The 110,072-nt window shown below is 34.9% G+C and overlaps 2 protein-coding genes and 2 pseudogenes across 2 annotated transcripts; 2 read left to right on the top strand and 2 right to left on the bottom strand.

Moving 5' to 3' along the window:
* Positions 1–13,480: 13,480 nt before the first annotated feature.
* On the bottom strand, positions 13,481–38,255 carry IDO2 (indoleamine 2,3-dioxygenase 2). The gene is made up of 10 exons (XM_049771917.1): positions 38,139–38,255; positions 35,296–35,391; positions 31,516–31,635; positions 30,273–30,391; positions 26,790–26,804; positions 25,152–25,251; positions 24,250–24,367; positions 20,950–21,001; positions 15,529–15,677; positions 13,481–13,884 (listed from the first exon to the last, which is right to left on the bottom strand). The coding sequence occupies exons 1-10, from the start codon at positions 38,235–38,237 to the stop codon at positions 13,529–13,531; spliced, it is 1,224 nt and encodes a 407-aa protein (XP_049627874.1). The 5' UTR covers positions 38,238–38,255; the 3' UTR covers positions 13,481–13,528.
* Positions 38,256–41,810: 3,555 nt separating this feature from the next.
* LOC126007257 (disintegrin and metalloproteinase domain-containing protein 2-like) lies at positions 41,811–105,855 on the top strand. Its single transcript, XM_049772714.1, has 13 exons — positions 41,811–41,814; positions 44,517–44,593; positions 45,511–45,566; positions 53,345–53,423; positions 61,835–61,911; positions 62,510–62,678; positions 74,789–74,845; positions 78,491–78,562; positions 79,200–79,366; positions 86,380–86,461; positions 94,419–94,555; positions 104,855–105,041; positions 105,721–105,855. The coding sequence occupies exons 1-13, from the start codon at positions 41,811–41,813 to the stop codon at positions 105,853–105,855; spliced, it is 1,299 nt and encodes a 432-aa protein (XP_049628671.1).
* On the top strand, positions 59,173–59,291 carry LOC126008142 (uncharacterized; annotated as a pseudogene).
* Positions 73,861–74,611, bottom strand: LOC126006159 (N-alpha-acetyltransferase 50-like; annotated as a pseudogene).
* Positions 105,856–110,072: the final 4,217 nt, after the last annotated feature.

The raw sequence follows: 110,072 nt of genomic DNA, 5'->3' as shown, positions 1-110,072 counted from the left end.
ACAAAAATTTATAATAATTGCTTATGTTTTGTTTTGTTAGTGGCATACCCAGTGATGCTCAGGGCTTTATTGTTGGGTTTATGTTCAGGGATTTCTTCAGAGCTTTAGGACTATATGAGGAGCTAGGGATATAACATGGGTTATACAAGCACCCTACACACTGTACCATCTATTCAGGTCTATAATAGTGATTTTTATTACATTTAGTGAACTACAAAAAATAAAAGCAGTACAATAAAAAATCCATAAAAGAAGAATTCCAACTAAGAATTGGAAACCATTATAAAGAACTCTTTTAATTCTAGAATTGAAGACTAAAATGATCAAAATAAAATTTTTTTTAATAATATAATTTTTATTTTGATCATAGTGGCTTACATATTGTTGACAATAATATTTTAGGTATATATTTACATAAAATCAGGGGGGATTCCCATCCCTAAATTGTACTCCTTACACCTCCGTTTTTGTCCTACCTCCCATTTCCTCTTCCCTCACCCCCAGGGCGTCTAGAACATGTGGTCCCCTCTGTATCTAACCTACTACTTAGTAGTCTTGCATCAGTTTGGTCTTGACGCCTCCCTTATTTCCCCCTGTAAGTGGGGGCAGGGCTAGCTAATTCAAGTTGCGTGGTTTTGCCTGAAAAAGAGAAAATGAATAAACTGGGGGTAAAAGTCTAATACCCCGAAAATGGGCAGAATCCTTCTAGAGGTTCTCATCATCGATTTGGGAAATGAATGAGAGAATGAAGGTGAAACACTCCACCAGTACCAAAAGAAGTGTCAAATATCCAGTGAGGACTCCAGCTATATCGATAAGCACCACAAAAGACAGATAAACAAAACAAAACAAACAAAAAACAAAAACAAACAAAACAAACAAAAAAAAACACGCCATGGTCTTGAAATAAGAAACATGGCGTAGCACATATTGAAAGAAAAGAAAGGAAGAGAAAAAAAATAAGGATAATTGGGGACAACAATTTCAATAATCACATCCAAACAGAGAAATCGACCAAAATAGCTAGGGAAATAAAAATAATAATAACAATAAAAAATGAAGGTAATATATATATATATATATATATATATATATATAAATGTCCAAGGTTTTGTGTTTTTTTTTGTATTTTTGTTTTTTTTCCCTCCTGCCCTGGCACAGTAAATATTGGGGTCATTTGAAAAGGAATTCACTTGCCCTATGCGATATGGGGTTTCTCCGTCCTTGGAGTATACTGTCATGGAATCAGCTCTAGTCTTTGCTCAGGATCATTACTCTCCCGGTGGTGGGTTTTTTTTTTTTTTTTTTTTTTTTGGTGTGTGGAAGACTTCTGCTCTGTCCAGGGTGATACAATCAGAGCTCTGTGTTTAGAGGTCTCAGTATCTGTACAAATCTTGAGGTGGGACTTATGGTGAAGTCAGTCTTTGTGAATCTAGAGGTTCTGTTACCTCAGTGCCATTTTAATCCATCTTCTGTGGTTGGTGATCTTGGTCTTTGCCCTGAACCTAGGATGGCATCTAGGATAGCGTCTTTCTTTGTGCTTCCAGAAGCCCCTTTCCGTTACAATTGTCTCTGCTGGACCTTTGGAACTGGGGATCATGTTTAATGTAAATTATCAATAGAATTTTGCTGGAGAAGAGAAAATGAGTATTTAAAAGAACAGATTATTTAAAATATTTGCCCATCATGAAGAAAAAGAAAAAAATAAGAGCAACAAAATTCTACCTGAAATTTGAGGTTCATAAGAGATACAATTTAGAAATTAATAATAAAATTAAGAATTATTTATTTTTGCCAGGAGTGCTTTCTGTGTGCCTGCGCGCGCACGCGCGCGCGCACACACACACACACACACACACACAGGAATAATCCACACACACTACCAGGTGTAGCCCCCAAACTAATAAACTAACTAAATAAGAAATTTTGGATGTGAAAATCTTAGTAAAGTACTGAAGGATGTTACAGAAAGCATAAAGTTCAGGTAGTATATTTATTAATAGAAGTAAATCTTAGGAAAGAATTAAACACTAAGATAGAAGATGGAAATTTTAAGGAAGATTATGTACAAGAGGCTAGAATTCTTTTTTAAAAATTATGAAACTGAGAAATTCTAGATCCTATAAGAAAAAAATCATAAAGTGAATTGATATTCTAAAAGGTTATGAATAGGAAATGGTTAAGAGCTTATGTAAGGAAATATAGCTGAGGACTTTAAAAACCTAATTAAAAACTAATCTTATAAATACATAAAGGCTATCAAACACCTATATCGATACAAAAAGACCTCACCAAAATACTTAATAGTTAAAATTGCCAAAAGTCAATAGAAGTCGAAAATACTAATAATTATTAAAAAAAGAAAATAGGTCATAATGCCATCCCTTCTGGTTATCATTACATACCTTATCTGAACACTAGAGGGCAGGAGAGACTGGAATGATAGAATCAACTGACAAAAAAAATTAAAATACTACCCAGCAAAATCAAACACGTAAAGGAAAAATAAACACGTTCCAAAAAAAGCAGAAACTAATGAAATTTATTACTAGTACACCAGCCTTATAAGAAAAACTAAAATAGTCCTCACAGTTAAATGAAAAAAAGTACTAAAAACATTAAGAATGGTGATAAGTTAAATGTAGAATCATGAATTATAAAGAGTGTAAAATGATCTACTACAAAGACAAAGCAGTTTTTGTTCTTGTGTTTAGGCAAACAAGACATTGCCACAAAATAATAAAATAATAATAATAATAATTAATTTCAACAATCTCTGCAGTTTATCTTCAACTTCTTAAGTCTGTATATTGGAACATTTGTCAAATACTGTTTTACCACATATCTTTCTGAACAAGTCATTAAAACAATTCTAAAAGTGGTAACAGGTTTTTAAAATATTCACAATTAAATAACTTATAACTTATATTCACAATTCAATAACTTAAAACTTGCTCAACTTTGTAGCATTCAGTTTTTTTAAAACATCCAGAACTAAGCAGAATCATCAGTCAACCTGGAATCTTTATCTTGCCTGAACTAGTCTAACATTTACTTTTTTTAAGACACTCTAAAATTTGAGTTACAACATACCAGAGGATAAATATTTTTAGAGGTTTCTATAATTTGTTTTAATCTCTTACCTTTCAAGTAAATTTAATGGTCATCGTAATTGTATCAGCATTATAAAATCTTAAAAGATCAAGCTAGCTACGTTCTCTCTTTAAAAAAATAAAGCAATTATGATTAATAACAAAGATAAAACTTGTGTACACAATGTTGTGACTAGAGAATTGCACGTTTCACACCAAGTCACTGTATTCCCAAAAGTTTTTATTCACTAAAATGATCTTAGACTAAAACATTTTCAACCAGATTATCTAGCAATTAAGTGCAAAAGCAAAACAAGAGACAAATGTATACTCAGACACCAATAGTTTCTTGGTTTTCATTAAAACTTTGGGTATCAGGTGCTTTCTCTAGCAGGTGAGATGCTTACATTGCATCATGTGACTAACCTATGTTTTCTCCCTGGCACTCAATATTGTTTTCTATCTATTATTAGGAATGATCTCTAAGTATTGCCAGATATGGCCACAAACCCAAAACCAAACCAAAAGAAAAAAGAAAACAAAAACTTCAGAAACAAAATAAAATAAAATAAAACAAGCAACTTCAGTTATGTATAAAAGAAAATATTGGAATGTCAATGTTTATTTTTTTCAAATAAAAGTAGTTTTCTTTAAGTTAATTTCATAGTTTTGTATTTCTGCCTTTACTTTCTCCTTAAAATTGCTGAAACTGTATCTCCATTTATAAGACAAAGACTACATAATTCCTAATTAAATATGGGTCTTAGAAGTCCTGTAAAATGAGCTGTACTGCTATTCAGTCATGTGCTTACATCAAGGTTCTCAAGCTCAGATTTAATCAACCAAGAAAAAATCATTAAAGCAATTTCAGGATTTTCCTCTCATGAAGGTAAAAAAAAAAACAAAAACAAATTTTTGGCATAGACATAGAAGACAGGAAGAGCTCTTGTGCTTCTATAGTTCCTAGACACTAACTCATAATTGCAATTTTAAATTTTGACTTTATGTTTGAAACATAGCTGATTTTGAAATATGAGATTTCTTTATGACTACTAAAATCTTAAAGTAGAAATTTGTGGATTACTTGGTAAAGAGGACAGCAAGAGAGGCGAGCCTCAGAAAAACAGTACTCCTAATCTATCCTCTACCCACTTGGCCACCTGAGAAAAAAGGCCTGATATGGTTCAGTACAGATGAAGTCAGCTGTGAACACCTAGGTGCAAGGCATCAAGTCACACCTGAAATCCACTTAACACTGCACAGTGCAAGAACCCAAGTTCGCAAAGTGAAGAATTGCTTTTTGCAGTGTCTTTCCAGGTCCCTTACATTCCCTTGCAGAAAAGAATTTTATGGGGGATGCAAAATAGTGAAATAAAATAATTGGGGCTTGGGGGAGTTGTTTGTTTATTTTGTTTTGTTTTTTGGGGCCACACCCGGTGAAGGTCAGGGGTTACTCCTGGCTTTGCCCTCAGAAGTAGCTGCTGGCTTGGGGGACCATATGGGATGCCGGGGATGGAACCCTGGTCTGTCCTGGGTTAGCCACATGCAAAGCAAACGCCCTACCGCTGCGCTATCGCTCCCGCCCAATAAAATAGTTTTATTAAAGATAATTTAATGAGATGTGAGGATGAAAGAAGAGATTGATGAGTACAATAAAGAACAAGGGCTTTTGCTAACTGGAAAAATAAAATAGGAGAGAAAGATTTTGAAATAAGTGTTCAAGAAAGAACACAGTTTATCAAGAACACAGAGAGAGGGGGGTTCAGAAGGACACAGATATGGAAAAAGTTCTGGAATCATTCTTCACTTTTTTTATTTTGTAGAAAAACATAGAAATATGAAGTAAAACAAAGTATTTCATGTTCCTAAGTTCTATTAAAAATGGCAGGAGGCCCTATTAACAAGATATAAATAAAAATTTTAAATGATGTGTGGCAGGTTTTTGTTTTGTTTTGCACAGCACAGCAAACATGTGGGAAATTAGAAAGGAAATATTCTTGGCCCCCAAAAAGAGTGCCTCGACCCATGAAGCACACTATCATACAACCAACAACAGGCTTTGGGCATACTAATTGTCCAACCCCAAGGTCTTTCTTCATGGTCCCAGAAAAAGTTCTACACAATCGCGGTAGTTAGAGTCAGGCTTCAGCAATTAGAGATCTTGGTTTTTATTCAGTAATTAGAGATCTTGGTTTTGTCTAAGCTGGGGTGTCATGTAATATCTTCTGATTTTATTTCACCTATAGGGCGAGTCAGGGAAGCCTGCCCTTAGAGCAAGTTGTTCCTCTTTCCTCATCCCAGAAACCTACCTGGAGAAAGTTGTTGCCAGGGAGTCATTAAGGCCTTCCCTGAGTTAATTTGATTCCTGGTGCTGGTTCAGAGAACTGTGCCGGTTTCGAGGATGGGATCCAACGTTCGGGATTGGATGGTCGATGTCTGGTCAATTGAGAACTAAGTCGAGTCCCCATGACAAATATTCAGAGTGACATGTGCCCCTGCACTATAAAATGTATCACCTCCTATTCTTCTTAGATAAGAACATCTTTCTATACTTAGGATTTCTCCTATTTTAATGTGCCTATGCAAAAAGGAACAACGCCACATGGTACTGCTGGAGCATATAGGGGTTAAAAATAACAAGCTAAACAATCTCTGTTTCAAATCTGAACTCAAATCCTAAGCGACACTTATCTACTGAAATTTCCTAAGGAGAGCCAAAAAAAAAAAAAGTATGGGAGAAGCAACTTCTGAATATGAAAATAAGCACTAGGAATCATAATTATTAAGAAATACATCTACAGAAATATATAAAAGAAATATAGATATCCCTTTAAGACTTTTGTGATGGTCTGGGGTATGATAAAATCCAGGGAATAGTTTCATTCCATGCAATGGTTTTGTGGAGTCTGTGATATGATTTCGCAGATGTCAGAGATCAGGCAGTGTTCTGGAGCTGAGGGTCTCTCCAGAGCTGAATCCAGTAGCAAGCAACAGTCCACAGTGAGGGGAGGTGGAAGAAAGGGGGTCGCTGGAGCGGTGGCTGCAGGAAACAAGGAGGGCTGGGAGGCGATCCTTTCACTTTGGGAACTGGCTGGAAGCTTGCTGGTGCAGGGGGAAGTTTCCGGATCCTGAGAAGTTAAGAACTGAGGGTAAAGAGGGTTAAATAGAAAGAGATAATGGATCAGAATTGAGACGGTGAAAGAAGAGAAGAGGATTTGTAAGGTGGTAGGTGGGGCAACGGGGGATGCAAAAGGTAGGGCTATATAGAACAGGGACTATACACAGCATAGGCAGGCATTATGTACAAAACACAGACTAGAGGAGACACCACATAAACTCTCACACACCCCCACATAGACAGACATTGAGGAGCTATTCGTAGGGTTTAGTTGAAGAACTAACCCTTATGGGATGGGTCAGAGTGCTTAAAAAAATATGAGGCTGACACATGGGGTGGGGGAGAGGTTTTCCAGTTTCTAGGCAATTCATTGATAGTGAGGGTAAACTTTGCTAGATTAAAGCTTCTGGGATTAGATTGTGCATGGAGCATTCTTAACACAATCATAAATTTCACATCTAGAGTACTAAGAAATATGATATTGAGTGCTGTAAAGGGAATCTACCCCATGAAGTATTATCTACCATGTCTCAAGCATCCAGATTCCTTCCCTGGAAGCAAACTGACTGTGTGGACATTATGACACAACAGTAAACTAGCTTGGATTGAAAAAAACAAATTGCAAAAACATATCCAATGAACAGGGCCTGTAGCAAAAGTCTATGGTGTGCAGTTGCCTGTTTCAATGGTTTCTGTGAACATAGCATTAGATCATAATAGCAGGCATAATCAAATCAAATATAAATAAATAAGAGTATTTTGTAAAGGTATTGCCATGTTGATCACAGTATTTGGTTCTAATATGATAAAGCACTGAAATGCGAAACTTGGGCAACTATCCTAAGTCTCCAGGAACCCTGAGGACAAAGAAGTTAAAGAGTTATTATAAATATAATAAATTTAAGACACTAAAACATTCTAATAGTGAGCACTGTAGTGTGAGTCCCTGGCTTTCAAATACTTTTTGCTCCTATTTCTGTGGATAAAAGCATTGGAAAATTATTATAGATCTCTATAATGAGCAGTTTATTAAACACCTTTTCATTCTAAACAGTTATACCTGTGGTTGCAGGTTTCTTTGAAGTATAAAAGAGAATAAAGGCTTTTGTGTTTTTCCTCTTCCAGTTTGTTTCCTTCTTCTCACTATAACCTAGCACCTACAGTGTTCGATATATCTACCAATTAGATCATTGTATTTCTTCATGTAGGTATTCTAAATATGTGTTATAAAATATAAGTGATATCATTCTGTATTTATCCTTCTTTGTCTGTCTTACCTCATTTAACATAATATCTTCTAGCCCCATCAATGTTGTTGCAAATTGCAAGATTGTGTCATTTCTTTGGCTAAGCAATATTCCATTGTATATATATACCATATAATCATAATCCACTTGTCGGTTGTTGGACATCTAGGTTGATTCCAAGTCTTAGCTATTGTACTGAGTGCTGGAATGAATAGTGGTGTGCATGCAACCATTTAAATTAATGTTTTTCTGTCCTGGGGCTAGATACTCAATAAAGTGATCGCTGGGTCATATCTAGCTCAATTTTGAATTTACTGAGAGCCCTCCATACTGTTTTCTATAGGAGTAGTACTAGGCAGCATTGGATGAGAGTTCCTTTCATACCAGATCTGCACCAACAGAGATTGTTCCCATTATTTTTGATATGTGCTATCCTCACTAGTATAAGGTGATATACCATTATAAGTGATGATGAACATATTTTCATGTGTCTATTGGCTATTTGTTGGTCTTTCTTGGAGAAATGTCTGTTCATTTCCCTTCCCCATATTTTTTTAATATATTTTAGGTTATGTGGGGATAATCTTTGTGAGTACTTTGTATATTGTTGAAATAAAACCTTTATCTGATGTATTGAGTACACAAATTTTTTCTCAATGTTAGCTGTATTCTAATTGTGGCCCATATTTCTTTCTCATACAAAACATTTTAGTTTTATGTAGTCCTATTTATTTATATTTGATGCTATAGCTCTTGCTATTGGCATCCATCATCAAAGGTTTTTTTGAGGTATAAGCCAGCCATGGAGTGTTCTGCCTATGTTTACCTCAATAAACTTTATGATTTGGGTCTGATATCAAAATCTTTAATCCATGGAGTGTTCTGCCTATGTTTACCTCAATAAACTTTATGATTTGTGTCTGATATCAAAATTTTTAATCCATTGAGTGTTCTTCCTATGTTTACCTCAATAAACTTTATGATTTGGGTCTGATATCAAAATTTTAATCCATTTTGAGTTGACTTTTTGGTAAGGTGTCAGATATTAATTAATCTTTTATTTCCTACATATGGTTATTCAATTGTTCCAACACCATTTGTTGAAGAGACTTTTATTGTTCCATTTTAAACTTTTGGCTCCTTTGTCAAAGATTAGTGCACTGTATAATTGGGGTTTGTTACTGGATATTCTATTCTGATCTGAAAGTCTGTCTTTGTTCCAATACCATGTCGCTTTGATCACTATGACTTTTTAAAAAAAATTATGATAATAATTTTTATTTTGACCAAAGTGGATTATATATATTTCACAGTAATATTTTAAGTACATATTGACATTGATACAGGGGAATTCCCACCACCAAAGTTGTCCTCCCTCTACCCCCGTTCCCAGCATGCATCCCATAAACCGCTCCCTTACCCCTTGGGCAGCTAGTATAAGTGGTCCCCTCTGTGTCTAGCTTGTTGTAGATTGGGTATCGATTCTGTTGTCATTGGCTTTGGATTTGGTGTTTAAGTCCAATCATTTTTTATTACTACTTAGTGATATTACAACTGTTTGGTCTTAGTACCCTTCATTATTTCCCCCTCAATTTGTGAGGCGGAACAAGATGGTTCAAGTTATGTGGTTCTGTTTAAAGAAAAGATAAAAATAAAATGGGACAAAAAACAAACAAGCAAAAAATAGATGGAGTCCTTTGAGAGGCTATAAATATTAATTTGAGAGAAGAAAGGGAAAAAGGAAGAGAAACACCACAACAATACAAAAAGGAAAATCAAACAAAAAAATCCAAAAAGCACCAATGCAATAAAGACAACCGCCACACAATAAACATGATCCTGAAATAAAAACAAAACAAAGCACCAAAAATGAAAAATTAAACAATAAAAAAACCAAAAAATTATTTTGTGCTGTTTCTTTTTTGTGTGTGCATAGGCACAGTAAATATTGGGGAGATTAGAAAGGGAATTCCCTTGGCTTAAGAGTACAGGTGGGGATGGGTGGGGAGGAGGAGATCTGCGACATTGGTGATGGAAATGGTGCACTGGTGAAGGGTGGTGTTCTTTGCATGACTGAAACCCAACTACAATCATATTTGTAATCAAGATATTTACATAAATAAACATATATATATATAAAGAAAGAAATACAGGATTTCTCCTCTCTTGAAGTATACTGTCATGGAATAACTACAGACTCCATACATGTTCATTTACTCTCCCCTAGGTCCTTTTGTGGTGCATGGAAACCTTCTGCTCTGTCATGGATGATAAAATCAGAACTCTGTATCTAGAGATCTTGGTATCTGCACAGGTCAAAGGATGGAGCCTAGGATGGAGTCTTTCTTTATGGTTCTAAAAGTTCTGTTCTATCACTGTTGTTTTAATCAGACTTCTGTAGTTGGTGATCTTGGTTTTTGCACTGATCCTAGGACAAAGCCTAGGTTAAAGTCTTTCATTATGTTTCCAGAAGACCTGTTCAGTTACAGTTGTCTCAGTCAGACCTCTGGAATTAGAGATCTTGGTTGTTGCACTATGGCTTTTTTTAAGTTAGGTAGAGATGCCTCCTACTTTCTTGTTTTTGAGTATGAATTTAGATATCCTAGATCTTTTATGATTCCACAGAAAGTTTACAATTTGTTGTTCTCAGTCCTTGAAGAATGTTGTCTGAATTCAAGTAGAATCTCTATAGTAGTTTAGGTAAGATGGTAATTTTAATGGTATTTGTTCTTCCAACTCATGAGAATAAAATGTTTTTTCATTTTCTATGTCCCCTTCAATTTCTTTCTTTTTTTTTATTTAAACATCTTGATTAAATATAGGATTGTGATTAGGTTTCAGTCATGTAAAGAACACCCCACTCACCAGTGCAACATTCCCACCACCAATGTCCCAAATCTCCCTCCATCCCACCCACCCCCACCCAAGCTCTCATTGTTTGCAGATGACATGATACTCTACTTAGAAAACCCTAAAGACTCTACCAAAAAGCTTCTAGGAACAATAGACTCATATAGCAAGATGGCAGGCTACAAAATTAACACACAGAAATCAATGGCCTTTTTATACACCAATAATGATGGGGAAGAGAAGGAAGTCAAGAAGGAAATCCCATTCACATTAGTGCCACACAAACTCAAATATCTTGGAGTCAACTTGACCAAAGACGTGAAGGACCTATACAAAGAAAACTATAAAGCCCTGCTCCAAGAAATAAGAGAGGACACACGGAAATGGAAACACATACCCTGCTCATGGATTGGCAGGATTAAAATCATTAAAATGGCAATACTCCCCAAAGCATTATATGGATTTAATGCGATCCCCTTAAAAATACCCATGACATTCTTCAAACAAGTGGATCAAACACTTATGAAGTTCATCTGGAACAATAAACACCCTCGAGTAGCTAAAGCAGTCCTAGGGAAAAGGAAAATGGGAGGCATTACTTTCCCCAACTTTAAACTGTACTACAAAGCAATAGTTATCAATTTCTTTCTTAAGCGTTTTGAAGTTTTCATGATACAGGCCTCTCACCTCTCTTGTTAAATTTATTCCAGGTATTTGATAGTTTTAAACACTAATTTAAATAGGATAGACTTTTTTATCTCTTTCTTCTCTGAGTCATTATTTGTATAAAAGAATGCCACTGTCTTTTGTGTATTGACTTTTTAGCTGGCCACTTTGCTGCATTTGTTTATTGTTTATAGGAGCTTTCTATGGACTCTTTGGTGTTTTCAATGTATATCATCATATCATTTGCAAAGAGACCATTTTATTTCCTCTTTTCCTATTTAAATTTATTTGAATTTCTTCTCTTGTCTGATTGCTATTGCAAGGATTTCTAGCACTATTGTTGAAGAAGATTGGACACTTTAGACAGCTTTGCCTTGTGCTGAACCTTAATGAAAATGCTTTCAGAATATGTCAGCTGTGGGCTTCTTATACATGGCTGATACTATCTTGAGGAAGGTTTTTTCCACCCCTATTTGCTGACAATTTTTGTCATAAACAGGTGTTGGATTTTGTCAAATGATTTCTCTTCATTGATAAATATGTGGTTTTTGTCCTTATTTTTGTTAAAGTGGTGTATGATATTGATTGATTTCCTTATGTCGAACCATCCTTGCATCACTGGGATGCAACCCACTTGGTCATGATATATAATATTTCTAATGTGTTGTTGAATTTAGTTTGCTAATATTTTGTTAAGAATTTTTGCATTTTGAGCAAAAGCCTTACATATTTTGCTGGCTCTACATTTGGTGCAAAAATATTGATTTCTGTCTAATGGTCCTGATCAATAGTAATGTCCATCTTTGTCTCTGAGTACTTTGTTAAGGTTGCATGCAATTTGGTCTGATATAAGTTTGGCTGTCCCAGATTTTTTGTTTTCCAGTAGCTTGTATAATTCTTTTTGATCCCTTTATTCTGAGCCTGTGTCTATCTTGAACTTGTGTGTTTCCTATAGGTAGTAGATATCTGAGTTTTATTTCCTGATCCAACCCATGACTCTATGACTTTTGATGGGAGAGTTTAATCTATTGAAACTTAAGGAAATTAAATGACGGAGAGGGCTGTTGTTGTTGTTGTTGTTGTTACAATTGGGAATCTAGCAAAAAAAAGTTTGTGTGCATTTATTTCATCCCTAGATAATGTCATATTGTGCCAACTTAAATAAAGGCAATTTATGTTACTTTTTGAAAAACGATGGATCATTTGAACATGCAACAGTTTAATGATTATTTTTTAATTCTGTTACCATGGAAGAAAAATCATTGTCCCATTTTGGAAAGACCTAGATAATTTTAAACCTCGAATATCTAGTGTCATTTCTTTTTTTTTTTCTTATTTATCTTCTATTCTGTTATTGTGATGACAGGTTGCAGTGCTCTTACACTTGATAATAGCCTGTTAGAGCAATGACACTGGAAATAATCCCAAATTGTATAGACCCTATAATTCTACTTGGGTATGTGGGGGGTGTCAGGGGTTAATTAAACTCATGACCTGTGACCTCAGCCATTGGCTTCTATGGAAAATGAATTTTGCTACTGAACTGCTTCTTAAGTTTACTAAAATGCTTGTTCTTTCTCCTCACATATTGCCTACTTTATTTTATGAAACTTTTAAGCTTTTTATCATTTTGTTTTTTGTTCTTAGGTCATGTTTTCTTTTTTCTTCTCATGTGCATGATATAGAGAGCCAGTTCCAATTTCTTTTCTGAAAACCCAACCTTCTCAACTTTAAGACCTTTAACAATAAAAGTTTAATGAAAACCATTTAGTTACTCATCCCCATTTATTAACCCCCATACAGTAATTACATAATTCTTTCTGTTACAAGTAAGTAACTTGTGCTCTGAATGATTAAACAATTTGTCACTATGAGAAAGCTAGTATATAAATCCAGGCATTACTTTTCTTTATAAACCTGTTTATCCCTTTCTACTTTATAAAATTCCCAAGTGAAAAATAATAAATTATTATCTAACTATATTTCAGACCCTGTAAATACAAGAAACTTATATTCAATATTTTCTCATGCTATAAGCCCCATTTTACTCCATGCTGTGAGCCCCTCACCACAACCGGTTATATTTTGTTATTTATACATTTTATCATGCAAACTAATTATGTTATTTATTTCTTTTCTGAGACAATTCAACACACATCTGGAGTAGTTATACTAGTTCTACAGAAAATCCTTTATTATCTATGCACGTCCTCAGTGGGAATTTTGTAATCTACTAAATCAATTAATAAATGCATGAATATTTAATATACTTTAAGATGTCAAAAGGCAATCTATACAATAATAATTTTAATATCTGAAATTTAGATTCATCTTTTATTACTTGTTAAGTTTCTACTAACCAGTGATGGGGTAAGTTAAGGAAAGATTCTGATAATAAATATCCTCCTCTGTTAAGATGAAAAAAAAAGTAGACGATGAAGTTTCATGACATACAAACAAAAACAAGGCTCAAATCCCCTTTCCATTATTCCAGACAGAATGTATGGAGAAAACTGTATTTACTGAAATTTTCCTAGATGGGAGAAAACAGTTGCTTAACCACATTGTTGGAGGACTGTCTCTAAGGTCTTATTTCTGACACTCTTTAGGAATCTAAGTACTGAAGTCCCACCAGTGCCCCTCTCTTCTAAATCCTGAGAAGATCCAGGGAGATTAATTGACTTGCTGCTTTTTGCTTTGGATGAAGCTATGATGATGTATTTGGATACAATAGTGATATGATAACTACGAAGCTCTGTAAGGGCCTCCACACACTTATTGTAGGTTATCAGAAGTTCACCATCTCCAGAGAATAGGATATGATCCCTCAGTGATGGAGCCAGTCTGATTTCTTCTAGAAAGGCCCTATGAGAAGGAGGCATGTAGTCCCTCATTCTTTGCAGAAACTCAGCTGAAAGAAACAATTCAGAGCAGTATCATAACTGTACATGTTAACATAAGGACTACACACATAAATTTACCCCCAAATTTTTTCTCAGAAAATTTATAATCTACATTGTGATTTTTTTTATTTGTAGATGTCACTCAAATAAGCATTTCTGGTGACTGATAAGAGATACCAAAGGAAAAATAATAAAGTGCATATCAAATAAATTACTTATGGCTAGATCTCTTAGTATTCTATAAATATCACATGACAAATATGTAAAAATTATTTTTCTGTACACTCTAAAAGATATTACAAATTTTAACAGCAACCCTCAAACTGATTAACTGATGAGTTGTGGGTTGTTTTTCTTTGAAGAGAAATACTGCTCCCTCTTGGTGCCTGTGAAGACTAGAGACTTTCTCAATAATAACTCAGCCAACCGGGTCAGTAGTCTTGTGCTATTGAGGAAGGATGTATTTCTGCTTGGGTCCTTGGGTTCCATAAATCATTAGGGTCCCACTTAGTGATGCTAAGAGTTTCCAAAGGTTATATTTGGCAATGCTCAGGAGCCTATCTGGTGTCAGAGAACAAGGGATTAATGCATGCAAGGTATAAACTCTAACCTCTCTGTTTGCCTAACCCACAAATTATGTTTTCTCATAACTAATGTTTTGAATAGAGAAATGAAGAGAAATGTCATAAAGTTCATAAAAGCAAAATGATATAACATGATTGACTATTTTTAGTAAGTCACCTGAAGTCAAGTTGTCTTTAAAATCAAATTAATAGATATTTATAACAAGTAGATAAATTATAGAAATCCATATACCCAATCTTATAATCAACTGCTAACCTCATTGACTAAAAATGTCTATGAAACATTGTTTTATATAATTAACTTTTGTTGATGAGAATGTACCACAAGACACCAAGTTTCTCATTTTCTAGTCAAATGTAATCCAACTTTTATAGTGGTAGTGTGTGAGGGGGCGCGTGGTGGGCAATCCTCCCAAGTAAAGTTCAAGGGACTCTAGAACAACACCGAAAGTTACCTATTCCAACAGTGCTCAGGCATAGATTAAAATCTACAGAGCAACTTTGGCAGTGCTGGAGATTGAATGTGAGGTCCGCAGCCCTCAGACACAGCCCTAGGGCCAACACTTCAGATCCGTGAAGTATCTTTGTGAACACTTGGTACCATGTCCACAGACAAGAAAATTTAAAATTTAAAATTTAAAATTTTAAAGTTAAATATTTAAAATTAAAAACTCTTTCTTTTTAAATAGAACTAACTCCTTTTAAGGAGAATAGCATTAGTGGGTGGCTTATATTATCAGCTATATGCAGACTTACTGAGATAATACAGTGGACTCTGAAATCTTTGTTTCAGAAAAAGGATTAACTGCCCAAAGATCTAAACAAAATTAAAACAGACAGTTGAAAATATAATTAGTGTTTTAAGATTGAGAAACAAAACTCAATTTCCTGTTGAGATCTTATTGTTTTACTTGGGGCAACAACATATGACACAGAGCTTGTATTTTATCTGAAGAAGTTAAAGCTAATATTTTAAGCTACACTTTCCTTATCAATTGGTTAAAATGTCTTGGTTTTTAAAAAATGCTGAGAAAAAGAAAAAGAAAATTTTGTAAATGGTTGACTTACCACTTTCTTTGTCATGGCATATGCCTAAGAATTCATCAAATGCATGAAGCACTGTGCTCTGAGCTGCACTCCCACCAGAGTATTCCAGAGGCTCTTTGGAAACTCCTTCATATATCAGCCCTAAAGGCATGGCTGGGTTATCTTTCCAGCTAAGCAAAGAGAAGGGGAGATATATACATATGCATATATATATATATATATATAAACAATATAAACAAGAAAACAAACATTTTAATTATGGGTTTTTAGGTTATAGTCTAGATAACTTCTTAGGTGTTGTATATAAAGTTCATTTAGGCCTTACCATGTTATATAATATAGACTGTATTTTTCTTTATTTAAAGTATTTCCTCAGAGTCAAAGATGCAGTTCCAATGGTAGAACACATACTCAGCAAGTGTGAGTCTACAGATTACAAATTTGAGCCCCCAAACATGTCCCTTACAATAAAGCACCACCAAGTGGAACACCATCTAGGTAGCCCTGATGCCCCCATCCCTACCATCCCTAGCATCTCAAAACCCACACACCACACTGCCTGTCTAAACATAATCCTACATCACTGTAAACATTAATGGGAATTGTCTGGGGCCCATAGCATTGCTGACCTCTAGACACTATATATTTTTAAAAGAAGAAAATGTTATTTTGACAAGGATACTTGGCATAGATCCTAAGACATGCTAATTAGCAAAAATTAGTTATAAAAATTACACAGGTACTGATAAACCAGGTGTTCTGATAATGTCTACTCCTTTTTATAATACAAATTTTGATGACCTGTAACTTTATTGTATAGTTTCAAACACACATACATACAAAAGCACACTCACACATACAGAGGGCCATCTTAAATCTTTTCTGAAACAGTTGCAATTGGAAAAGTTGGGTGGGATGGAGGGAGATTTGGGACTTTGGTGGCGGGAATGTTGCACTGGTGAAGAGGGGTGATCTTTATAGGACTGAAACCTTATCACAATCATTTATGTAATCAAGATATCCAAATAAAGAGAAAAAAAATAAATTTTCTAAAAAAAAAAAGTTGGTATATTAAATGATCAGTCATAATTAGTATTAATTTGGTAGGAATACCTTTAAAAATTGTGTTGGAAGGCTAGAGAGATAATACAGAGGGGAAGATTGTATACGGCCAACCTAGGTTTGATCTCAAGTATTCCATATATTCTCCCTTGAATGTCCAAAAGTAATTCCTGAGTGCAGACTCGGATATTGCCTCTAATTTTCACTAGATGTGACCCCCAAATAGCAACAACAATAATATTGTATTGAAACAGCAAAAAAGTATATTTGATCCTATAGATTATGAAAAACTAGAGTCAGATTATTTGAATGTTTGAAAGTGAGTCATGTTCTTAATTATATTCTGGCTAAGTTGATTGGGTTGAGAATATAGCTCACAAGCAGAGTATTTGCCTTGCAAACAGCTCTGGGTTTGATCCTCAACAATGAAAAAAAAAAAAACAGAGTAAGATAATTTTTCTACACTTTAATATACCCTCTCCTTTTCTTTCCCAAGTTTCCTTAACTTAATTCATTATTTTACTTCTAAGTCCCATTCATTTTGCCTTATTTTCTCTCTTGAAATTTCAATAGGAACATCCTAAATTTACATGGGTAAGTTCATAATAAGACAGAAACCATAGCATCCCCAAAATTTACATTTATACTTTCAGTGCTTTACAGACAATAGAAAATGTTTATTTTCAAATTATGCATTTGATCTATTTTGCATTTTACTCATAATAAAATTAAACTTTAAATGGGATAATGTTGCCAAGGACATTGTTTGAAAATGTGTATGTTGGGGCTGGGCAGAAAAAAAAGAAAATGCGTATGTTATAACTCAAATTTCAAATTCTAAAAAAAAAATTTGGCCACATCCAACAATGCACAGGGCTTACTTCTGACTCTTGCTCTGCATTCTGGAATTACTTCTGGCAGTGCTCACAGCAACACATGGGATGCTGGGGATCAACCCTAGGTCATCCATGTAAAAGGCAAAAAACATCCTGCCTGCTTTGATATTACTCTGACATTCAAAATCATAATTTATATTTTTTAAATATGCCCACCAAAGAACTTGGGTTTCTATTTTATATAAGATACAGATTTACCTAAGATATATCTTTCTTTATCGCCAAGACCAGAGTACCTTCCCTATTGTTAATTATTTACAAACATATAAATGTTTTAATCTTCTTCCTAATTTTCATAATGGTTTTAATTAAGAGAAAGAAGACACACATACTATATTCATGTAAAAGTGTGGAAGGGGTATTTTCTTCACTAGCCATAATTTTAGTGTGTTTCACGTAAGAAACCCTGTAAATAAGTGGGTTGTTTTCAGTTGGTAATGTTTTTGGTATGGCTATTCTGTGGTTCTCTGTGAATAAGTAGCAGAGTTGCCTTTGCAGTTAGAGTTATATCATTCCAAAGAGATAAAAACAGAAATAAAGACATGGATTAAGTAAGACATAAAGTAAGAACTACAATTATGACTTAAAGGTTCTGTAGCTCTTAGGAGAGAGGGCTATAAATTACACACATATGGAATTTAATCTTGCTTTTGTTTTTTGTTTGTTTGTTTTTTGAGCACACCTGGCGACACGCAGGGGTTACTTCTGGCTATGTGCTCAGAAATTGCTCCTGGCTGGGAGGACCATATTGGGGGACCATATTGGATGCTGGGGATCCAACCCATGTCCATCCTTGATTAGCCCCATACAGGCAAAAGGCCTAAGGCTGTGCCATCACTCACTTTGGCCCCAGAATTTAATCTTGACTTGATATTTATTGGAATTTAATCTTGACTGACATTTATTAATAGTGATCACTAGATTAAATATATACCCTGTGTCTTAGTTTTCTCATTTGAGAAATATTAGTGTGTACCCAATTGAGCTACTGTCAGAATTAATTAAAATAATTTCCTCAATGCCTGACCATATAAACATTTAGTAAATATTAGACACCATCATATTTCAGAGTACATAGAAAACCTACTCTATCATTTTTATATATATGCTTTAAAAATCCTTCTGAGTCTTAGCTATTCTAACTTTTAATTAAATTTCCTAAAAGTCTTGGGAGAATCAAATGTGCTATATAGAGGATTTATGGTTTTTATTGTACTAACAATTCAAAACATAATTTTATAATACATATAAGTAACATTTTATGGCAAAAATATTAAAGGCTTGACTACTATTGGGTGATAAATGGAATAAGTACCCTTCAGGATAGTGATTATTTTATAGTAGTTACTTAGTTTAAGTGTATGTGATATAGTTTGAGGGCCAATATCAAATGGAGACTTATGCAAGTCATATATAAAACAGATCACTGTGAATTTACTTTAATAAAAACAAGTTACTGTCATTTAATAATAAATATTTAAAATAGGTAGTTTAATCTTATCAGATGACTAATAAAGAACAATTATATTTATTTTGTCCTTTAAGGATTCTGTAGAATTTTTAAAAAGTCTCAAAATTCACATTTCAAGAACTGTTCATAATATTATGATCAATGTCTACTAAATGATATATGGAAAAGTAGAAAGAGCATTGCAAATACAATTAGAGTCAATAGAAGCTAATTTTAAACAGGAAGCTATCCTAGGTTACAAATGAGTTTAATTTAATTTTATGAGATATAAGATATTCAAAGCAGGGAGTTTTCTATGTCAAGTTGTAGATGAGTTTAGAGAAATCCAAAGCACTACAGGAACTGAAAATAAAACTGATGAATTATACAATACTATATGTCAAGGCAGCCTGAGAAGCTGAGAGTAGATCCTCCTAAAAGCTAGCAAGGAAATAAGCTTTAGTTCGAAATCACATCTAACTGGATAAGTAAATGAGCTTGGAAGCAAATTTTTTCTACTCTCCAGTAAAAGCCTCTTCTATAAATTCTCTGACTTTGGCCTTTGGATATCTAAGCAGAGATTCAAATAGACCTAGATTGAAATTGTAATCTACAGAAATATTAAATGATGAAGACATGTTATTTCAAATTACTAAGTTTGTAGTAGTTTATCTTGCAACTTTAAAAGACTAACATAAACTTAGAGACAAAGTGTTATATGGAAAGATTTTCCCAGATTATGGACCCCAATGATAGTACAGCAGGTTAGGCTCTTGTCTTCAATGCTGCTGACCCCAGTTTCATTCCATATCATCTTTGAAAAGACACATTTCTTCTGCCTACTTCTATTGAAGCATGATTTTATATATCTATTTGTTTTGTTTTGTTTTTTTCCCCTGCTAAGCGCTGAGAAATTGCCCCTGGCTTGGAGGTACCACATGGAATGCTGGGGGAATTGAACCGAGGTCCTTCTTTGGCTAGCACTTGCAAGGCAGACACCTTACCTCTAGCACCACCTCGCCGGCCCCTGATTCCAAGTATTGTACTATTGTACTGAGTGCTGCAATGAATAGTTGTTAATATGGCTTCAGGGCTTTAGAATTCATAAGTATCAAAAATATTAGCCTGTAATTTCTTTATCTTATATCTAATATTCTTATCAAGGGAATTTTGCACTGGTAAAATAAATTTGAGAGTGATCTCTGTTCTTTCCTTTTTTGGAGACGCTTAATTTTGTGTCATTTATATTATGTTATTTTAATTGTTTAATACTTTTTTCATATAAATCTTTTTTCTGGGGGGGGACACACCAGTTGATGCTCGGGGGTTACTCCTGGCTAAGCGCTCAGAAATTGCCCCTGGCTTGGGGGGACCATATGGGACGCTGGCAGATCGAACCGCGATCCTTCCTTGGCTAGCGCTTGCAAGGCAGACACCTTACCTCTAGCGCCACCTCACTGCCCCGTTGTTTTGTTTTCTTAATGGTGCTTAGGACTTACTCTTGGCTTTGTGCTCATTGGTCACTCCTGAAGGAGCTTGAGATCACATGATATATAAAGTGCCTTTCTGTATGTTCTTCTCTTCCTTGTCATCAGATAAACAAATAAATACAGGTTGGTAATATTAAGTCTTAAACATAAATTTTCTAAAGTAAATATTGAATGCCATTTATTATGCAGATGGTACCCTCCACTTACTGTTTTAAACAAAACTAAGCAAAACAAAACAAAAGTTACAATACTTTTGTTCTCCTGTTCTTTTAGTCAAGACTAGATCTTGGTAATTACTTTGCCAGAAGATTTATATATTCATATACATATATGTATAAATGTGTTTAATAATATATGTACATGTATATATATATGATTTGTATATACATCTTATTGTAGGAAGAATTTATATATATATATATCTTATCATAGACAGTGCATATATATTATTTTATTAAGCTTTTATCTATTCTTACCACCACAAAGTCAGATAGTTAGAAAATATTAGGAGCATCATGCTGAAAGAGGGTTGAACTATACATACCCTGAGAGAAAGCACCGAATTACTGCATAAAAGATGTCTGAATCCACATAATCTGGAGGAAATAAAAATGTGAACTTTACTACAAGCAAAACAGTGATAGTTTATATATTAGTGAGTTCTGCTGATCTTCTGGGTTCCTCACTTCTATCTAATCTTCACAGATATCTGGAATGAAGCGGCACAGAATCATGCATTATTTTCTTCTGTACTCTCAATCATTGGGACTGACATTTAAAATGTTCAAAATACTTTTTTGGTATATTTTACTCTACTTTCCTGTATTTAATAAAAAATATAAAGGACATTTATTTATTTATTAAACTTTATTGAAACCATTGTGAATTACAAGTCTTTCACAGTTGTATTTCAGGCATATAATGACAGTGAATTAGGGCCATTCCCACCACCAGTGTTGACCTCCCTCTACCATAGTTCCCAGTAAGCATCTCACACCTCCACCCAATGCCCCTACACTGCTATTATAACAGATCCATTTTGTATTTGTTATAGTTTGGGTCTCTTGATTCTATTGTCATTGACTTTGGCTTGGATATTTAGATCTGACCTTTTTATTTTTTTATTTTTCAGTCAATGTTCCTGAGACTAATTGGGCCCTTGGTCCTATCCACATTTTTTTATTTTATCAATTTGTATGAAGACATAGAAATATGAGGCAGAACAAAATGATTTAAGTTCTAAGGTTATATGAAAAACTCAGGAGTCCCTATCTAGAAGATATAAATAAAATTAAAAGAAAAGAAAAAAAGGAAAGGGAGGAAGATACATAAGATTTCCCCATTTTAGTGTGCCTATGCAAAAAGGAACAATAGGTATCTTTTTTAAAGTACTGTTTTAATTAAATATGATGTTCTGAGAATGTGGGAAGTAGAAAGCAGAAAAGTAGAGAATCATCTCTTTGAGCTTTTACAGAACAGAAATAATGTCTTCAATGTTCTGTTTTAACTTGTCTAAGAATTTCCACCACAAGTCAGTTAAAGATTCTTTTAGTTCCATGTTTAACTGTATTCAGTTTTATATCATTTGGCAACTTTTAATTCTAAATCTACCCTTGTAATAATTGATTCCTGATTATTAATTAATTGAATTAATATAATTTGATTATTAAATATTCCTGACTAATATTAATAACTGATTTATTTACTTGAATATAAGGCAGCATTCCCTCACATTGGCATTGCAGTTATTTTCATGATAGTTAGGAGGTGGTTCTCTTTTTTTCACACAATAGTATTCTTGTGAATTATTTTAGTGTATTTTTGTATCAAAACTCCTAAGTTCATCTTAGGATTTCTTTCTTACATGTATATTTTATCATTTTTGAAAGAAAAACATCCCAATTTTGTAAGGACCAAAATGATGATATCTTTATATCATTATATTTACTTTCAATATATACACATATAGTTTATTTTCTCCATCTTTTTCTATTTTATCTTAGTGTCCCATGGGTTCAATGAACTTGTCTTCTTCCTCAGACCTCAGAATACTGTTCCATGATCACAAAACTGTATTTTTTACATGTAATTACCAATTGCAATACTGGTTACAATGAATTTATCACCTTAAATGTGACAACTGGACCAAAACAATTTGATCAACCTTCCCTATATTTCCTATTCACTTTGAAAACTCAAAACACATCTTGATGAAATTATCCAAATCATTATATTTACCACAGTTGCCATAATTTTTAAGCAGCTGTGCAATCACACATAGTTTCCTTGAAATCCTTTTCTGTCTCTACTCATATTAATTCTTACTAATCAGGTTATTTTTCTTGATATCTCCTACTTGTCTTTATTTTGCTCTCACTAATTCAGTTCCTAAACCAATCTTCATTTAGTACAATTGGTAGGTCTTAAACATTTATGTTTATTTAGATAAAATCATAGAATAAGAATCACTTAGAAGATAATTAAGTAGTAGTTTTTTAATAAAGAATCTATTTTAAACAGAATAAATAGCACATATATAGTTTAACAAGATTTGGCACTCATTATAGTTAAAACTAAATAAAATAAGGGATAAAGTGAATGTTTCTCAATAAAGATAAAGTGGCCTACCAAAAAAAACACAACAAAAATAAATGCTCAATGATAAAAACTAAAAATTTTCCCTAAAAATAAGGCAAAAGTCAAGTTTACCCACTTTCATCACTATTATTCAATACATTAGTGGAAATCTTAATCATAGAAACTAGACAAAAAAGAGATATTATGTTATATTATATAGTAAAATATGATAAATATTTTCAGATTGCATAAACTATATTTAGGAAACACTAAAAGTTTTATAAAAATAACTACTAGAAATAATGTGTGTACAGTAACATTCTAGGTTATAAAATTACCTTGCAGAAATGCAATTTTTGTTTCTTGTTTTTTATTGTTTTTGTCATTTTTGGGCCACACAAATTGGCACTCAGGGGATACTTCTTGTTCTGTGCTCAGAAATTATTCCTGGCAGGCTTGGGAGATCATACGGGATGCTAAGGGTCAAATATGGATTCATTATGAGAAAGGCAATATGCCCTACCCATTGGGCAACTGATTCAACCCTGCATTAGCTCTTTTAATAAAATATATTATAGTTGGGCATTAGTTATCTCCTCTCCTATCTTGTTCCAGTAAATATATTTTTTCCAGAAATCCCTCTTTCCTATTTATAAAGCCACAATTCAGCAAATCAATAAATGTAAATACTTAGTTGTTTAAAATATTGCAACTTCCTTCCACACCTGTAATTACAGGCCATATACATGTTTTATATGCTTCTATTGGAGGAGATTTAAGAGCTTCCCAGATATTGCAGATGGAAAGTAATCATTAAAATGGAATGTCACATCCATTATAGTTTATTCTGACACAGAAAAGGGTCTCTGTGAAGTATAAACCTGAGTTCATTTTTTTTTTAGAATAAAAAAATATTACAATGAAAGGGATATCAGAGAGTCTAAAGGTAAACTTATCACAGTTCTTCCCCAATGTAACCTAACTTCTGGATGGAACAATTACAAATAATATGGATCATGCTTCTCCATCTTCTCCTAATCTTTATGCAGTGCATTAATGTGAAAATAAATATGTATTTACTCAGAAGAAAAATTGCTTTAATCAATGTAAAGGATAAAGGCATCAGAATATCCGGGCCAACTGAGCTTATTTTCCATTATGATGAGCAGTAATTGAACTTTAAAGAAATTAGAAAAAAAGTAACTGTCTTGCAGAAATTGTCCAACTTGTAGGCCCTCTTTCTCCAAAGCTTTCAAAATTCTCCTACCATGCATTTGTCCTAAAGCTCTGGTCATGTCCTGAATGGAGAGTCTAAGTTCCTGAAGGGCTTGAAGCAGTGAGACTCGGTTTTGTTGCAAGATGGAATTCACTGCCCGAACAAGTGCCTGAGGAAGAGATTCACTGGGCTAATTAACCAGTATTCACTTGAAGTTTAATGTATAGAGTAACCGCAGAATGTGGGGTATTCAGAAGAAGGTTTCTCTCTAAAACTGTTTTACAGGACTCTACTAGGAACATTCATGAATTATATTTTCCATGAAGTCATCTAAGGACCAGAATCTTTAGCAATTCCTCTTACATAAATTCCTTTTTGAGGTTTTCTTATAATTAAATTCCCCCTAAGTTTTTATTTCAGAATTATATAAATAGGTCATCTCTCTCTTCTCTCTCTTCTCTCTCTCTCTCTCTCTCTCTCTCTCTCTCTCTCTTTCTGCCTGCTAAATTTATATACAAAAGTCAAGTAGCAACTTCAGCAGTCTTTTCTCTGAGGAATTTTGTCCACACCTTATTTCTGGTTTAGATATATAGGCATAATTTTATGAGATCATGGAATATTTTTGCTTTTAGACATGCTGATTATTCTTTCTTTATTATAATGAGATCTTGTGGGAAAAGGCAATTTCTTGCTTACCTTAGCATTAAAATGCTCAAAGCCATGCTTTCATGTCGAGTGAACAAATAATCAATTTCATATTTAAAAGGAGTTGAAAGGGAGATATCTCTATAGCTTAGAACTCAGATTTGGTTTTCTTAGATATAAATTGAGCAATATATGAACAGTGCTCATCTATGTAGATCGACTTACTGCAGAAAACTGAACTATGCGGTAAATAAAGCTTATACTATTTGCCATGTAGAAAATAACAAGTTCAGTGAGTAAAATAATACCTTAATCCCAGGTACAGCTGCTTTCTCCACCAAAAGAGTCACCAGTATAAAACCACGTAGGCTTTTATCCCCAGGAAATAAAAAAATGGTGTCCAAGTTCCTTGAGATAGAGAGTACCATATAGTTAGAAAAGTTTGAGACAGACTGAAACTCCATTTTTCCCCCATGGAATAGGTTAAGAGGGAATAAACTGTTTATTTTTTACAGACCCAGCTTTCGTTCTTGAAGCCATTTCTGTTCTACAGCTAGTGATCCCAAGCAATAGAAAATTCCATAGTCCTTTTTCATAGTTATAAAATTGAATAATGAAGCAAAATAATTTACCTAATTTCATACAGAAAAAGAACAATGTTAGTATGGTATTGATAATTATTCGACTTTTTGTGTGTGTGCTAATTGTAATAGAATAGAGAGCACTAGAAAATATAGAGATGATTTATATGATGCATATCTAATCCAAAAAGACCTAAGATCTTGAGTACTTAGTAATTTCTGCTACTAAAATTCTAAGTACTGGAGGAAACAAACACAAAGAAAATTTGTTCATACTGAAGCAGAGTTAGGTAAGTGCCATAGAATGTTGTCTTTACACTTCCATCATTCATCTTCTGAGCTTCAAGGTTCACATTGAACTAGTGATTGGGCTTTAAAATATACAACATCAATACACGCAACATCAATTTGAGGCTAATGTTCTTTTTTTTTTCTTTTTTGGTTTTTGGGCCACACTCAGTGACACTCAGGAATTATTCCTGTTTATGCGTTCAGAAATCGCTTCTGGCTCAGGGGATCATATGGGACGCTAGGCATCAAACCCAGTTCTGTCCTGGGTCGGCTGCGTGCAAGGCAAATGCCCTAAGGCCTATTGCTTGGTTCCAGTCTAAAATTATTCTAAAAGAAAGAAGATCCCCTTGGTTCAGGCTAGATTTATGCATTATCTCTGGTCAATGATGTTAAAAAAAATTCTGTTGTATTTGGAGAATGATCACTTTCAAGCTGATGAGATTTTATGGAAGTTATGGCAAGACCAGAAAATTTAGAGTCTCTCTAATAATTATCTTGCAAATAATAATAGATAATTACATAATTTTGTTTATAATTTTAATTTTCCTATATTGCACTTGGGTTATATAAAGTTATAATTTTCTATATAATTTATATTATATAGAAATATAGAATAACTTATACTATATAGAAAATTATAATGCAGGAGATAAATTCCCTACAGTAACTCCTCCAGGGCTTCATATATGCAAGATCAAAACTAACCTGGTTACTACTGAATTCTACTTTAAAGTCCTGGAGTAATTGTTAATATTACAAGTATTGTTACATAGTTAACATACTATACTGTACACAACTCAGATTTGCATATTTTTGATTCCTTCAGCTTTTTTTTTTTTTGGTTTTTGGGCCACACCCGGTAACGCTCAGGGGTTACTCCTGGCTATGCGCTCAGAAGTCGCTCCTGGCTTGGGGGACCATATGGGACGCCGGGGGATCGAACCGCGGTCCGTCTCCTAGGCTAGCGCAGGTAAGGCAGGCACCTTACCTCCAGCGCCACCGCCCGGCCCCGATTCCTTCAGCTTTTAAAGTTACCATAGTATCTAACTGGTTGAAAAGCTTTTGTGAACATACCTGATTTCCATAGGTCTGTTCAAATATTCGGTATTCATGAATGCAAATGGAAAAAAAATAAAAGAATAAATCAGTTTGTGAACCAGATATATCTCATGGGTATAGATATACAACACATTTGTTTTTTTTTTTTTTTTTTTTGGTTTTTGGGCCACACCCTGTGACGCTCAGGGGTTACTCCTGGCTATGAGCTCAGAAGTTGCTCCTGGCTTCTTGGGGGACCATATGGGACGCCGGGGGATCGAACCGCGGTCCGTCCTAGGCTAGCGCAGGCAAGGCAGGCACCTTACCTCCAGCGCCACCGCCCGGCCCCCATACAACACATTTGTGTAAGAACATGTGCACACAAAAACACATATAGATTCATGTAACTTATAGGTCAAAGATGTGACTTGACAATTGACCAGATTGAGAGTGAAATAATGTCTCAAACACAGCCTGTGATCATCAAAATAAATTACCTTGTTATCTAAATATTTATATGCTTAAAACAAACCCAATTATTCACAACTATTTTACACTCACTTTTTAGCACCTATCTTATCAATTACTATCCTTCACCAAGATTTCTTCCTAACTTTTAAAACTTTTATTGATGTACATTTCTTGAAACCATAAAGGATTTGTATTTTTGTGTCACTCTGATTTTTGTCATGTATTTTTCATATTGTTATTTATGCATTTGGGTTGTACTTTGTTCCCATATGACCATGTCATTTCATTCATGGGTACCTATCTGAAGAATATAAAAATATTCATTTGAAAGGACATATGTGCAACCATATTCATAGCAGCTTTATATTAGCCATCATCATGGAACAACACAGTGCCCAATAATTCATGAAGGACAAATAGTGTAACAAATATATTTTTTCAAAATACTTAAAGCTATGTAAAAGATATCATTTTGTAGCTTTATGCAACTCAGATATAACCTGGGCCCATGCTAAATTGATTGATTAAGGGAAATGATTAATAGATAAACATCAGATGGTTTTGCTCATGTGTATATTAAAAATTCCTGTGAATTGTCAGTTTCCAGAGGAAAAAAAATTTGAGATATCATCAATAGAATTGTTAATGGAGAAGACTGGGTGAAAGACCTGAGAATAAGGTTAAAGAAATCTAGTCACTGATCTTGTGTATTGTAGCAGCAATACAAGTAAAAACCAGTAACATCAATATGTACAAACTATGATATTTCAATAAGAACTTATTTTGAGAATAATTCAATAAGAATCTGAATAAATTTCATAGAATTATGTTTGTTAATATGCCATTTATATCTTTCTGAGTCATAATCTCAATAGTTTTGAGAAAAATTATTGCCAACATTTGTGTTACTAATTGAAACCAGTTAGTTAAACTTTATAATATTTATAGAAAAAAAAAAAAAAACCTCAGCACTCTGAGATCCTTAGAGACATGACATGGCACTAATTTTCAGGAAAGCATTAAATTAGTCTGAAGAACAAAATTGCTTGTTAATATTTTCTTTTTGGTTTAGGCAACACACCTAATGATTCTCAGGGTTTACATCAGGTTTTGTGGTCAGTCCCAATTTGAATTCGGCTTGCCTGCCACCTGCAAGTTAAGTGCCTTTACTCCTGTAATATATGTCCAGTCCACTTTTGTTTCACTTTCTAAAGCAAATTCCTATCATCTCTTTTAACACTTTTGTGATTACTAATTCCTCATCTTGAGAAGTTATTTCTCACATTTAATTTGTCAATTTAACTGGTTTAAAATGTCGCAGAATTACTACCATTTTATTCTACACCAAAATAACATAATAAAAACAATTATGGAATAAATAGTATTACTCAAACTTTCAATACAACATGCCTAAAACCAATATTTAATTGACTAATTATAGAATTGACTTAGAATCATTATAAATTATAATAAACAACCATTTGCTGAAGTCACTTGTGTGTTTTGGGGGGGCACACCCTGGGCTTATTCCTATTTCTGTGCTCAGGGCTCACTCCTGGTGGTGTTCAATGCAGCCCAGGTTTAACATGGAAAAGACAAGTACTCTAACCATTGTACTACTACGGCCCGACAAATTCTTTTGCCTTAACTTTACTAGAAGGAAATAGTAAAGGGGCAATGGGGAGATTAGTGAAGTGTGTTTATGCAGGAGTTTGAGAGTCAGATCATAAATGATCAGATCTGATATGGAATATAATGACCTATACATCCGGATATCATCCACTTTTTATCTTGTCTTTTTTTTGTAAGCTGTTTAATAAGGATTGTTGGTGGAACTGTCCCTCAGTTTAATGCCTATGATTGAACTATGTCATGGAAATTGCTGGTCTTGTTCCTATTGCCTCTAGATGGGCCGATAACGCTTCATGGCATTGATCCTTGTTTGCATAGACACATTAAAATGGGAAAACACTATACATACAGATAAGTTCTTATCTAATAAATCTCAGTACAATGTACCTTACACCCTGAACATTGATATAATGACCTGGCACAGGCCTCAGAAGAATGGGCATCCTCCATTCACGCCGGAACCAGGCAAGCTATCTACGAAACATCCAAGGTCTTTTATAGCAACAGCTGGAAGCAGTCCTCTACCAGGAAAGACACTACCAAGGGTCTGACATCGACCTCCTAAAAAGAGACTTCCGTTTACACTGAGAAGACGTGACAACAACAATGACCTGCTCTACAGGACATGATTCTCTCTAGTGCCCCTTAAGTGTGAGGTGAAACGAGAGGATACTCTGCACCATCCTGACTGCAATATGGGATATGCAGACTCCAGGACCTTTAATACAGAAGCATGATACCAACAACAGAGACTATGTGAGGAATGAAGGTGTATTGCCACTACAGACAATGACTTGAATTGGACAAACTAGTTTGCCTGGAGCCTAGAGTCAGTCCTGTGCCAGGAAACTTCAGGGGTAGGGTCTCCTTGTATTTAGACCATAATTTTTCTTTCCATGTCCCTTATGTTTTGGTGGGCCTATGCAAACAAATGCCACTTTAATACCATTTTTTACTATGTTCCCTTGACTCCAATCCTTAAGAAAAACAACCCACTAAAACTTTTGAGGTTAACTTAAACTAGTAAGCATGTGCATGGAACTAGATAAATGTACTTTGCCCTCAATGTTTAAGGAGTTACATAAGTCTAATCTCTTTGGATTATATTGTGTGCTGCTAAGAAATAGTATGTAATACAACTGGGGATTTGAGGGACAAATTAATTGTATTGTACATGGAAAAAAAAAGATTGGCTTGAGGAGAAACTTCTAGAAACTTGAATTATTATGTATATTAAGGTTCATCTCATCTTTGGAAGCATGAAGCAGGCAATAGGTATGAACATTTTCAATCACAAATAGCTAAAAACATATAAAAAAAAAAAGCATGAGATTATCTTGTTGGGCAAGGATACGTCAAAAAATTTCCCCTCATGAGATATTTCAAACAACAAAGAATTTTTTTTCTTACACATACCCTTCAGGGTCCCTTAGAGTCCAGTTTGATAACACCAAATCAGAGTGGACCAGGATAGGAGGGAGTCCCAATCTCTTGGAGACTTCAACAAAGGGAAGAGCAAGATTCTGTGGTAGAACCTTTCAGATAAATGCAAATAATAAGAATATTACATAAAGAATGTAGCAAAGAAGCAATTATAATTTTTAATCCAGTAATTCAGTGCTAGAAAAAATATTGTGGGGAGAAAACCAGCATTAACCGAGATATGTAAAAATATGATTCACTTAGGTTTCTATTCACAAGCAAGTGTATAAAAACTTAAATTTTATAAATATTCAGAAAATTATAACATTAGAAGCACACCTACACATAAAGTATAAGATAATCTTTCCAAATTAATTTAATATTCAAATAGGTATCAAATGTTTAACATTTAAATATGACTGTGAGACTTAGTTAATGAAAAGTACAAAAAATGACTAAGTAAAAACTATAAATCATATCTGAAACAAATAGAAATAAATTATAGATTAATAGGAAATTTTATTGTACTTAATGGAAGAATCAATATAGTTTAAATGGCCATTTTACACAAAGAATTATACAGATATAAAATTTAAGCTATCATTAAAATTATATGTCAAAAATTTGTCTTTGGGGGCTAGAGTGATAGCACAGAGGGTAGGGCAATTGCTTTGCCCGTGGCCGACCTGGGTTTGATATCTGGCATCCCATATAATCCCCTGCCAGGTATGATTCCTGAGTGCAGAGAGCCAGATACAGAGCTCAGAGTCTGAGCACTGCCAGATACGGTCCAAAATTAAAATAAATAAATAAAAGATTTGATTTTAAATGGAGCTTTTCAAATAAGAAGGTTCAGAAATATGTAATATGAAAATTCTGCTTAAGATTTCTTGAAGTAAGAAAAAAATAAGGTGTTTTATTTAAATGCTATTTACCTTTTTTTTTTTTGGGGGGGGGCCACACCCGGTGACGCTCAGGGGTTACTCCTGGCTATGCGCTCAGAAGTCGCTCCTGGCTTGGGGGACCATATGGGACGCCGGGGGATCGAACCGCGGTCCGTCTCCTAGGCTAGCGCAGGTAAGGCAGGCACCTTACCTCGAGCGCCACCGCCCGGCCCCATCCTTTTACAAATAATACCCCTATACATAATAAGATATGATATATTTTTCAGTAAACAGTGCAATGACAAGTAGATACCTTAATTCCAGATAAAGTGACCTTCTACTTTGTTCCTTACCTTTTTGGGCTGTGTCTCCCCTTCCTGCCAGACATATCCCATAGTAATAAAGCTCAGCACCAAGTGAGCAAGGCGGTGTTCCCGGTAACCCTTGAGGAGCTGGCAATCTAGAAGGGGCATCTATTCAAAATAATTTCCAGGATTATTAGTTGAAGGCTGGGAATGGACATAGGAGTTCAAAACATCGTACACCCCATTTTTTTTTTTTGCAGATCTTAATTCACAAAAATAGCAGTGATGTTCCAGAATAAATGTTGAAGTAGGATGTAATCTTTCCCCCAAAAGGTCTCAGATTTACCCTTGTTGTATTTTTCTGGTCTCAATCTCTGAAGTGACAGCTGGGTTAGGGTTTAACAATAATTAACACATAAGACTGAGAGCTTAATGTGGTAAATTTGTAGTCCTGTATTATTCAAACATTCTTGTTTACTTGAGAACTCTGACCCATTTAATCCCAATAACAATTCTGGTTTATGTTAATTACTTTCTTGGTTTTACTCTTACTGCAAGCTCAATAGAGCTAAGCATTTGATCAAATAAGTTGGCCAATTTCTCTGCCTTTTTGTTATCAGGAAGTTTAAATAGACATTAGTATGAACTGACTAGAAAGGGAGAGAAATACGAAATGTTAAAGAAACATCCTACCAAGAGTAGGAATGTATACTTTGAAACATGCATTTGCTATTAATTTTTTATTTAAACAGCATTCAAAATAATATAATTAGGTTCACTAGCATATTTTAAATAAATTGAGTGACTTGCAAATTATCCAAATCTCCACATTACTGGAATTTATTATTTTTACAGTCGTATCTCTGTTTTGTTATGATAAAAAATATCTTTTTCTTAAGCTTACTTTTTTTATAGTGACACTGATGTGGCAGTGGGTTTTGTAGGAAGTAGCCAATAAGTAACTATTTTAGGAACTAGAGCTCTCCTTTTTGTTTTTGTTTGTTTGTTTTTTCGGGCCACACCCATTGAATGCACAGGGGTTACTCCTGGCTAAGCACTCAGAAATTGCCCCTGGCTTGGGGGGACCATATGGGACGCCCAGGAAACGAACCGTGGTCCTTCCTTGGCTAGCGCTTGCAAGGCAGACACCTTACCTCTAGCGCCACCTCACCGGTCCCAGGAACTAGAGCTCTCCAATAGAACAATGTGCCTGTAGTGAGTAAGAGAAAGCTAGGCAGAACCAACCTTTTGGGTTGTATGTGGAATCAGAACATCAGTGAAACTCAAGATTTCTAGTTACCTTCTCAGATTGTTTTTACTACTTTACTCGTTCGATTCTTACATTATTGTTAAACTGCAATTGAGGAAAGGGGTTAAAAACTGCATCTGTTCAAGAATTACTATGGCATTTATTTACACATAAATGATATAATTAAATTAGAAGAATAATTTTCTCAAAGTTAACAGATGACATAAATAAATAATGTATACATTTTACTGATATTTGGAATTCTTAAACTTTTAAGTGAAGTGAAGGTGATAATTACTATACTAATAAAATTATCATGAAAATGTCCGATTTGGAATCATTTATTAAAGTTATTTTTGGTAAAAAAATTTCTATTCTATTATAGTTTTAACTTAATTTGTTCTTATTAGTAGTAAAAGTCAGCATAATTAATATGGCAATTATTTACTTAAAGTTTCTATCTATAGTCATCTTAGTTCATGTTTATTATACATTTTTACTTATTTTCCTTGTTGATTTCCAGGCTTTTATATATTCAAGATGCAAAATACTCTTCTAAGTTATTGGCATGACACATATTCTTTCATTTTAGGACTTGATTTTTTTCACTTTTTTATGGCATATTTTCATGAATAAAACTTGTATTCAATGAATTTACCATGAAATTTCACACTTCTACATTGAGAATATGTGTAATTCAAATAAGTGACTATATGCAGCTGCAAAACTAATAGTATTATATTTTATAAAGTATGAGTTGCTTGGAATTTTGTAGATGATCACGTTGTAGAGGAATCATTTACATATACCTCTCTCAACCCTATTGTTTTATTATCAGATGGTGTTATTACATGTCTTTCCATGTTTTTGATTTCATATTTTCCTTCGTCTTATGAGTCTGATCAGATTCAGAGTTCACCAAAATATAATGAGAACTTTTTCAACTTGATTCTAAAGTGAACTTTCCAAATTTTTTAAACCATTATAAATAGACTTAATTTTTGTGGGTGCACTATCCAAGAGAAGTGTCAGAGTTAATTTCATTGCTGACATCATCTGTTTCTATAATCCTCTTTGACTGAGATATTACTGACTACTGAGTGCATGGAACTTATATATAGTATAACATTCCTGCCAAAGTAAAAGGGATTTTCTTATTGCATTTAAAATATGAGAAACACAAATTCAACAAGCTGTTAAACGAGTTGCTGACTTTTTAGTCAAAGAAAGTCTGAGGAATGTTTTTGCATAGTTTAAACTGAGGAGAACACAGTTCTTTGTGTTCACAGGCTGAAACTTAATTTGCCTTCCTAGATTTCTCTGCTACTCTCAGGTAAGAGACTGAAACTCTAATATATTTGATTTTATTTGGCTGACATGTGGTATGAGAACTAGAGAGATTTATTTGTGACTTTAATATAATTTGCTTAACATAGCAACAAAATCGTTAAAGCTATCATTCTATCATTGGGACTTTTCCTTGTATGTAGTACTTACATATTTACTTATTTAAAATTTCATTTTAATATTTACATAGACTTTTTAATGAGTGATTTTAGGTATAATGAAAATTGATCCTGTTATTTAGTTTGCCATTTTCATGTACTAGGTAGATAATCATTTTGTGTCTATTACAGTGTTTATAAATAGGCTTATACCCTGAAAGCATTAAGAAAACTTAAAAATCAGTTTATAATTGTAAACACTAAATATATCTAAGTCAGTAATAAAATTTTAAATTGATAATAATTTTTCCATCTCTGAAATCACTTTATTTCAGAAGTGAAAGTGAAAGATGACAATGAAATATAAATATACACCAAATAATTTTGTGGAACAGGAAATTTTTTTAAAGATGTTCAAAAGTCATCTAGTCCACACTATCATCCTATAAGATTATAATTTCTTTTATTGCATAAATAGGATGCAGAACTGTAGAAGTTGAGAGATATGGCTGATAAGTGATATAAGCAAGATTCAAACTTGTGTCTTTGAAAATAATTTGTTAATTTCTTATTATAATTTTAGATGTTTCCTTCAGTGTGATATCAATACTTTAGGTTCAAAATATGTTGCTATTCTTATCAGACTCGAAAATTTTGCTCATCTGATCTCATTTATGGCATTTACCATTTTGTACACTGTTTTTGTCATGTCTATGGTATACTCAGATTTTATAACTCAGAAATGTGTTTTATTCAGCAATTGTACACAAACAACATGGTAAATCATATTAAGATAATTAGTTGTGGAATACTAACCTTATGACAGAGTGAAATACCTAAGTATTTTCATTATTCTTCTAAAATAGAGCTTATCTGTGAGCTTACCTACAGTTAAGACTGTAAATATCTCAGAAATAAAATCTTGAATTATTAATGTCCCACGAACTGTTTTGTGAAAGCTCTAAACATTTTTAGAAAATTTGCCTTATATTAAATACAAGCCATTGGGTTCTTCAGAAAAGTTATAGCATTTGTTAAATTAGTGGCAATAGTTTGTATGCTGAGACAAATGGTATAGAAATGAAAGTAGAATAACGAGAAGGAATTCAGTAGAATAATAAAAAAGTGAAGTACCTTGTTTACTTGCGCTTGAAGCTGTCGACTCTCAATCAGGTTAGGAAGTATACTGATAATTTCCATCCAAGGTTTAAAATGATCTGGAAGTTTTTTCTATACCCAAAATAGAAATATTTCAGGATATTTAGTTCTTTTTAAGAAATAGCTTTAGATGGTAGTCACTTTTAATTTTTAGCCTCAAAGCAGAAGTTAGATTAAATCAGCACAACAAATATCAAGAATTCACTATATTCTGGATCCCTGAAAATACCACAGAAATACTAATGTTTAAAATACAAACATTATACTTCAGGCAGGAATTTGTGTTTAACAAAAAATAAATCACATCTGAAAAGCAATCTTTCAAAATAAAAATAATGAGTAATAGTTTGCACAAGATCCTTTCCATGTGGAATTTTTAAGTAATTGTATCTAACAAATTTGTTCCTATTTGTTTCAATAATATATTTCAAAAAATCTTGCTTATTATCATTTGTCTTTTCAGAAATGCATATTGACCAGAAGGAGGCTATTCTGTGGACATATGGAACTGATTAACAAAATAGATCAATGATACAAAATATTTGGTGTAAGGAGATAGTGCTCCATATCATTAATGTCCATTAACAAAAATTTCAGCAGTATGGTAAGGTTAAATAAAAAAAATGCATGATACTTGGGTAGAGTTGGGAGTAAGTCATGTTAGAGAATACTAAGAACCCTAAGGGTTTGTGCCTGCCAGAGAGACATGCTGGGGGCTGAGAAATAAACCTTTGACATTGATGAACAGTTGTAAGTGGGGTGAAATGAGTGGTGTTAGAGTATTTTATACCTGAAACTCAAAAGGAAATATATTTGTAGTTTTGTAATATATGGCGATTCAATAAAAAATAAATTAAAATTAGAGGCTGTAAAATACTTGAAAAACTTAAGTATTTAAATAGTTTAAAAGGGGTTGGAGCAATGGCACTAGAGGTAAGGCATCTGTCTGACTTGCAAGCGCTAGCTTGGGACAGACCTCAGTTAGATCCCCCAGCATCCCATATGGTGCCCCAGGCCAGGAGCGATTTCTGAGCACAAAGCTAGGAGAATGGGTAAAATATTTTATATTTTTTCTATGAAGACAAGAAACTCAATTGATAATAAAATTAATGCAATTTACTTGTCTATTAATTTTAATAGGTCTTATTTATCAATTGATGTACAGTTTACAGTATTGAAATGTAGAACATAGGTTCAGGTAATGCATTGACATTATATCTTTACAACTTTACAAACATACAAATATATATTTGGTCATACACTTAACTTTAGATGAATGAGTCTCAAACACCAATGGCAATTTGTTCTTTGGTTGGGGCATCAGTAGCCTTTTTTAAAATTTTTTTTCTAAAATTGATTAAATATACTCAATGTCCATATTTTTATTTCATTTTATTTATTTATTTATTTATTTTTGGTTTTTGGGTCACACCTGGCAGCAGTCAGGGATTACTCCAGGCTCTATGCTCAGAAATCACTCCTGGCAAGCTCACGGGACCATATGGGATATTGGGATTCGAACCAATGACCTTCTGCATGCAAGGCAAATGCTTTACCTCCATGCTATCTCTCTGACCCCTATTTTATTTTTTAATGTTCTTATTTATTTATTTTGGTTTTTGGGGCCACACCCATTTGATGCTCAGGGGTTACTCCTGGCTAAGCTCTCAGAAATTGCCCTTGGCTTGGGGGACCATATGGGACGCCGGGGGGTCGAACTTTGATCCTTTCCTTGGCTAGCGCTTGCAAGGCAGACACCTTACCTCTAGTGCCACCTCACTGGCCCCTAATGTTCTTATTTTAATAAAAAATAACAAACTCTGGTTTTAAATAGTGATAAGCTTCCCTTCTTTAGTAAACTACAGTTAGGAAAGTTAATAAAATAAAATACTAAGTAAAAATAAATGAAAATATAAGCCAATTACCTGATGTCATATTTACTAAATGATTTAATAAAATATTACCCCATAATAAATTACAAAAAAAGGTTTTGTTATAATAAAATATTCCAAAATAAAATGAAAGCACTTTGTTTAAATTTGTATTTTGGTTTTAGGGCCATGCCAGGCATTTGGTTTCTCAGAATTTATTCTCACCTATGTCCTCATTGACCTTGTGATACTCAGGAGAACTTATAGGTGAAACCTGGGTGACCTGCATCTGAGACAAACTGCTAACTCTCTAAGATATGTAGTTTGAAACATAACATAACTATGCTATGAAATGGGATAAAATATTCCATTTCAAATTGGCCATGATTTAAAAATATAGGTTAAATTATCTAATTCAGTAAATAAAAGTCAGAACAGGATACTATTTATTTCTAATCTGAGAAATGAAACTGGCCTCTCCTAGATTCAAACCAAAGATTATCAAAATTTCAGGAGAGTTCACCTATAACTAACATATAACCTTTACAAAAACTTTACTTTGATGATCACAGCCTGTCCATGAAGTATTATCCTCACATAAAGAAAAAAGAAGTCCACAGATCCAATAAGAATTTAGCAAATTGGGGCCAGCGAGGTGGCACTAGAGGTAAGGTGCCTGCCTTGGAAGCACTAGCCAAGGAAGGACCGTGGTTCGATTCCCCGGCATCCCATATGGTCCCCCCAAGCCTGGGGCAATTTCTGAGCACTTAGCCAGGAGTAACCCCTGAGCATCAAATGGGTGTTGCCCGAAAACCAAAAAAAAAAAAAAGAATTTAGCAAATTAATTTCTTAAACCTTATTTTCCATTTATATTAAAGCCCAATTAAACAAAAAACAATTCAACATCTTAAAAACTTATTCTTATCAGATTCAAAGATGAATTCTTACCAGAGGATTTGGGAGAAGAAATCCATACTCTTCAGAAATGTGAAATCTTTCTAAAGATAATGATAGTGCTGTCTTTACATTTTGATTTTGAGGTTCCATAACTGTGTTTGAAATATCTTCCCTAAGGCTGCCTCTGAAGAAGCAACTGCCACAACTAAATTTTAAAACTCCTAAGAGCTATATTTAGCATATTTTTATTTACTTAGTTATTCAGTAACAGTAGAGAACCTTGATCTGAGATTAAATTCCAAACTGCGATGGACTTTATGATACAAAATTGGGTAAAGCAGTAAGGCTGCTGATCAAAGCAAATGAACAAATATAGACCTCTAAGAGAAAAATAAAAAATTTTCTCTTTAATTTTTACAAATATGCAACATAAGGATATGGGTTTTCATCTCATAAACAAATTTGGTCTACTTGGAAAAGGTTAAAAAAAGAATGAAATTGCTGATGATGTCAAACTGCTATCTTGAAAAACCTCACCCATGATAAACTTCAAATTTTAAAATTTTATAACAAAAGATAAAATTCAAAACTACATGTTATTTACATCTATTTCTTTCAGTTGATTAGAGTTGGAGGATGCTTCTGATTGTATATCAGCACCTCTAATGGGCTTTGATATTCATAGCATTATATATATTGCATATATATTAATATTATTTATATGATACATATTAGTATTCAAATATGTTTCCATTATGACCTTACTTATCAGTTCTATTACTAGTTTCTAACTATGTATATTCAATCTGAAAGCATCTTGTTCTCAATTAAGACTCATTTTCCATGTGGGTCACTGAACACATTAACAGAATACCTTGAAGAAATCCTGAATTTAAATAAAAACATATTACAATATTTTATAACATTTATAATATGAACTCTTATACACTGCTGGTGGGAATGCCATCTAGTTCAACCTTTATGGAAAGCGATATGAAGATTCCTCCAAAAACTGGAAATCGAGCTCCCATATAGTCCAGCTATACCACTCCTAGGAATATACCCTAGGAACACAAAAATACAATACAAAAACCCCTTCCTTACACCTATATTCATTGCAGCACTATTTACTATAGTAAGACTCTGGAAACAACCAAGATGCCCTTCAACATAAGAATGGCTGAAGAAACTGTGGTACATATATACACAATGGAATATTATGCAGCTGTCAGGAGAGATGAAGTCATGAAATTTTCCTATACATGGATGTACATGGAATCTATTATGCTGAGTGAAATAAGTCAGAGAGAGAGAGAGAGAAAATGCAGAATGGTCTCACTCAGCTATGGGTTTTAAGAAAAATGAAAGACATTCTTGCAATAATAATTTTCAGACACAAAAGAGAAAAGAGCTGGAAGTTACACCTCACATCACGAAGCTCACTATAAACAGGGATGAGTTTAGTTAGAGAAATAACTACATTTTGAACTATTCTAATAATGAGAATGTATGAGGGAAATAGAAAGCCTGTCTAGAGTACAGGCGGGGGTTGGGTGGGGAGTAGGGAGATTTGGGACACTGGTGATGGGAATGTTGCACTGGTGATGGGTGGTGTTCTTTACATGACTGAAACCCAAACACAATCATGTATGTAATCAAGGTGTTTAAATAAAATATATAAAAATATTACATATTTACATTTCCTAATAGCCAAAGCCAATAATCAATTGACCTTAAGCACCATAAAAATTGCCCCGTCACCTAAATCTGATACATTATCATTTTATTTTATAAGGAATCAAACAAGATTTTACTATAAGTGGAAAATTATTACATTGGTTTTAGAGTTCAATGGATTTGAGAGATGTTAGGTCATACCCTACCTTAACCCAAAACAAAGACTTTCTCCGAATTTTATCTTCCCTTTCTACTTACCCTTTGATATGTAAAAGTCCACCAGAATCTCAACCTGTCAGTCGAAATTGTACTGGTGAAATAAGCAGATTTCAGCCTGGCTGGGCTACCATAGACAATTGAGGTCTCAATGATTATCTCCTGACTTGCTTGGTTAATTAATTCTTAGTGTCTACCTTTCTTTAGACTTATCCATCTGCGGTTCGAAATATGGCTTGGGGATTCATTTAATCCAAAGATAATGTTAAGATATTTAATTTTTATATAAGTGACTTACATATGACAGTATTTTCTTCCTAAAATCTACTTGGGTGAGTTCAATATATCTCCCTTTGGAGCTTGACCTTTCAAAAATTGAAACTAATTGTTGAACCCATGCATTCACTGTGCCTTTGAAATTTCTCTCAAATCTTTAGGAACATATTCAAATTCAATTTACTTTGCCAACCAAAGTAAAAAGGTTAATGGTTTCAAATAAATAAATATAAATAAAGCATTGAAAAAAATCATGAGCCTGCCTGGAGTGATTTCTGAATGTAGAGCCTTGAGTAACCTCTAAGGGAAAATAAAAAAAAAAATGATAAAAAAAAAAACCACTGAAAATAAACTAGACATTACTCATTTGTTCTAAGAGTTAAGTCTAAACACTGGCATGATTTTTACAGAATAGTTCAATGAGTAGAAGATAAACACATCAGTATGTGAAAGAAAAGACGTGAGCATAATATTGTGGTTATGGTTTTGTTTTCCTATATATTCTGACTTCCCTGAGTCAAGAAAGTCTTTCCCTCTACTCCGTGTATTAATCACTGTCATATCATACTGTCTAATATCTGATCTCTCCTTTTGAATTTGACCAGTTTAAAACCCAGTGCACCATTAATACTACATAAATGAGATTTTTCTCCTTTATCTATGTCCCTTTGCCATAGCAGTAGCTATAAAAGAAGGACCTTTACCCATGTATGTCTTAGAGATTTTTAAGGACTGAAATCCCTACTGTAGTTATTTTGTAGTCAAATAGATTATTAAATTAGGTAATTAAATAATTATATTTTTTTAGTAATACCAAGATGAGATTTAAAGAAGTGACTAATTGACCAGCTATATAAAGGTATGAAGGAACTTAGATCCAAAAACTTATTTACTTCCCAGGGAAGGGTAGAGAACTCAGAAAATAATCATTTCCAGAGTGATCATTTCCAAATATCATTGTCATAGTGGTCCCTTCTCTGCCCTAACAGACTGACGGCTAAATGAAGAGAAAGTGATATGCATGAAACCTCTTCAAAAACAATATTGCAAACCACATTGTTTTAAAGAAAAAATAAGAGAAAAATAATGACTGCCAGAGTTAGGCAGGGAAGAGCAAGCTGGGAGGGTGGGAGGATAAATGGGGATGATGGTGGTAAAAAATATGCACTGGTATAGGGTGTTGGGCATTGCGTAACTAAAACTCAGTTAATCAACAATTTTTAAACTCTGTATTTCAAGGTGATTCCATGATAAATAATTTTCTATAAAAGCAGAATACAAACATTTTAAACTATAAAATAAAATAAGAATTAAAATCTAGTTTGAGAAGGACTGAAGAAGATGATTGCCTTGCAGGGAGAAACACTCAGTTTAAACACCTGACCCCATACATTTCCCTAATCACAGTCAGAATTCACTCCTGAACAAAGAATCGTTAATAGCCTGTGAGGACAGCTTGATATGGCTTAAAACCAAACAACAAAAAGAGAGAGAAAAGAATTTGCGACTAAAGAGGTAGTACAGCAGGCAAGATGCTCTACACAAAACCCTTCTATGGGTAAGCCCTGGAACGAAATATGTTTCCCCAAACTCAGACACCTAAGCACAGAGCCAGCAACAAGTCCTGAGACTATCTGAGTGTGACACAAAATGAATAATTATTAATAATAATAAAAACAACAACAGGATTGAATATAGTTCAGTTTTCAGCATAACTTTCATGCATAAGAAATCAGCTGATTTCTGTTACTGCATTTCTATTACTCTGTTAACATTGCCAGATAAAGTTTTTGAGGTCTATGTTCTGCTGTGCAATAGTGCTGTGCACTAACAGCATATTTTTCAATTCTGTCATTGCACTGTTAGATCTGGTTGGCCAAGCATAACTCCTCAATAGTCCTAGAGCATTTCTTAAAAACCTTCAATGAAGAAAATAAACAATAAAATGATTATTTTAAGCATTGATATAAAAACCTTATGTCATTCTGGTATAGATAAAATTGATTAAAAAAATCTTAGAAAAACTATATGAAGTACTATAACTTCATTATAAAAATATACCCAATAGAGAGCCGGAGCAGTGGCGCAGTGGTAGGGCATTTGCCTTACACATGCTAACTGAGGACAAGACAGCGTTTTGATCCCCTTTTGTCCATATGTTCCCCTAAGCCTGGAGCGATTTCTGAGTGCATAGTCAGGAGTAATCAAGAGCGTCACCAGGTGTGCCCAAAAACCAACATATATATATATATATATATATATACATATATATGAATATATATTCCCAATATAAATCACTATATTAGTTTATTATACGACATGCATAAGAAATAAAAATATCTTTATATGGTTCTAATAGCCACAATATAAATTGAATGAGTGCTTCTCAGTAGTGAATAAAAAAACAAATATTAAAATTATTCAATGTGTAAAATAAAACAATAAAAATACCTAAAAGTACTTTTCAACATGAATTTATATTGTAATTATCATAGTAAATATTCAAGCATCAATAGTACACGCTGATGATGTTTAAACAGAAATGAAATAAAATATTCTTTCAAAATAAATTACCCAGAAAAACACATATTGGTGGGTTTCATTTATATATAAAGTTAAAAAATCTGATCATTTCAATTTGAGGAAAAGTGTGTCATAAAGACACAATTATGGGGGCTTTGGTAGTTCTATTATTTATTTATTTATTTATTTATTTATTTAATCACAGTATTCAGAGATTACTCCAAACTTTAATAGGAATCACACTTGAGGGTGTCAGGAATCCATACACCATCTCAGATGATGGCAGTCTGCAAGACAAGATAGAGCCTTAACCCAGTAATAACTCTCTAGTCACCCACCTTTTATAATTGTTATGCTTTATTTTTTGAAATAATCTTGCTACTGACATGCTAGTTTGTTCCATTGAAACTTTATTGAGCTGTGATCCTGTTTTGTAGTATATATATGTAAAAATGCAATTAAAATGTAAGCAAAGTATATGAATCTATCCATGGCTTACTTCCTCTGTGTTGCCTTTAAGATGTGTCTCTGTTTTAATAGCCCAAAGCAACATCAACCAGAGTCGAACTCTTCTCCATATATTTTAGGTTCCAAGTGCAGCCACGTTTGACAATGCACTATACATAATTTTGACCCACCTGTGCTCTCTTAGTTGCCTTGCTCGTGCTGGGACCCTGAATTTATAAGAGTCTCCTCCTGCTTCCAACTGCCTTCCAGTCGATCCAACCGCCATTATTCTTACAGGCATCCATGACCATCTAAAGATGCTGTGTTTTTTCTTTCTGTTTATTGGGTTCAATGACCTCAGTACAGGACACAGTATGTAAAGAAAATCCTACTCCGAGTTCTCAGGGGTGTCAGCTCAGTTTCCTTCTCATATGCATGGTATTTCTGGAAAAGAGTTCTCATTAAGGGGCCTCTCATTCTGTAAATTTGAGAAAATTCTGTAAATAAATTCTGTAAAAATAAATTGGGTTTCATACATTTATTTTGGGACAGTGTGAAAAAAGGGGGAAGCCGTGGTTTAGATGATTGAAAAGTTCTGCTGCCTCACTCTGCAATTTTTGATGTTTTCATAACCTTTGTTGGGTGGTTTAAAGACATAAAAGTTTTTGGTTTTGGTTTCGTTTTTTTATTTTGTTTCCTTTTGTTTTTGGTTTTTGGGCCACACCTGGTGAAGCTCAGGGGTTACTCCTGACTATGCTCACAGAAATTGCTCCTGGCTTGGGAACCATATGAGACGCCAGGGATCGAACCCATGTCCATCCTGGGTCAGCCAAGTGCAAGGCAAACTCTCTAGTGCTGTGCTATCTCTCAGGCCCCTGAGGTTTTTGGTTTTAAAGTTCTTGAGCTTTGGAGTTAACCACAACCTGACCAGGAGGAAAATATCCATAAAGCAATGTGTCTATTTTGCTATAAAATGTCTTATGATTCAAGTAAGAAATAGGGTTGTAGATGTTTGGAAGTGATAATAGTAAGAAATAAGGAATAAGAGGTGGCAGAGCCAGAGAAAAAGCACTGTTAGTGCATTTTCCTTTCACATAACTATCTCAAGTTTGATTCTCAACGCTCCAGATGGTCCTTTAGTCCTATCAGGAGTAATTTCTAAATGCAGAACCATGGTTTACCCTAACCATCAACTTTCTTTTGATAGATAAAGGAAAAGAGAGAGGTAAGGAAGGAGGCTTTAGATGAGGATGCAATGAATAATACTAACTAAAATTTTGCACCTTCCAGATTCTGAAAGACCAGGTCTGCAAATTACAGTACCGAAGAGAATACGGGCAACGGTAGCTGAAGGAGTTGAATCCCATGTAATTAAGTATTAACATTTCTCACAGTCAAATAAAGCATGCCAATATTTTCTCCCTGAGCACAATCTCATTTTATTAGACAAATATGCTTGTTGGATATTTATATCTAGTTTTTGTTAAATGATAACATCTTTGAAAATTTACCGAGATTAACAAGTATAAATATGGTACTGTGATGTTACATGACTATTGTACAATTGAATTAAAAATATAATCCAGGGCCTGGAGAAATAGCACAGCGGCGTTTGCCTTGCAAGCAGCCGATCCAGGACCTAAGGTGGTAGGTTCGAATCCCGGTGTCCCATATGGTCCCCCGTGCCTGCCAGGAGCTATTTCTGAGCAGACAGCCAAGAGTAACCCCTGAGCACCGCCGAGTGTGGCCCAAAAACCAAAAAAAAAAATAATAACAATCCAGAGACTATAGAAAATAAGAATTAGAAATAGAATATAGTCAATTCTCTATAAGGCAGATACAAAACCAAATTTATATTATGTCCATTTTGAAAATGCAAAATTTATAATTAAATACTAAAAAAACTTTAGTGATGTATTACATCACCATTGCATATTAAGTCACCATGTAAGTAAATTTAACAAAGTAAACCTTCTTACTAAAGTCAATAAAACAAAAGTTAAGGAAAAAGTTCTAAATAAATGTGAGCATATTTCATCTGCATGAATTAGAAGATATAATGTTCCCTGCAGATAATTTATAGATACTAAATTATTTAACTATTTGTTAAATATACTTCTTTATCTCAATTACTTTATCTGAAGGCATTTTATATTAGTAAATGTCATTTCTAAATTATTTGTTCTTTTTATATTATCAGTGTATTTTAAACTAGCTATCATTGATGTACTATATTTTTCTTTGTATTATTTTTATTATATTCTGGCCTTTATTCTCCTTTTAGTTGTCCTACAGAATTGCAATTGATGGAAAAGAATATACTGTGAATCTAATGCAAAAGTAGGTGATTTGTTTTGATTAACTTTGTCTTACTTATAGCTATTTATTTATGATTTCATAACCTGATATTTTATTTACTATATATTCCTGATGGGGTGAAATTGGGGTTATGGATCACATTCAGCTGTGTTCAGGATTTACTCGTCCTGTCAAGCCAGAAATAATTTTTCATCAGCTATTTGCAAAACAAATGACTTTGCCTATGTGTTATTTACCCAATTAATAATTACTGTTTTATTTTTATGTATTTGTGCTTAAATTTTAAGTCTATATATTCAATCATTAAAACTTTAATTTATAGCCTGTGAATTCATTTATTTATTCTTTTTAAAATTACATTTCTACTCGGCAATCAATCATGTGGTTTCAAAGAATGAGTTTAGATAATTTTCTATCTTTTTCAAAATATAAATTATTCTTAAAGTTACTTTATATTTAATGATATCTAAAAGTACAGAGATTTTAATCTAGAAAAGATAATGCTTTTAATTGATTTATATATCATACAAGAATCTGTTAAAGACTCAAATTATCATTGTCATAATTCAGATTGATACTGACAGCTAAAGATTTTTTTAAAAAATGTAAATAATATTAAGCATTAAGGCAAAATCAAAGCTGTTTTTAGTCTTTATTAAATGGTTAAAAAAATAACCTTCTAAAAATGATGGCAGAAATAGAATCATATAAGGTACAAAACTTCAAGTATTTAGTAAAGATTTTGAATAATCCAAATTTGTTACCTGGTACAATTGGCCAGGTACATATTGATGAGTGTAGTACTAGGCTCTTGAGTACTCTCATGATGGTGCAAAGAGATCTCAGCACAGCAACACCATCTCAACACATTTATGAATAACCCCTGTATCCCTTTTAACAGCTTAGAGACACTGCCTGCCCTTACCAACATTACTTTTCTCATTTCTAAAGTTCAAAGTTGCTATATACATTATAAAAAATAATGTTTTATATATGAAGTACATATGTGCATATAATACATATAATATAAATATATACATTTTAGAGAGCTTAAAGAAAGTCACCCAAATATTACTCTAAATTCTTTCTGAAAAAAAATATTACAATAAGTACCTAGTGGCACTTCATATAGAATCAATTATTTTGACATGCCACATGAAGGAGAAAGTAAGCCAGTAATTTAGCCTAAATTTAAAAAAAAATACAAAATGTATAAAAATATAACCTACATGTTATATATGAATATTATATTCTATTTACTAGCAATATATTTATAATATTTTATAATATATTTATAATAGTTTAAATATATGATATATTAAATATTTATATATTATATTTAAATAAATATAATTTAAAATATATAAAAATATAAAATGTTATATATATAAATATATAGTGTCCATTGTATATTTGAAATATGTAATATGCAATTAGTCAAAATATTAAAAGTTCTAGACAAAAATGCAGCAATACAGTCTAAAATTTGAAAGATTATTGTAAGCAACACACTTATTGATGGAATGTGCAAACTAGGCTATTTGTATTTCAATTTATTTATGTTTACTATTATTTTTTCTAAGATAATGATGACTGGTTACAATAGTACATTCTACCATCAAAGTGACCATGACCATCTACCATTACCCCTTATTTCTGTCTGATTTTCCCTTACCATTCTCCACAGATTTTTTTAACAGATTTTGTAATTCAAAGTCGAGTTTTATTTAATAGTGTATATATCTTTGATTTGTGTTTTATTGTTATATCCAAAATGTGAATTTTCAGGGTAATATATAGTTCTATTTTTACTTGAAAAATAATATCATTACATCTACCTTTCAGGTTTAATTTTTTTTTAGGTATAATTTTTTTAACCAGAAATTTTGTCTCTCCTTTTTGTGAGTTTTGAGTTATTTGTTCCTCTTATTGTGAGGTATTGATTCATCTTAGTATGGTCACAGTAACTTTTAAATATTTTTATTTAAAGCATTGTGATTTACAAAATTTTTCATAGTTGAGTTTTAGACATATGCTGTTTCAGCACTATTCCTACTACCAATGTCAACCTCCCTCCACAAAGTTCCAATGAGCCCATCCCATGCCACCAGCTCCCCTGACTAATATCATAAAAGGCCCTTTTTTAAGTTTGGTTAAAGTTTGGGTCTCTTGATTTCTTGTTGTTAATTCTGTGGCTTGGATTTTTAGTTCTCTCCTTTCTTAACATCACCAACACACATGGGTCCCTTGACACCTTGTCCCCATTATTTCACATCACAGTATCATTTCATATCTTATTCACTTTTTCCTTAGTCATTTATCTTTTGCTTCTTTTTTATTGCAGAAATGTATATCATAGTTTTGAGGTCATTGATTTGATTTTCAACTCCTTTCAATATTCTGCTAAAACATGCTATTGTATTCTTCAGCTTCCTTATTACTTTTTGAGTTTTCTGTTTCCCAAACAGAAAATCTTTAAGTGTACTGCTTCCCTGTTAAAAATATCTTTTCATACGTTGAAACTTAGGTATGCTTGTTGTTCTTAAACCTTTATCTTTAAGATTAAAAGAGTTGATGTATTTGGAAATCATTTTGGACTTTGTCACCCTCTGTTGAAATGGCTGAATTTCTTTATTATTTTAGTTTCATTATTCTCTGTGCTTCAGTGTCTTAGCATGACACTAAACCAGGAGTACTCTCATCAGTGTGTGTATCTTTGCTGCTCATGGGGACCATTCATTGAATTAGAATAACAGCCTTAGTGATTGCATGCCACTCTAGTGCCTTACCTCTTGTTCTCTAGAACCTATAATAAATAATTAATTTTGAGTTATGGAGCCGGCGAGGTGGCACTAGAGGTAAGGTGTCTGCCTTGCAAGCGCTAGCCAAGGAAGGACCTCGGTTCAATTTCCCGGCGTCCCATATGGTTCCCCCAAACCAGGGGCGATTTCTGAGCGCTTAGCCAGAAGTAACCCCTGAGCATCAAATGGGAGCAAACAAAAAAACAAAAAAAATTTTTGAGTTATTATGTGATATTAAATTTTGATATAGATTTTCCTTAAAAATATCAGGCAATCAGTTCTTTCAACAGCATTTATTTTTTAATAATGTTTTTCTTCATTATAAGCTCTTCTTAGGTGTCTATACATTTTTGTGAGTTTTTTTCTGGATTTATATTATATTTTATTTTTTATATATTTGCCACTTTTAGAATTTTATATTTATGGTTTTAATCATTGTGACTAGAATGTGCCTTGTGGTACTTTTGTTCAAGTGTCTTTTGGCTGGTAAACTTTGACATCCAGGATGTAGGTGCATAAACTCTTCAGCTCTGGGAACTTTTCACCAATGATATTTTTTTTACTATTGCTTCTTTCTATGGGTTTCTTCCTAGCTTTTGGAACCCCAATGATTCTTATATTTCTGTTGAATTTATCTTAACATTCTATTGCCTTCATTTATGTTGAGGTGCTTTTCACCTGTTTATTTATTTTAAGACTTTTTCATCTTCTATTGTTGCATGGATGTGTTATGTAGCTCCTTTTTTAATTCACTGATTCTTTCCTCAGTTGTTGTTACTCTACTGGCAAAGCCTATAGTGAGGTTTTGGTATCTCCTATGTTCTGTTTAAAGTTCTCTCTTTCAATTTCTTCTCTCTTATCCACTTGAGTCTTTTGGGGGGGGAGGGGATACACCTGGTGACACCAGGGGTTACTCCTGGCTATGCACTTAGAAATCGCTCCTAGCTTGGGGGACAATATGGGATGTAAGAGGATCGAACCACAGTCCATCCTAGGTTAGTGTGTGCAAGGCAATTGCCCTACTGCTTGCACCACCACTCTGGCCCCAACCTTTTAAGTCTTATTGACTCTACTTGCTGTTCCTCAATTTCTATGAGTTCCTTGAACATCCCCAACATTTCCCTTCTTAAATTCTATATAGGTAGCAAATACTATTTGGGTCTTCAGACCAACCATCTTTATTTACTAAGAGTGGTTGGGTTCTGTAAAGTTTTGCAATTGTGACCTTCGCAGTGTGGTGTTCAGGTTTATGGGTTATGGTGGGATTCATTGATGAGAAGTGCAAAACTGTTGAATGGAATGGAGTGGTCAGTTTCTTCTTAGAGCACACTGACTAGGGTTGAAAATGGTTCTTCTGAGTCAAAGAGGACCCAGATTTTGGTCTGCCTGACTCAATTTCTTGGGAATAGGTAGCAGGCAACCTTTTCACTTTAAATTTCCACCTTTTTTTTTTTGATGTGAATAAACAGCTTGGAAAGATCTTGTTTTGTTTTATTTCTTTTTCCTTTTATGTTTTTATATAGTTTATTTATTGACACTCAATCCTTTGTTTTGTTGCTGCTTAACATTTGTTTATTGAAATTTTTAGATTTGAGGCAACACACAATGGGTTACTATTTGCTTTCTCTATGAAATTACTACTATCAGCTTATATGGAATGCTGGGGATCAAAGCCAGGTTGATCATGTGCATAGCAAACTCCCTACTCTGATACATTGTGACAAGCACATCAAGAATAGCAATGATACGGGCCAGAGCTATAGCCCAGCAGTAGCACACTGGCCTTGCATGCAGCTGATCCAACATTCCAACATGAACCTTGGTTCAATCCCCTGCATCCGATATGGTCCCCTAAGCCAGGAGTGATTTCTGAGCACATAGCCAGGAGTAATCACTAATTGTCACTGGATGTGGCCCTAAAATCACGGATCATCAGTGATAATAATTTCTTATATACCATCACACATTTTAATTGTAGTGCCCATATTAACTTTATTTCTAAAATTTTATTTTTCTTTACTTAAGCACCATGTTACATACATAATTATAGTTGAGTTTTAGTCATAAACAGAACACCCCCTTCACCAATGCAACATTCCCATCACCAATGCCCCATATCTCCCTCCCCCACCCAACCTGTATTCCAGATAGGCATTCTACTTCTCTCATTCATTAACATGGTAATGATAGTGTAGCCATCTCTCATAACTACACTCACAACTCTTTGTGATTAGCTTCACATCTAGAACCAGTCCTTCCAGACCTCATCTCTGTTGTCACTGGGCATTATTACAATAATGCCACTTCTAGGGATATATCCTAGGAAAACAAAAATACAATACAAAAAAATCCCTTCCTCACACATTGAAGTGCTATTTACAATAGCCAGACTTGGAGGCAACCAAGATACCCTTCAACAAGATGAATGGCTAAAGAAACTGTGATACACATACACAATGAAGTATTTTGCAGCCGTCAGGAGAGATGAAGTCATGAAATTTTCCTATACATGGAATGGATGTACATGGAATCTATTACGCTGAGTGAAATAAATCAGAGGGCGAGAGGTAGAAACAGAATAGTCTAACTCATCTATGGGTTTTAAGAAAAACAAAAGACGTTTTTGCAATAATTCTCAGAGACAAAAGAGAGGATGGCTGGAAGGTCCAGCTCACGACATGAAGCTCACCACAAAGAGTGATGAGTGCAGTTAGTGAAATAACTGCATCTAGAACTATCATAACAATGTGAATGAATGAGGGAAGTAGAAAGCCTGTCTCAAGTATAGGCGAGGGGGTGGGTTTGGGGAGGAGAAAGATTTGGGACATTGGTGATGGGAATGTTGCACTGGTGAAGGGGGGGGGTGTTTTTTACATGACTGAAACCCAACTACAATCATTTTGTAATCAAGGTGGTTAAATAAAGATTAAGAAAACAATAATGTCTTTTGTTTCTCTTAAAACCCATAGATGAGTGAGACTATTCTGTATTATCTCTCTGTCCCTCTGACTTATTTCTAATAGATTCCATGTACATCCATGTATAGGAAAATTTTATGACTTCATCTCTCCTTATGGATGTATAATAATCCATTGTGTATATGTTTCATATTTTCTTTAGCCATTCATCTGTTGTTGGGCATCTTGTTTAGTTCCAGAGTCTGGCTATTGCAAATAGTGCTTCAATGAATATAGGTATGAAGAAGGCATTTTTGTATTGCATTTTTGCATTCCTAGGGTATATCCCTAGGAGTGGTATAGCTGGATCATATGGGAGTTCAATTTTCAGGTTTTTTTTTTTCTGAGGAGTCTCCATATTGTTTTCCATAAAGGCTGGACTAGATAGCATTCCTAAAGCCAGTGAATGAGAATTCCTTTCTTTCCACATCCCCGCCAGCACTAATTGTTCTTGTTCTTTGTGATGTGTGCCAGTTTCTATGCAGTGAGATGGTACCTCATTGTTGTTTTGATTTGCATCTTCCTAATGATTAGTGATGTGGAGCATATTTTCATGTGACTTTTGGCCATTTGTATTTCTTCTTTGAGAAATTGTCTTTTCTTCTTTCCAGTTTTATAGGTTAGATGATTTTTCTTGTTAAGTCTTGTCTGTAACTTATATAACTTTGATATTAGCCCCTTATCTGATGGGTATTTGATGAATAGCTTTTCCCATTCTGTGGGTGGCTTTCATATCCTAGGCACTATTTTCTTTGAGGTGCAGAACAGATTGAGAGGATTAACATTATTATAATGGTAATCCTCCCCAAAGTATTGTACAGATTTAATGCAATTTCTCTAAGAATACCCATGACATTCTTCAAAGAAGTGGATAAAGCACTTCTAAAATTTATTTAGAACAATAAACACCCATGAATTAGAGGCACCCTTGGGAATAGAAATATGGAAGGCATCAATTTCCCCAATTTTAAATTGTATTACAAAGCAATAGTCATTAAAACAGCATGGTACTAGAATAATAACAGTCCCTCAGATCAGTGGAATAGACTTGAATATTCAGAGAATGCTCTCATACATACAAATAATCTTTGATCAAGGAGCAAGAAATACAAAATGGAGCAAGGAAAGCCTCTTCAACATGTGGTGTTGGGTTAACTGGTCAGCCACTTGCAAAAACAAAGCAAACTCCAACCTCTATTTAACACCATGCACAAAGGTCAAATCCAAATGGATTTAAAACCTTCATATCAGACCCAAAACTATAAGGTTTATAGAACAACAATATATATCTATATGGTATATAGAACAACACTTTGATAAAACACTCCGTGACATTGGGACTAAAGGCATCTTTAATGGGGAAACAACACTCTCAAACAAGTGGAAGCAGAGATAAACAAATGGTACTATATTGATTTCTTCATGTATGTAAGAGATCACATATTTCTTGTGGTGCGGGGGCTCACAAATGGCAATGTCATCAAAATGACAGAGCTCATAAAGGAATGTCGGGATGGGGCACTTGACCACCTGAGTATCTTCATAGTTCCATTTACCCCTTTTCTTGTTTTGCAGAAACAAATAAACAATTAAAGAAATACTTTAATTGGAGGATATATTAGGAGTTGTAAAAAAAAAAACTGGATAGTGTATTCAACAGTTGCTTCAATGGGATTCCTCACACATTCACCATTCTCTCAGCCATATCAATGTGGGAGATAAGGAACATCCGACATTGCTTCCCATTTACCACAAAGTACAAAAATGTACATGGATTTGTGGGAAACATTTTATCTTGTAGTCTTAGTGCATTTTCTTATAGCGCCAGTATATCACATTCAAATGGGTAAAAGTAAAATAATTGAATGAACTTACGTTATATTATTACAATTACTACGTTTTCTCATCTAAAGATGTTTTGAGCAAAAATAGAATATCTATCTAGAGATTGCAAAGCACTTTCTACTTACCTATATATGTAATAAAATTCAACATGTTTGTAAATTAATCTTTAAATGACTATTCGAAATTTATTTTACAGAACATTTGTGCCTTACAATTTTAGAGTTTATAGTTATAATGGCACACGAAGTATGAAACCTCTTGAACAAAAATTTCAGGTATGATTTTCATTGTCTCTGTTGCCTTTATCTTGTATATTTCTGTGATCATCTTACTTGGTGTATTTTTATTACAGAAAACACCAATTATAACCATGCTATTATGTTTTGGAGTGAATTTAATTGCTTCATTTGATGGTGCGTCTTGAATTATTACTCTAATAATCAAAATGATTATGATTTTTAGCTATTTGTTGTACAAATTAGACACCTGTGGCAATAAGGTTTATATATTGTTACATACTTAAAATGAAATGAGTATAACTTGAATGAGGAAAGTATATTGGGAAAAAAAATTTACTCTTGGGCTGAAGAGATAGCTTTGTGGTAGGGTGTTTGCCTTTCAAGCCCCAACCCAGGACCAATGGTGGTTTGAATTCAGGCATCCCATATGGTCCCCAATGCCTGGTAGAAGCAATTTCTGAGCAAAAAGCCTGTAACTCCTGAGCACCACCGGGTGTGATCCAAAAACTTATTGGCACATATATTACATTTCTTTATAGAAAGACAATTATATATTATGTAGACCTTATCTTTTACACAGTTGTGTAATCAGTGAAATTAGTTGTGAAATATAATTTATATATTGTGTTATATTTAAAATGCATGATTATATTTATAAATTGTTTATTTAATGTAGATATTATCACTTATTTTCAACATGAATTTCTTCAAGTATTTTTGTAAAGGAAAAAGCTTTTGTTAACCTGAATGGTTATATTTTTATTTTTTTTAAAAACAGACCTTATGTTGATATCAGTTCATGAGATAGCATAGAGAGGCAGACTTTGATTAAATTGTGAGAACTCCATATGGTCTTCCAAGCACTGACAAAAGTGATCCCTGATTTCAGAGTCAATAGTAAGCCCTAAGCATTTCAGGCTATGACCTGAAAATAAAATAAAACAAATTTAATTTCTACTTTTATTATTTAGTTTAGTGTGCCTTTGTATATTTTGTTTTTGTACCTTGAAGTTCATTGAACTTTTCAATTATGTTGTTCAGTAAGTATAAAAAAATGTATTCATTTTTTAATCTAATAGCTCCTTTCTGTTTACTCCATTGTGCAGATGTTGGTATTTTTTATTGTTAAATTATCTTTATTTAAACACCGTGATTACAAATATGATTGAAGTTGTATGAATACAGTCATGTAAAGAACACCCCCCTTCACCAGTGTAAGATTCCTACCACCAATTTCCCAGATCTACCTCCTCCCCACCCCACCCACACCTGTACTCAAGACCTCATTCATTCACATTGTTATGATAGTTCTCAGTGTAGTTATTTCTCTAACTATATTCATCATTCTATATGGTGAGTTTCATGTTATGAGCTGTACCTTCCAGCCCACATCTCTCTTGTCTCTGAGATACTACTAAAAATGTCATTCATTTCTCTTAAAACCCATAAATGAGTGAAACTATTCTGTGTCTTTCTCTCTCCCTCTGAATTATTTCACTCAGCATAATAGATTCCATGTACATCAATGTATAGGAAAATTTCATGACTTCATCTCTCCTGATGGCTGCATAGTATTCCATTGTGTATATGTACCACAGTTTCTTTAGCCAATCATCTGTTGAAGGGCATCTTGGTTGTTTCCAAAGTCTGGCTATTGTGCTGCAATGAATATAGGAGTGAGGAAGGGGTTTTTGTATTGTATTTTTGTGTTCCTCAGGTATATTCCTAGGAGTGGTAGAGCTGGATTGTATGGGAGGAGGGTGGGCAGACATCTGGCTTCCGGTTCCCTCTTTGATTCTGGAGATCAGCTCTTGCCAGGTATAGGGTTTGGATAGGCCCCTTTTCCCTGGCCTGGGGAGTGCTGGGAGGCTTGGCAGGCCCCCAGCCGTCCTTGTCTTTTTCCCCTGACTCCAGGCCTTCCCTGGGTGCCAGCTCAGATGGCCAGAAGTGGGTTCAGGTGGACTCTTAGTGGTCCTCAGGCTTCCCCCTCCCTCTGTACTCCAGGGGGGAGGTGCATGGGGAGGAGGGCGGGCAGACATCTGGCCTCTAGTTTCCTCTTTGATTCTGGAGACCAGCTCTTGCCAGGTATGGGGTTTGGGGAGGCCCCATATCGGAGCCCTTCTCCCTGGCCTGGGGAGTGCTGGGAGGCTTGGCAGGCCCCCAGCCATCCTGTCTTTTTCCCCTGACTCCAGGCCTTCCTGAGTGCCAGCTCAGATGGCCAGAAGTGGGTTCAGGTGGACTCTTAGTGGTCCTCAGGCTTTCCTCCTACCTCTCCCTACACTAATGGAAATTCGCTTTGGGAGGAGGGCGGACCATTTTAGTACTGGTTTATGTTGAGACAGTCACTGGAATTTTTTTCTCCTTGTTTTCCTATTGATAGTATTGTATGCATATATTTTAGAGATCCATAACATCCATCTTGTATTGTGACCTTGAAACCGCCCTACAAATCTCGTTTCTAATATTTTACTGCCTCAGTCCCAACCCTTATTTCCCCCAATCTTCCCATGTAGGTGCAGCTCATGACATGAAGCTCACCACATAGAGTGATAAGTGCACTTAGAGAAATAACTACACTGAAAACTATCATAACAATGTGAATTAATGAGGGGAAGAGAAAGCCTGTCTCGAGTACAGGTGTGGGTGGGGTGGGGAGTAGGTAGATCTGGGAAATTGGTGGTGGGAATCCTACACTGGTTTTGCTAGTGGTTTAACAATCTTGTTTATTGTTTCAAAAAGCTAACTCTTGCTTTTATTTATTTTTCAGATTGTTTTTTGGATTTCCAGTTCATTAGTTTCTGCTTTAAGCTTTATTATTTCATTTTGTCTTTCTAGTTTTTGTTTATTTTGTTAATAACTTTCCAGTTTCATAAGCTGTGCCATTAAGTTATTTATGTAAGTCCCTTTTTTTCCTTCCTAATGTGTGACTGCAAAACTATAAATTTTTCTCTTAGAATAGCTTTAAATGTGTCCCACAGATTATGATAATCTGTTTCTTCGTTCTCATTTGTTTTCAGGAATCTTTGATTTTCTCTTTGAATTTGTCTATGACCCATTGGTTGTTCTGTAATGAGCTGTTTAATTTCCAAGTGTTAAAATTCTTCCTATGTATCTGCTTGTTATTCACTTCCAATTTCAGTGCATTGTGATCTGAGAAGATAGTATGTACAATTTCTCTCATCTTCAGTCTCTATACATCTCAAATTTTTTGTATAAAGGACTGTGTTACCATTGTTCTGAGTATATAGTTTAGCTTTCTTTCCAATTAGACATATTCTTTTGTAAATTTTATTTTATTGAAACCATTCTGATCTACAAAGTCCTTCATTGTTGATTCTCAAATATACATGAGTCAGTGTCATTCCCACCACTAGTGTTGATCACCATTCGCAATGAATCCATAGTTCACCCTATATCACCACCCCTTGTCCTCTGGCCTACAAATTTAGCAGTCCCATTTAAATTTAGAGTGTTAAATCTTAGACTATTTATTTTATTATTATTGACTTTGGCTGAGATATTTAGTTCTGACCTTATTTTTTCTCCACCAATGCTTCTGAGACCACTTGGTACCAGGGCCCCTGCTTATGCTTTTTTTTCCTTTTTAGTTTTATAGAAAAATGCAGAAATGCTGGTAAAAAAGTAATCCATGTCTTAAGGTTCTATGAAATAGAGAGGAAACTAAAGAATTAATAAAAAAGAATAAAATGGTGTGAGGGCAGGGTTTGTTTTGTTTCATTTTGTATAGGTGCAACAAAGGTTGGAAAAATTAAAATAAAAACCTTTTGGCCTCAAAACAACGAGACTGTACCAGTGAAGCGTCCTTCAATAATTCTAACTAGAGTTTTTGGACATACTAAGATGTCTAACCCTAAAGTATATCTTTGTGGTCCCATTAAGAGTTCTTCTCGATCTTCATTGTATAGTCAGGTTTCTGTAGTTAAAAGTAGAAGTTAAGGTGTCACAGAGAATCTTTTGGTTCCTTCTCACTGTGAGGTAGAACTGCAGGGAACCCTGCCCTAAAAGCAAGTTGTTGCTGTTTCCAAGTCATATGGGTGTCATAAGAAACCATTCTGGAGCGAATCGGTGCCACAGTAGCATTAGGGCCATAGAAGTCCAATCAACCATATGCTTTTGATAACAACCTTATAATGATTTTGTTGATTTGGTATATTTGTATCATATGTTGCTTAGCTCTCTTATATCCTAAGATGTCTTTTTCCCCTCTCAAATATCAATCATAGCTTTGCAGAATAACAGAATCCAGTCTTCTTTCATTTGAGTTTGTTTCATTTGCATTTTGGGCCTCTTAAGTTTTTGCAGAAACTTCTCTCCTGAGATTGGAGAAATTATAAGATATTTATCTCTTCTATTAATTGTAATTCTTCCATTTGTTCTCCTGGTCTCGCTATAATTCAGAGATTATTCCTCTTGTCATTGATTATTATGTACCTTATATTCTCTCTTATATCCATTCTTTACAAATCTTTTCTTTTGACACCTCATTATTATTGGTTGTAGTTTGTCTTCCAAAATATCCAATTAGCTAGATAGTATAGCTTGCTATTTTACACTCATTAGCTCCTTCAATTTTATTATATTTTTATGATTCATACTTTGAATCTCTTTCAATTTGATTGAATTTGTCTTCAATTCCTTATACATTATATATTATTTATTCTCATTGCTAATATTTGCTTAATTTCCATTGTTATTACATTTATTATTGATATAATATCTTCTTTACTCATGTTTATGAGGAAATAAAGCTCTTACTTGTTTTTCAGTACCTGTTTACCAGTACAGATAAGTTACTTGGATTTCTGATTTTTTAAGAATTTTTGTGTACTGAAATGAAGCTTTAAATCAGAGAGTATTTGTAATGTGACCATTATATGACTATTAGAATAGACATTTCTAGTGTTGCTATACAATATTAGCAGCAACATAATTTACCCAACTATCCTCTAGCAATTGTCTATATATGGCAGATAATTTTTTTCAATGTGAGAATAAGTAGCGTATGACCCATAAAGTGAGTTGTTTCTTCTGGTACTGTAATATTACACTATGAAGAGAGTTACTTGCACTCATAAAATAATTCTCACTTTAATAATACCACTCCTTGTCTATCTGTTTCTCTTTTTTGCTTTTTTACAATTTCATACCATTGTTGAAGCTATTCAAAGTATTAGTAAAGCAATTTCCCTCAAATCAAAATTTCTCATTGATGTGTACCATGTATGCCTTCCTCAACCTCAATCAACTCTCTGAAAATAAGGTTGGCAGAAGTTTTTATTGTCTTTACTGGTTGCAAATTAAAGAATATATTTCTTAATAACAGCTACCTGAATATAGTTTCTAGAACCAGAATTATGAATTCTTTCGCCATTATTTACTATCCATGCTGTATACTTTGAAGTTACTTATTCTTTATATAAAACTATATGCTACCTATTAGATGTTTGTCATTACATGAGTTAACTTGTAAAGATGTTGGTTTGAATTATATTTAGAAACAAAATTTAAAGATTTTATGCCTTTTTTTTTTGACAATAACCCTTTCCCTCTCCTTGAATGAAACATTTTCCATGATACAGCTTTTGTTTTTATTTTCTTCCTCTCTGTGACCTTGGAAATCTTTCCTCAAGGGTTTCTAGTAATAAATTCTACTTCTCCTTTGGTATCATCTAGAAATCCTTTCTTAAAGCAGTGATTTCCAGAGGATTGAATGGGGGTGAATAGGTTAAGTGTTTGAAGAGCATCAAAAGATATAGTAACAAAAGTCTACGGCCATACCACCCTGAATGCGCCCTATCTCGTCTGGTCTCCGAAGCTAAGCAGGGTCGGGCCTGGTTAGTATTTGGAAGGGAGACAGCCTGGGAATACCGGGTTCTGTAGGCTTAAAAAAAAGATATAGTAACAAAAGCAATTTTAAAACTAAAAAATTCTTTGGGAAATAATGTGCACCAGGATGATAATGATTAATAATAGTCTAAATATTTAAAGGCTTATGAGAGTATCTTCCAAAGGTTCTCAGAGAAGGAAATTGTGGAATGTCTATACAATGAAATCCTACACAGCTATTATGAAAATGAAGTCATGAAATTTTCTTATATATTGAATGATATGAGGATTATTGTGCTAACTGAAATGCGTTGGAAGGAGAGAGATATACATATTATAATTCCACTCATTTGTGGGTTATATGAAAAGTAACAGACACCGTTTAATATCTTACAGACACTAGATATGAGCATCAGAACTTATTTTAAAATCAGTTTTTTTTCATGATATTTCTCAATTAATGGTATATTTCCATTTTAGTATATGTGTAATTTTAATATTCTCTAATAATTTTAAATATAAAATATTGGAATGTTACTTATTTATACTCAAAACTTTTAATGATGTTATTGAAAAACTTATTCTATTAGAAATATTTTATAAATTTTACATTCCTGCACTTGTAGATAGCCAAAAATCTTTTCTTAATTCCACCTAGCTTAAATTTGAACAGTTAAGTTTTTCTCAAATGTTCTTTTTTAAAATAAATTTTAATTGAATTAGCATGAGATACAATAATAAAAAAATTGTTTCATGATTAACTTTTATTCATACTATGTCCATCTCTTCAGCAATGAACATGCCGTTTCCTTCCTGCTCTTTCCCTCTCCACTCACATAATCTGTGGCAGAATTTTCTTCCCTCTTTCTTCTCTCTCTCTTTCTCTCCCTCTTTCAGACTTCCTTTCTTTTGATTCTTTGTGGTTTGCAATACTATTACTGAGGGGATAAAATGTATATTAGTTTATCGCATTTCAGCAACCAGTTCTTGTCCAGAGTGATCATTCTCAACTATTATTTTATCTTTTTTAATATAATTTTTATTTTGATCATAGTGGCTTACATATTGTTGACAATAATATTTTAGGTACATATTTACATAAAATCAGGGGGGATTCCCATCACCAAATTGTCCTCCCTACACCTCCGTTTTTGTCCTACTTCCCATATCCTCTTCCCTCACCCCCAGGGTTGCTAGAATATGTGATCCCCTCTGTATCTAGCCTACTACTTAGTAGTCTTGCGCCTGTTTGGTCCTGGTGCCTCCCTTATTTCCCCCTCTAACTGGGGGGCAAAACTAGCTAGTTCAAGTTACGTGGTTTTGTTTATTTTATCTTATATACCTTAAGAGTACTCTCTCCTTTCTGTTTTCAGGGCAAGGTTCCTACCATAGACCCATGCTCCCAGCCTTCTCTCTTATCTTTGAGTATTATTACTATGTGACTTTTTAAAAATATATCACAAAAATGACTGTGATTATTCTTTCTCTGACTCTTTTAACTCAGTATCAGATTTTCAATATCTTCCATGTGTAAGAAAATTTTATGACTTGATATTTTCTAATAGCTTCATAGTAGATTATTATGTGCCACACTTTCTCTATCCCTCATCTCTTCTAAAACACATAGGTTATTTCCATATTCTGGCACTTGTGAATATTGCTGCATAAACATATGAGTGCAGATGGCTTTCCTGTATTGTGATTTGGGGTCCTAAGTGTATGTTCCCAGGCATAATATTTCTGGGTCATATGGGTTCTTAATTATATGTAAATCAGTATGTCACTACTAAATTACACCATATATTTGGAACTTTCAGTATATACTTTGATCATTTCTAGAAATTTTGAGTCTCATGTCAGTAATTTTCTGATCTGCTGCTTTGCTATATGCACTGTCTATGGTAAAAAGTTCAAATTCACCTATCGCATCTATTTCAGTAAGTGGAATTTTTATTTCTATTTATTTTATTATCTACATATTTTGTGTCTTATTTTGTAATAGGGGTTAAAAACTTTTCCAAAGCTTTTTTCTCTTAATTTAAAAATCATTATTATAATTACTTTTATTGAGGTCATGTATTTCCACTTCATAAATTCATTAAGCATTAAAAGTTTTTTTCATATTTCTTGTCTCATGTTCAAAAATTTTGCACTTTAAAATATAGTTATTAAGGAGAACACCAAGGCTAAGGAAACAGTAGAGAGGGAAGAGCACTTGACTTGCACACAGCCAACTAGGGGCTTAATTGCTGGCATCCCATGTATTCCCTTAAGGGCCCCCCCAACCTAGAATCATTTTTTTAGTTTATGTACTTTTTCTTTTTTGAGTCACACCTGGTGATGCTCAGGGGTTACTCCTGGCTCGGCACTCATGGATCACTACTAGCAGCCTTGGGGGACAAGGTGTTCAAACAACCTTTCATCCTGGGTCAGCAACATGCAAGGCAAACACCCTGCTTCTGTGCTATCTCACCTGCCTCAGAATTCACATACTTTTAATGGAAATATTTCTCATTGGGTTTCATTTATTCATATCTAAGTTGAATATTTGAAGATGTTATATATATTTGTGCTTACATATTTTTTTCTTTTTTTTTAAGAATTATTGCTATTACCAAGGATATATTGAAGGTCACCCAAAATCTATGGCCATCCTTAGTACATGTGCTGGACTCAGGTTATTATAATATAATTTCATTTTAAAAGTTAACTTATTTTTGAAAATATTTTAAATACCTTAGTAGATCTAAAGAAAAAATGTTGGAAAAAGTTATAGAATATATAGTGGGAAAATATTGGAGAGTAACTGTCTTTGAAAAATTACAGTGCACATTATGGCAATAGTTACCATTAAGTAAGATTTTTTTAATTTCTTGGGAGGTGTTGGATCACACTCATAGATGTTTATGGGTTATTCCTGATTCTACACTCAGGAATTACCCTTGGCTGTGCTCAGGAGATTATATGAGATGCCAGGATCGAGCCAGGGTCAGATGCTTGCAAGGCATGTGCCTACTGCTGTAAAATTGCTCTGGGCCCTAATTAAGATTCTTGATATATGTGTAAAACATAAAACTTAATTACTTGTGCAAACAGAAATTATTATTTTGTACCACTTTGTATGTCAGTTTCTACTCTATAACTTCTAACTGTGTCAACATCTACATTTTAATAATCTATAGTACTTTACTATTACAGTAAAACTTATTGTGTCATGTTATATTAGTGACATTTTAAAAAAAGCGATATTTATTTATGTATGATTTTAACTCTAGAGGCTTATTACAATTTCAAAATGTAAGTTATGGAATTGAACCCTTGGAGCCTTCTATTGGTTTTGAACATGTAATTTACCAAATCAAACATAAGGATGCTGGCCTTTCTTTATATTCTGAGGAAGATATTAAATCAGAAACCTTTCCTTATAAAACAAAATGGATAAAGGTAGGTGATAAATTTAGTAGTTATATGATTGGTACTATACATAAATAAAGACAACGTATTTTCTCTTTGTAAATTTCTTCAAAACCCTCATAGTTCATTTGTGGTATAAGCCTTAGACAAATATTGAGCACACACCAAATTCAATGTTATATTTTTGAGATATATAGAGATAATTGATATATATTTTGATAAAATATACTAAAAACTGGGGTTGGAGTGGTGATGCTAGAACTAAATGCCTTGCAAACACTAACCTAGGACAGACAGTAGTTTTATCCCCCGGCATCCCATATGATCCCCCAAGCCAGGAGCTATTTCTAAGATAGTAGATATATAGTATCTAAGATAGTAGATAGATACATAGATAGATAGAAATAGATAGATGTATTTATCTAACTATAGATATATTACTAAAAACTTTTTTTTTGGCTTTTGGGCCACACCCGGTGAAGCTCAGGGGTTACTCCTGGCTATGCACTCAGAAGTCGCTCCTGGCAAGCTCAGGGGACCATATGGGACACCAGGGGATCGAACTGCAGTTTGTCCTAGGCTATTGCCAGCAAAGCAGACATCTTAACTCTAGCACTACCATGCCGGCCCCACTAAACGCTTTATAATTTAAACCTTATTTTTTAAATAATTTATATTGTGATCAAAGTGAATAATAAATCTTTCACAGTAATGTTTAAGGTGCATAGTAAAAAAAAATTAGGGCCATTCCCACCACCAGTTTGTCCTTCCTCCTCTCGTTTGTCCAGCATATATCCTATACCTATCACTCCTAGTGTAACAGGTTCCCTTTGTGTATAGCTTATTATAGATTGGTCATCGATTCTGTTGTCATTGACTGGGGGTTTGTGTTTAAGTATGATCATTTTTTATTTCCACTTAATGTTCATATGACTGGTTGCTCCTGGTACCATCCTTTTTCCCCCTCAAATTATGAGGAAGAACAAAATTATTTAAGTTCTGTGATTCTCTGGAAAAAGGAAAAAAAATAAAGCTGGGAGGAGAACATCTAGAGGCTATAAATATCAATTTAAAATAAGAAAGGAAAAAGAATAAAAACAAAACAAAAAACAAGCAATGACAAAAAATACAACAGCAGCAAAACAACCACAAGAAAGTAAAAAATAAAATGAGGGGGGAAAAGAGTAAAAGAAGGAGGGCTGGTATGGCAAGGCTTTGTGGGATTTTTTCATAGGCACAGTAAGTACTGGGGAAATTAGAAAGAGAATTCCTTTGGCATAAAAGATAAAGGATTTCTTCACCCTTGAAGCATATTCTCATGGAAACATCATCAGGCTCCATTGAGCCGGCCCATGGCCTCAGTTTATTCACGGGTCGTGGAAAGGGCCTTCACCTGTTAAGAGAATGGGAGAGAAAGGGGGACCACCAAGGCAAAAATTCTGATCAAGGTAGCATTTATTTTCAGAACTAGCAAAGCTTATATAGTAAGAAATCACAAAGGGAGGGTCATGTGTGCAATGCTTTACATTCTTTCCAAATATTCCACGTTAGCCTGTACCTAATACAACCTTAACAGCTCCTGTGTTGAAGTTGTCCAGAACATCCCATTAGGGACTACCTAGATGACATCAGTGAATTTCTCAGGCTAGCAATTGGTGGTCTGCATTGTTTCATGGCCATCTGACATGTATTCAAGTTACAGTTCAACTAGAGGATAGGCTTGCAACATAATGGCTGCAGTAGTCTAAAATGGCTGTGCTCATGTCAAGCTTCTGCAAGGAAGCACTGGCTCCCAACAATTCCCCCTCTCTAGTATAGCAAAGCAGAAAAGGGCAGAGAGAGAAGTTTGGTGATGCACCTGTCTTAGGCTGTCTGAGTTGTCACCACAGAGGGCATCTGAGAGAGGGACAGATGTGGCTTCCCCCTGTGGACTCAGGCTAATCCTGTCATGAGCAACATTGCAGCCAAGACCACCAGGGTGGTGTCTCATCCGCCAAATGCTGAAATTCAGTGAAATCCAGGGAGTCAGGGGTATGAGTAGTGAGCTGTTGATAATGCACAGCAACATGTTTTCCAGTAGCACTGTTCACCTGTGTCTTAATAAGATCGATTAATTTCTTAAATGCCCAAGGGCCGAATGAAACAAGGCAGAGCAAACCTAACAGTGGCCCTACAATGTTAGGTACCAGTGTTGTAAACCAAGGAGAGGTTGAAAACCAATTTTTATACCAGGATTCGCTTTGAGTGGTAACCTTATTCCATTCTTGCAGGCTTTTTTCTAATTCTTTAACACTATCACGTACAATACCAGTTTTATCCTTATAGAAACAACATTCTTCCTTTAAGGCTGTGCATATTCCCCCCTCCTTTAAAAATACCAGATCAAAGCCGTAGCAATTTTGCAGCATCACCTCAGGCAGGAAAGATAATGATTCCTCCAAGGCTTTGAGGCTATTTTTAACTGTGGTAATATCCCATTGGACCTTGGAGGCAAGGAAATTAGAATTAAACTTGAGAAGTAATTAAAGCAGCAATACCAGTGCTAGTACCTATGGCTTCAAAGCTGAGAACGACAGCAAGGGTAATTGTGGTAATGGGCTCTCGGTGGAGGCAGGAAGGACCAGCATGGGAGTGAAAATAGAGGAAATCCTGGGGAGGTCATATGGTAAAGCGAGGAAGGAGAAGAACAAGAACACAATAGTCCTGTTTTTGGAGAAAAAGGGGAACAATAATATGAGGAGTAAGACCAGATAAACAAGCAAAAAATAGAGGTGATGGGGCAACCAAATAAAGAGCTTGATGGTTGGGAACAAAAGTCCATTTGCAAATGGGCTCAAACGGCACGGGAGGGACCAATCACCCTAGCCCAAGTCGTTGGTTCTGGCCTTTGTCTTCTTGGTCCCTCCCGTGCCGTTTGAGCCCGGGAGGGACCAAGAAGACAAAGGCCAGAACCAACGACTTGGGCTAGGGTGATTGCAGCAGGGCCATCCAAGTGCCAACGAAGGTGTGCAGTGTTGTTAGTATAAGTAAGATTATCAGAGTACGAGGCAATGCCTTCATAAAAGGGAGGTTGGTCAGAGAAACAAATCCAACAGTGGTCATAACAATGATTAGAAAGCACAATGGCTGAAGCGTTAACCATTTCGATAAGCAAATCAGTAGAAGAGGGAGGGCAGGGGGGAATGGTAGGACGGTAGGAGTTAGGACAGAAGAGGGAGGAATGGTGTGGGGAGGCAAAGGGCGAGGGGCTGGAGGGGGGGGGAAGGGGGGGAGGGGTAGAAGGACATTAGGTCCAACGGCAACCCGTTGATATTCGGGAAAGGTTTTCTTTAGGTGGAGGGTGAAAAGTAATCCTGGGTTACCTGAGACTTCATAGAGTCTGAGTCCCCAAGAAAGTCCCACATAGAATTCTTTAACATGAGTCTGAGCTTTGGAGGTAAATTGAATTAACAAGTGTATTGCACCAGGAACGAGCACATTGCTGGGCAGTCTGAGGTCCCAGGGTTTTCTTTTTAACAGTAATATAATCCCAATTAGTAGTAGGTTTCCAGTAGATGTCACCAGTAGTTTCACAACCCCAGGATGCACAATAAAAATCTGCTTCCTCACCACATTTATGATTGAGAGTACGGGGGCGGTGATGTCAGGGCAGGCGTAAATGGCTTTTTCGCTGAGGATACTGTGTCCCCATGCATTGGCGGAGGTCCTGGGCCACAGTGTAAGAGGGCAGCGGCTCAGGCTCATGCCTGAAGCCATAGACGGGGATACCCATAATAATCATAGGGAGAGGAGATGTTAACAGGTGCTGGCTGAGGCCAAAAGTGAGAGGGAGTACCCCATTCCTTGCTGGCACCAAGAGCGAGGATGTAAAAATCTGTTTCAATGGTAGGAAAGACAGGTTCAGCTCCAATGTGAGGAACAGTGAGAACAACATCAAGGGCTTGATTGATGACCTCCCAAGTGTAATTGTAGACTTGGTATTGGCTGACAGGATTATTGGCTGCTTTAGGACTCAGAAGGTGCAGGCGAGGAGGGTCGAGAAGAGGCAGGAGAATTGTCAGAAGTGGGAGGATCCTTCCGAAGGGCAGTTTTGGCAGCAGCATCTGAAAGAGAGGAAGTGACCTCAGGGCTGGTGGCTCTGGGTGGATTATAAAGTTTAATGGGACGTTCAGGGAGCCATCGAGTCTTGTTGGAGGTTGGGTCATGCACGCAGGCGTGTCCTTTGTCCCAAATAATGACTGGCTGGAGTCCCTGCCAAGACCTGGTCCGAAGGTCTTTCCAAAGGACTTGTTTAAATGTACTGGCAGTGGCAGGATGGCAAAGCCTATCTGCAGTGAAACGACCATCTTGGTCAAAAGAGAGGAAGTTAAGCACAAAGAGTGTGTGGCTGAGCAACGGGTGGGGACTACTGCCTTTGCGGGAGTAAAAGGAAATTTGGTTAGAGGATAGTTTGGCAATCATGTTTTTAAGTGTTTGATTGGTACGTTCAACGTTCAACAATAGCTTGACCGGTGGGATTGTGGGGGATGACAAAGATTTTTTTTTTATTGGTTTTTGGGTTTTTTTGGGCCACACCCGGCGGTGCTCAGGGGTTACTCCTGGCTGTCTGCTCAGAAATAGCTCCTGGCAGGCACGGGGGACCATATGGGACACATGGGATTCGAACCAACCACCTTTGGTCCTGGATCAGCTGCTTGCAAGGCAAACGCCGCTGTGCTATCTCTCCGGCCCGATGCCAAAGATTTGATTGATACGCATAGCAACGCAAAAGGAGCGGAATTTGGAACTGGCATATCCTGGGCCATTGTCCATTTTAATGGCTGAAGGTCTCGGCAAAACTGAAAGACAATACAGAACATGGGAAATAATGTGTGTTGCACTTTCTCCGGTCTGGAGAGAGGCGCAATTAAATCCACTGCAAGTATCCATGGTAACATGAATGTACTTAAGTGAAGCAAAAGAAGGGAGATGTGTAATATCCATTTGCCACAACTCACCAGGGGTGAGGCCTCAGGGATTAACTCCCAAGTGAGGTTCTGGCAGAAAGGTGAGACAAGTTTTACACTGCTTAACAATTTGTCTGGCCCGTTCCCATGTGATTTTAAAACACAGTCACAAGGTATGAGCATTGAGATGATGAAGGGAATGTTCTTGGGTTGCTAGTGCTACAGGATCCAATTGTACAGAAACTGAAAAAAATTGAGTAGCAGTATCTACAAAACTATTGCCTTCTGTGAGGGGCCCAGGGAGCATGGAGTGCGCTCGAATGTGGGCAATAAAAAAAATGGAGCAGAACGAGAAAGAATAAGTCGCTGAAATTGTAAAAACAATGGAGAAGCGTTGGTGGATGGTTTAATAAAGGGAACTGTCTCCAAAAGGGGGACCGAAGTGGCTATGTAAAAACTGTGTAAAGATTAAAAGGTTCAGAAACCATAGAAAAAATCTAAACAAGGGCGGCAAGTTCTACTAATTAAGCAGAGGAGTAGGGTGTTAAAATGGAGATAATTTGGCCATTAATGCTGTAAGCTGCCCTCCCTGTGGAGGAGCCATCTGTAAAGACCAGCCCAGCGCCAGTGATAGGGGCTGACTTAGTAATGTTGGGAAAAGCCACAGGGGTTAGAATGAAGAACTGCACGAGTTTATTGGAAGGAAAATGATTATCCATACGTCCAGTAAAACTACACAAAAATACTGCCCACTCATCCCTAGTTTCTGCAAACCACTGCAATTGAGCAGGAGTGTATGGGGTGACTGCCGTGTCTGGGAAATAACCAAAAAGTCGAAGAGAGTGCTAGCAGCCTGCCTGGAGTAGGGATACTACGAGGGAGGGATATAGTGAAAGCACCTTGGCTGGTGCAGCAGGCAAGTGGACCCTTGTCCACTTGTGGCAGGTGTTCTTGCCACAACAGGCCTGTGGGTGAAAAGGAGGGAGAAAAGACAAGAAAGAACAAAGGTTTATCAGGAGTAAAGTAAGAAATTGACTGCTGGGCTATGGCTTGCTCAATAAGGCATAATGCTTGTCAGGCTTCTGGGGTGAGATTTCTGGGGGAGTTGGGATCAGAAGGGCCTTTAAGAATGTCAAAAAGTGGTTTGAGTTGTCCAGTGGAAAGGCAAAGATATGGTCTGAGCCAATTGATATCCCCCAGCAAATGCTGAAAGTCATTAAGGGTGGAGAGGTGTTGTGTGCAGATAACTGTCTTTTGAGTGTAGACTTATGGGGAAAGAGTTCAAAGCCCAGAAAAAGCTGAGGAGGTGTGAGTTGTATTTTATCTGGTGTAATAACAAAGCCAGTCTTTTTTTGAAGGGTGGCAGTGATTAACTCCGCCACTGAGGAAAGTTCAGCCTGTGTGGATGCTGCGATGAGAATATCGTCCATATGGTGAATGATATAAGTTTGAGGAAAGCGGGAACGAAAAGGGTCGATAAACTTTGACACAAATTTTTGGCATAGAGTAGGACTATTGGCCATACCTTGGGGGTAAAACTGTCCACTGATATCTGGCATAAGGTCCTGCAAGTTAGTAACCGGCAGGCTGAAAGCAAAGCATTCACTATCAGCAGGGTGAAGGGGGATAGAAAAGAAACAATCCTTAAGATCAATAACTATCTTGAAAAACCCAGCAGAGATAGCTACTGGAGATGGAAGGCCAGGTTGTAGGGACGCCAGAGGAACCATAGTAGCATTGATGGTGCAAAGATCATGCAAAAGTCTCCTTTTACCTGAGCGTTTTTTGATTACAAATATAGGAATATTCCAGGGTGATGTGGAGGGTTTTAAGTGTCCCGCAAGTAATTGATCCTGCACTATCAATTCTACGGCAGAAAGTTTCTCAGAGGTTAGCGGCCACTGATTAGCCCAGACAGGCTTTTAATCAAGCCAAGTGATTTTGTCTGCGGTGGAAGCTGGGTATGCAGGAGAAACAGAGGCCTCTATGGAAAAGACGAAGGAAGGCCCAATCCTGTTCTGCCGTGGTTAATGGTACGTTATATCGGGTTCTTGATGCCCTGATTAGATTTTCTCAAGCCTTTTCCCGGTATATAACCTTGATTAAACATCTGTTGAAGAACTGTTTTGTTTTTACACTTGACTAAATGAACTTGCATTTGTTCCAAAATGTGTCTACCCCAAAGATTAACTGGAATATCCTTTATAATGTAAGGCTAGAAAGTACCAATATCTGCATCTTGGTCCTCCCAGGTTAAAATCTTTTTTACTTTGCCAAACATGTTTGGGAGAGACTCAGCTACCTGCTCCGGTGATGATGTCCCAGGTGGGTGCAAGCGGCCAAGACTCAGGCCAAGTGGAGGGCGACATACAGGATGTGTCCACCCCAGTATCTAGCAGCCCTAGGAATTCCTGACCCTATATTTTTAGAGACAAAGGAGGCTGGATTTTGGTGAGCGCCTGAACCCAGTAAACATTGGACGATCCAGGAATGGAGGTCCCACGGGAAAAATTGTGTGGCGGGAATGAATTATTCAAAGGCAGCTGCAAGGCTTGTGCTAAGCATTGGCCTTGATAAAAAGTTACTGGGCCATGAATGGCTGTGGCCAGGAGTTTAATTTCTCCTGTATAGTCTGAATCAACAACTGAGAGGAGAACGATGAGGCCAGCAATAGTAACAGATGCTCGGCCAATAATGAAAAAATAAACCTCGGGAGATGGCGGGCCAAAGATGCCAGTAGGGATAATTTGGACACCATCAGAGGGAGAAAGAGTCCTAGTAACTGTGGAGTAAAGGTCAAGACCGGCACTTCCTGGTGAAGCAAGTGATAGCAGAGAAAAATCAGGAGGAGACATAGTTGGGGCTGACATAGTCAGTACTGTGTTGGAGGGGGAATGGCGTTCCAAGAGCCCTGGGTCTGTTGGCCGGAAGGGGGACAGATCGAGCTGGTCCACCTGAGTTGTAGGCATGACACTGGAGAGCCCCGAGGCCGGCTGAAAAAATTGGTGAAGAGGGGCCCGAGGCTGACCCCTTTTCCCTTTCCCGCCTGTGGTTGGAGCGGCTGGCCCGCAATGTCAGTTTTGGATCTGCAGAAATTAGCCCAATGGTATCCCTTTTTACAGCGTGGGCAAGGGGAGGAGGGCATGGCACTCCTAGACAAGGAAGGGTGAGGCGAAGGGGTGTCCTGCCTACTGGGGTAGTCCCGAATGAAATGTTGAGAATCATCGCAAGTGAAGCAGCCACATTATTAACACTGGGCCTCTGAAGCACAGTGCCTACCGCAACTCCCACCACTTTAGAAAGACGGCTAGCTAATGGGTCAGCGTCCTGGCACATAAGTATCATGTCATTTAGGGATTTCTCACGGTACTTTCCTCTAAGAATGTCCCTGCAGGCTGAGTTAGCGTTCTCATAAGCAAGTTGTTTGACAAGTTTGTTATCACAATCTTGTTCCCCCAGAGTGCGCTTAGTGGCCTCAAGAAGTCGGCTAATAAATTCTGCATAATTCTCTTGTGCTCCTTGAATAATCTGTGAAATTGGTGTTAGAGGTGATCCTTTAAAAGGGACGGCTCTCCAGGCTGCCATAGCAGCGGTACGAATTAACCCAAGGAGGCCATTAGAGAGCCGAGACTGCTCTGTTTCAGAAGGATAGGGGCCGGTTCCAAAAATTTGTTCAAAAATCTGCTGAGATGTGTGTGGCGGCATAGGGTGAGTGTCTGCGATTGTACGGCAATGACCCTCGAAGCAGGCGTGCCAAGTAACATACTGTGCAGGAGTAAAAACTGCCTCAGCTATTTTCTTCCATTCAGAAGTCATGAAAAGCCCGCCTTGAGCAAGGCTGTTCAAAATGCACTGCGTAAAAGGAGAATTTGACCCACATTTCTCCACGGCTGAATGGAGGTCTAACAAAGTTTTGTGTTGAAGAGCGCGATATTACCTAAGGAGTTGGTCTGCAGGTTGTTCGCCTGATGGTGTCGGGGTGGGAGCAGGAGCAGCATTTTCCCTTCCGCCTCTCCATCCCCTTCCTTGCTCTCTTCAAGGGGAGGGAATCCGGCCTGTGGCTGGGAGTGACAGCCTGGGAATGCTGGGCCATGAACAGCTGGTGTTCCCTCAGGAACTGCTCCAGGGGAGTGAGTAATAATAGGAAAAGCAAAAGCAGGTAGGGGGATTGCTAAGTGCTGACTGAGGGTTTTAGCCTTAGCCTGCAATTATGCCAGGAGGCGAAGGCACGAAACATGATCGCTGATGCTTTCTCGTGTTCAAGAAAAGGCTCAGGATTTGAGTATGCAGGAGGAGCCAAAAATGGAGGGGCAGTCGGCTTTGCAGCTATACTAACAGGGGCATACCTGCCGTGATCATATAGCCTCGTCCTCAAAGGAAGCGGCTTTGTCATGGTCTAGGGGCTCCTCAAAAGGAGGATTCTGCAGGACAGGGTAAATTTTTGCAGGAGGAGTTAACGAAGGAAGATCGGAACACAGAGAGACCTGGCAAGAATGGTCCACTCCAGGAACAGGGGGAACAGGGGAGGAGGAATGAGATTCAAAATCTTGATTGGCAACAGAAAGAAGATGCTTGCAACTGGGGTTAGTGTCAGCTGCCTCAATAATATCTTTAATAAGTCCCCAATAGGAAAATATAATTATGGAGGCAGTTTTATCTTGAACGCCTTCCTCCAGGAGAATCATATTAATTTCACGGCCTACCTTTTGCCAAGTTTGGTAGCTAATGAAAGGTTTTGCCCCGATAGGGCTGCCAATGGAGAACCAAGGGCATTTCTTATGAATAAAAAGGAAAAAATTAACAAATTCTTTTTCTTAACTCTTATACCTCTTTCTCTGAGATTTTTCTTGAGGTCCCTGATGAACCGCGCTTCCTTCGACATTCTTGTCCCATTCTATAGGACACAATGAAAGGAGAGAGATCTTACCTCCTTCGAAGTGTGGAGAGGCTCCTGGGATGCTTTCGGCATCTGGAGGAGGTCTGTTTTCCACTCCCAGCGTTGGGCGCCAACTGAGCCACCGGAGGCCTCAGTTTATTTACGGGTCTTGGAAAGGACCTTCACCTGTGAAGAGAATGGGAGAGAAAGGGGACCACCAAGGCAAAAATTCTGATCAAGGTGGCATTTATTTTCAGAACTAACAAAGCTTATATAGTAAGAAATCACAAAGGGAAAGTCATGTGTGCAACACTTTACATTCTTTCCAAACATTCCACGTTAGCCCGTACCTAATACAACCTTAACAGCTCCTGTGTTAAAGTTGTTCAGAACATCCCATTAGGGAGTACCTAGATGACATCAGCAAATTTCTCAGGCTAGCAATTGGTGGTCTGCATTGTTTCATGGCCATCTGACATGTACTCAAGTTACAGTTCAACTAGAGGACAGGCTTGTACCATAATGGCTGCTGTAATCTAAAATGGCTGTGCTCATGTCAAGCTTCTGCAAGGAAGCACTGGCTCCCAACACTCTATACATTATCAAACCCCAGGGTTTTTTAATGGAGCCAGGAAGCAGTCTGCTCAGTTGTGGATGACAAAATCAGTCCTCTGTAGCTAGGGATATTGGTATTCCAACAGGTCATAGGACAAAGTCTAGCATAGAGTCTAGGATAAATTGAAGTTCTGCTCCAATCTACTCATTAGCAAAATGCAGTTAACTCAAATCCTGAGACCAACCCACTCTTAATAACCAAATAAGAGAGTAATTGCTTTAAATCAAAACAGAATAAAAACAAAATGTGCTTGCATTCCTTATAAGGATAGTAAACCGTCTAAACTCCTGGTAAAGTAGTCTGAAGGACAGAGGTGGGGTGAAGGCAATGTCCAGGGATTTGCATCCCACAGTCTTAAAAACCCAATGTACCACAAGCATACTAAGCTTTCCTTAGTTAGAGAACATAATATTGCTGCTGCTGTTTTGTCTTTTAAAATATATAATTTGCAAGTTCTGAAGCAGGACATAAGAAAAAATACTAAAAACATTTGAAACTGATACCCAAATTCTCAGAACCAATAGAGCTTAACTTTAAGAAAACAAATAAAATTTTACCTCTTCAGTCAAATCACCTCACCAGGAAATAAAAAAAGAAAAAATCCAAACATGATTAATCTTAAAGTCTTCAACATATTAAAAAATTTAAGAAGAAAGGAAAGAGAATAGAGACCAAAGACGGTGGAAAAGATTAAAAAGAAATGGGGGGGGGATCAATGTGTCACTCTTTTATTTGGCGACAAGCAAGTTCAAGAAAAGTTCATTTGTCATTTGATCAATTGTCTGTCTTTTGCACATCTGAATCCTGGCCAGAAGGGACTTTGAGGTTTTTGTCCAGCACATGAGCATCTGCAGGTTCTATTCTCTTTTAGTAGTAGTTCTTTGTCTCAATAACCTCAAAGCCAAACTTTCTGTAGAAGCCAACTGCTGACTCATTGCTGATCTGAACATGAGGGAAATGTCGAAAGTGCCACTTTTTTACAGACGTTTAAGACATGATTGAACATTTGAGTTTCTATTCCTAGATTTGGTATGGAGCCAGACAGACTGAACAGTTTAGTTCTTATTCCTAGATTCGGTATGGAGCCAGATATCCTAGTGTCAGGATGTAAAGTCTCTTCTGATTTTGTGAATGATCCACCCTACAGCATACTGCATCTACTGCAATATCATTAAAATAGGCTGCCAAGTTTTGCAACCTACAGCACAGCCTTGTAGAACTTGTCACTGTAGACGACTGGAAAGATGACTTGGTTTAATCTCTTCAGTTGTTTAATATTGTGTGGTGTCACAGCTTCCAGTTCAATCAGGCTACCTTTCACCTTTCCTGCCAGCTGATGCCTTGGTACCACTGATATCAATGCTCTGGTTACTAAACCTTAGAAGCCAACCTTCTGACCTGAGGCTAGGGGCCACGAGTGTGGAGCATGGCCCAGCATCTTTGGGGAGATTTGGGGAAGTGGAGGGGTGTTTGTGGCAGCCGCACCAGTGCCACCGCTCTTCTACCCATCCACATCCATACACATGGGCACTCAGCTCCCACCTGCAGTCACCAGCCAGACCTAATATTATTTGTTCTATGTTATACTTTAGAATTCCATTCTATAAGAAATAAAATATTCAGTATTTACTTCATAGGATAGTAAAACACTGAAGTTTTGAATAAATATTTAATCTTGACATGTACTCTATTTATATTTTAGACATTTAAACAGCCATCTCAGTATATAGAAATGCATATTGTAGTTGAAAAAAAATTGGTAAGTGTATTCTTATTATTATGCTTATGTCAATATATTAGTAATTAAAAATATTTAAAAAGTAGGAATAAAATTTTAATGCAAGAAAATCACATTTTTTTTCTTTTGTCTTCATTGTATTTAATTTTAATTTGATGAATTAAATATACTTCACCTATGTGAGGTGTATGCTCCTGAAATAGATATCTGGATCCTTCTCCCATAGTCACTTATTTAATGTATGTTAAATTGCAAGTATAATGTTACATAAAATAGAAACAATTTTACTTTTATACAAATTTTATTTTTACATTTATTTATTTTAAATATTCATTATTCTCCTTACCCTAATATATGACAGCCACTAATCTTTTAATCACTTTCATCAATTTAGAATCTTTTATAATATTATATAATATATAGTTTGTAGCCATTATGTATTAGATTACTTTTAATATAATTAGTCATTCTTATTTTCTCAATTTTCATCATAGAAAGCATTTTATAGTAGAATTTGCTTTCTGAATTCTATATTTTACTTACCCAGTATTTATTATTTTATATATTATTTTACTGAGTTATGGACATCATCTTTGTTTCAGAAGTATTGAAAATTAGTTTCTTTTTTTTCCCTTTTTTTATTTTGACCAAAGTGGATTACATATCTTTCACAGTAATATTTAGGTACTTATTGACATTGGATCAGGGGAATTCCCATCACAAAAATTGTCCTCCCTCCAACCTTGTTCCTAGCATGCATCCCATATTCCTCTCCCTTAGCCCCCAGGCTGCTAGTATAAGTGGTCCCCTCTGTAGCTGTCTCGTTGTATATTCTGTTTTCATTGGATTGGGTTTGGTATTTAAGTTTTTAAAAGTAAAAATGCATAGGTTTTGGTGTTGTCAAAACAGTTTCGACTATGTGAGTAAAATATAAAGGAGCATAATCTATGAATTATATTGTAGTATATTAAATTTTCTAGATGTTATAAAAATGTCTTCCAAAGTTGTCTTTTATTTTACATTCCTTGCTTTAAATATATTATTCTGGGGGTGGAGCAGTGGCACAGTGGTAGTGCGTTTGCCTTGTACACAGCAGATCTAGGACAGACCGCAGTTCATATCACCCAGCATCCATATGGTCTTCCCAAACAGGAACGATTTCTGAGCACAGAACCAGGAGTAGCCTCTGAGCGTCACCAGGTGTGATCAAAAAAAAAAAAAAAAAAAAAACCGAACAAACAAAAAATGTAAATTATTCTACAGTTTTCTTGTTGGTCAAGGTATTTTTCTGAAAAGGAAGATGATGTTTTCATATCATTCATTGTATATAGTGAACTGCTTTCAATATTCTCTTACTGTAGTTTTGAATATTTTGTTTTTAGGTGTTTGGTTAAAGCATATTTGGTGAGGGTTTAACTTTGTTTTTTTTTAGTTTACAGAACGTGTTGTCTAATATTTTTTAATTTTACAACGTATTTGTTTTCATTTGATAAATGATATATTTTTATATTCAGAAACTGATAATTCATGTATTTTTTATATTGATATCATGCTGATTCTTTTCTTTCTTTGTTCTCAAACTCAAAATTTAAATGATTCATAAAAGAATACTATCACATCTACAAGCACAAGGGACATTCTCTGTTCTGCACCACTGCATCCTGCCCCTAAAACATCAGAGACTGGACCATACTTGAGTCCACTTACCTTTCAAAACCAATACTGTGCAGACACTAGTATATCCCATGATATCAGTACAACATACATCTCTTACATCAGGGGCAGAAAGGAGATAGCACCCCTATTTCTTAAAGAGTAGATTGCCTTAAATATCATTTGACCTAATAGAGTATATAGTAGATTTTCTGGAAAAATTCAAATAAAATCTGAAAAGTAATCATATGAGTAGCCATCTGGAATAAACAGGGTAGTTTAACTATATAAACTACAGGGTAGTTTCCAAGTGTGGGAATCTACACTATATCATTTGCACCTACAAAAAAGAACAATGGGGAAATTAAACTCAGTAGAAGATAGAGACAGAAATGTAGGCAAATATGCAAGCCCATTAAAATGCTTGACTCTGGTCAATGAGTACCTAAAGTCAACATTCACTACACTGGCAATAGAAATTAGAAAGTACTTGCCAACTAAATCAAGCAATCAATAAGAAAATCAACCAACTCAAAGAAAAACTTTTTCAGAGAAACAGCCCTTAACAGGAAAATAACAGCACAACCCTCTATATCAATATCCCTTAATGTTTATGAACAAAAGAAACTGCATTACAGGATAAGTCAGGAAACAAAACCTATCCATTTACTGCTTACAGGAAACACAACTAAATTCACAGGAGAGAAACAGTTTAGAGTAAAAGGATAAAAACAATTTTACAAGCCAATATAAATCAAAAAACTGGGAAAGCTATAATTATATAAAACCTAATAATGAATTTGAAGAAAGTAATTAGAGATTGGTTTGGACACTACTTACTCATCATGGGAACAATAGATTAAGAAGTACTAACTCTAACCAAATATTGGTTAAATAACTTGGATTCACTAAAAATATAAACTGTATTTTCTAACCATTTATTTACTCACAACTTTTTTCACTCAGAGTTAATTTTATCTCTTTACCATGCAATTTTTCTATTCTAATATATTTTAATTTTTGTGTCTTTGATATTTTATATATGTATATATAACCATATTCCTGAAAATAGTGATAATTTTTCTTCTCTTATTTATTATTTATTTATTTATTTTTATTTTTATTTTTGAGCCACCTCCGTTGACACTCAGGGGTTACTCCTGGTTATGTGCTCAGAAATCACTCCTGGCTTCGGGGAACCATATGGGATACCAGGGGATGGAACCGCGGTCCATCCTCGGCTAGCACTAGCAAGGAAGACACCTTACCTCTAGCACCACTGCTAGCCTAGTTTAAATAATGAGAAGTATGAGTAAATTTCTTATTATTATTCTTAGCAGAAAATTGTTGCATTTTTCAACCAAGTATAAAGTTGCCTGTATATGTGTCATCCATTCTCTTTAATACATGAAACTGTTCTATACTCACTACATATTTTAAGCCATAAGTAGACATTATCTTGTGAAATTAAGTTCCAATATCAAGTTGCTTTTAGAAATGGTGCTCTTTATTATTGATATGTAATTTATTAAATTGAAAAATTATGTATGTAGAGCCATCATTACATGACTCGATAAATCTCACTTGCCTATGGTGTACTATTCTATTTTTGAATTGTTTTTTGTTAATATGGATTTAGGACTTAGAATTTATAAACATAAATATTAGCCTGTAATTTCTTTATCTTATATCTAATTTTCTTATCAAGGGAATTTTGCACTGGTAAAATAACTTGAGAGTGATCTCTGTTCTTTCAATTTTTGGAGAGGTTTAATTTTAGTGTAATTTGTATTAGGTTATTTTAATTTTTAATACTTTTAATATAAATATATAAGCATCGTGATTACAAACATGTTCATAGTTGGTTTTCAATCATAAACAGAATACCCCCTTCAAAACATATTTCTCCAAGCATTACTATTATATTTAACTATGTTTAAAAATGAGGAGGTAAACTTTTTAAATAATTTCTAAGTACTGCTCATTAGATCTAACAGCTACTTTCTTTTTCAGTATGAGCATATGGGTTCTGATATTGCTGTTGTTACTGAAAAAGTTTTTCACCTTGTTGGAATCATCAATGCTGTAAGTGTTTGTTAATTTTATGTTCCAAAACTTATGTTTGATTTGTCATGTTTTCATTCTGTTTCTATATTCAGTAGAGAAATTAAGTCCCATAGTGGTTGTCTTTGTAGGTTTCATTTATTTATTTGATTTTGGTTGTTTTTGGTCTACATTTAGGGATTTTACTAGACTTGTGTGTGGGGACAATTCCTTAAAGTGTTCAGGAAACTGTACGTGAGGCCGAGGGATTGAGTCAGGATCTTCAGCATGCAGGGACAGCATCTTAATATAGTCTCTTTGATTCTCTGTTTTGCTAAGAATATATCTTCTAGGTCTTCGCATATTGTTTCAAATGAAAGAAACTTTTAATTCATGAACAGCGCTTCATTATGTAGATGCAGATTAGATAAAGAGGTGTGTAAGTTACATTTTCTTTATCCATTCACCAATCTACATAAGTTGACCAATTTAAGGGTTTTGGCTATTGTATATGCTGCAAATGTTGCAAAAGCATGGAAGTAGTTGTACATGTCACGTTTTTAAATTACGATTTCTATTCAGATGTTTCATTTTATCAGTGTGTTAGCATTTTAATTGAAAACTTCTAAGCATATTTAAATCATATGTGAATAGATTTTCTATACGTATTTTATTCTAGATATTTGCTTCATTTAATATCACAATTTTGCTATCTTCAGTGGAACTTTGGATAGATGAAAATAAAATCCCAGTAACTGGTGATGCTAATCAGTTAATGCACAAATTTTTAAAATGGAAAAGATCTTACCTTGTTTTGCGTCCACATGATGTGGCATTTTTACTTGTGTAAGTATGCAAAAATTATTTTGAACTCTTAATTTTAATAAATTCTAGGTAGTTGTTAAATCATTAGTAAAATTATTTGTGAAAATTTCAGAAATACGACATTATGTTAATATCATTTTCTACTACAAGTTTTGTACTAGTACAAAGTTTTGTACAAGTTTTGTGATCATTATATATTTATTGAATATTTCTTTATTAGTCTTCGTATTAGGTACATTCATACCGAAAGTATATAACTTGTAAAACATTTTTGCTTTATAATTGTATTATTTAATGTTATATGATGAAATAATATATATAATATATATTTGCTTTTTGTATAAATTATGTGAGTATAGTAGTTGAGTCTTCCTGCTTATTTATATTAAATTAAAGAAAATATAATAAAAATGAAAATATTATTTTATGTACTACATAAAAATATTTTAGTATTTACTATTTAGCATATTATCGACATGTTTTTTTTTGCTTTTTTTCTGTAAAAACAACACCCCCCTTCACTAGTGCAACATTCCCATCACCAATCCCCCCATTTCCCTCCTTTCCCACCCTCTGCCTGTATTCTAGACAGGCATTCTACTTCTCTCACTCATTAACATTGTCATGATAGTTTTTAGTTTAGTTATTTCTCTAACTACTCACCGTCTTTGTGGTGAGCTTCATAGCATAAGCCAGTCCCTCCAGCTCTCATCTCTATTGTCCTTGGGCATTATGTCTTTTATTTTTCTTAAAACCTATAGATGAATGAGACTATTCTATGCTTGTTTCTCTACCTCTGATTTATTTCACTCAGCATAATTGTTTCAATGTCCATTCACGTATAAGTGAATTTCATCTCTCCTGACAGCTGCATAATATTCCATTGTGTATAGGTATCAGAGTTTCTTTAGCCATTCAACTGTTGAAGGGCATCTTGGTTGTTTCCAGATTCTTTCTCTTGTTAGTAGCTTTGCAATGACTATAGGTCTGAGGAAGGCATTTTTGTATTGGATTTTGTGTTCCTAGAAGTGGTATAGCTGTATCATATGGGAGCTCAATTTCTATTTTTTGAGGCATCTCCATATTGTTTTTCATAAGGGCTTAACTATACAGCATTCCCCCCAGCAATTTTTGATGAGATTAGACATTTTCTTTTGTTAAGTTCTGTCTATAACTTGTATATTTTCAATATTAGCCCCTTATCTGAATGGTATTGGGTGAGTAGTATCTCCCATTCTGAGGGTGGTCTTTGTATCCTATTCACAATTTCCATTGAGGTGGAAACACTTTTCAGCTAAGTATAGTCCCATTTTATCTTCTATTTTACTTGTTTGGAAGTGATGATTCCTACTTGAAGATGCCCTTAGTCTCAATGTCATGGAGTGTTTTGCATACATGATATTCTATATACCTTAAGGTTTCAGGTCTGATATCAAGGTTTTTAAACCATATGTATTTGACCTTTGTGCATGGTGTTAGATGGAGGTCTTAGTTCACTTATTTGCATGTGTCTGACCAGTTTCGTCAACACCACATGTTGAACAGGCTTTTCTTGCTCCATTTGCATTTCTTGACCCTTTAGCTAAGATTGACTGATTGTAAGTATGGGATTAATCTCTGAATACTGAAGTCTATTCCATTGATCTGAGGGTCTGTCTTTATTTCAATACCATGTTGTTCTAGTGCTATGCCTTTGTAATCAAGAATGGGTGTTGGACCTTATCAAATGCTTTCTCTGCATCTATTGATATGTAATTTGATATATATTGATATATAATTTAAATGTTCTTTTTGTTGATATATGGTGTATTATGTTGATTGAGTTATGTATGGTAAACCATACTTGCATTTCTGGAATGGAATCTACTAGGTCGTGGTATATGACCTTCTTGATGAAGCATTCAACCCTATTTGTCAGGATTTTGTTCAGAATCTTTGAATCTCTGTTCATCAGGGATATTGTTCTGCAGTTTTCTTTTATTTGCAGCATGTTGATCATTTTCTATTTTTATCAGCTGTGTCATTAAGCTATTTATGTGGTACCTTCCTTCCTGATGAGTGCTTGTAAAGGTATATAATTTCCTCTTACTGCTGATTTTCTTTGTCCCATTATTCTGATAATTTGTGTCTTTATTGTCATTTGTTTTCAGAAATGTTTTGATTTCCTCTTTGATTTCATCTCTGACACACTGGTTGTTCAGTAGTGCACTGTTTAATTTCCAAGTGTTTTTCTTTTCAACAGTTTGTTTGCAACAGTTATTCTTCTGTTTTCCTTTGTAGTTCACTTTTAATTTCAGTGTCCTGTGATCTGAGAAGATAGCTTGTACAATTACTATCCTCTTGATTTTATGGAGGTATGTTTATGGGGCAGCAGGTTGTCTATCCTAGAAAATGATCCTTGTGCATTGGAGAAGAACATGTATCCACTTTTCTGGATACTCTAAATACAAGTTCACTTTTTTATTTCTCTTTTTAGAGCTAGTATAATCTAGTTAGGATTTCAGCTTTGTTGACCTATTAAGGGTTGACAAGTAAGTATTGAGGTCTCTCACTATTATTGATGTCTTCTTTCAGATTTTACAATTGTATTACGTATTTTTCTGGTCCCTCATTGGGTGCATATATGTTCAGGAATGATAATTCTTTCTGTTGTACATTTCCTTTGATTATGTTCTTTGAAATGTCCATCTTTTTTTGTGATGGGCCTGCTATAAAGTGTAAGATGCTTCTTTGAATGTAATTTTCTTTTTGATATTGCTTATTTCAGTATTCTATCCCCATCTGTGGAATTCGTCATTGGGTCTAGGATGTGTCTTGGGGTGTTTTTCTTTGGGTCTCTTTTAGCTGGTACTCTTCGGGCATGTAGGATTAGGTTTTATGAACTCTTTAGCTCTATGAGTTTCTCTGCAAATATGTCTGCGACTGTTAATTCTTCCTGGGGATCTTTTTTCTGGGTCTCTGGGACTCCAATGATTCTTAAGTTGTTTCTGTTGAATTTATCAAAGACTTGTATTTTCATCTGTTTACAATTTTTAAGTACTTTAATCATTGTATGATCATTTTCTTTAGGGCTCTTTCCAATTTCTTCTGTTGTATGGAGTTGTTATGCATCTCATCTTCCTGCTCACTGATTTGGTCCTCAGAAACTCTTCTGGAGAAGTTTTATATTGAGGTTTTCTTTTTGTCTACTGAGTTTTTCAGACGTATTATTTCAGTTTGAGGTTTTCTGATTTCTATACTCATATCTTCTTGATGATTTGTGTTCCATTCAGCTCTATTTATGCTCTTTGATTCCTGTGAGGATCGTTCATATTTCTTCTCTAAACTACATCTCTGAGAGGCTAATTAGGTTGTTGACACTTTTTAGGTCATCAGAGCTGCCATCTTCAGTTTTTGTCTGGTGTTGGTCTGCGTTGTTTTCTCATTGTCAAGCTTGTTGTGTTTTCTTTTCCGTTTTTTTTCCCCTTCATTTAAACATCTTGATTACATATTTGATTGTGATTAGGTTTTAGTCATGTAAAGAACACCCCCTTCACCACTGCAACATTCTCACCACCAATGTCCCAAATTTCCCTCCATCCCACCCCACTCCCACCTGTACTCCAGACAGGCTTTCCTGTTCCCTCATTCATTCATATGATTATGGTAGTTCTCTGTGTAGTTATTCCTATAACTGCACTCACCACTCTTTGTGGTGAGCTTCATGAAATGAGCTGGAAGTTCCAGACCTCCTCTCATTGTCTCTGAGGATTGTTGCAAAAATGACTTTTATTTTTCTTAAAACCCATAGATGAGTGAGACTATTCTGTGCCTCTCTCTCCCTCTGACTTATTTCACTCAGCATAATAGATTCCATGTACATCCATGTATAGGAAAATTTCATGACTTCATCTCTCCTGACGGCTGCATACTATTCCATTGTGTATATGTACCACAGTTTCTTTAGCCATTCATCTGTTGAAGGGCATCTTGGTTGTTTCCAGAGCCTGGCTATTGTGAATAGTGCTGCAATATATATAGGTGTGAGGAAGGGGTTTTTGTATTGTATTCTTGTGTTCCTAGGGTATATCCCTAGGAGTAAAATATCTGAGTCGAATGGGAGTTCAATTTCCAGATTTCGGAGGAATCCCCATATCGCTTTACATAGAGTATGGACTAGAGGGCATTCCCACCAGCAGTGGATAAGAGTTCCTTTCTCTCCACATCCCCACCAGCACTGATTGTTCTCATTCTTTGTGATGTGTGCAAGTCTCTGTGCTGTGAGATGGTATCTCATCATTGTTTTTATTTGCATCTTCCTAATGATTAGTGACGCGGAACATTTTTTCATGTGCCTTTTGGCCATTTGTATTTCTTTTTTATCAAAAGCATCTGTTCATTTCTTCTTCCCATTTTTTGATGGGATTAGATGTTTTTTTCTTGTAAAGTTCTGTCAGTGCCCTGTATATTTTGGATATTACCCCTTATCTGATGGGTGTTGGGTGAATAGTTTCTCCCACTTAGTGGGTGGCTCTTGTATCCTGGGCACTATTTCTTTTGAGGTGCAAAGCTTCTCAGCTTAATGTATTTACATCTGTTGATCTTAGCTTCCACTTGTTGGGAAAGTGCAGTTTCTTCCTTGAAGACGCCTTTAGTCTCAGTGTCATGGAGTGTTTTACTGATGTGTTGTCCTATATACCTTATGGTATCTGGTCGGATATCAAGGTCTTTAATCCATTTGGATTTTACCTTCATACATGATGTTAACTGAGGGTCTATGTTAGTTTTTTTTTTGCAAGTGGCTAACCAGTTCTGCCAGCACCACTTGTTGAAGAGGTTTTCCCTGCTCCACTTAGGTTTTCTTGGTCCTTTATCAAAAATTGTATGTCTGGGTAACATAGTCTGAGAACTCAAGCCTATTCCACTGATCTGAGGGTCTGTCTTTATTCCAATACCATGCTGGTTTGATAACTATTGCTTTGTAATACAGTTTAAAGTTGGGGAAAGTAATGCCTCCCATTTTCCTTTTTTCTAGGAGTGCTTTAGATATTATTGTTCCAGATGAACTTCATAAGTATTTGATCCACTTGTTTGAAGAATGTCAAGAGTATTTTTAAGGGGATTGCATTAAATCTATATAGTGCTTTGGGGAGTATTGCCATTTTAATGATGTTAATCCTACCGATCTATGAGCAGGGTATGTGTTTCCATTTCCATGTGTCCTCTTTTATTTCTTGGAGCAGGGCTTTATAGTTTTCTTTGTATAGGTCCTTCATGTCTTTGGTCAAGTTGACTCCAAGATATTTGAGTTTGTGTGACACTAATGTGAGTGGGATTTTCTTCTTGACTTCGTTCTCTTCCCCATCATTATTGGTGTATAAAAAGGCCATCAATTTCTGTGTTAATTTTATAGCATGCCACCTTGCTATATGAATCTATTGTTTCTAGAAGCTTTTTGGTAGAGTCTTTAGGGTTTTCTAAGTAGAGTATCATGTCATCTGCAAACAATGAGAGCTTGACTTTTTCCTTTCCTATCTCGATTCCTTTGATATCTTTTTCTTGCCTGATCGCTATAGTAAGCACTTCCAGTACTACGTTGAAGAGGAGAGGTGAGAGCAGACAGCCTTGTCTTCTACCAGAATTTAGAGGAAAGGCTTTTAGTTTTTCTCCATTGAGGATAATATTCGCCATTGGCTTGTGGTAAATGGCTTCAACTAGATTGAGAAAGGTTCCTTTCATTTTCATCTTGCTGAGAGTTTTGATCAAGAATGGATGTTGGACCTTATCAAATGCTTTCTCTGTGTCTATTGATATGATCATCTGATTTTTATTTTTTTCTTGTTGATGTTGTGTATGATGTTGATAGATTTATGGATGTTAAACCATCTTTGTATTCCTGGGATGAAACCCACTTGGTCATAGTGTATGATCTTCTTGATGATGCTTTGGATCCTATTTGCCAGGATTTTGTTGAAGATATTTGCATCAGCATTCATCAGGCATATTGGTCTGTAATTTTCTTTTTTGGCAGCGTCTCTGTCTGGTTTTGGTATCAAGGTGACGTTGGCTTCATAAAAGCTGTTTGGGAGTGTTCCCGTTTTTTCAATTTCATGGAAGAGCCTGACTAGGATTGGTAGTATCTCCTCTTGAAAGATTTGAAAAATGTATTAGGAAGTCCATCTGGGCCTATGCTTTTCTTTTTGGGCAGATGTTTGATTACAGTTTCAATTTCCTCAGTAGTTATGGGGGTGTTTAGATATGCTACATCCTCCTTAACTGTGGAAGGTTATAATTATCCAATAATTTTTCCATTTCTTCTAGGTTCTCATGTTTAGTAGTATAAAGTTTCTCAAAGTAGTCTCTGATTACCCTTTGGATCTCTGCAATATCTGTTGTGATTACCCCTTTTCATTTCTAATATGGGTTATCAGATTTCTCTTTCTTTGTGAGTTTTGCCAGTGGTCTATCAATCTTGTTTATTTTTTTCAAAGAACCAACTTCTGCTTTTGTTGATCTTTCAGATTGTTTTTTGGTTTTCCACTTCATTGATTTCTGCTTTCAGCTTTATTATTTTCTTCTGTCTTCCTATTTTTGGTTCCTTCTGTTGGTCATTTTCTAATTTTTGATCTGCATCATTAAGTTATTCATATATGCCCCTTCTTCCTTCCTGATGTGTGCTTGTAGAGCTATAAATTTTCCTCTCAGGACTGCTTTTGCTGTGTCCCATAGATTCTGGCAGTTTGTGTCTTCATTATCATTTGTTTCCAGGAAAGTTTTAATTTCCTTTTTGATTTATGACTTCAGTATGTAATAAAGCAAGACAAAAATCATGACTGGAAAATGTTGGTTATACAAAATTAGATTTTTAATTTTAACTTTATGCTATTTTTAATTTGGTCTACATCCAGTTTAAGGCTTTGGGTGAGTGATTAGTCCTGGTGATGCTTAGGGATAACCATAAAGGTTTAGGATTGAAAATCATGTCAGCTGCATTCAATCCACTCTACTATTTATCCAAAGTCTTTATTTTATTTTATTTTTATTTTCAACTTAAGTTACAGAGAAAAACCAGATTATGTTGGTGCAACCGTTGAAGGAAAGATATGTGATAAAAAATATGGAGGAGGTGTTGCTCTGGTACAGTATGATTTAATTTGTTTGGCTAAATCATGTTTATATAATACTATGTAGAATATTATAAATTTAAAGGTGTCCATATATTATTTATAAACAAGTAAGAGTACTCAGAGATGCAAGTATCTTCTTTAGTTCCTTTACCTGATACAAAATTAGAATTATAAGAAGTTTCTATGAAGTTATTACATGTAAATGTTTGAAAATATCCTAAAATGAATTCAAGATATGCTTTTAGGAAAATTATTTAGCTTCTCTTATATACAAATATATTAAATCATACAAATATATTTTAACACAAATATATTTAAAATATATTTTAATACAAATATATTTAAATATTTTTACATTTTAATTTAATGGATATATTTTCTTAATTATGAAATTAGCCTTGTAAAGTATAGTAAAAATTTGAAATTATAAAGAGACTTAAATGCTCTTTGAAATAAAAATAAGAAATAGATTAAAAATAATAATGATGAATAATAACATAATTAACATACCAAAGAATAACAAAGTCAAATTGTACTATATAGTTATATTAAAGAATGCAATGTTATATTAAGTAATATAAAATAAGGGAAGTTATCAATAGACTGGTTCTTTGGAAACACAAATTTTATCTTAAATGTTTTAATCACAATTTGAGAGACAAGAATAGTTATGGTGAAGTCTATTGCCTGCTACAAAAACTTTAACGTGACTAGGTTAACACTAAGATTCCTGAGACTCAGCATGGAGAAAGGATCATCACTAATGAAAAACTGAGAAGTGTTGATTCCTTCTACAGACAATCTAGCTAATAAGAAGAAGGTAAAATAATTATTTATTTAAAAGTGTATGTTCATGGACAAAGACAATAGTCTCTGTAATGATAGTAACAATCAGTAAATATTTTCAATGTGTTTTTCTTATAAATATGGGATGCCAGGTTTCAAACCACTGTGCTTCTGCATGCAAGGCAAAAATCCTACCTCCCTGCTCTCTGTCCGGCCCTTCAAGAGCTATTTCTGAGCACAAAGCCAGAAGTAACCACTGAGCGCCGCCAGGTGTGACCATCCCCCCAAAAAATCCAAAAATAAATGTTAACTCCACAAAACCTAAAAGCCCCTTCAAAAATTGGAGACAGGAAATAAACAGATAGTTCTCTGAGAAAGACCAATTTCTCTGAGGAAGGCAAATTAAAATATGCTCAAGTATCATTAGGAAAATCGGAATAAAATAACAATTGAGGAGGACACATAGCCAAATATTGAAAACAATCTTTGTTGGTGGGGATGTGGTGAACAAAGAACTTTTATTCACTGCTAGTGGAAATGCAGCCTAGTCCATCCCCTATATGCAGTGGTCGGCAACCTGCGGCTTGCGAGCCACATGTGCCTCTTTACACTTTTTTTTTTTTTTTTTTTTTGGTTTTTGGCCCACACCCGGCAGTGCTCAGGGGTTACTCTTGGCTGTCTGCTCAGAAATAGCTCCTGGCAGGCACGGGGGACCGTATGGGACACCGGGATTCGAACCAACCACCTTTGGTCCTGGATCGGCCGCTTGCAAGGCAAACGCCGCTGTGCTATCTCTCCGGGCCCCCTCTTTACACTTTTAATTTGGCTCTCTTGAGTGCCCGGCGGCCGATCCAGGAGTCAGGACTCTACTCCTAGCCTCTGACAGTGCATGCCCTGTGTGGCTCTCAAAATAAATTTCAATCGTGGTTTTGTCGAGATTTGGCTCAGTTGAAAAAAAAGGTTGCGGACCACTGCTATGGAAAACTGTATGGAGTGTTCTCAGTAAACTATAATTGAACTTCTGTACAATCCAATAGTCCCACCTTTGGGTATCTGTCCCCAGTCCAAACGTGTACATTAGATGAAAGTACAGATTTATCCAAAAGTTGTATGCTCAGGACTATTTATTGCAGCACTCAGTACAATAGCTAAGACTTGGATTCAACCTAGATGCCACCCCACAAGAGATGAATGAATCATGAAGTTGTGGTACATATACACAATGGAATACTACATAGCTGTAAGGAATGCTGCAATTATGCGATTTTCAGCAACATGAATGAACTGGAATAAATGTTAAATGGAGTTAGCATGTAAAAGGATAAATCTATTTTGATATCACTTACATATGGTATTTAGAATAACTACATTAAAAATGTAATGGTCTAAATGGGAGTTGTCTTGAACACCCTTGGTCCCAGAGTATTGCAAGAAGAAGGAAGAAATTGAGTGGAGGAAGAAAAACAAATATGAAAGGATGAAGGCCAGGGGTCAAGTGGTTTTGGGTGAAATGGTGGAGATAAAATAAATGACAAAACCAAATATCCAAGCCAAAGGCAACAACAATGGAATCAAGAGATCCAAACTCTAACAATCTAAATTTAAAATGGGCCTGTTATACTTGCAGGCTGAGGAGATTTAGGGAGATGATATAGGATGCACTCAGAGATCCTTGTAAGAGGGAGGCGGTCACTGGTGATGAGTACTGGCCTTGATTTATTGAATATATGAAACCCAATTATGAAGGACTTTGTAGATCACAATGATCTCAATATAATAAAATTAAATTAAAAATAAAATGTATTTAATATAAATTAATAAAAAAGAAAAATAGAGTTCTCATATAAAATAAGCATTTAGAAATGATTTAGCACTTTAATTCCCTAATGTTTAGGAATGAAAGAAATGAATACCAGGAATAAACTTGCAGTCTTTCATCTTTCTGAGTCTTAGTAGACTATTAAAATCTGAGGGAAGAAATTTTCATTTGATGTAGGCCCATTGGTTTGTCTTTGATTTGTTGTCTTTACCAGTCATATCAGATTATGAAATTCTTCTAGGGTACTTTATAATCCCTGATCAAATATCTAGGTCTTTGATCCACTATGAATTGACTTTTGTGTAAACTGTCAGATATGGACCAAGGTTTTATTTATTTCACTTGGTTATAAAGTTTTCCCAGAACAATTTTTGAAGAGACTATCTTTAATCCATTTCATATTCTCAATTATTTTATGTGTTCCAGGGTTAGGCACACTGAATACTACTATTTATACAGGATAAATTTCTTGATTTCTATCTTTCCTAATTCATTTTTGTTTATAAGAATGTGACCAATTTTTGTGTATTATCTTTTAATCTGGTTTATTTGTTGTTTGATTTATTATTTTTAGGAGCTTTTGTGGACTCTTTGGGGGTCATTCAATGCATGTTATGTCATCCGCAAATAATAATATTACTTAATTTAGAATTTGTATCCCTTTGATTTTATTTTTTTGGCTATTGCTATAGCCAGGACTTCTAGTACTATATTGAATATAATTGGAGACAGTGACATTTTACCTTGTGCATGATTTCAGAGTAATAATTTCAATTTTTTTTACCACTAACAATGATAGGGGCTGGAGTGATAGCATAGTGGTAGAGCATTTGCTTTGCATCCAATCTATCGAGGACAGATCTTGGTTCGATTCCCAGCGTCCCATATGGTCCCCGAAGCCAGGAGTACTATCTGAGGACATACCCAGGAGTAACCCCTGAGTGTTACAGGTGTGGCCCAAAAAACAAAAAGAAAAGAAAAAACAATGACACTGGCTGTGGTTTGTTATATATGGCCCTTAGAGTCTTGAGAAATGTTATTTTGTTGAGGGTTGATATTATGAATTATGAATTGATGCTATTATGATATTATGATAAAGTGATATTATGAATATTTTGATCATGAATGTTTTATCATGGATGTGAGATCTTGTCAAAAGTTTTCTCTGCATGGAAGTGGTCATTTGATTCTGTCTTCTTTTTTTATTAATGTGATGTATTATATAAATAGATTTGCTTATGTTGAACCATCTTTGCATCCCTGAGATGAATCCTACTTGATCAGGATTTGTGACTTTTTAGTGTGTTGTTGGATTTGGTTTGCTAAGATTTGTTAAGTATTTTAGCATATATGTTCAAAAAGAACCTTGGTTTGAAATTTTTCTTTCTGGAAAATTTCCTATCTGCTTTGAATATTAGTGTAATGTTTGCTTTGTAGAAGGAATTATGAATATCCCTGTGTCTTTAATGTTTTCTATGAAGAGGTTAACAAGAAAAGGTAGAAAATCTTTTCTGAAGGGTTAATGAAACTGACCAATACACCCATGTAGACCAGGATTTTTTATTTAGGGTCTATTCTTATTTACTGTTTCAATTTCCTTACCTGTTTAGGCTTTTAGCTGCCTCTTAATTCAGTTTTGAGAGGTTATATTTTTTTCTAGATTCTTCAGCTTAAAATCATAAAGTTGTTCAAAGAAACCTCTAATTATTTTTAATTACTGAAGGGTCCATTGTAATTTCTCCCTTTCACCTCTGATCCAATTTTCTTGAACATATTTTCCCCTCATAAGTCTAGCTAAAGGTTTGTCTATCTTGCTTGATCTTTCAAAGAACAAACTACTGGTTACACTGATTCTTTGAATTGCTGTCTTGATTTCTATGTTTGTTGATTTCTGCTCTCACTTTTACTGTTTCCTTCCTACTGTATTTGGGATTTTTTTTTGTCTGTTATTTCTACAGATTTTTTAGATGTGTGTTTAAGTTTTTAATTTTAACTTTTTCTTCTTTTTTTTTTAGGGGACTTTTGTTTGTTTTGGCTTTGGGCCACACCCAGTGACGCTCAGGGGTTACTCATGGCTATGCACTCAGATATTGCTCCTGGCTTGCGGGACCATATGGGACACCAGGGGAACAAACCGCGGTATGTCCTAGGCTAGCTTGGGCAAGGCAGGTGCCTGACCACTTGTGCCACTGCTCGGCCCCTTTCTCTTCATTCATTTTTGTTTTGTTTTGTTTTTCTGGCCATACCCGTTTGATGCTCAGGGGTTACTCCTGGCTAAGTGCTCAGAAATTGCCCCTGGCTTGGGGGGACCATATGGGACTCTGGGGGATCGAACCACGGTCCTTCCTTGGCTAGCGCTTTCAAGGCAGACACCTTACCTCGAGCGCCACCTTTTTGGCCCCTTTCTCTTCATTCTTAATGCAGGTCTTCAGTGCTAGAATTTTCCCTGTAGTACTGCTGTATCCCATAGACTCTGACAGTTTGTGTCTTCACTGTCAATAGTTTCAAGGAATCTTTTTATTTCTTCCTTGATTTCCGTTTTGAGCCAGTTTCTGTCCAGAAGTATGTTATTTAGCTTCCACACATTAGTTTTTCTCAATCTTCCTCCTGTGGTCAATTTCTAATTGCATGGCATTATTGTCTAAGCATACACTTTGCATAATTTCAATATTTGTAAATTTATATGTTTAAATTATGCCTTAATATCTGATCTATCTTAGATAATATCCAAGTGCACTGGAGAAGAATCTGTATTCTGCTTGGAGGATTAAAAAGCTGTGTATATGTCCAGTAATCCCAGTTCTTGGGGCTCCTCATTTAGGGTTCTTGTCTCTTAATTGATAGTCCTGTTGGTCGGTTTTGTGGTTATTGTGTAGTGTTGAAGTCATCCTCTACTGTTGGGTTTCTGTCAATGTGTTTTGGTTTGTTATCAGAAAATTTATAAACTTCTCTAGTCTTTTATTCAGTGAATTTATGCGAATTATCATCTTTCTTGATCTATTGTTCCTTTATCCAGTAGATAGCATGTGGCACTGTCTATAATTAGCTTACTTATATTGAATGTTGTTCAGTTTGGCTGCCCCCAGATTTTATGTTTTTTCTGTTGAATTGTATGATTGTTTTCCATCCTTTCACTCTGAATTTGTATTTATGCTTTAGGTTTAGATGTTTTTCCTATAAACAGCAGATGGATAGATTTTCTTTTCTCATCTATTCAGTTACTTTATGCCTTTTAGAAGAGGAGAGCTGAGTGAAATTAGTCAGTGGAAGAGAAAGAGACACAGAATAGTCTCACTCATCTATGGGTTTTAAGACAAATTAAAGATGTGAAATAATTTCCAGAGATGAGGGCCGGAAGGACCGGCTCAAGATATGAAGCTCACCACAAAGAGTGGTGAGTGCAGTTAAAGAAATATCTATGCTGAAAACTATCATAACAATGTCAGTGAGTGAGGGATGTAGAAAGCATGTGTTGAATACAGGCAGGGGAGGGGGGCGTGAGGAGGAAGAGATAGCATTGGTGATAGGAAGGTTGCATGGTGAAGGGGGTGTTCCTGTTATGACAAAACTCAACTATAATTATGTTTGTAATCAAAGTGTTTAAATAATGAAATTTAAAAAAAGGAAGAAAACAACTCCATTCACATTAGTGTCACACAAACTTTAATATCTCCGAGTCAACAAAAACAACAAAAAGAAAAACATTAATGATATATATGGCTGTTACCGGCTTATGCATGTGTGTGAGAAATGTAGCTGCTTTTGCATGAGACTGTTTATGATAGATGACCTTTCAGTAATTATAAGATTTGTTTAGTTGTCACAAATGCTGCCTATTTTTTTTTGAAATGGTATGTATCTTCCCCTCAATTCTAAATGATAGTATTGCATGATAGTAGATCTATGTTGGAAATACTTGTCATTCAATATTTTGAACATGCCATTCCATTGTTTCCTGGCTTATAAGATATCATATGGAATGTCTGTTGCTATTCTTGTATTTTTAACATCTTTAATTCCATTTTATGGATAACTTTATTCTCTGATTTATCTTTTACTTAGTTAATACCCTTATTTTCCTAGCCATTGCATGAAGTATTGATTTAAGTTTCTCTTTTAGGCGAGTAGAAGTTTTGTTTGAGCTTAATGATTTGATAGGACTAGTTGTCCCTCTCTACAACAACATGTGAATTCCTTTGTTTCTTCATTGTTTTAAAGATTTGTTGGCTCTGTAATTTGAGATTTTGATTCACAGTTGTCTGAGATCTGAACTTTTTCTTTGTATTTTAGCACAGTGTTACTCCCTGTTAATCTAAAAATATCACTGCCCTAACATACAAGTTTAATGATATGAAGAAAAATACCTCATGGTTCCATTTGCCTAGAGGGCAACTGTGGAAGTATTTGAGGAAAGAGATCAAAATCAGAAATACTTAGTGGAGTAGAAAGGGTGGAGCTGACCCTCGGATGCCTTAACATCTGCACAGTTTTGAGTATGAGAACTAGCCATCAGAGTTGGGGTTTCCCAATTCAGGGCAGCCAGGTCATAATCAAACTCTCACCTAGTTTTATTTTTGGTAAATCTGATAGAAAAATATATTGAAGGAAAGCTTAGATTAAGTAATTCATAAACAAAATATAGTCACACAAATAAATGAATGAATAAAAACATTTAAACTAAAGTTTAAATCTTGAAAAATTAAATTTTCCATGCTTTTTACAATCAAAATGTGATAAAGTGTGAATAATTTAAAATATACAAAGGCAATTGACTTATATAATAAAAATTTAATAACTTGAAATGTCAGTAATCAAATAACACTACAATATAAATCAAAGTACCAAGTTATAAGTATAAGGAATATCAATGTTAATATAATCACTAAAATTAAACTATAGACAAATTTAACTTGTTACTGTGACAATATATGAATGTATATGTGTTTATGATATAAATATCACTATCTACAGCAATGTCACTAGAGCTTTTATTTTCTTCACCCATTACCAGCAAAAAAATATATTTGTTTGAAATGTAATAATTAGCTGTATATACTTTTATTTTATTTTATGTTATGGTTGTTATTTCTGTGTCACTTTCAGCAATGTCCTTGTCTAACTTCTTTCTTGTGCTCAGGATTACTCCAGAAGGTCCCAAATTGGGCCAGTTGCATACACAGCAAGCACTTTCAACATATTACTGTTTTTTATATTGTTAAATATCATTAGGTCAATATAAGTGGTGATTATAGCTAACAAATAGCATTTTAATCTTAATATGTGACCATTTGCAATATTAACATTATTTTCTGGGTAAATTAATTTATCTCTAAAATTTGTAAACATGTATGCTTTCTTCTAGCATCCAAAATCCCTAAGTCTTGAATCACTTGCAGTTGTTTTAGCTCAATTACTGAGTCTTAATATGGGAATATCATATGATGACATTAATAAATGCCACTGCTCAGGGACAGTCTGCATAATGAACCCAGAGGCAATGTAAGATGCTTTTATATTTATTAAATAAATGGTTATATTAAGAATAATTTTAAGATTTTTAAACTGTTAAAATTCAAGAGTCTTATATAAGTTTATGACTTTGTCAATATGTAGTCTAATTTCACCAAGTTTATTAAATATATAGATTTTTATTATAATACACAATTAGATAAGCAAAGCACAATTCTATAATCCCTGTATATGAATAATTAGAAGGTTTCTATCTGTATGCTCTTTTATTTTGTTCTTTCATATTCTGAAGTCTTGATACCAGATGCAGATTTCAGTAGTCAGATTTCAGAGATACCATTTTGCTTTCCTTTTGTCGCTAGAATGTTTTTAGTATCCTTATCATGCCTCAATGACTCTTTTTTTTTTTTTTTTTTTTTTTTGGACTGAAGATGTGGTAGGGTCAAAAATGTGCTGAGTAAGCCCTGGAACAACACCTGATTCTCAGTCAAATCAGTCAGCTGTTCATCCAAAGGCTTGAGGATTCAATATGCTCATCTCCACATTGCTGGGGGAAATCTGAGTTACCTGGAGGTGCTGGGGAAATTCCAAATTTGTTGAAGATTCTTGAGGTTACTGGTGATGCTAGAATAACCATGTGGCAGCAGGAATGAACTCAGGTCATGTCATGCTAGGCATTCATCCTAATCCCAGTCCCTATCATCACAATACAATTTTAATTTCATTAGAAACAAATAATGTATGTAGAAAAACTATTGACAGCTTATTACTAGGACAATTCCCTTGTGTTCTTAAACATGCCTATTAGAGTCATTTTCTGCTTTCCATATATCTTCCAAAATCACACCTCATTGTCAATTTTAATCCATGTTGCTTGCAACACAATCTAACTCATTCCATACCTTCAACAATATATCACAACTGAAAAAATTTACATCTTGACTTCCATTTGGATGGAATATATTCAGAGACAGTTTCATTGAAATGACTATATAAAACCTTATGTAATTGCAATGGAATAATAATAAAACAAATCATTATTAATAAGGATACATTTGGTATGTGGTAAAATGCAGAGTATAATGTATAAAGCCCAGGCAGTGGTACAAAGATGACCTATTTCATCTTATGGCCACCATTTTATTTTTTATATATATTCTTGGGAGACTATATTACTTGCAAAATCTTTAAGAATTATCAATTGGATACAAAAAATAACTATATTTACTTTAGATGTAGCTCTACGTTAGGTGAGTAAAGCTGAACATGTGACAATTAAAATATTTTAGTCATAACTAGGCAGCCTCGGGGCCAGAGAGATAGCATGGAGGTAGTGCATTTGCCTTGCATATCTAAGGACAATGGTCCGAATCCTGGCATCCCATATGGTTCCCTGAAGTGATTTCTGAGAGTCAAGCCAGGAGTAACCCCTGAGCTCTGCCAGGTGTGACCCAAAAACCAAAAAAATAAAATAAAATAAATTAAATAAAAATAATTAGGCAGCATCAGATAAACTCAACTGAGCATATTACCCATATGACCAAAATGATTTCATGTGAGGAAAGATCCAGAAATCACAAGTAATAATGAAAATAGGGATTCCAGAACTCATGTCATCTACATTGATTGTACAATTACTTTTCAATAACTTTTAAAATGCTTAACAATAGCTCCCTGATTAAATGATACAAAAGGAAAAAGAAAACTCAATTTAGCTTCATCATAGGTATTCAGCCAAAAAACTATTTGAAATTACAAACCATTACAGTAAACTGGCAGGCTATGAAGCCAGGGTAAAGAATGCCTGCTATATTTTTATATGAACTTATTTTAATGAACTAGAAGAGATAATTTTTTAAATTCCATTTGATGACAAAATAAAAACATACACATATAATAGAAATAAATGTAACTAAAAGAGCAAATAAACATCACACATTTTAAACAGTCTGATATTAAATAGAACAAAAATTGAAAAATAAGTCATGTTCATGTACTGGAAAATTAACTTTTTAAAAATTATCATCCTAATATAGCATGTAAATTAAATGCAATATCAACCAAATTGCAATGGCAATTTTTTTCCAAAGAAATAGGAAAAACATCAGTAAAATTTTGGAATCACATCTTCTCCCAAACAGGCAAAGCAATCCTGAGGGAAAAGAATGAGAGTAGCTAGAGAGAGCATGGAGATAGCATTTGCTGTGCATGCAGAAGGACAGTGGTTCGAATCCGGCAGCCCATACGGTCCCCTGAGCCTGCCAGGAGTGATTTCTGAGCGCAGAGCATTTCTGAGCTCTGCCAGGTGTGACCCAAAAAACAAACAAACCAAAAAAAAAAAAAAAAAGGAAGGTATCATGTTAAAATTTATAATTACATAAATCAATATCTGAATTTAAACAGCATGGAAAAGTGCTAAAAAAATAATACAGAGAAAAGTAATGCCCTTAGTTTGATTAATGGCACAATATATGGAGTTCCTTGAATGATTCTGGAAAACAGTCAAGAGTAAGTCCTCCTCCACTCAAAATAAGCTATATTACAAAGCTCTAGCAATGAAGATATTGTAATATTATACTAAAGGTATAAACTCATGACAGTGAAAAAATGAGTCTCAGATATGGGTAGACTCAAAAACTAAATAAATAATAAATGCATGAATAAATAATGATTTTTAAATTTAGAACAATACCCTAGATCTGGAAATTATCCAAAACCTCATCTACAGATGAATGGATCAAAGAGTTATGGAATAATTTGTAACTAAAAGTAAAGATACAATAAAGGCAATTTGCTGCAACAGAGATGGAATTGAAAAAGTAGTATGCGAATCAAAACATGTTAAAGAGAAAAAGTAATAGATGATCTGTCATAGAGTCAAAATAAGGAAGTAGTTCAATTGAAAAATGACAAGAATTTTGTATTGGAAATTAGAACCAATTACCAAATATTGAGGGTTGGGAGGGAGGAAAAGAAAAAACTAAAAGAGAAAAAGTATTTAGGATCATGACCAGATTGGTGGTTGTGATATGTAGGAATTTTGTACATTAATGTAAATTTAACTTTTAAAACTTCCTAAAACTATAGCAAAGTAAAAAATTATATAAGAATTTAATCTTATTATTTTATTTTAGGCGCTTAATAAGGGATCCTCAAGAATCCCAAGGCCCACACTATTCATTTCTCAAACAACATGGTTGGTGGTTTAATGCAAGGGCCAGAGGACACATTGCTGCTTGGGCCTTGTGTTGATAGAAATACCAGATCTACCACAGTCTTACTAATTACCTTAGGGTATGGAGCCAGGAATCAAGCCCAAGTTAGAAATATGACAGACATGCATCCTAGACACTATCATATAGCTATTGTTGTGTATGTAAATATTTTAGGGGATTACTATGTTACTCACCCTAACCTGATTGGTGATTGTGCCCTACCCTAGGGTGTGACCTGGCATTCTGCCCCCACCCTAGGGTAGTACCTGATTCTGCTTCCACCATTGGGTGGTACCTGATTCTGGGGGATAAAAACAAGGGTCTGTGGAAGGCAAGAGGCTTTTTGCTGGAACTGAGGCTGAGTCTTTGGACTTCAGTCTTGTCCACCGAATAAAGCTAATATTTCCACAAGCCTGACTGTCTGCGAGCTGTTTACCCGACTTTTCACCTCAGAACCGTCGGCTAGACAGGGTGGCAGACGCGTGCTCCGAGCTGGAAGAGAAAGGCCTCATCCTCCATCCTTCCATCAGTCAACCTCTTCAGAGACTGACTTGCAACAGCTATAAGCAATGGCATTTTCTATAGTTCTACAGTATTTTAATAGATTTCATTACCAGTATATGATATTTCTAAAATTTTCTGCAAATTATTTTGATTCCTTGATTATTTTATAAAATTAACCAGAAATAAAATCTGGATATAGACTACTCTCTTGAAAATGAAGTTTAATATTCATTATTCTTATGAAACATTTAAATATATTTTTTTGAACCATAACTGAATATCTTTTTAATAACCTTAGTTTATTTTCCTTTACAATTCAAAGGATCTTTTCTAAGCTATATTTTCTCTTGACAGATATTTGTGGTATTTTCTTTATTATAACTACTAAACTTTTATAAATGTATTGTATATTTTCTTGTAATATGTTCAATAGCTACATTTTAAATATTATCTTTTAATTATTTTTGGAATAGATTCATATTATAGATGGTAAACATAATGTAATGCCTTGAGATATTATTTTCCTATTTTTAATTAGTAACCAAAATAACTCCAAAATTTCTTAGATTTATAATAGAACACAATTTGGTTTTCTAGCTTGGTGTTAATCCTTTGAGATCTTTCTAAAAATGAAAATTATTAGGCCTATCACCATCGAGCAAATCAAAATGGTACTCAAACGTCTGACCAATAACAAAAGCCCAGATGGATTCACTAGTGAATTCTTTCTAGCCTTTAAAGAGGACCGATTGCCAATACTTGTCAGGCTCTTCCAGATATTGAAGAAGCAGAAATATTCTCAAATAGATTTATGAAGCTAACATCATCCTGATACCAAAAGCAGAGACACCACATAAAAAGAGAACTACAGAACAATATCCTTGATGAACACGTATACAAAGATCCTCAACAAAATCTTTGCAAACAGGATTTAACATCTCATCCAAAGGTCATACACCATGACCAATTAGAATTCATTTCAAAGATGCAAGGATAGTTTAACATGTATAAATCAATCAATGTAATACACTGTGTCAACAATGGGAAAAACAAAACCAAATGATCATATTAATAGATGCAAAGAAATTATTTGATAAGGTCAAACATGGGATCATATAAAAGAATCTCAACAAGATGGAAATAAAAGGAATTTTTCTCAATATAAACAAGGCCATTTACCTTAAGCTCATTGCAAGTAGTATACTCAATGGGAAAAAACCCGAAATCCTTTCCTCTAGTCTAAAATATGACAAGAAAAGGCTGCCCCTTCTTACCATTCCTATTCAACATACATAGTTCTGGAAGTACTTTCCATAGCAATTAGGCAAGAAAAAGATATCCATGGCATGTAGATAGGAAAGTAAGAAGTCTAGCTCTTACTGTGTGCAGATGACATGATACAATATTTAGAAAACCCTAAGTACTCTACCAAAAATCTTCTAGAAAAAAAATGGATTTTTTTTCTTTTTTCTTTTTTTTTTTTTGTTTTTGAGCCACACCCGATGATGCTCAGGTGTTATTCCTGGTTATGTGCTCAGAAATCGCTCCTGGGTTGGGTTATATACCTCAATTTCCTTGCATCACTTTTATTTATTGAAGCAGTGTCTTGTAGTTTTCTTTGTATAGATGCTTCAACTCATAAGTTGAATTTTTGAGTTATTTGAGGTTTTATATTATTTTTGAGTTATATTTGAGCTTTTATATTGTTATTGTGAATGGGATTGTTTTTAATGTCCATATCTTCTCTATTTATTTATTTTTGTTAATTTTGTAGCCTGCCACTTTGCTATAAAAATGTATTTTTTTCAGGGCCAACAAGGTGGTGCAGCACTAGGGTGTTTGCCTTGCACATGGCTGACCTAGGAAGGAGCGAAGTTCAATCCCCCAGCATCCCATATGATCCTCCACACCAGGACGTTTTCTGAATGCATAGACAGGAGTAACCCCTGAGTTCACTGGGTGTGGCCCAAAAAGCAAAAAAAAAAAAAAAAAAAGGATTAAAGACATTGATATAAGACCCAGTATTTAGAAGGTATAGAGAAGAAAATGTAGGTAAAACACTCCATGACATTGAATGTAAAGGCATCTTCAGGGAGCAAACACCACAGTCTAAATTAGTGGAATGACAGACAAACAAATGGGACTACATTAAACTGAGAAGCTTCTGCACCTCAAAAGAAATAGTGACTAAGATTCAAAGGCCACCCATAAAATGAGAAACTATTTACAAAAAACCCATATGAGAAGGGGCTAACATCCATGCTATATTAGGTATTAACAGAACGTACCAAGAAATGATATCTAACCCCATCAAAAATTTGGGAGAATGGGGCCGGGCGGTGGCGCTAAAGGTAAGGTGTGCCTGCCTTGCCTGCGCTAGCCTTGGACGGACCACGGTTCGATCCCCCAGCGTCCCATATGGTCCCCCAAGCCAGGAGCAACTTCTGAGCGCATAGCCAGGAGTAACCCCTGAGCTTTACCGGGTGTGGCCCAAAAACCAAAAAAAAAAAAAATTTGGGAGAAGAAATCAACAGACATTTCCTCAAAGAAGAAATGCAGATGGCTAAAAGGCACATGAAAAAAAAATTTCCACATCACTAATCAGGGAAATGAAAATCAAAATATGTCACAGAGGCTTGTATACATCACAAAAAAATAAGAACAACCAGTGTTGGGAGGATATAGGAGAAGAACTCTCATTCACTTCTGCTGGCAATTCCATCTAGTCCACCATTTCAGGAAAACAAACTGGGTACTCCTCAAAAAAAAAAAAAAAACACGGAAATTGAGCTCCCATATGATCCAGCAATACCTTTCCTGGGGATATACCTTAGGAATACAAAGACACAATATGAAAATGCCCTCTGTACATTTATGTTTGTTGCAGCACTATAATAACCAGAATCTGGAAACAACCTAGGTGCCCAACAATGGAATGCTATGTAGCTATAAGTAAAAAGGAAGTCATAAAATTTTCCTATACCTAGATGGACATGAAGACTATTATGCTGAGTGAAATGAGGCAGAAGAATATATAGAATAATCTTCCTATACCTAGATGGACATGAAGACTATTATGCTGAGTGAAATGAGGCAGAAGAATATATAGAATAATCTCACTCATCTGATGGATATAAGAAAAATAAAAGATTGTATGGCACCCAGAGACAATAGAACTGAATGCCAGATGGACCAGCTCATGACATGAAGCTTGCCACAAAGGGCTGTGAGTGTATTTAGAGCATTAACCACAATAACACCTACCATAAAAATAATAGTGAAGGAGAGAGGCAGAATGCATGTCTAAGAGATAGGCAAGGGATTGGGTTGGGGAGTAAAATGGGGGAACATTGGTGGTGGGAAGATAATACTGTTGATAGGTAGTATACATTCTATGAATGAAACCCCAGTGAGAAAATTTTTATAAACATGAATATTAGGGGCCAAAGAGATAACATGGAGGTAAGGTGTTGCCTTTCATGCAGAAGGTCATTAGTTCAAATCCAGGCATCCCATATGGTCCCCTGTGCCTGCCAGGAGCGATTTCTGAGCATATAGCCAGGAGTGATCCTGAGTGCTGCGGGTGTGACCCAAAGACAGAAAAACAAAACAAAACAAAGAAACAAAAAAAAAAAACAAAAAAACATTAATATTAATTTAAAAAAGTAAAAGTAAATAAAAAATAAACCCTGAACCTAACCCTAATCCTAACCCTATCCTAACTCTAACCCTAACCCTAACATTAACTTTATAACTTGGCCTACTCTAACCTAACCTTAACAATAACACACTAACCCTAATCTAACCCCAACTCTAAACTAAGCCCTAACATTAATTAACCCTATAACTTGGCCTACCTCAAACTAAACCTAACAATACACACTAACTCTAATCTAACTCCAACTCTAAATCTGACCCTAAACACTACCCTAGTCCTAACACTAACCTAAACCTAGAAAAAATTAAAGAAAAGAAAGTCATTGAGTGTTTTTATTATAGTCTAAAAATATACTGCCTTCATTATTTTCTATGTAATTTAAATAGAAACTTGAATAGTATTGTCTTTATTTTGCATCTTATAGTAAGGAAATGAAAGTTTGAAATGTGAATTCACCAATATTCTGTTTGTATTGAATCGATAAAATTTGGCTTTTATATTTACTTAAATCTACAGAGATTCCATTATAATCATATCTTAAACAAAGATAAATTTCATTTTTACTTTGGTTATTTAGTATTCTAATAATTGTGTGGCAATTGTGGCAATTACAGTATAATTTTACTTTGTTTTCTACTTAGAGGCTTTATTTACAATATCAAATCATATTCCTTAATAAAAGTTTTAATTACTGCTAACTAAAATTATGTCACCAAATGAATAAAACATGCCATAAAAACATAACTGTCACATTATTTACTGGAATCTAAAGTCATATTAAATGAAGGCTTGTTGGGGGAAGAGGTCGGTCTCCTTATCTAATGAGTTAAGAACTGAGGGTGAAGAGAGATAAATAAGGAGGGATATCGGATCATGATCAGGGGGTTAAAGGATAGGATTTCTGAAAAGGAGGGAGGAGGGATAGTATATAGGAGGGGCTATATACACTTTAGGCATAGATTGTTTACAGTTTGGTTTGGCACTGAGAGGGGAGTCCACTGTTTATAAACTCATGCTCACACAGACATTAGTGATCTATTAAGTTGTAATTTTTATTTTAAATCCTGGGCTGCAGAGATAGTCCAGAGAAGAAAGACTTTCACCTTGCATATATCCAACCAAACTTCAATACCTATGCCCATATAGTCCCACAAGCCACTCACAGAGTGATTCCTAAGCACAAAACCATGAGCATCCTTGCGAACTACCAGATATGATCCAAAAGATTTAAAAAAAATCTGAAAATTATCAAAAATGTAAGAGTAATTTTTCTATATAATTCTGTAATTCATCCCACTTCTGGGCATAATATCAAGAACCTAAAACTTTAACCCAAAGGACATGAGTTCATCAAAGCATCATTTACATCAAATAAGGTCTGGGAACAAAACAAGTTCCCAACAGATAATTCCACTGGAATTATATACACATATGTAGTACAAATGTGTATATACATATGCTACAATTTTTTTATATAAACTAAATGAGAAAAGATAAACTATGACTCTTCGTATAAATTTTAATGGAATAATTAGAAATCATAAGTAAAGTGAATTAGAATACACATGTCATGCAAGAAAAATAAAGCAAGGAATTTGTTGTGGTTACAAAATATAATTTTATGAAGTCACAAGAAAAATGTAGTCCTGTAACTAGGAGTAAGTTGAAGAAATAAATCTTATTGTGTTGAGCAAAATAAGCCAGAGGCAGAAGTACAAATATAAAATTATCTTCCTTAACTGTGTTATACAGAGAAAAAATTAGTATGGACAATATAAATCAAGAATAAACAAGAATAAACTGTTGTTTGACAGTACAGTGTTATTGTCTTGCACATGGCTGGCCCAATATAGTCTACTGAGGCTGCCTGGAGAGATTCCTCAGCACAAAGACGATTAAACCCTGAGTACTCCCTGGTGGGGCTCAAAGAAGAAACATAACAAAATAAACCTTGGATTCAAACCTGAGAGTCCAGACTTGGGGGAAGAGAAGGATGAGAATAAATAATTTGATTGGAAGTAACATGGGATGATAGGTGAAGGAGCGAGCACATAGTGGGACTAAGGAAGGGAGTGGTATGCAACTTAAACAATAAATGCCAATCAAAATATACTGATGGTGAATGGAGAAAAGTTTTCTAGAATTAACAGGGTAGGGTTTCAAGTTTCATAGGCACTTCTGTGGCAGTGATATGCAGTAACATCTTTTATCTATGTCATAGTTTAATATTATTGAAATCATACTACCTAAATTATGATGAAAATCATTTTTTGTTTTGGGGCCACACCTGGTGGCACTAAGGGATTACTCCTTGGCTCTATGTTCAGAAATCACTGCTGGCAGGCTTGGGGAACCATATATGATGCTGGGGATCAAGTCCATATTGGCTGCATGCAAGGCAAATGCCCTACACGTTATGCTATTGCTCTGGCGCTGAAAAAAATGTTTTTTAAAAATGATATATTTTAGTTGTATGATTAGAAAAGTTATCTCAGCACTGACACTGTATAAATAAAACTTGTATTCTAGAATTTAAGTGAAATTTTGAGTAAGAAAAATACTATTTATGATAACTATTTTGGGTGTTTATAAAGTTTTATACCATACCATATTAACTAAATATAAATATGAGGAAAGAAAATCCACTTTATTGCTTACTATATGATTATGAAACATTTAGTAGTTCATTAAAGGAAAACAAATTTGTGACATGCTACAAGAGAATACATCTGAGTAAATACTGTGAATGAAACCAATTACTACTTATTTCTACAATTTATTGTATTTATATATCTTTGTCTACAATATATTATTGCATAGTTGAGTTTCTATAACAGAAAATGAAAATATTACACTACTAAAATAGAGTAAGTTGTCTGCCATGTAATGTTATGAAGTCTAGCCAAATTATGGATTCAGCATATTAAAATTTGAAGTTTCATGTCATTTTAGTCATTCTAGTGGTGTGAAGACCTTTAGTAACTGCAGCTTGGAAGATTTTGCACATTTTATTTCAATGCCAGAGTCAAATTGTCTTCAAAATAAGCCACGTTTAGGTCCAGCATATCAGGAAATTGTTAAGATGTGTGGCAATGGCATAAAGGAAGAAGGTGAAGACTGTGACTGTGGGTCCGAGGAGGTTGGTACTAATTTGAAAAAATATACCCAAATTATATAATTATTAGTTTTACACTATACCCTTGTCATTTTTCTTACTTTAGCAAACTCGAGATATAATTATCACAATAGGCTAACTGTGTAGAGGATATTTTAAATTAATATCTTTATTTCAGCATCATGTTTACAAACATGTTTATAGTTGTGTTTCAGTTATGAAAAAAGACTCACCCCTCACCAATATAACATTTCCACCATCAATGACTCCATTTGTTTCAAGAACATTAATCCTATAGATAAGTTATCTAGGCTATACTTCCCATCAAGTATATTCTCTCATTATTTTAACCTATGTATTTTTTTTTGCAATCAAAGAAAGAGCAATTTATTGAGAGCCACAAACAAAGCCATTTGAAAAGGATAAATATAGAATGATATCATTATATATCTGCATTAAGAAATGCAAAAATACAAAAAAAATACAAAAAAAAATACAAAGCATGCTGGGGTCAACCAAGCACAGTTAGTGACTGTGTCCCAACTTACATTCTTTCTTTTATACTCAGTTTAGAAAATTTTCAAAAGGGCGAGGTGACCTTTGAATGAACTGACTACACAATTACATCATTGCTTATGGGCCACTAGCTGATTTGGTCAGGGGAAACTATACCTAATAAGAATTTTATTGTGTTTGCAAACAGGATGCAAGAGCATGTTGGCCTGGGGTAGGGGACACAATGCTGCAAGCAGGAGATAAACAGTTTGGTGTTCTGGGGTTGGGAATGCAATGCTGCAATCAGGATGTAAACAAGATGTTAGGCTGGGGATTTGTTTGACTGGCTGTGGTAGTTTTAACCTATGTATTCTTTATCTATAGCTTTCCAATTTATTTTTAAAATATTTTATTGAAACCCTTGTTATTTGCAAAGTCTTTCATAGTTGGATTTCAGACATAAATATATTAGGGCCAATCTCACTACTGGTGTCCATCTCCCTCCACCAATGTTCCCCACATGCATTCCAAACCACCTCTTTGTACCCATCCTTCAAGTATAACAAACCCATTTTCAGTTTAGGTTGATAAGTTTGGGTCTCAATTCCATTGCTACTGCCGTTGGGTTCAATATTTAAGACTACCAATGATGGGGCTGGAGCTATAGCACAGCAGTATGGCATTTGCTTTGCATGTAGCTGAACCAGGAAGGACCTAGGTTCTATCCCTGGCATCCCATATGGTCTCACTGGGCCAGGTGCAATTTCTGAGCAAATAGCCAGGAGTAACCCCTTTGTGTCACCAAAACAAACAAAAAAGACTACCAGTGCACATGAGACCACTGGCCCTCATCCTTTCATATTTGTATTTGTCCTCTTACACTCATTTCTTTCCTTCTCCATGCTATACTCTGGGGCCAAGGATGTTCAAGGCAACTCCCATGTAGCCCATTGCATTTCTTTTTTTTTTTTTTTTTTTTTGGTTTTTGGGCCACACCCGGCGGTGCTCAGGGGTTACTCCTGGCTGTCTGCTCAGAAATAGCTCCTGGCAGGCACGGGGGACCATATGGGACACCGGGATTCGAACCAACCACCTTTGGTCCTGGATCGGCTGCTTGCAAGGCAAACGCCGCTGTGCTATGTCTCCGGGCCCATCCATTGCATTTCTTAATGCAGATATATAATGATATCATTCTATATTTATCCTTTTCAAATGGCTTACTTCATTTAACATAGTATCTTAAAGTTCCATCAATGTCTACAAATTGCAATATTGCATCATTCCTTAAAACTATGTAGTATTCTATTGTATATACAGGCCACATCTTCGTGATTCACTCATATATTGTTAAACATCTAGATTGCTTCAAACCCTATTTATTATACTGAGTGATCCAATGAATAATAGTGTTCATATATCCTTTTTGAATAATTTTTTTTACCTGGGGATTTCTTAAAGAGGAATTTCTGGGTCATATAGCAACATAATTTTGACTTAACTGAGACTTCTCCATACTGTTTTCCTTAGAGGGTTACACCAGGCAGCATTTTCACCAGCAGTAGTTGAGAATTTCTTTCTTACCATAGCCTCATCAACAGAGATTTTCCTCAGTATTTTTGATATTTTTGATATGTGCCATCCTCACTGTTGTAAGCTGTTATCTCATTGTTGTCTTAATTTGAATTTCCCTAATAGTAAGAGAAGATGAACATTTTTTTCATGTGTCTATTGGCTATCTGCTGATCTTCCTCAGAAAAATGTGCATTGCCTCTCCCCATTTTTTGATGGAGTTTTTTGGATTTGTGGAGTTTACCTTTGTGAGTATTTTGTAAATACTAGATTGCAAAACTTTATGTATGGAGTGCAAAAATTTTTGCCTATTCATTTATCTATCTTCTAAGTTTAGCCCAAATCTCTTTTGCCATACAGAAACTTTCAGTTTGATGTAGTCCTATTTATTTATATTTGATACAATAGTGTTTGTCATTGCATCCCATCATCACAGTTTCTTTGATGTATAAGTATTTATGTTTTCTGCCTGTTTTCCTCAATAAATTTTATAAATATGGTTCTGATCTTGAGGGCTTTAATCCACTTTGAATTGACCTTTGTATAAGGTTAGTGATATAGATCAATCTTTAGTTTCTTAGACAGTGGATATCCAATTCTTTCAACACCATTTGAAGCTCTTGGATTTTTAATAAAGATTAATTAACCATGTATATTTGGAGGGTTATCACTATATATTCTATTCTGTCTGATTCATCTGAAAGTCTGTCTTTGTTCCAAAACCATGCTATTTTAATCACTATAGATTTGTAGTATACTTTCAAGTTATGTAATGAGATATTTCCAATTTCTTGTTTTTCAACATGGATTTGGCTATCCTAGGTCTTTTATAGTTCCACACAAATTTTAAATTGATTGTTGTCAGCCCTTGTAAAGCATTGTCTGAATTTGAATAGGGATTGTAGCTAATCTACATCATAGTTTAGGTAAGATGGGAATTTAATGATACTGATTCTTCCAATCCATTTCTTTAGGTCATCTTCAGTTTCTTAATTGTTTGAAGTTTTAGTGGTATAGGTCTCTAACCCTTCTCATTAGGTTGAGTCATAGGTACTTGAAAGTTTTGGAGACTACTTTAAATGAGATAGATTACTTGATTTCTTTTTCCTCAGAGTCATTATTTGTATAAATGAATGTGTATTTGTGTAATGACTTTGTCGTATTGGTTATTATCTAAAATCTTTCATGTGGACTTATTTAGGGTCTTCGAAGTACATCATCATGTCATCTGCAAATAGAGATAATTTTACTTCCTTTTTTTCAAAATGTATTCCTTTATTTTCCTTCTCTTGTCTGACTGCTATTGCTAGAATTTATAATACTAGGTTCAATAAGAGTGGAGACAACAGACATCCTTGCCTAGTGCCTGACTTAGTGAAAACGCTTTCAATTTTTCTCTATTAAGAATAATATTGGCTATGGGCTTTTTATAGATAGCTGTTACTATCTTGGAGAAGTTTATCTCCATTTAGAATAACATTGGCTATGTTCTTTTTATAGAACTTGTTACTATCTTGTTACTATCTGAGGGTTTTAATAATGATGGTGTGTTGGAGTTTGTCAAATGCTTTATCCACATCTGTTGAAATGATAATATAAGTTTTTAATCCTTTTATTGATGTGGTATATGATGCTGATTTTTTTGAATATATTGAACCACCACCCTTGCATCCCTAATGAACCTACTTGGTGTTAATATATAATCTTTTTGGTATGTTGTTGGATTCAGTTTGCCAACATTAATTAAAGATTTTTTAATCATATTCAACAGTGATATTGGTCTATAATTTTCTTTCTTGGTAGTATTTCTGTCAGCTTTGGGAATGAGTATGATGTCAACTTTATAAAAGATATTAGGGAGGACTCTGTCTCTTTGATATTTTGGAAGAGTTTAAGGATCTTCTTTGAATGCATAATAAAACTCAACAGTAAAACTGTCAGGTCCTAGACCTTTATTCTTGGGTATTTTCTTAATTACTGTTTCAGTTTCTTTACTTGTGATTAGCAGATTTAGGCTTCATACTTCCTCTTGTTTATGTTTTCTTCTTTTTTGTCCTTCCCACTTTTGGGTAATTATTTTTTCCAGAAATCTGTCTATATTTTAGAATTCTGTCTAAGTTAATGAAGTACAATTCTTCATAATAAGCTCTTGTGATGTCTTGGATTTCTTGAGGTTCTGTTTGAAGTGTCTCCCTTTTCATTTCTGATAGATTCATTTGAGCAATTTCCTTTATATCCTGTGATAAATTTCCTTTTTATCCTTGCCATTGGTTTGGCTATCTTGTTTAATTTTTTTATATGTTGAATAGATACATTTTTAAATAATATCTTTATTTAAGCACCATGATTACAAACATGTTTGTAATGTTTGCAGTTGGGTTTCAGTCAACAAAAACACCCTCATTCACCAGAGCACCATTCCCACCATCAGACATGCCACCATCTCCCTCCTCCCTCCCTATATTTGAGAAAGGTTGTCTACTTCTCTCACTCATTAACATTGTCATGATAGTTGTCAGTGTAGTTATTCCTCTAACTACACTACCACTTTTGTGATAAGCTTCATATCATGGACCAGTTCTTTGAGCCCTGACTTTTGCTGTCATAGATGTTGGGTTTGATGTTCAGGTCTGATCATTTTTTATTTCCACTAAATGTTCATGCAAATGTCTAGACCTCAAACTCAAACTCAATGAGATGGTGATAGCAATAGAAGGAAGAATAATGCAAATAGAGCAAAATTTTTTATTGAAAGCAATAAAATGTATCCTGTTCTTAATTAATAATATTATGCTGCAATAGTACTGAAATTACTTTTGTAAATTTTTTGAAAAACTGTCTTATCACCATTTAAAATTCCTTATATTTAAAAAGTATATCTATGAATATTATGTGTTGTATATATTTTAATATGAGAGAAAATTTATTACTTCTTCAACTTTCTCCTTTCTTAATTTTTATTATGTAGCTTAATAACAACATATAATGCTA

Source organism: Suncus etruscus, chromosome 4 (genome assembly GCF_024139225.1).
Source record: "Suncus etruscus isolate mSunEtr1 chromosome 4, mSunEtr1.pri.cur, whole genome shotgun sequence".
NCBI lineage: Eukaryota > Metazoa > Chordata > Mammalia > Eulipotyphla > Soricidae > Suncus > Suncus etruscus.
Note: the sequence above shows the minus strand (reverse complement) of the source record. Positions and strands in the feature narration are given on the sequence as shown.

Excerpts from the sequence above, each read along its gene's own strand:
- IDO2 (XM_049771917.1), bottom strand. The coding sequence starts at position 38,237 with ATGGAACCTCAAAATCAAAATGTAAAGACAGCACTATCATTATCTTTA. Across the intron at positions 31,636-35,295 it reads TTCAAGCGCAAGTAAACAAG|ATGCCCCTTCTAGATTGCCA; the intron begins GTACTTCACTTT and ends TATTTTGAATAG. Across the intron at positions 24,368-25,151 it reads CAGCTGTACCTGGGATTAAG|GCACTTGTTCGGGCAGTGAA; the intron begins GTATTATTTTAC and ends TCTCTTCCTCAG.
- LOC126007257 (XM_049772714.1), top strand. Across the intron at positions 61,912-62,509 it reads AGTACATGTGCTGGACTCAG|AGGCTTATTACAATTTCAAA; the intron begins GTTATTATAATA and ends TTTTAACTCTAG. Across the intron at positions 105,042-105,720 it reads GTGACTGTGGGTCCGAGGAG|GATGCAAGAGCATGTTGGCC; the intron begins GTTGGTACTAAT and ends GTTTGCAAACAG.